Consider the following 144,179-nt stretch of genomic DNA (forward strand, 5'->3'; position numbering starts at 1 on the left):
ACAGGCGACAAACCTAACATGCTATGGATATCAAACAGTGACATACCAAAGGCAAACATGTTCATTGCTTGTAGTTATAAAACACTATGCATATCCAAATGACAATATCATAAAAGATAAGTCAAGAGGTACCCGCCTCCAATGTAGATCGTATGTCCTCTAATCAAAGCTCTTGTCTTAAATCAGAACCCTGAAATAAATATAAAATCAACCACTTAGGTTTATCGTAGATCGGACAATGCAAGCCAAAATCTTAATAAATCCAATCTAACAATCTCATCCTTTTCTTCCAAAATCCATCCAACACTTGATAATCATTTTCTGTTGATTTAATCCACCTTAACAATTCCTCAAGTAAATGATTACTAATGAATCTAAATCTGTAACTAAACTCCAATCATACAGCAAAAGATTTGCTGCAACCCTAATCCTCAGTACAAAAACTCACCTCAACAGATGAATTGCTGTTGATCCAAAATTAAAGAGCTGCAACGGTATGTTGGACAAGAACACCTCAGCGCGAAACCACCTTGCTGGATTCTCCCCTTCTGGTCAAAAAAATCAACCATAAGATCAAGAAATAAGCAAAGATGCTAATTCATAGACCACATAAATTATAAAATGTATCAAGATCCCTATATCGTACCTCAAGCTCAACCGCTGTTGATCACCGAACAAGGTGAACTAATTGCTACTGTAAACAAGGTATACCACAGCAAGACCTCCTTGCTAAAGTCTTCCCCACAACACATAAAACTTGGCTAGAAACTCTTCCTCACAGCCGTGATTTCTAATCCACAGTAGGGAAAATTCTTCACTTACTGATCTCCAACATGACCGCAAGGTAGTGGCTGCCTGGCCAAAGCTAGGGCACAACGTGGTTGAAGTAGCCCCAACAGTGGAATTAGGGCACGGAAGGGGACACCAATGCTTGGGTTGCTGCTCCAAATCGAAGACCAACCAACGCAAGCTTCTGGATTCCGGCGATATAGGGTACAGCCGATAGCACTACTCGGGTCAAGAGTTGGCAACGGCGCAGGGCGGCGGTCGTCTGCCGGCGCTAGGGCAGAGGAAGCCGCGGAATGATCACCTGGCTGCAGGGGTCGGGTGGCGTCGTCGGGCAGAGACAAGAGGGAAAAGGAAGGCGGCGTCAGCGCACAGATCCGAGAAGGGGAAAGGGCGGCGCTCAAGTGCCGGCGAGAAGAAACGTCTGCGGCACAGGAGGAGACAGAATCGGGCGACACAGCTCGGAAGAGAGGGGAAGAAGAAGCTTGGCCGGCATTCAATCGGAGAAGAAGAGGTAACCGCCGGCGCTAGGAGGTTAGGGCACGGGTGAATTCAGCGGAGGAGAAGAGAAATGGCACGCGCGGGTTCGGCGGGGAGAGTAAAGAAATGAATAAAAAGGAAAAGAAAAATAACTTTTCCTCACTTAAATCGGTAGTCTAAACAGGCTTTCCCGGGGCCCCATTTTCATCCCCGTAAACTCGTTCATACGAGCTCTAAAAAATTCCCGGAAAATTTCTAAAATTCTAGAAAATTCTCTTATCTTTATTCGCCATTTTTTCGGTATTTTACATTCTCCCCCCACTAATAAAAATTTGGTCCCCAAATTTCGATATCTACCATCAGCAAGTATTAGCAAAAGCTAAATAGTATAAATGCTGAACGGAACCATAACTTACATACCTCATGTGAAAAGGTGAGGGTATTATCCTCGAGCTCCCAAGTAGCCTCCTCATCCGACTGATGCTATCATCTGACTTTAACCAGTCAGATTGTCTTGTTCCGCAACTGACGCTCTTTCCGGTCCAGAATCCGTACTGGAACCTCCTCATAAGTGACGTCAGGCTGAATAGGAACTGAGATATCTGTCAGCACATGTGTCGGGTCGGATATATATATCTTCTCAGTATAGCTACGTGGAATATATCGTGGACGCCCGCCAAGGATGGCGATAGTGTCAACCCGTAAGCTACTGCTCCAATCCTTTCCGAGATCTGGAAAGGTCCAATGTATCGCGGAGCCAGCTCACCGATGAGGCCGAATCTCTTCACCCCTTTCGTGGGTGAAACTCGCAGTAAAATATGGTCGCTTATAGAGAACTCCAAGGGTTTGCGTCTCCAATCAACATAACACTTCTGGCGACCCTGAGCCTCTAACATTCCTTCGTCTGATAATACGGACCAACTCTTCGTCCTGCTGAGCTTTATAAGGTCCCAACAGCTAGGCCTCTCCAACCTCATCCCAGAGGGTGGGTGTCCAACAAGGCCTACCATACAACGCCTCAAACGGTGCCATCTGGATACTCGAATGGAAGCTGTTGTTGTAGGCAAACTCTACTAACGGCAGATAGTCCTCCCAACTGCCTCTGAAATCCATAACACATGACCTCAGTAGGTCCTCTTAAGTCTGAATGGTCCGCTTTGACTATCCATCTGTCTGAGGATGGAAAGTTGTACCGAAACAGAGCTGCGTGCCCAAGGCCTACTGCAGTCTCTGTCAAAACGAGACGTGAACCGGGGGTCTCTATCTGAAACAATAATCAACGGGACACCACGTAATCTGATGATCTCCCAGCAAAATAGATCTACCAATCGATCTAGGAAATCAGTCTTCCGGATCGCTAACGAGTGCGCAGATTGGGTTAATCAATCAACGATTACCCAAATCGTGTCATGACCTCGTCGTGTTCTAGGCAGACTCACCACACAGTCCATGGTAATATGTTCCCATTCCCACTCAGGAATAGGGATCCACTAAAATAATCCAACAGGTATCTGGTGCTCTGCCTTCACCTGCTGACAGACAAGACCTCTCGTTACAGATTACGCGATGTCTTCCCTCATATCGTTCCACCAATAGGAACACCTCAAATCTCGATACATGTGGGTCCCGCCTGGATGGATAGCACATCATGAGCGATGAGCCTCCTGACGTAACTCCGATAAGACCGGGTGAGACTGAGGTACGCACAATCCGCCTCAGAAGTATATAATACCCGCTTCATCTCGGGGAAACTTAGTCTGCTACCCGGAAACTATCCAGCTGCCAATGGACCGTAAATACTGATCTCCAACCTAGGCCTCCTGAATCCTCATCCTGATCGAGGATTGAGCAACCATGGTAACCAGAATACCCTGCTCTGTCCCTCCCAGCTCCTTAAGGCCCAATTCGGAGAATTCCTGAATCAAATCCGTAACCACAACTCGGTAGCAAGCCAAAGTCCTTCTAGACTTCCGGCTAAGTACATCGGCAACCACATTAGCTCTCCCCGAGTGATAGCTAATGGTACAATCGTAATCCTTCGAGAACTCCATCCATCTCCTCTGTCGGAGATTGAGTTCCTTCTGAGTGAACAGATACTTGAGACTCTTATGGTCCGTGAGAATCTCAAATGTAACATCGTACAGATAATGCTGCCAAATCTTCAAGGCAAAAATAATGACGATCAATCACAAGTCATGTACTGGGTAATTCTCCTCATGCTCCTTCAACTACTGAGAAACATAGAAGACCACCGTGTCGTACTGCATCCGAACAATGCCCAAATCCTGTAGAGATGCGATGGTATATAGCACAAATCCGTCCTCTCCAAAAGGTAAAACCAAAATCGGAGCCGACACTAGTCTCCGCTTCAGCTCCTAGACGCTGGTCTTGTCATCCTCAGTCCAAGTGAACTTCACGCCTTTCCAGGTCAGGCGTGTCAGTGACATAGCTATCCGAGAGAAACCCTCAACGTATCTCTGGAAATATCGAGCTAAACAAAGGAAGTTGCGAGCCTCCTCTATAGACTCCGTCTACTTCCAACGGTAACAACCTCTATCTCCTATGGAACCACGGTATACTCCTACTGGTCACCATGTGTCCCAAAAATCTCACAGAAGACAGTCCCAAAACGCACTACTGAACTCCGCATATAAATGTTCCCATCGAAACATATCTAGAACTATGCAAAATAGTGTGTGTGACTCACCGCGGATCCGAAATAGATCACAACATCGTCAACAAAGACAATGGAAACCGATCCAAACATCCTCAAAATACCATAATCAACGAGTCCCTGAAAACATCTAAGGCACCGTAAGCCTATATGGCAAAAACCAAAACACATAATGTCTGTATCACAGACATTCCTTACACTAAGATTTCTGACAACAAGTCAGAAATCTGATCACCAACGATATATAATCACCAAAGAATAGATCCTCTAGTGCGAGAGCAATGCTCCATCACACGAAACACCACATATGTGGGAGCAACGCTCTACCACAAGAAATCCTCCATATGTGGGAGCAACGCTCCACCACAAATAATCCGAAATATGTATCTACAATAAATATGAGAGCAATGCTCCGCTACAAGCAATCCGTAATATGTGGGAGCAACGCTCCACCACAAATAATCCGTAACATGTGTGGGAGCAACGCTCCACCACAACCAATACATAAGTGCCCAAGGCACCTAACTATTCAGTTTGAGACTGCACGAAATCTCTCTACCATAAATCACTATGGTTAGTATAGGGTATAGCAACTTAGTAAGCGAATCAAATCCATAGTCAACTCTATCATCATCCTAGTGGGTCAGTCACCCACTAATAGGAGAAGTAGTTGACAGGGTAATACAAACAATAACATAATGTAGACACCAAGCATTCTACATTCAACATAGGTAGAATCATCATGATACTACCCACCATACACCTGGCACACTCAACACATGTATGATCGACATAATCCTCCAATTAGTACACACCAACATACTCATAACACAGGTAAAAATCAGTGTAATACCCTCAACATTACATATCGAACTCGTGTGCATAATCATCGTAGGTATATTCGACAATACACTTCAAACAACACTCACATGACATATATCCGCCTATGCCAAGAGTATAATCAACATCAACTTCCAATAAAGCATACTAAACCCAGGTGCACTCACATATCAAACATAAGCAACAATATACCTCAGATACCACACCAAACACATCTGCTCATATCACAACTCAGATTAAATCGATAAGATATCTCCAATAAACCAACCAGACCACTCGGGTATAATCTACTAGAAACCCACAACAATCATAATTGGAAAAGTATGCACCCACTACATGCAATTAGACCGTCCATCAAAACGCTCCTACAACCCGTAATAATCGCCTGTACACACTACATAGATATGCAGAATCAGCATATTTAATCCAATCTACCACACAAATCCTATGCCACCTTCTAAGTTATCCAATTAGGTACATACAATCTAAAATTAAAGTACCCATGGAATAAGATACATCGATCCTCTATCGACTAACCAAACCGACAATAGTATATGGCTAATTCAGTCCTTTCCCACGTCAGTATAAGCTAGGTACTCGATGTGCTCAAGATATCCAACTAAGCACGAATAACCCAAGATTCAAACATCTAAAAGTAAAGTAGGTCAATCCCCTACTGATCGGATCAACAAAACTAATCGGTCATCAACTAACTAATCAAGAACAAATAAAGCCTCTACAAGTGTCTAAGGTAAATCAACCCACGACTACCCCAAGTCAATATATGTAAATCAGTTTTCTATTGACTGATCTAACCAGAGTACAATAATCATCTACCGACGAAAACTAACTAAAGTATATCGGTATTTTACTGACTAGTCAACATGAATATGAAGGTACTATCTACTACACACTAATAATAACAAAGAATGGTATGTGCCTCCATCTCCTAACCAATTAGTAGTAACAGAAGCTAATACTACTAATGGTATGACATGAAAAATCAGCAGAGACTATATTCCTTAATCTCTATTAAGGTCGATCAAGATCAGTGGCTATCCCATCACATATAATATGTGCTACAACAACCAGACAAATACTAATAAAGAATGCTAATATAGGGCATATACTAACAGAAAGGTAGGATAACAGTATATACCAACATACCTCCTATAGCTTGGAGATGTCCTGCTGCTGCCAGGTCCCAAATCTAAAAAGTCACATCGAAAAGACCAAAACACGAAATCCGAAACACGAGAAATAAGACTCGTAAACCGAGCTCTGATACCAAATAAATTGGTATCAGATAAATCTCGAAAATCCACAACATATAGCAAGTATCGTATACCTGCTCTAATACCACTAAATTGTCACGCCCCGAGAAAGATCCTGTCCGAAGAAATTTCGGCAGCACCTCCCCTGTACGGGTGACAATCTGAAGCATTTATACAAAGCCCTCAGGGCCACATATACCTCGGCCAATACGGCCGGAAATACTAACAAACAAATAAGTAAACAACCACGCAGTTATATATGTAGCAGCCCACTCGGCTGTACAAAAACCAAAGCACAACGGAAAATAACAGAAAACCAAATACAAACCCAGACACTGACTGCTAGCCGGCTAGGCTTACACAACCATCAACCAATACAAAATACACTCCAGAAACAAAACCGGAACACAAGCTAAATACACAAGTTCATATACCAAAATAAAAGTAAACAAAATGCGGAGACCGATCTTCTAAGGTGACGTGGGGACCAGCAGACAGGATACTCCAAGCGACACCACAAACAACCTGGTACCTGAAAAAAAAATAGTGTCCACGGGGGTGAGTTCAATGACTCAGCGAATACCAATAGACATACTTAGTATCTATATCTAACAGCAATAAACATGGAATACAGCTTCCTAATCATATATATAGGAAAGATGCAAAACTAAAAGATAACTGAGGAAGTTGTACTCACCAGGAACTCCTATCCAGACAAAAGGGTCGTCAAACCGAAAGTGCCCTAAATCCTGTATGCATGTCAAACAAATGCATCCAACCAAATGCAACAAATAAATGCAGCAAACACAATCACAAGAAATAAATGCATCAATGCATATGATGTCAATGATGCGTCCTGGTCACCCCTGAAGCCAGTCAGTCATCTCACACACAAATGGCGAGACCGAGTGGGTAGGGCTGTGACAACTGTGCACTCTGTCGTCACTGCTCCTGATGAGTGATCGAGTGGACGGGATGCTGTCGGAGTACACCTATCCTCCTATCCCAAATCATAAATGGGGGAGCGCAATGCTCTCAACTCCCGGTACACGATGACGGGGAGGAATCCCTGCCGGCTAACACGTTGCACTACCCATGAGCGGACCAACGTAGCCAAACAAAGTCCCTGCTGCAACACACACTGCCTGAATCGACCACTAACCCATGAGTGGTGGTGTGTGCAGATCCATGTAACTGGCGATGTGCTCAACAATAATGGAGTCGACTATCGCACAGCATGCAATCATGATGCATGACAATATCCTGATCATCATAGAAAAATCCATGTATATATAATATGGGTACCACAATATCAGCAAGTCAAATTCACGAATCCAGGGTATACTGGTCCTCTATGGTATAACAACCTATATCCTAAACATATCCCCCTCCATGACATATGTACCAACAATATGCACAGATCAAAGAAAAATGGTCTAGGTACACAAATCAGATATGATATACAATATAGAGGTACACAAGTCAGGTATGGTATAAAAACCTAGGTATCAGATAATCTAGATACACATGCCGAAATAAAATCCAGAACCTAGTCCTAACCTCAGTAAAGCATGATATGTCACTCTAGAAACTAAGATACTCATGGCAACAAGATACTCATGGCAACAAATCACGAGATATAAGCACGGATACATCACAGGCGACAAACCTAACATGCTATGGATATCAAACAGTGACATACCAAAGGCAAACATGTTCATTGCTTGTAGTTATAAAACACTATGCATATCCAAATGACAATATCATAAAAGATAAGTCAAGAGGTACCCGCCTTCAATGTAGATCGTATGTCGTCTAATCAAAGCTCTTGTCTCAAATCAGAACCCTGAAAAAAATATAAAATCAATCACTTAGGTTTATCGTAGATCGGACAATGCAAGCCAAAATCTTAATAAATCCAATCTAACAATCTCATCCTTTTCTTCCAAAATCCATCCAACACTTGATAATCATTTTCTGTTGATTTAATCCACCTTAACAATTCCTCAAGTAAATGATTACTGATGAATCTAAATCTGTAACTAAACTCCAATCATACAGCAAAAGATTTGCTGCAACCCTAATCCTCAGTACAAAAACTCACCTCAACAGATGAATTGCTGTTGATCCAAAATTAAAGAGCTGCAACGGTATGCTGGACAAGAACACCTCAGCGCGAAACCACCTTGCTGGATTCTCCCCTTCTGGTCAAAAAAATCAACCATAAGATCAAGAAATAAGCAAAGATGCTAATTCATAGACCACATAAATTATAAAATGTATCAAGATCCCTACATCGTACCTCAAGCTCAACCGCTGTTGATCACCGAACAAGGTGAACTAATTGCTACTGTAAACAAGGTATACCACAGCAAGACCTCCTTGCTAAAGTCTTCCCCACAACACATAAAACTTGGCTAGAAACTCTTCCTCACAGCCGTGATTTCTAATCCACAGTAGGGAAAATTCTTCACTTACTGATCTCCAACATGACCGCAAGGTAGTGGCTGCCTGGCCAAAGCTAGGGCACAACGTGGCTGAAGTAGACCCAACAGTGGAATTAGGGCACGGAAGGGGACACCAATGCTTGGGTTGTTGCTCCAAATCGAAGACCAACCAATGCAAGCTTCTGGATTCCGGCGATCTAGGGCACAGCCGATAGCACTGCTCGGGTCAAGAGTTGGCAGCGGCGCAGGGCGGCTGTCGTCTGCCGGCGCTAGGGCAGAGGAAGCCGCGGGGGCGCACAGATCCGAGAAGGGGAAAGGGCGGCGCTCAAGTGCCGGCGAGAAGAAACGTCTGCGGCATAGGAGGAGACAGAATCGGGCGACACAGCTCGGAAGAGAGGGGAAGAAGAAGCTTGGCCGACGTTCAATCGGAGAAGAAGAGGTAACCGCCGGCGCTAGGAGGTTAGGGCACGGGTGAATTCAGCGGAGGAGAAGAGAAATGGCACGCACGGGTTCGGCGGGGAGAGTAAAGAAATGAATAAAAAGAAAAAGAAAAAGAAAAATAACTTTTCCTCACTTAAATGGGTAGTCTAAACAGGCTTTCCCGGGGTCCTATTTTCATCCCCGTAAACTCGTCCATACGAGCTCTGAAAAATTCCCGAAAAATTTCTAAAATTCCAGAAAATTCTCTTATCTTTATTCGCCATTTTTTCGGTATTTTACAACACTTACAAGTCTCAATTATATTAATTGGAAACAAAAAGTAGACTGTCCTCATAATATTGAGAACAATAAATGTGTATCCTATTCATTAGTTGTGGAAATATGTTTAGTGGTGTTATCTACCGGTACCTGGTGTGTAGATACGGGAGTCACTGATCATGTCTCCAATTCATTACAGGGGTTACAGGAAATCCGACAACTACATGAAGGGGAAATTACCGTCTACATGGGCAATACTACGAAAGTGGTGGTCATTGCAGTGGGAGATGTTTATTTAGGAATAAAACATTAATTTTGAGAAAATATCTTTATGTACCAAGTTTTAAAAAGAACTTGATTTCAGTTTCCAAATTATTTAAGGATGGATATTCTATTTTTTTTATGACAAAATGGTTGTCAAGAAAAATAGGAAGATTATCTGTTTTGGTACATTGGTTGGCAATTTGAGAACTCTAAATCCAATAACTCTCACGATGCAACAAAAGTAAATTAATAACACATCTTCTAATTCTAATAAGAGAAAGCAACCTTCGAAAATGAACCAAACATATCTTTGGCATCTAAGGCTAGGTCATACTAACTTGAGTAGGATTCAAAGGTTAATAGCCGATAGATTTTTGAGTTCATTGGTGGTGGAAAACTTTCCAACCTGCAAGTCTTGCTTGGAAGGAAAAATAACCAAGAGACCTTTTAAGGCTAAGGGGTATAGAGCCAAAGATGTGTTGGAATTGGTTCATTCTAATTTGTGTGGACCTATGACTATCCAGGCAAGAGGTGGTTTCGGATATTTTGTCTCTTTTATAGACTACTATTCAAGATACAGGTATATTTACTTGATGCACCGCAAGTCTGAGTGCTTTGATAAGTTCAAAGAATACAAGGCTGATGTGGGGAAATGTCATGGTAAAAATATCAAGACACCACGGTCTGATCGTGGTGGAGAGTACCTCTTAGGAGAGTTTAGGAGTTACTTATCAGAGGTTAGGATTCAATCCCAACTGTCTACACCTGGTACACCCCAATAAAATGGTGTAGTAGAACGAAGGAATAGGACTCTTATGGAAATGGTTAGATCAATGATGAGTTATTCAGATTTACCAAATTCGTTTTGGGGATATGCTCTGGAAATGAAAATATACATTCTGAACATGGTACCTTCTAAGTCAGTAAGTTCCCTCTACTCCCATAGAATTATGGAATGGGCGTAAGCCTAGTCTGAAGTATATTCGGATTTGGGGTAGTCCGGCACATGTGCTAAAGGGAGACACTGATAAGTTGGAATCATGAACAGAAGTTCGCTTGTTTGCGTGTTATCCTAAAGGAACGAAAGGTGGTCTATTTTATAGTCCTAAAGATCAGAAGATCATTGTTAGCACCAATGCCCGATTTTTAGAAGAAGACTATGTAATAAGCCACAAGCCCATTAGTAAAATTGTTCTTGAGGAAATAAGAGAGGGCACGTCTAATCTAATACCGATAGTACAAGATGAGATACCACAAGAAACTACAACACGTGTCACAAATTATACACAATTATAAACAATGTCTCGTCGTAGTGGTAGGGTTGTTAGGCAACCTGAAAGATTCATGTTTTTGGGAGAGTCTTCGGACTTTATCCCAGGTAAATATGAACCTGATCCCCGAACATATAACGAAGCACTCCAAGATAAAGATGCAGCATCTTGGCAAGAACAATGAATTCAGAAATAGAATCTATGTATTCTAACAAAATCTGGGAGCTAGTAGAACCATCAAATGGTGTAAAAGCTATTGGATGTAAATGGATCTACAAAAGAAAAAGAGGGACAGACGGGAAGGTAGAAACCTTCAAAGCAAGGCTTGTTGCGAAGGGGTATACTCAGAAAGAGGGAATCGATTATGAGGAAATTTTTTCGCCAGTAGCTATGCTTAAGTTTATCCGGATACTCTTATCTATTGCTGCTCATATGGATTATGAAGTTTGGCAAATAGATGTCAAGACATCTTTCCTTAATGGAAGTCTTGAAGAAAACATCCAAATGAAGCAACCAGAGGGGTTTATTGCAAAGGGCAAAGAGCATCTTATATGTAAGCTCAATCGATCTATTTATAGACTAAAGCAAGCTTCAAGATCTTAGAACATCCAGTTTAATGAAGTAATCCAGTCTTATAGATTTATTCAGTGTCCGGATGAGTCTTGTGTATACAAGAAGTGTGACGGAAACGTGGTGGTATTTCTTGTACTATACGTAGATGACATTTTGTTAATTGGCAACAATGTCAAAGTGTTGTCAGAAGTAAGGGTATGGTTGTCTAAGCAATTCGATATGACGGACTTGGGAGAATGCGGACATATTCTTGGGATCAAAGTAATAAGGGATCGCAAGAAAAGAATATTGTGCTTATCCCAAGCTTCATATATTGATACTATCCTAGCTCGTTTTAGCATGCAAAACTCCAAGAAAGATTTCTTACCTCTTCGGCATGAAGTATCCTTATCTAAAGAGATGTCTCCTCAGACATCAAAGGAGATAGAGGAGATGAAGATGGTTCCTTATGCTTCGGCTGTAGGAAGCCTAATGCATGCAATGCTATATACGAGACTGGATATTTGTTTTACCGTGGGCATGGATAGCAGATATCAAAGTCACCCAGAACCGGGACACTGGACTGCCATAAAGCATATATTAAAGTACCTGAGAAGGACTAGAGATTATATGTTAGTTTATAAGATAGATAATTTGCTCCCAGTGGGTTACACAGATTCAGACTGAATGGGACAATAGTAAGTCGATCTCGGGGTTTTGTGTTTACTTTAGGAGGTGGAGCCATAACAATGGAGGAGTGTTAAGCAAAAATACTTTTCAGACTCCACCATGGAAGTTAAGTATGTGGCAGCCTCTAAGGTAGCCAAAGAAGTTGTATGGCTCAGAAACTTTTTGATGGACTTAGATGTTATTCCTGGTTTGCCCAAAATTATCATAATTTATCATGATAATAGTGGTGCAGTAGCAAACTCGAAGGAACCACGAGCCCATAAGGCAAGTAAACACATTGAGTACCACCCGATACGATACATCGTAAAATGAGGAGAAGTTGTTGTCGCCAAGATTACATCAGTAGATAACCTGGACTCTTTCACTTAAGCCCTTCAGGCGAAAGCTTGAGATCGGCATGTTGAGGGGATGAGAATCAGATGTATGGCAACATTTATGGCAGCATAGTCTTTCAGTATCAGTGGGAGATTGTTAGGATGTCTACTAAAAACCTAGTTTTTTGTATAAACATTTATTTTGAAATAAAAATCACATTGGTCAAATGTCTGTATTTATATGCTAAATATAGTTGTTCATTTAATTTATATTATACATAACATGGTGTGTGGTGTCACATAGAAGATCATGTTATCAGTTCCTTACAAATTATAAATAGTAGCTCATAACCAAGATGGAATGAGACAAACCATTGGAGTGGCTATAGTGTAATTTGATATTAGTTTATCTTAACTATAAAATTACACTAGTACACTATGAGTGTATTGAGCAGGACCATTTGAGGTAGTTTCTTTTTATACTAACTACATAAAAAAACAAAACCTCTGTTATTATGGAAGTGCGTACTCTTAATCATGATATAATAACAAGCACGTATACTTAATATTTATTTTTTAATTTATCAAAGGGTGAGATTTAGTCCGTTAAATCAATAGGCCCGATAAGTTGGGAAGTGATATTATTTATATGGTGTGTTGCTGATTATAGAATGAAACTGTGCCTAGTAATCTAGGTTGGTGATGTCCCATTGATGAGCTCATAAGGATTGTCATGTAAACCCTGCAGGCGGACTTAGTCCGACATGACAATAAAGTTGAGTGGTACTACTCTTGGAGCTAGATATTAATTAAGTGAGTTGTCAGTAACTCATTTAATTAGTGGGCATTCGATATCTTAAACATAGGGAGATTAACGCACTCATGATAAGAAGGAGCACATATTGTAATATGTGATTGGTGCAGTAGTGCAATAATAACTCTTTAGTGGTATAAGTTATTATTGATGAACTTGAGTTAGGTGTTCGGAGCGAACACGGGAAGCTCAAGCTCATCGGGAGACCAAAACCAATTCCTCCTCTCGGTCCCTGTTGTATCCTCTTATGTATAAAGTCCATCTTCTTACTCATCTTGATGTGGCTGGCCAAGTCAAGCTTGGAGCCCAAGCTAGGGTCGACCAAGCCAAAGATTGGAGCCAAGTTGTGGTCGGCCAAGCTTGGAGCCCAAGCTAGGTGGTCGGCCACATAAAAATTAAAAGGATATTTTAAATTTTAAAATCTTTCCTTTTGTGGAAGCCATGATTTTAAAAGAGAGTTTTTAAATTTTAAAATCTTTTCTTTTATAGCTTTCTATAAATGATTAAGAGAGAGGTTTGATATCTTTCCTTATTTGTAGTTAAAAGAAAGATTTTAATATTTGATAAAACTTTCATTTTTTGTAACCATCCATATGTTTTTAAAAGAGAGATTTTAATTTATAAAACTTTCCTTTTATAACCAACAAGAGATTTAAAAGAGAAATTTTTTATTAAAAATTTCTTACCGGAAACAAATAAGGATGTTTTAATTTTATGTTTAAAACTTTCCTTGTTTAGAGCACATGTGTAGGGTCGGCCATGACAAGCATTAAAAGGAAGTTTTAATTTTTTGTTTTAAAACTTTCCTTTTTAGTCATTGGCAAGGAAAATAAGGAAGTTTTAATTATGTTTAAAATTTTCCTTTTTTGCCAAGACCAAGGATTATAAAAGAGATGGTCATGAAATATATACATCTTCTATTCTTCTCTTTCAATCCATTGGTGGTCGGCCCTCTTTCTTTTCTCTTCTCCTTTTGTTTTCTTCCTTGGAGGCCGGCGGCATCAAGTTTGGTGATCTCTTGGTGGCCGGTTGCTTGAAGGAGAAGAAGAAGAAAAGGAAGCTCTCTTGTCTAGCATCCCTTGGAGGTTAGTTGGTGGCCAAAACTTGGAAGCAAAGGAAGAAGCTTAGGTGGATTTCATCTTGGAAGATCGTCGTCCACACGACGTCCAAGAGAAGGAGAGGAATACAGCAGAAGATCAAGAGGTCTAAGCTAAAAAAGGTATAACTAGTTATTAGTTTCTGTATCATAACTAGTTCATCTTTTGTATAGATCTTGTAAAACCAAACACAAGAGGTTATCGATTTTAGGTTATCGTTTTGTTATCAATTTTATTTTTTGATTTCATGTTTCGATATTGTGCTTCTATTGAGATCTCTGTAGTTAAACCTAGTTTACTATAAGAAGTTAAATATCTGATTTCTTTGAAAGTCTTTGTCTAGGAAATGGTGGATGATCCCATACCCAAGAAGGCCTAGTACCTCGCCATGTTTAACCTAAAAGTCAATCTTTGAAATAGATGTTTGATTAGCTTCTGTAATATGGTTTAACTTAGGAAGATCACATTGGTCAAACTTGGAGTAAAAATGTTAAGTATCGTTTCCAATCCAAGTTTAACTTCTGAAGGACAATTTGGATTAATAATGTTAACCATCGTTTGTAATCCAAATTTAACTTCAGTAGAGCACATGGGTAGCTAGGATAGTTCTATGCTTGTACAAAATTTTTGTACAGGGGAACTAGAACGGTATTCCGAGTAGCAACCAATACTCCGGTCACAAGAGTGTCGATGCATCCCTGATGACGAAGTAAGTTTTTTATTTTGGATTAAAGATCTGAATTTTGTGTGTTTTAGGGTAGAGAAAAAAATAAGATTACGTATGCATTTGATCAAACTTCCTTTTATTATTTAGTCTTATAGTTGATGTTGGTCTGTATTTGAGATCAGTAATGGATGTCTGTGCCTTTTTATCTGTTTATTAAAAGAAGATTAGTTATATTATCTTTCAAGCAATTTGTTTGTTTATCTTAAGGAGCTCATAGTGAATGGTGAAGATTATTAATTGAAAAGTTAAATCACAGACAAGATTATCTTCGGATATTATATACAGTTTCAATGTAACATATCAAAAATAATAAACATAAAGATAAAATCAACAACACGGTATTGCTAGTTTTTGAAAATTAGCAATAACATGGTGTTGCTAGTTTTCAAAAATCAGCCCCATGTTGTTGATTTTCGGAATGGATTCTCAAAATTTAAGTTAGCAACACGTTGTTGTTAGTTTTTTAAAATCAATAAGACTATTGTTAATTTTCAAAAATCAGCAACACAACATTAATTTTCAAAAATAAATAACACTGTGTTGTTGATTTTTGAAAATTAGCAATATAGTATTGTTGACTTAAACATTAAGAAATCATAACTTTTGACTGGGATTAAATAACGGAATGTACAATATATTAAATCGAAGATCATTCAGAGATATTCGATTTCATATGCATCTCGTGGTTCAATCTAAGTCAAAAGTTATGGTCTCTTAAATTTTAAATCAGCAATAAGTTGTTGCTGATTTAGAATACAATGTATTGTATTACTGATTTTTATTGTTGATCTTCAAAAGACCATAATTTTTGACTTGGATTAAATCATGAGGCACACAATATATCGAATCAAAACTCGTTCGAAGATCTTCAATTTAATATATTATCTGTCTCATGATTCAAACTCGGTCAAAAGTTATGGTCTCTCAAAGTTTAAGTCAACAACAACGTTGTTGCTGATCTTTCGAAGATCAACAATAAGTTATAGTAGCTCCAAAATTATCGCTGCTATAACTACAAGTTACAATTTTGAGATGCTATAACTTTTGATTCAGATTGAATTACGACTTTGCGGAGACCTGTGTTTTTGGTAAACAGTCGCCCGGGCCTGGTCACTGCGACCCCCTTTGTGAGGAGGCACCCCTTCTCCCGAAGTTATGGGGCTATTTTGCCGAGTTCCTTAGAGAGAGTTGTCTCGTGCCCCTAGGTATTCTCTACCTACCCACCAGTGTCGGTTTCGGGTACAGGTACCCTTTTGTTGAAGGTCGTTCGAGCTTTTCCTGGGAGTATGGCATGAGTTACTTCACAAGACGCATAATATATCAAATTGAAGTTCATTTAAAGATCTTTGAAAATGTGTTATTGGTGTTCAAAAATCAGCAACACCAGCAATAATGTGTTGCTGATTTAAAAAAAAAATAGCAATAATATGTTACTGGTTTTCGACAATCAGCAACACCAGCAACAATGTGTTGCTAGTTTTTAAAAATCAGCAATAATGTGTCATTGGTTTTCGACAATTAGCAACACTTGGTTTTCGAAAATCAGTAATAATGTGTTGTTAGTTTTCGACAATTAACAACACTAGCAACAATGTGTTATTGGTTTCCGAAAATCAGCAACAATGTGTTGTTGTTTTTCAAAAATTAGCAATAATATGTTCATCTAAAAAAATCCAAACCACTTTTTTCTATGTTGTTGATTGAAATTAGCAACACAATGTTGTTGTTGATTTTTCAGCAACATAATATTGTTGATTTTGAGTTAAAAGTTATGACATCGCAAAATTTACTCAACATACACATTATAGAAGCTATAAAATTATAGCTACTACAACTACAAGTTTAACTTTAAGAGGTGATAACTTTTGATTTAGATCAAATTATGTGATGCATAATATATCAAATTGAAGATTTTTGAATGAGCTTTGATTTGATATATTATGTGTTGCTAGTTTTCAAAAATCAATAACAATGTATTGCTGGTTTTCATTACTTAGTAACGCCAGCAACAATCTGTTGTTGGTTTTCAAAAATCAGTAACACTAGCAACAATGTATTACTAATTTTTGAAAATCAACAATAATATGTTCTAGTTTTTGACAATCAGCAACACTAGTAGCACATGTTTTCAAAAATTAGTAACACCAGCAATAATGTGCATCTCATTGTTCAACCAAAATTAAAAGTTATGGTCTCTCAAAATTATAACTTATAGTTGTAGTAGCTATAATTTTGTACTTACTACAATGTGTTGCCTATCTTCAAAAGACCAGTAATATTATGGTGTTGATCTTTTGAAGACCAGCAACCATCAACTAGTTTTATTTCAAAAGTGACTTATGGATCAAGAGATGTTCGATTCACTCCAAATAAAGTCTTATGTGTTTGGCTTAGTCTCCTTATTACATCCATGCCATCAAACATCATCGTGATATTGAGAGTAATGATAGTTTTTAACTCAATTTAATCATGATAAAAAAATTTCAATATGAAGACCAGCAACAACATTGTTGCTGACTTAAACTTTAAGAGACCATAACTTTTGATTTCGATTGAACCATGAGACTCATAATATATCAAATCTAAGCCCATTTAGATATCTTTAATTTGATTTATTATGAATTTCATAATTCAATACAAGTTAAAAGTTATAACCTCTCAAAATTTATCCAGCATGCACATTGTAGCAGCTACGAAATTGTAATTACTACAACTACAAGTTTAACTTTAAGAGGACATAACTTTTGATTCAGACTAAATCCTTCAATGTACTATATATAAAATAGAAGATCTTTGAATGAACTTTAATTTGATATATTGTGAGTCATGTAGTTCAATACAAATCAAAAGTTATGCTCTCTTAAAATTATAACTTATAGTTGTAGCAGCTACAATTTCATAGTTGCTACAACATATTACTGGTTTCTTAAAGTTAGTAACACGAAGAGTTTCTGGTCTTTTGAAGATCAATAATACATTATTACTGATTTAAACTTTGAGTAATCATAACTTTTGATTAAGATTGAGCTATGAGACGTACAATATATCAAATCAAAGCTCGTTTAGATATCTTCGATTTGATTTATTGCTAGTTTATTAAGATCTACAACACTTTGTTGCTGGTTTCTTAAGATTAGCAACATGAAGACCAATAACAACATTGTAAACTTTGAGAAACCATAATTTGTACTATGATTAAATTACTCGACACATAATATCTCAAATCAAAACTTGTTTAAAGATTTTTGATTTGATATATTGTGCATCCCAAGATTTATTCTGAGACAAAAGCTATGACCTCTTAAAATTTATCTAGCATACACATTGTAGTAGCTACGGAATCGTAGCTACTACAACTATAAGTTTAACTTTAAAAAGACATACTTTAAATTCAGACCAAATCATTCAGTGCATAATATATCAAATCGAAGATCTTTGAATGAGCTTCGATTTAATATATTATGTGTCTTGTAGTTCAATCCAAATCAAAAGTTATGATCTCTCAAAGTTATAACTTGTAGTTATAGTATCTATAATTTCATAGTTACTACAACATATTGTTGGTTTCTTAAGATCAACAACGCAAGGAGTTTTTAGTCTTCTAAAAATCAACGACACATTATTGTTGAATAAATTTTGAGAGACTGTAACTTTTAACAAGATTGAACCATGAGACATACAATATATCGAATCGAAGCTCATTTAGAGATCTTTGATTTGATATATTATGTATCCCATGGTTTAATCCAAGTGAAAAGTTATGGTCTCTCTAAGTTTAAGTCGACAATACTTTGTTGTTGGTTTTATGAAAATAAACAACATGTTGTTGCTAATTTTCTTAAAATCAACAACATGTTGTTGCTGCTTTCTTAAGATCAACAACGCCTTGTTGATGGTTTCTTAAGATTAACAACATGAAGACCAACAACAACATTGTTACTGACTTAAACTTTGATAGACCATAAGTTTTAACTGGGATTAAACCACGGGATGGACAATATATCAAATTGAAGCTAGTTCAGAGATCTTCGATTTGATATATTGTGTATCCTAAGATTCAATTTGAGTCAAAAGTTATGACCTCTCAAAATTTATTTATCATACACATTATAACTACTACGAAACTGTAGCTGCTAAAACTATAAGTTTAACTTTAAGAGGACATAACTTTTGATTCAGACTAAACCATTTGATGCACAATATATTAAATCAAAGATCTTTGAATGAGCTTTGATTTGATATATTATGTGTCTCGTAGATTAATCTGAATCAAAATTTATGGTCTCTTAATGTTATAACTTGTAGTTGTAGCAGCTACAATTTCGTAGCCGCTACAATGCATTACTAGTTTCTTAAGATCAGCAACATGAAAAGTTGCTGGTGTTGCTAATTTTCAAAAACCGCAACATATTATTACTGGTGTTGCTAATTGTCGAAAACCAGCAACACATTGTTACTAGTGTTTGAAAACTAGCAACACATTATTGCTGATGTTATTGATTTTTGGAAACCAACAGCACATTGTTGCTAGTGTTCCTGATTGTTGAAAACTAAAAACACATTATTGTTGATTTTCGAAAACCAACAACACATTGTTGTTGGTGTTGATGATTTTCGAAAACCAGCAACACATTGTTGTTGGTGTTGTTGATTGTTAAAAACTAGCAACAATGCACATTATTGCTAATTTTTGAAAACAAGCAACACATTATTATTGGTGTTGTTGATTTTTAAAAATCAACAATATTGTGTTATTGAAAAATTAGTAGCAATATTATGTAGCTAATTTCGAAAAATCCGTAACACAATGTTGTTGCTTATTTTTAGAAATTAGTAACACAACAAAAAAAAACTAGAAACATATTGTTACTGATTGTTGAAAACCAAAAACACATTATTGCTGATTTTCAAAAATTAGCAACACATTATTGCTAGTGTTACTGCTTTCGAAAACCAGCAACAAATTGTTGTTAGTGTTGCTAATTGTCAAAAACTAGCAACAATACACATTATTACTAATTTTTGAAAACAAGCAACACATTATTGCTGGTGTTGCTGATTTTCAAAAAGTTAGTAGCAACATTGTGTAGTTGATTTTAAAAAGAACAATAAAAAGGAAGAGAGAGAAGAAAAAAAGGAAGAGAGAAATAAGTAAAAAAGAAGAGAGAGCCTATGTTGTTCGGACATTTTCAAAACAACATACGTGATAAGAGAAAACGCATACTCACCTATGTTGTTTGGTAAATTATCGTTGATATATTGTGCGTCCCATATTTTAATCTCAATTAAAAGTATGATTTCTTAAAGTTTATGTAATGTACCTAAAAATGTAGATAAATATGTAAATAATTAAAATTTAACATAAATAGATTATTTTAAGGAAAAGAAATATATTTTAGTGGATAATTTATCCGGAATTAAGATGATATGCATTTATAGAATTTATTAGAATTTTTCTAGATTTTATAGAAATTATTTTAGTTTTCTGGGGTAAAAGAAAATCTTGTTTAAAATATCCATTTAAAGGAGGAGTTGATTGATTATAAAGTTAGGTTTTTCTTTATTAAACCCTAAGTTGAGAAAAAAAATTTATTATCGCCGCTTCCTCCTCGCGACGCACACAGCGCTGTGCGCTCGACGGTGCCCGACCACCGTCGCGTTTCTTGCCGTTCGCCGGAGAACCCATCCTCCGGCCATCGAGAGCAGCATCCACGATCACCTGTGTGATCGCTGTGCCTCCGCGTGACTGCCTCCTCCGCGTGACCGCCACCTCCGCGGACGTCGCGTCTCCTTTGTTCCCGGTGATGACCTCCCATCTGCCGTCGTGCGACTACGCGGCCATCGTTGACGACGCTATACGATGACACCACTGTTGCACATCTCGGTGGACTGCCGCAGCCTCGAGCCACAGCGTCGCCTTCCATTTGCCTGTCGCGCGACGCCTCAAAGACCACACCGCAGCTTGTTATAGCCACCGTCCTTCTCATCCATCGTCGGACGTCATCAACCCTGTTCAAGCCATGGCGTGCTGAGCCACCTCTGCTACGACACAAGTCTCTTATCCCCATCACTAGAAGTAACCATCGCCTCTTGGTGGCCGTGGGGTGCCATCTCCACGTGCTGCCGACACCGGTCACCATAAGGAAGGTTGTCATGCCGTCGATGAAGAAGGAGAAGGAAACTACAGTCATGAGATGTTGGCTCGAGATAGACCTTTGACTGGAAGATTGGCAGCATATTCTATATTTAAAGCGGGTACTTCTTACTTTGTCTCTTTAGTTCTTTGAACTTAGTACATGAGCTATTTTTTGGATAAGGACCGTTTTACCTTGACTCCACTCTTATTTCCTTGCGCTTGATACTTCCACTCAAACCTTTGAGTTATTCGTTTATATATCCATAAAGTCTCTTGTTGTCATCTATGATATTTAGCAGATACTGGATACCATGTTTGCATGTTTTGATTATTGTTTAATTCTGTTCTGTGTTGAGCATGTTGGCTTCATGTAGTATACCTGATTTATATATATATATATATATATAATGACTGTTGCATTTGGTGCATCATATCATGACAGACATGTCAACGACCAATTCTCCTTTGCGGTTGAGAGAGTTGTTGACCAGGGCCGCATCCTCGACCACTCGACAGAGTGGTAGCTGGAGTTGATGCTGCTTGTCCTGTCGTGTCGCACTCGGCCACTTGCAGTTGGTGGTAGCTGGAGTTGCGAGCAGCAGGGACCCCCTTCGCTATGTAGATAGTTAGCTACTCAGCACCTGTCCATCCGGTCACTCGAGAGTAGTGGCGGCCTTTGGGTGGTACAGTTGTCATTGATCCGGCCTCTCGACCATACAGGGGTCGTGGTGCAGAGAGGTGGGTGAGGTGACCATCCATGCATATGCTGTTATTATTCTTGCTTTGGCTGCTACAGTTTACATATACTGTTATTGCTTACTTCTGTTGCTGTGGTATATTTATGCTGTCGTTGCTTCTTGTCGTTATTCACTTATGCTGATATGTTGCCGTATGTTGAGATATGCTCTCGTTGTAGGTGGTTAGACCTTGGGTTATTTATTGGAAATGTTTACATACCTTACGCATTCCCTCTATAGTTATGAGCAGTATTGTAGCAGATTAGTTCTACTCCTGACATTCTATTACCTAGCCTAGGATATAGTTTCAGGTATGAGCATTGATTATGGTTTTATTTTGTATCTGCTACTTCCCTTATGAGACTGTATACCTTTTTACATTCTCTATTTGTTTATTTTATGTTCATGCACTATCTTTCCTTACCCACTGAGTTCCAATACTCACCACCCCGTAAAATGGTTTTCTTTCTCCAAGTAACAGTAGATGATTCATGGATGCTTGGAGAGATGTCAGCTGCCAGTCCTGGGTCCTGCGTTATATCAGTTTTATTTCCGCTTTATTTGTATTTTTAGTATACAACAATTTTGGTATTGTATGCATTGGTATGTGTTTGGAGTTTTATTCGTAGTGTTTTGTTGTCGTGTTCTTGTGGTTGTGTAAGCCTAATTGGCTAGTAAATTTTAGTTGTGGATTGTGGGTTTTCTCTTGTTTTTCCGCTGTGCATGTTTATTTCATTTTTGTCCAACCGAGTAGGCTGAGTATATTGAACTACGTGTTATGTTGTTTTTATTTTATGTATATATTCCAACCGAATGTGGCTGATGTATATTTTGTATGTAGTAATACTTCAGATTGTCTCCCGTACAGGTGTGATGCTGTCGGATTTTTGTCTGGCAGGAACTTCTCTGGGGCGTGACAGTTTAAGTTAGTAGCACTATGTTGCTAATTTTCAGAAACCGGCAACACAGTGTTGCTAATTTTCGAAAATCAATGTTGTATTGTTGATTTTTAAAAATCAATGTTGTATTGTTGATTTTTAAAAATCAACAACACAGTCTTGCTATTTTTTAAAATCAGTAACAATGTATTACTGACTTAAATTTTGAGAATTCATAACTTCTGATTTTTAAAAATTAGCAACACGGGGCTGACTTTTGAAAACCAGTAACACAGGTGTTGTTGATTTTCGAAAACTAGCAACACAAGTGTTGCTGATTTTCTGAAAGTTAGCAACACAATGTTATTGATTTTGTGTGTTGCTGATTTTTGAAAACCAGCAACACAAGTGTTGTTAGTTTTATCTTTATGACACTGTTTATGTTTATTATTTTCGATATGTTACATTGAAACTGTATATAATACTGAAGATAATCTGGTTTATAATTTAACTTTTCAATCAATAAGCTTTAACAATCTCTGTGAGCTTTCTTAAGATAAACAAATAAACTACTTGAAAGATAATACTATTAGAGTAATCAGTGTGTCCTTAAATTTTGATATTTGGGCAAAGGTATAAGTTAGGTTATTATTGTATTTGATATGTGTTTGTGAGTGTGCAAGATGTAGGTACAACAAGGTAAAGTCCAAGTGTGATCTTGACAAAGAAAAATCTAAGTATGATCTTGGCAAAGGCAAAGGCAAAGTCCAAGTGTGGAGGCTTGGCGGTGTAAGTCTAAGTATGTAGTCTTGACAACATAAGTCTAAGTGTGACTTACCAAGAATGAAGTCTCGAAGTAAGGAGCTATTGGTAAGGTGAAGTCCTAGAGGTGAGGAGCCTTTTGGTAATGGAAGACCCGACAACAATGGACAAGGCCGAAGGAAGCACTTGAAGGTAAGACGTGAAGGATGAGAAAGCATCTGAGGGAAGCAAGACAGATGGAGGAGGCTAGAAGGCAAGGTCGGGGTTGTGCGGGTGAGGACGATATATGAGAGATTGTACTTAAGGTAAAATCTATTGGTGCAGTTCACACTAACGATCTAACTCGGGTTTTGATGAATGACAAGTAAGTTAAGTTAGATTCCGTCGTGATCTAACCACTTGATTGAGTGTGCAGGAAATCCAGCTAGGTCAACGGGCCGACCGGATAGCTGGTACGAAATCCAACTAGGTCAACGGGCCGACCGGATAGCTAATATGAAATCCAGCTAGGTCAACGGGCCGACCGGATAGCTGGTACGAAATTCAGCTAGGTCGACGGGCCAACCGAATAGCTAGTACGAAATCCAGCTAGGTTGACAAATCGACTGGATAGCTGGTACGAAGTCCAACTAGGTCAACAGGACTATCAGATAGCTAGCACGAAGTCCAGACAAGTCGACGGGCTGACTGGATGTCTAACAAACTGGTAAGCTAAGGTAAGTCACTGGAGGAAAGTGACCAAGTGAGGACGCATCCCGGTTGAAGGGACAGTAGGCGTCGATCTCATTTAGGTCCATTTGGGATCCCTAAGTTGAGATTTTGGCTAGTTCCTCGTCTTGGAAGGATAGGATATAATTACTACTATGCATTATTATTAAATTGCCCTAATACTTGTTTTGCAGGGTATTTTTGGAATAACATTCTTTTGCAGGGCAAAAGAAGAAAAAAAGAAAATTGCCTTCGGATGAACAGTGTCCAAATGCACCTTCAAACAGTGAAGGTGCCTTCGTACTGTTCATAGAAGGCACCTTCCATGGCTATGGAAGGCGCCTTCCATGGCTATGGAAGGCGCCTTCCACAAGATAAAATTTTAACGTCGCAACGGATAAGTTCCGAACTGTTCGGGATCAAACTTGCCTCATTAGAGGCGCCTTCCATGCTCTATTTAAGACTGCTCGCCCAATGCTTCTTTAACAACTCCTATACGAGCTACCACGCATCCGATTGAACTTCTGACTACTCCAAGCTTCTACAACGACTCTACTGCAAAGCTCTTGCACCCGACGACTACTCGGAGGACTTCCGATCGCGTCCGACAGAATAACATCGACACGAGCGCTCCTACTTCGATCTCCAAAGTGTCGGTAATTTTTTTTTGTGTGTAATTAAATACTACAAAAGGAGAAGTGTAAGGTGTTGCACTTGTTCTAACTTTCCCTGTACTTCGATTCCCTCTTTCAGAGGTATTGGAAGAGGTTTATAGTGAATTACTCATCAATAGGTCCGCGGGACCTGGGTCTTGGAGTAGGAGTCACCGAAAACTCCGAACCAAGTGAACCAATTGTGTTACTCTCGTGCCTGTTTTTCATATTTTTCTTTTCCGTTGTGTCCACACTCTGATTTTAAAATGAAGAAAAGAGAATTTTTGAAAATCATGTGATTCACCCCCCCTCCCCCCTCTCACGTGTGTAATCGATTCAACAAGTGGTATTAGAGTAGGTTTTGCTCTGATTTGGTGCAACCACCAATCAAGCCGGAGGAATTATCATTTTTTTGTTCTATCTGAATTGGTAAAACTTTACCTATTCAGATAATTATTTTTGTTCGATTTTAATTTAAGATTGGTGTAACACCTCTCAAATTTTTCTACATTTTATTTATCTCAAACACTGCTAATCCAAGACCAAGTCTTGGTACCTCATTTTAGTTTTTTTTTCTACAACTGTGAAATGACACAACTTGAAGGGTACAACACCGTTCGTCCTCCCCTATTCAATAGTGACAACTTCCCTTACTGGAAGAAGCAGATAGAGGTGTACTTAAAGACCGACTTCGACTAGTGGTTCAACATCACCAGAGGCTACAAAGCTCCTGTCGACAACGCCTGAATTCCAATGGACTCGGAACATTGGAATCCAGAAATGAAGAAAAAGGTGCATATCGATTTCAAAGCACTCAACACAATTCAGTGCGGACTAACAAAAGAAGAGCTGAATCGCATCGGCCCACATGAAAACGCAAAGGAACTTTGGGACAAACTCATAGAACTGCACGAGGGAACCAATGACGCTAAGGTAAGAAAGAGAGATTTATTTTTAAATAAATTGTTTAATGTCAAAATGCAGGAAGGTGAGACTGCAGTAAGCTGCACGCGAGGATAAAGGACATCCTCAATGGACTCCACACAATCGGCCACCAATTAGAGAACCGGGATCTGATAAGATACGCCTTAAAAGCATTTCCTTGAAATACACTACGGGCATCCATCGTGGATGCCTATAAGATTTTGAGGAACTTGTCAAAGTTAAAACTAGATGAATTATTCTGTGAACTAAAACTGTACGAATAGACTAACACCAAAATCCGAGAAAGGTCTTGCTTTTATTGCAGGATCATCAAAAGACAAGTCTAAAGCCAAGCTAGAACCTGAAGATGAGTCTGACCTAGACTCAGATGATGAAGAACACCTGGTGAACTTGGTAAGAAAAATGTTCACCAAGAGAAAGAAGAACTTCACCAACAAGGACTTGCAGAAGATCAACTCCGCCTCCAACTCTAACAATAAGAACGTGACCTGTTTTGGATGCAACAAGAAGAGGCACTACAAGACCGACTGTCCGAATCTGAAAAAGAAGAAGACTCTCAAAGTGATGTGGGATGAATCATCCAGAGATGAATCAAATGGCAGAGAACCGAACCACTCCAACTACCTTGCACTGATGGCGTACGAACCTGAATCGGAAGACGGGTATGAATCGGAATTAAGCCACGAGTCCACACTCATTTTCGAAGGTTCCGATGAGGTATATTTTAGATTAAATAAAAAATTCTTTAAAATCATTACAAGCTTAAATAGAAAATTAACTATTTATGAAAATTAAATAAACAAACTAATAAAAGGTAATGATAAACTTAATGAACAATTAAAATTGAACTCAACAACTGAATTAATTCAAACTAAAATCCCAACTCAAATTGCAAAACTTGAGGAGGATAATTTCAGATTAAAAAATGAAATAGTTAAACTAAAGAAATTACTTGAAAAATTCACAACTAGATCCAAGTATCTTGACATGATACTTGGATCATAAAGAGCTGTGTACAACAAGTCCAGACTCAGATATAAGCCCAGTTCAACTAACAAATCTTTTATATCTTTAGTTAATCAAAATAAAAATCAAAGTAAAGCTTGGGTTCCAAAAGTGTCTCTAACCATGCAAGTAGGACTCAATCAATATTATATACCTAAAAATAAAATTTATTATATAAATCATAATAAATCATCTCCCTTAAACTCTAAAATTAAATCTTCAAAAATAAATATAAAATAAAAGAAAAACCTTAAGTTATTCAAATCTAACTTAAACAAATACAATATAAACAAAAATTATAATCAAGTATACTATAATTATAAAAGTAATCGACTTAAACTCAAAATGTTCAATAATTCAGGGGGAGACTCCAAATTAGCTGGCACCTCTAAAATAATAACTTACCCGACATGGTAATTAAGACTAGCTAAAATAGGGACAACAGTTTAACTTGACAAAGTACTGGTGAAGTTTTGGATGATAGTAGGTTAGGGAAACTATGTCTATGCATGTCTAGAAAGATATAGCTTCGGCCTGGTGCATTTGACTTAGTGGAACTAACTGAAGCTACCCCTTACAGATCCTAACTAATTAGACTAAGGTTTTGTACTAAGTTCAATGGATAGGACTATTTGGAAAACCTCGAAGGCATGGTTACTCTAATGATGTCCAAGTGACTTACCATAGCCTAGAAGTTTATCCAAAAAGATACATGTTTATTGAACCCAAAGTTAAACCCGAATCTAACACAAAGTTAAACCTAACCCTGAAATTGAACTTAAACTCATCACACAAAATTATAGGATTCCCTGATTGAAAACATAGATCGGATGAGATGACTAATGATTTAAAATTTTAAAATTAAACTTAAAAATTAAAAATTAAAAATTAAAATTAAAATTAAAAATTAAAATTAAAAATTAAATTTACAATTAAAATTAAAAATTAAACTTAAAAATTAAAAATTAAAATTAAATTTTAAAAATAAAAATTAAACTTAAAAATTTTAAACTAAAATTAAATTTTAAAATTATACTTAAAATTTTAAAATTGAAAATAAAAATTAAACTTAAAATTTATTTTTTTAAAAAAAATCATAAAATAAACTTAAAAATTAAAACAAACTAAAATTTAAAAAAATTAAAATTTAACTTAACCATAAAATTAAACTTAAGATTTAAAAAAAAATCCTGAAGGCGCCTCCGACACCATCGGAGGCATCCTCAAGAGAGGTGAGAAAATTCCCGCCTAAGCGGTGGAAGGCGCCTTCAACCGCTTGAAGGTGCCCTCCATAACTGATGGAAGGCGCCTTCCATGAAGCTTGAATGTGCCTTCGATCATTTTTTTCTCAACAAATAGAACCGAATTCTGTTCGCAAATTCGACATCAACAAGGCGCCTTCCAACCCAGTTTTCTCAACAACTTCATCCTCAAAGTCCCGGAAATGCCTCCTAGGTATACCCTACCTCAATATGTATCTTCAATACTTAGTTTATATGCATTTTTTTTCTTGTCTATTTATGCCTATATGTATATCAAATTAGGAAAAGACGACATGTTGCCCCTAGCACTAGTAATGCTCCATCTACTGATGATAGGTTTCCCACCGAGCGGCTTAGGCTAGATTTCATTAAGCATACATATGTTCCATTGAAATCTAGGTACTTGAATAGGATTATTTTTACCCAATATTGCACCCCTATTATACAAGTCATTGAGCATTCCCAGTTAGAAAAATCGGTTTACTGCAGTCATGCAGTAAATCTAGATTTATGTGCTTAGTTCTATAATAATTTAGAACGGATAGATGACCTGACCTACTCCACCAAAGTTAGTGGAAAGAATTTTCACTTTTCCCTTACTTTATTATATACTAGCCTAGGACTCAGGATATCTGCATGTCAATTTTTGTGTTACCGTAATAGGGATCTGTCATTTGGTGAGCCCTACTCCCATATTACATTAGATATTATCTACTTGTATTTTTTTGGGGAGGAGAGAGTACCTACAACGACTGACTTTAGGTTACTCTCCCTCAGGGTCTAGGACTATATGCTATATCAAGTCCTGACTACATGCATTTTGCAGATCACATCTCGCGACATTATGATCATGTGACCTTCCCACTCCTTCTTTTTGTATGCCCTCTATCACCGTCTAGACATCGGCATTGCATTACATATGTTTCATAATGTTATACATGCATCCGGTCTTATCACTAGGTTTGAGGTTCGCATGCCCTATTGTCATATTTTGACATATATATTTTCGACCTTAGAGATAGATATGACCCAGGGGAGGACTACTTCCCTTAGTGCATATGACGAGTTTGGTCAGCACCAGCTAGCATTAGTGCATATAGACATCACCGCTCAGGGGACTCTAGCTTGGAGAGGTGCGCCTTAGCCAGCCATATCAGTCGGAGCCGAGGAGGAGTTTCCACCTTTTATTCCAGCCGAGGGAGAGGAGTGGCCAGAGTTTACGGCTGAGGAGATGTTTGGGTATGCTCTGACTTTGGACCAGCCTTCGACCTCGACCCAACCCTCGACTTCTCTATCCGTCGAGGATCGACTCGCTCGACTTGAGGAGTCCTACGCTCAGCTTCGACAACCAATCTCGGATGGATTCAGCACACTCTGGGGGAGATGATCATTGGATTTACTTCCCTTCGAGACGACATGACCACCAGATTTGAGCAGATTCTTCAGGCTCTGCGCACTCCTGAGCGACCCTTACCACCACCTGCTGACGATGATCATCAGACTTGATCATGTTACATACATTATTATGCATTGTATATGACTTGACTCACTATTTTCAATTAGTTGTTCTTCAGTCTGATTGTTAAAATTAATTAGGAATATGTTTCATAGATTAGGATCAATATTTTCAATATTATTTTCAACATTTCCAAATTCTATGGTAAAATTCTTTATTTATTTTTCTCAAAATTTCCTTATTTTTAGAATTTTCAAAATCAATTTTAGCCTTGGCTTAGATCGAACCCATAAGAAAGCATGCTCCAATAGATTTAAGACTTGAGCATCTCACTAACATATTAGGGTTATCTTGTTTGTGTATTCCAAACTTAGAAAGGGGTGAGATGCATAGGCAGCTTGCCTTGACTTAAGATGCTTATATCAATGCATGAACATAAGTCTGGGCGTTAAATATCAAATCTACAGCAACCAAGTTAAGTAATCTAGGTTAGTCTAACACTAACTGGATTGATAGACCTAACCTAACTAACTAAGTGAATACTGCTATTTTCTGATAGTTAATTAGTAACTAACGGTTAGACAATTAAGAATAATTTATAGCTGATTAGATTATTTTAAAGTAATATCAGGTTCAGGGGGAGGAAAAATAAGTCAGTAAAATTTTGAAAACATTCCATTAAAAAAAATCCATTTTTAAAATTATTACATGTCTTAAAAACTTATTTTGAAAATTGTCTCAAACAATTTTTAATATTGCAACATTTAGTATTTTAACATTTGTCTTGGAGAACTTTAACCTTAATTTTTTTAAAGTTTTTTTAGGGAGAACTCAACATTTTCAAATTTTTTTGAAAAACTTTAAAGTTTCTAAAGTTAGTAGATTTTAAAAGTATTTTCAACCTTATTTCTCTTGTGGAGATACTAATATCCAGTGTTTTTAAATTTATTCTACAAAATATCTTTTAAATCTTTTTCTTTACAAGATATCTTGAAACACTTTAAAAAAGTTTTTGAAAAGGTTCTTTTCAAAATTTATTTTTATAATTTTTAATAAGTTATTTTTTTTATCATTTTTTTTTTAAAATGATAAATGATTTCAAAACTATCCTTACACATATATGTTGTCAAATATTTTTGAATTTTTTTTGGTTATACATCCCCCCTCCCCTCTCAAAGTAGTCCTAAGACATATTGCCAAAAAATATTTTCTTTCTTTTCCTAACAATTTTTTTTTCTGTCTATTCATGCTTTTTGATGAATGTTAAAGGGGGAGGGTTAAAAGGTTAAGTTGAAACAAATCGAAATCCGAATAACTTAAACCAAATCATGTGTTTATTTATACTTGTATTTTTTCCCCCTAACTTAATCCAAGTTGTCATTGCATCAAAAAAGGGGAGATTGTTGGTGCGGTTTACACTAATGGTCTAACCCAGATTTTGATGAATGATAAGTAAGTTAAGTTAGGTTCCGTTGTGATTTAACCACTTGATTGAGTGTGCAAGAAATCCAGTTAGGTCGACGGGTCGACCAGATAGCTGGTACGAAATCTAGCTAGGTCAACGGGCCGACCAGATAGTTGGTACAAAATCCAACTAGGTCAATGGGCCGACCGGATAGCTGGTACAAAATCCAACTAAGTCAACAGGCCGACCGGATAGCTTGTACAAAATCCAACTGTTGGTACCCCCAAGGTTATTTTGATGTGATGAAACAAGTTAGCTTACGTCCTGTTGTGTTTAACCCTGTGTCTAAGTGTGCAGGAACTCATGAGCACAGGATGTCAAGCAAAAGACGCAGCTAGCGAGAAGGACGGTACGAGAGAGAGCCGACGGGCTTGGTGCGTCTAAGGGACGAGGTGCTGCAGAAGAGTACGCAGGCGGACGAGAATGAGGCAAGCGACATTTCCAAGGGACGAGAAGATGGAATAGAAGCTTGCTTAAGGAGAAGGCCGGAAGTTGGATTTGGGTGAGTCCTATTCCAAATGGCCGAAATCACCCAAGCGAGCGAAGCCGGAGCGGAAGACCCGGACCAATGCAAGTGGAACTGGAGTAGGAGACCAGGACTAAAAGTCAACAAAATATTGAATTTTGTGCTCGGGGCACTCAAACTAGTCCGGGGCGCCCGGACCAGGTCGGGGCACTCGGACCAGCCTAGGGCCCCTGGACTCCGAGCACCCGGAACCCTTTCGGGTTCCCGGAACCCAAGTTTTATCAAGATCGACGTGGATATTGACTGACACATCGAGGATAAGGTTTTATCCTATTCTAGGCGCCTGGAATGCTTCTAGGCACCCCGAGCAGGGCTATATAAGCAGCCCTGCTCCCATAAGCTAAGGACCATGAGAATTACAAAGAAACATCACTTGTGCGCTTTTAGTTTTTTTTTTAGCTTCTTTTCTGTGCGTTCATTGCTGTAAGAGGCTTCTCCGCCTAAAGAAGATTTTTTTGTGCTCTTTTTCACCTTGGATTAACAACCTCCCCGGTTGTAACCAAGTAATTCGCTGTGTCTCTTTCTTTCCAATTTTTTATTATTCTTTTATGCAAGTGTTATATTAAGTTATAAGTTCGAGGAAGGTTTGTTTTGTTTGTTTTGTGCAGAGGTTATTCACCCCCCCTCTAGTCAGCCGCCAAGGGTCCTAACACCAGCTAGGTCAACGGGTAGACCAGATAGCTGGTACAAAATCCAGCTAGGTCGACGGGCCGATTGGATAGCTGGTATTAAGTTCATCTAGGTCAATGGGCCGATCGGATAGCTGGCACGAAGTCCAGATAGGTCAACGGGCTAACCGGATATCTGTCAAACTGGTAAGTTAAGGTAAGTCATTGGAGGAGAGTGACCAAGTGAGGACACACCCCAGTTGAAGGGACAGTAGGCGTCGGTCTAATTTAGGTCCATTGGGATCCCTAAGTTGAGACCTTGACTAGTTCCTGTCCTTCTAGGACAGGAACTAATTGCTACTCTGCATTATTATTAAATTGCCCTAATACTTATTTTGCAGGGTATTTTTGGACTAACATTATTTTACAGGGCAAAAGAAGAAAAGAAGAAAATTACCTTTAGATGAACAGTGTCCGAAGGTGCCTTCAAGCATTGAAAGCGCCTTCGTACTGTTCATAGAAGACACCTTTTATGGCTATGGAAGACGCCTTCCATAGGATAAAATTTTGGCGTCACAACGGATAAGTCCCGGACCATTTGGGATCAAACTTGTCTCATTGGAGGCGCCTTCCATGCTTTATTTAAGGTTGCTCACCCAATGCTTCTTTAACAACTCCTATACGAGCTACCGCGCATTCGATTGAACTTTTGACTACTCCAGACTTCTGCTATGACTCTACTACAAAACTACTGCACCCCGACGACTACTCGAAGGACTTTCGATCACGACCGATAGAACAACATCGGCATGAGTGCTCCCACTTCGATCTCCAAAGTGCCGGTAAATTTTTTTTGTGTGTAATTAAATACTGCAAAAGGACAGGTGCAGGGTGTTGCACTTGTTCTAACTTTCCCTGTACTTCGATTTCCTCTTTCGGAGGTACTGGAAGAGGTTTATAGTGAATTACCCATCGATAGATCCGCAAGACCTGGGTCTTGGAGTATGAGTCGTCGAATGTTCCGAACCAAGTAAACCGATTATGTTCCTCTTGTGCCTGCTTTTTGTGTTTTTTTTTTCCGCTGTGTTTGCACTCTGATTTTAAAACGAAGAAAAGAGAATTTTTGAAAATCATGTGATTCACCCCCTCTCTCACGTGCGTAATCGATCCAACAAAATATTAGGTTTAGGGTTTATCAGTCGATTGGTGACTTTACCAGTCAACTAGTGGGAGTGAACAAAGGGCTCTGTTCGCTCATCTAATGTGGAGCAGTCGACTGGTCCAGTGATCAGTCGACTGGTATCGAGCCATTGAGTTCTAACAGTTGAATTTTCACAGAGACCAGCCGACTAGTGAAGTTGGCAATCGACTAGTAGCGGAAACACAATTTGTGTGTTTCCTCCCGAGCTCTATATATTAAAGCTCAGGGTGAATGGCTTAAGTGACGAAATTAGAGATGGTTAACCCTTAATTAGAGTCTCCAAGTTCTCGTGATCCAAGTACTCTTGATCAAGGTTGTGGTAAGGTTTCTCTACCTACAAGGAGACTTGAGCTAGCCGGAGTTCCAAGGACTAATCCACCGACGGATAAAGATTGTCCAACTTATGGACACATCGTGGAGTAGGAGCTTTATCTTCGAACTACGTTAAGCAGACGTGTTAGAGTTTATCTTCTTACTTTGTGATTTCATTATTATGCTACGCAACTAATAAATTGTAGGAAGACAAGGAAGAGGGTGATCGTCTATTCAACCTCTCTTATAACTGGACCAAGATCCTTAACAAATACAACCACTCTTCTTTCGATATACAAATAAAAAAGCATAGAACATCTATTATCGATCTCAAGCATATCAACGATAAGATTAAATAATACAAAGAATCTTGATTAAATGTATATATAGTCTTATTTTTTCCTCTAAAAGAAAATCTAATCTCTCATCCATCCTTTTTCATCTCAATCTTGATGATTTTCCTCCATTATTGTCCACCTTGGTATTTTATCAAACAATTACTAGTAAAAAAAAATAGAACCACCTTAATACAAGAAATCCATACCTTTAGTCCAAAATCAAAAACTTATTTCATCATCGGGGGCACATCAACACTCCTGTGACTGAAGTTACCCTTCAGCAAAGAATCAATAAAGTCAGTCTCATCCTCCAAAAATGCTCATTTTCCTCCTCTCATGATTAACTTCTTCAACTTGTCAGACTTTACCTCTAACAATAATAAGAAACTAAAAAAAAAGAGATTAAATGCTGAAAAATGCAATGCAACGACATGAATGTCACGAAAAGAGAGTGAATAAAGTTGGGATAAAATGATGAGGAAAGATCACCCCGATGCCCCTTTTAAAATCGATAGAGTTGGTCATCGTCACCGACTTGCCGTGTCTCTTTTTTTTATGAAAGGTAAATTATCGTATATGGAGCGAAAGGAACGTACAATAACCTATGACACAAAGGTTCTCGCCCGTCATGTATAACACAACCTATGACTTGCTATGTCTCTTTGCATTGTTGGGTGGAGGCGAAGGAATGATGACGTAGAGTAGAGTTATCGTTGGTGCTCCGATGATGAAGGAAAAAGAGATGAAAGAGGAGAGCTAGGAAATTAAGTTTTTTTTAAAAAATAAAATAGAAAGGAAGAGGGATTTTATGGATAAGAAAATAGGATGATATATAATTTAGTTAATTTCAAAATGAATTTATTTTTGGGTAATATACAAAATCTGCTAGGTTGTTGGGTAATTATCATTATTTATTTATCAATGATATCAAAATAAGCTCATTAAATCTAATTTAATATTTAATTTATTTTTTACTTTAAATAACAGCCATCGTTTCATTTACCTTTTCTAAACCTAGGGCCGTATTTTTTTTTTTTTTTTTTTTTTTACGCTTTAAAAGGCCCTCATTTACATTTTCTAAACGGAAAAGCCTCCTTAGGGTGCGTTGGGAGTTGGCCATGGCTGCGACGGCGGCCCCGAAGATGAAGACGAAGAAAAGGAACGGCTCGCGCGAGGGGCAATTTCGTTACGCGCTAGACACCTGCTCTAAGAACGGAGATCTTTCAGGTGCACTCGAGCTCTATGAGACTGCCGTCGCCGAGGGCTTGCGGCTCTCTGCGTACCACTTCAATTCCCTGCTCCACATCCTCTCTTCCTCGGTAGAAAACTTGGACGACGAGTCTTCCAAGCAGTCTACTGTCAATACTGGCTCGCGAGTTTTCAACGCCATGATCGCTGCAGGCATCGTGCCAAACGAAGCCACGATCACTTCCATGGCCAGGATCGCATCCTGCCAATCCGATGGAAGCGGCGCAGACCTCGCTTTCGACCTCGTCAGGAACATGAGGGAGAAGTACGCTGCCACTCCGAGGCTTAGGACCTATGGGCCGGCGCTCTTTGCCTTCTGCCGGCAATTGGAAGCAGAAAAGGCTTATGCGCTGGCGAATCATATGGTTTCATCGGCCATCATGCCGGAAGAGCCAGAGATTGCAGCACTACTGGATGTTAGCGCTAAGGTAGGAAGGGAGGGGAAAGTTTACGAGTATCTGCACATGCTGAGGAACAACGTGAGATGTGTGTCTTCTTCCACAGCTGGGATTTTGGAGGATTGGTTCAACAGCAAATCTGCAGCCGAGGCGGGGAGTTCTAGCTGGAGCACTGAAAGGGTTAAAGATGCAATAGTGATCAATGGCAGAGGCTGGCATGGCCTTGGGTGGTTGGGAGGTGGGAGATGGGAAGTTAACCGAACAAGTGTTGGTGCTGATGGACATTGTGCAATGTGCTTCCAGCTATTGGACTGTGTGGATATCGCTCAAAAGGAAACCAAGGAGTTTGCAGATTCTGTGGCCAATTTGGCCATGGAAAGGGAAACCATGTCTAATTTCAAGCGATTTCAGGTAAATATCTGTGTTTCCTACTTCAAGTATTTTTTTTTTTTCATAAGGACAAATGAGTGTATTCCTGTTAAAAAAACTTAAAAAATAAATCACACTATTCACATTATTCTGAAGAAAATATCAAGAAACTATCTCTTCTATCTATCTATCTATCTATCAGCTATTTATAATTCAGCTCCATAGACGAACAATATCCACCATGTCAATATAGTTTGCATATTCACAGCAAACTTGAAAACAATACCCGGAGCCCCAACCAGTTCTTGAATTCACAGTAGAGATTAGCTTAATTCACACCAACCGGCCTGTCTGACGATCTGCAACTTTTGAAGCAGATTCAGACCCTTCAATAGGGAAAAGGTGGCTTTATATCTGAGTGCATTTTAGAAACAGGCTTCAGAAGCAACTCAGAAATTGCAACTCGGAACAGATTCAGGAGGTGTGACTGCCCCGGTTTCTATCACATCAATCATCCACATAGCTAAACAATCAGTTCAACATAGTATTCTTAACCTGGTGAACCAGTTCAGCACAGTATTTTGTATTTTCAAATTTTGTATTTCCGATGGACTAATCGCCCAATCCCTAAAATTCTGTCATTCTATATATCAACAACAGCTGCAATTATTGCAAAATTACTTGACTAGCCTTTCCCTTCATTCCTTGAAGGTTATATTCTTTCCATAAATGGTAAACTGTTGTACTAAAAATAGCAAAGATCTGAGACCAAAGGAAGTAAGTCTTGCTCATACCTGAATCTTTTCCATGTGCCATGAATAGGTTTCATGTGGAAAGCTACCCTCTATAGGAACATCCAAGAAATAAGTATCTATGCTTTTTTTCTCTTCCCTACATAGGCAGCAACAATTGTCAGATAAATATCCTATTGTACCAATCTGTCCATGGTGGACAGTTTACCATGAAGTAGGTGTCACCAAATGAAAGAAAATCAGGGACAAACCCCTTGAACCACACCACCTCATACCAATCCACAGAACTCTCTTGAAAGTTGCAAAGAACAATAAGTACTTTTCAGTGAATAGCCTTTAAGACCTGGAATCCAAATGAGTTGATCCTGTTTATGCAAACACAACGGTTTTGTTTTGAGTGTTGCCTCCGAAAATTAAAACTGCAACTAATGCAATTTATTTTTTCAGGAAATAATCATTAGGTGTGCTCCTGAATAGTATGTCAGCCACTTCTTCTCCCTAAGGTTCAAGCCAAAGTCTATAAGGCTTTTTTCCATTCCCTATCTTATGCCTAATTAATCTGATAGCTTGCATTCTAGCTTCCCAAAAGATACCTCTCCAACATCGTGAATACAATGGAGTCTTTATTCTCCAAAATTTTCTGTCTTTAGATATACAACATTTAGCCATATGAGTTTTAAAAATGAATCGGACCTGAGTCAACACGAAGAATATCGAGTTAGGGTTGGGAGTTTTAGAGTTTGGGTCAGATTGAATTGGACCTGAAATCTGACATGGTTTTTTCTTGGTTGGGTTGAGTTCGGTTCGGGTTGACCCATGTTGACGTGAATTTAGGATGGAATATAATTATTTCTACCATCTATGTGAGGGTAGAATTTCTACTGTAAAAATTCGGGTTGTGTTTAAATTAAAATATTATTATTATGTGTTTTGAATTTTTATTTAATTATTTTGTTAAAGAATAAAAGAATAATATCACATAGTAAAAAGATCGGATTGGTCGGATTCGGGTTTATAGTTTTCAAGTAGGTTCGGGTTGAGGTCGGGTTTGGGTTGAGATTCTTTTGTAATACCCTTGGTTTAACCCGACCCAAACTCACCCGAATTGACAATCCTATTTAGCCATGTGTTCCACATGCATGCATCATTCAAGGAAGACAAATCCTTTAATCTGAGTCCCCTATTTGCTTTAGGCTTTAGCAGACAAAGGCCATCTTATGCATCACTTCTTTTCATTCCCAATCAATAAAAATCTGGCCAATAGTTAATCCATTCTAGTGACATCCTTTTTGGTATGTTCAAAGCATGTTCAAAGCATAACACTAAAACTTGAATTTACCAAGCATCACTTTCCTAACAAGTTCAAGCCTCCCAATATAAACCTTTTCTCTTTAACCACTCATGGATTCACAATCCATCCTAGAAGAGGAAGATAATCTCTATACAACAATCTAGATAATAAGTGAAATGCCAAGATACCTAATTGGCAGAGAACCATATTGCATGCAAAATTTACTTCAAATCTGTACTTGTAATTCTTCACCATGCACCACAAAGTAAATTTAAGATTTCCTAACATTTGCCTTAATGCCACCATGATCAAAAAGGAAGCAAAGAGCAAATGTGTAATCAAAGGGTTTGCAAGATCGCCTGAACTTACTCTTGCATCTGATATGCCACACAGAACCTATATAGCATCATTAAAGAGGTATGCGAGATAGGCGGCTATTCTTGCCTTAGTCCCTTAGTAATTGCAAATAACCCTACCAAACTTCCATTAACATTTATTGAAAATGCAGGGGAGGTGGTTCATACCTTTATCAAGAAAAATTTTCTTTGTGAAAACCGAGTTTAACCAACAACAAAACAAAGTCTCACCTAAGGAAAGAAACACATTGTGAATGTCAATTTTAAAACACATCGTAGGGGCTCCTCTAGTCGACTCCATCAAGTAGGATAAGACTTGATTATTGCTGGTTGTTGTATCCTAGGGGCTCCTCTTTAAATGATAAAAACAAAGAGTAATCTTCTCACACATCAATTCTCAACAATAATATTTGAGAGCATTTTTTGCATTATATACGGAAATGAAACAATAAATCACCCAACATATAAATAGCGGCCTAAAACTAGTGAAAGTGTGAGGACTCCTCTTTGGGAACCCAAGTAATAGAAATGGTGATTACTTCCTTAAGCGACAAAGAGGTTTTGAAAAAAAATCCACAATAGCTTTACTAGTTTCAACCTTATAAAGTTGTAATATTGTGGCACCTAATTCATTTTCATTTACCAGTAATATTGTGGCACCTAACAAAGAATTTAGAATTAAAACCATACACTATAGGAGTAATGAGGAAAATAAATAACACCACCAAATTCTAACCGTCGAATCACTCAAGAACTAGTAATGAAGTGGATGAAACGAAGAAGAAAATAACCTCACATAGAGTAAAACTCACACAGAGCAGTAAAATTAGAAATTATATTAATTCAAAGATGATTAAAATACATGACTCCAGACTCCTTTTATAGACTCAACTCAATAGTAAATATGAAATAAATATTCTAAATAAACGAAATAGGCTAATCTAATAGAGATTATAATTATTCTCTATTTATTACCAAAATATCAAATAGAAAATATTAATCATCAAATAATAAAATATTAAATATCTGATTTGTTATAGATGCACTAATCTTGAATATTTTACAATTTAATTCCATTTATTGTAGATGCACCAATCTTGAGTATTTTTTTGTTCTTAAAGATTTTCAATTGCTTTCCTTCTATAACGGATGAATCGATTTGAAATTTATCTTCAATTTAATTTCTTCAAAATTATTTTCTTTTCTCTGCATTATTCTCTCCCATCGAGGAAAACTCAAATTTGGACAAGTTGTCGACTATTATTTTTAGATTTTCATTTCTTAGCATAAGGAACAATTCAATAACTTTGCTCAGAATGTTTCTTTATTATTTTTATTCTTGGGACGCCCCTTCCAATGAGAAAGAAATTGATGCACTTTGTTTCTCTGTTTGCACTTTGATTTTGAAATATTCCTTTTTGGTCGTCCTTTCCTACAAGTAAGAGAATATCAGAGTTTCATATAGGGCGAGCATAATATTCATGTCTTCATTGAAATCATGCGGCATGAAGACAATAAAGATGACAATTCCGTAAAATCTATAACAAAATCAACATACAAAGACGAATGCTCGAACTTGTTGTAGCAGATTAGTATATCCTCTCATTTTAAAAGTGAACTTGTGTTTAAATAAGTTGGAAAATTAAATAAACAAGTATTATAATCAATTTTTGTCACAATATGACCAAATAAAAAAAATATGTCCAAGCAGATTAGCATATCCTCTCATTTTAAAAGTGAACTTGTGTTTAAATAAGTTGGAAAATTAAATAAACAAGTATTATAATCAATCTTTCTCACAATATGACCAAAGAAAAAAAAATATGGTATGGATGCATCTAATGTAGATGTGATGATGAAATTTGAATTAATAAGTACAATATGAAAATTTAGTGTACCATTAAATATTTTATATAACCATCACTCAGTGCAATTTCAAACATTGTATAAGTAGATATATTCTTAATATGCAAACAGGAGTTCTTCGTTTGTTATATAAATGAAAATCAAACATTTAATTCAATTGGTTGATAAACATCAATGATATAAGTAAATATGAAAGGAAACATACTAAGTGATTTGCAAATTTTTAAATTGTTATCTTGCATTACTAAATCATGATGCTTGTTGTGTTTAGTTTCTTTTAACTTCTCTAGGTAACATATATTGTCAAGAATTATGGAATGAAATTCTCTCACTTATTTTTTTATGCATAACAATGGGTATATATATATATAGAAACTGAAAAATTACTTGTTCATTGATTATACATAGAAACTGAAAAATAAAAAAATTAAATTAAAATATTATATTTCTAAATAAAGGGTTTTTCCATATCGGAATTTCCATGATAAGAGATTTCCCATACTAAAAGATTTCCATGATCAATTATCCTAAAATAATTAATCTTTCCAACACTCCCCCTTAAACTAGTGAATAGATATCATCCATTCCCAGCTTGGATATAAGTATAATCATTGAGAAATCGTGTCCATTAAGTCTCTTTGTGAACACATTTGCAAGTTGCTCCTTTGTAGACACATAGGGAGTGCAAATTAACTTGTTGTCTAACTTCTCCTGTATGAAGTGTATATCGATCTTGATGTGCTTTGAACAGTCGTGTTGTTGTCATGTTGTACTGAATTATGAGTAATATTGATGGACGACTTATTGTCACAATATAGTCTCATAGGCTCCTCTCATTTTATTTTGAGATTTTCAAGGATGATTTTTAACCATCGTAGTTCACACACACCTTGAGCTATAGCCTTGAACTCTGCTTCTGCACTTGATCGAGCTACCACATTTTGTTTCTTCACCACGTGATCAGATTACCACCTAGGAACGTGCAATAGCCTATTGTGGAATGTCTATCAATCAAAGATGCTGCATAGTCTACATCAGTGTAAGCTTCAAGAATCAACCCCTCACCTTTCTTGAATAAAATTCCTCCTCCTGGATTAGCTTTCAAATAGTATAGTATTCGATTTGCAGCTTGTAGATGAACTTCTTTAGGATTATGCATGAACTGACTTACCACACTCACAACATAGATAATGTCTGGTCGAGTGTGTGTTAAATATAAAGTTTTGGGAGGATAGAATTCACATCAGATTTATGTTTAAGAAGAAAAATCCATGAGACTCTAATGTAGTCATCAATGAAAGAAACAAACCACCGAGCTCCTATAATATTCAGTGTGAATAAAATAAAAAAGGAGAACTTCTATTATTGCTAATTGGAAAGGAACCCCTATTGTGTTTGGCAAATTCACATACCTCATAATGAAAATCTTCAACTTTAACACTATTAAATAAGAAAGGAAACATTGTCTTTAAAATAGTAAATGAAGGATGACCAAGACAAAAATGTCGACGCCAAATGAGATTATTACTTGAAAATGACAAATAAGACTCTGAGAAAACATGTTTGTCTATAGGTACATTGAGAAAGTAGAGGCCACCCTTTTCCTTAGCAAGTCCAATCCTCTTCCCCGAAACTTGATCCTGAACAATAAGAGGGATAAAACAAGACATTACAATTCATAACACGGGTTAGTTTATGAATAGACAAGAGACTTGTGGACAATTTCAGAACATGGAGTACATCTTTTAATAACACGAATGGACTCAATTGAATGTGACCAGCACCCGCTACTGTAACAGAACCATCGGCAATAATAATTTTCCTATTGCTAGGACAAGGTGAATATGTTATAAAATGGACCGAAGGAGGTGTCTTGTGATCTATAGCTTAGTTAATAACCCAAGAGTCTTGTATAAATCGGTCTTAGACATGTAATCCATGAGAAAGAGACTTACCCGATAATGCTAATGACATAAGCCATTAGGTTGCTCTAATGACCCTAATAAACTTGGAAGCTGCTCATTCTCGGTTTAATTAAAATAACCTAGAGAATTCTCTCTAGGAGGAGGAGTTTTCTAGAATGACTTTTTTTTCGAGGAAACTTGATGAGCTTTTGTTAAAATTTTTGATCACCATGCTGACCCCATTCTCTGCTTGAAGTAGTGGGTTTTCAATGTAATTTCTAGCAACAATCCTTGGTATGTTTTGGCTTTTACTGTAAGTGCATCAAAGATTATCTCGAGGGTCGCTTTGAGATATATTCCTCATTTTGTTTCGGTTGGTATTCTCTTGTGCAACCATGACAGATCCTTCAGATGTTCCTGGATCAAGCATAATGCCTCTTTGACTCTCCTCAGTCCGAATCAATGCAATAACCATGGAAGATCTTCCTTGCCAAGAATTTGAATATGAACTTGATCAAATTCTACATTTGGTCTAACTAAAAAATCATACTCGATCTTTCCTAATAAATTTCTTCAAGACCACAACATCTTCAGGGCACTTCGTCTCAAGGACCCGATAATGATCAAGTTTTTGCCATAGATTTTGTAATATATTTGCATATTCTGTTATAGTTTTATTGTCTTATTTTACAGTTGAATACTTCAGAAGATTCCCTTAATTGTAGGGAATATAATTGATTTAAATTAGTTTGATTATAGAGATTGTTATTGATTGTAATTAATGATTAATAGACATACCATAAGTATAGGATCCTCTTTCTCTTATATATATAAATACTTACATGTAAGCGGATTATTTTTGATGAGAAATATATGATCTCTTTCTCTTGTACATGGTATAAGAGTAGAGTTCTCCTTCTTTGACCTAATTTTTTTGCTGTCCTTTATTGTTGCTTCCTGCTGCTGCTATTGTCGATTTCGGCGCCGATCTTTTTTTTTTTGCCGATTTTGGCATCGACGCTATGTGATGCCAATTTTGGCACAATGTTCTTTTATGCTAATTTCGGCATCGACGCCCTAGTGCTGTCGATTTTGTGCAGACGTTCTTTTCTACCTCGAGTTCTTCGTGTGACCATGGGCCGTCCCAACACTAATGTTTTCTCATCTTCCGACACTTCGGTTATGACTGCTTGCGATTGTGGGTTCTTTTGGGGTTGTAATAGTAGTCGCGGTCGTGGAACTGATACCACTAGGAGTAGCCGTTCGTATGTTTACTGTGGCCGTTCCAACCATACCTTCGAGAAGTGTTGGATAAAGTTTGGTAATCCTTATTGTGAAGTTTGTTTTTTCTTCCTCTTTTATTTTCTCATCATTATCCCTTGTCCTTCTAGCCAATGGTACCTATTCTCCAATTACGGGAAGAGGTGTTGTCAGCCCACTGCAAATATTACTTTTAATAATGTTCTCTTTGCACCTAAATTTCTTGTTAGTTTACTGTCCATAAGTCAGCTAACAAAAGCTCACAATTGTTCTGTATTTTTTTTATCTAGCCTAGTGTATTATTCAGGACCTGCATACGAAGAGGATAATTGGTAAAGGACATGAGAGTGATGGTCTGTTTATATTATCTAGATTTGGTTACACCTATAAGTTCCTGGGCACCGTCAACAACTGTGCCTTCTTATCAGTGGCATTGTCGTCTTGGTCGCTCATCTTCTTTTGCTCTCAAAAGTTTAGTTCTCGTTCTGTCTGATTTCCAGTATGAGTCTTATGAGTTCGACAAATACCATTGTACTTCTTTTCCTTCTAGAGTTGATAAACGTAGTTCTTTTGCTTTTGAATTTGTTCATTATGTTTGGGGACCTAATAGAGTTAAGTCTAGAGGAGGTTTTCAATATTTTATAATTTTTGTTGATGATTATTCTCGTATGAGTTGGTTAGATTAACTCAAAAATAGGAGTGAGGTTCCTAAGGTGCTAACATCATTTCATAACAAAATAAAAATTCAATATTTTGTTGCCTTACACATTCTTCGTACCAATAATACACTTGAGTTCACTCAGAAAAGAGTGTCTACATTAATTCTCATGATATAATTCATCAAATCTCTTGTTCATAGACTTCTAAACAAAATGGAGTTGTTGAACGCATACATCATTATGTTTTAGATGTAGCTTGTACTCTTCTTTGTCACATTCATGTTTTTAAGTTTCTGTGAGGTGATGCTGTACTCACAACTTGATTTCTCATAAATAGGTGGCCTTCTGCTGTGTTACATGGGGATATCCCCTTCTCGTCTTTATCATGCTAAATCTCTTTTCTTTGTGCCTCCTCACATATTTGGTTGTGTTTATTTTGTTCATAATTTTACTCGTAGCTTAGATAAATTATCTCCTTGCTCGATTGAATACTTCCTGCTTGGATATTCTTGCACACAAAAAGAATATCATTGTCTTGTTACACTCACAAAATGCAGTTACACCTATGTTGATGTTACATTTTTTTGAGTCCCAACCATAACATTAGCATCTTCTCCATTACCTATCCCACCATCCATGTCTCCTACTACAGATGTTCCGTCTCCTAAACCATTGAAGGTGCAAGATTCATATCGCACACCTACTCTTCCTGCAGATCCTGATGCTACTCACTCCTCCGATATTGATCTGCCTATTGCTCCTCATAGAGGAATTCAGTCTTGCACTACTCATCCTTTGTCTAATTATATTTCGTTTGATTACCATGGTCCTGCATTCCATGCTTTTGCTGTTTCTCTATCATGTATAGAAGTTTCAACTTCCTATTTATCAACACTTGGCTTGGCGAACTGCAATGGATAAGGAAATGTTTATCCTTATCTCTCGTGGTACTTGGGAGCTAGTGGCTGCACCATCTTCTGTTGATATTGTTGCTTGTCATTAGGTATTTACTCTAAAATTTAAAGTTGATGGTACTATTGATCGATACAAAACTTGTCCGGTGGCCAAAGAATTTACACAGACTTATGATGTTGATTACTTTGAGACCTCTCCTACTTCTCGCCTGAATTTTATTAGAGTTCTGTTCTCCGCTATCAATTAATCTTGGTCAATGTATCAGCTAGATGTGAAGAATACCTTTCTTTATGGTGATTTGCACGAAATTGTGTTTATGGAGCAACCTCCAGTGTATGTTGCTTAGGGGGAGAATGATACTATGATTTGTAGACTTAAAAGGGCTATTTATGGTCTTAAACAAAACCCCAGAGCTTGGTTTGAAAAATTTAGTAATATAATCAGTATTATTGGCTTCAAATAGTGTAAATTGGATCATTATATGTTTGTATGATAGAGCATGAATGAGATTATTATTCATATTGTGTATGTTGATGACATCCTAATATCTGACAGTGATATATGTGAGATAGACGAAACCAAGAAGTATTTGTAGCGACACTTTGTGACAAGGGATATGGGACGTTCTAAATATTTCTTAGGAATTGAAATTGCTCACAACAAATCTAAAGTTTCATTATGCTAACGGAAGTATGTTATAGATTTACTCAAAGAAACTAGATTACTTGGAATGAAGTCGGTTTATACGCCTATGGATATCAATTTAAGTATTTGGGATAATATTGGAGAGTTCTTTGAGGATAAGATAAAATATAGACGACGTTGGGAAACTCATCTACTTATCACTAATGAGACCAGAGATCTCTTTTGCAGTTGGAATAGTCACTCGTTTTATGGATAAGCTGAAGCAAGTTCACTGGAAAATTGCTATCAAGATTCTTAAGTACATTAAGAAATCTCTAGGAAAAGTGTTGTCATTTAAGAGAAATAGGCATCTAAGGATTGAAGCTTATTCTAATGCCAACTATGCTGGATCTAAGATCGACAGACGGTCCACTTCTAGGTATTGCACTTATGAGGGGGAAATGTAGTAACATGACAAAGTAAGAAACAAACTGTTGTTGCTAGGTCGACTGTCGAAGCTGAGTACCGAGCCATGAATCACATTGTAACCGAGATGTTATGGCTGAAGAATTTGCTTAAAGAATTATGGTTTACCTATATTGAACCATTGCAATGTACTGTGATAACCAAGCTATTCACATTGCAAGTAACTCGATTTTTCATGAGAGGACTAAGATGACATTTGGTTTAGGGGTTTGGGCTGAGGGAATGGAATAATAGAAATATAAAGTGTTTGGTTAATGTGTTTGAGAATAAAAATTTTAGAATAATTCCTAAATAATTTAGAATGGACAAAACCCAAGTAGAGTGGTGCGTTTAGAATTCATTCTTGATTCTTCACACCACGTGCGGAGTTTACAAAAAAAATATTATTTCATTTTTCTTCTAATAAAAGACTTTTTTTTTTCCCTAAGCCATCGCTCCTTCCCCTCTTCGTTAATGACGGACGAATGACCACGTCATGTGTGACAACACTGTCGGCTCTCCGGCGTAAGTCGTCGTAGGTTAGTAGCTCACAACCATTCGTCGTTGCCTCCTCTTTGTTTTGGCCGCCATCCCTTCCCATCAACAGCTAGCCCCCTTTCCCATCTTCCATCGTCGTGTGCCAGGAATGCATCAAGGTCGAAGTACAAAGCCGAAAAAAAATCAAAACTTTGGCAGTGCGTTGCTCGAAGGAACCAAGAACATGTTCAGGAAAAGACTAAGGTGCCTTGTCTCACATAGAATTAGAGAGGGAGAGTGCAGCAAAGGGAGAGGAGAGGGATGGGTTGGCGGAGAGCAGAGAAGGAAAGGGTTGATGCAAAGGAATGTTGTGTGGCAATTAAGAGGGAGTCAAATGGGGAAAGCAGCAGCAGAAATTGTCTTTTTTCATATATTGATTTATTAGAAGATCTTGGTAAAAGTTTTGAAGAATGAATTGATATTTGAAAAATGAATTGATACCTAATCCGAGCTTATAAACCAAACAACAACATCCAATGACTAAAACCCATTCGCATTCCAGTCTACTATCAAATCACCCAAACCAAACACCCTCTAAGTATATTGAGGTTGGCTATGACTTTATTCGTGAGTGTGTAATGAGCCAAAAAATTGTTATTTGATTCACATTATCATCCAACCAAGTTGCCGATGTCTTCACTAAAGCATTAGGAGGAAAACAATTCTCGAAACTGACAAGTTGGATATGATTGACATATATGCTCCAGCTTGAGGGGGAGTGTTGAATACTTTCGAAGATTCTCTTAATTGTTGGGATTATGATTGATTTAAATTAGCTTGATTATAAAGATTGTGATTGATTGTAATTAATGATTGATAGACACATTATAATTATAGGATTCTCTTTCTCTCCTTATGTATTTAAATACCTACATGTAAGTATATTATTTTTTGATGAGAAATATATGATCTTTTTCTTTTGTACAACAACGTTGGTCTTTACTTTGACTTCATATATATGGGCAGGCAGCATCTTTGGCTTTCGAATATGTTTGGTGAAGAGAATCCCATATATCTTTTGCAGAGGTGAGAAACATACACGTATTACTAATTTTTGGTGCCTTTGAACTCCATAACCAGGACATAATTATGGAGTCCTCTTCATCCCAAGCATCAAAATTTGGATCATCTTGTTTTGGTTCTACATCAAGAAGATGTCAAATTTTTCCATTAACTTTTAGGTAGGTATGAATCAATTGAGATTATTTTAGTAATTTGGTCCATTGAGTTTGTAAGAGTGGTGAATATTCTATAATTCAACGATAGGAAGACGAGATCCTATCTCTCCTTCATCAGATTGAGGGAGGTAGTTTGTTTTTGCAATCTTTGACATCATAGAATATTAAAAATACCAATTGTGAAAGTTGATATAACAAGAAGAAGAGAAAATATATTGGTAATAAAGGCTAATAATAAATTGACAATGAAAGCTGACGAAAAAGCGAAAAAAGTTGACAACGAAGGCTAAAAAACTCCGAGGCACAATACCCTAGCCTTCTGATACCATGTCAAGAATTGTGGAATGAAATTCTCTCACTTATTTTCTTATGCATAACAATGGGTATATATATACACCTTGTATATTGATTATACGTAGAAACGAAAAAATAGAAAAAAATAAATTAAAATATTATATTTCTAAATAAAAGGATTTTTTATATCAGAATTTCTATGATAAGAGATTTCTTATATTAAAAGCTTTCCAAGATCAATTATCTTAAAATAATTAATGTTTCCAATGTATATTATGTGACTTAAAGTCATGATGAGTATTAGGCATATTAGACTTTAAAGAAGCTTCTAATATTGCATTATTAAAGAGCTTATCTAAAATATTATTGGACTTTTCTAAAATATTTTTCGAGGATTTCTCTAAAGTTGAGTTATGAAGAGGTTTACTTGAACACATTTCTTTTATTTTAGCAACAAACTCATGGATTATAAGAGAACTAGTGTTTGTCGGTTCGAAGAGCTAGATACCTAGATTATCAAAAATAAATAAATAAATAAATAAACAAGAGAACTAACATGTAAGTAATGGTTTCAAAAATTAACTTCTTGTTAGATTCTTGTTGGACAATTGTTTATTATAGTTTTGTGGGATATATCTTTTCATTAATTGTCTTTTCATTTCATGTCAATGTATGATGGGTTCTTGTTTGACTTGGTCTCTAATGCTTTAAACACATCGCTAATAAATTTTAGCAAGTCTATTAAGTGTAAATTTAACAAATATTATAGGAAAATTAATTGTCTAAGAGTTGGAATATATAATTTAAGAACACATATTGGTACAATGGAGGTAAATTCGATGTTTAGGAGATTTTTAATATTTTACGTGTATAAGAGACAATATGAGTAGAGTTTAGATAAGGATAATAGAGAATTCAGATTTTAAATTATGGTACAGGGAAGAGTAAAATAAGAAATATAGTAGGTGTTGTTGTAGATAGTTCGCTAAAAGATAAAGTAGTAATTTAAAAAAGGATAGGATTATAACTGTGTGGTGGCAAAAGAAACTAACATATATGTATCTCAAGTAGGATTAGATGACAATACAAAATCTAACTTTTGGGACGACCTAGATGTGGTATTACAAAACATTCCGCCAACCAAAAAGATTTTAATAGGGGGATTTAAATGGGCATGTTGGAATGAAAAATAAAGAATATTATAGAATGTATGAGGGTTATGAGTTTGGAACAAGAAATGAAGAATGAAAAATTATATTGAATTTTGCGATAACATATAATCTTACACTAACTAATATGCTTTTTTTAAAAAAGAGAAGAATACTTTGTCACGTTTAAAAATGTGAGTAATAAGTTATAAATTGATTTTTTTTATGGTTAGAAAGAAAGATAGAAAGATTTGTAAGGTCATTTGGAGAAAACTTAACTACCAACATTTGCTAGCAATGTTGGATATGCGTCCCAAGTACAGTATCAATAGAAGAAAAATGTGCACGACTCTTATAATTAAGTGGTGGAAGTTAAAAGATGATAAACAAAATATATTTAAGGAGCATAGAAGTACAAGTATTAGGAGAAATATACAGCGATTCGAATACGACATGGGATAAGAAGATATTAAAGTTGAAAATAGTAGCCAAAAGTGTACTTTTAAAGGGACCTACAAAATAATATTGACGATGGAATGAGAAAGTACAAGAGAAAGTGAAGGAAAAATGAATTGCCTATAAGGTTATACACTTATAAGAACGAGGAAAACTTCAAAAAAGTATACACTAGCCAAGAAAACAGAGAATGAAGCTAAAAATAAAACTTTTGAACGCTTATATCTAAAATTAAATTCAAAAGAAGGGGAAAGAGACATTTACATAAGCTAAAGAGAGAGAGAGGAAGACAAGAGATCTTATTCAAATAAGATGTATTAAAAATACATGCAATAGGGTACTATTGATGATGAGGTAATAAAAGAACGATGAAATTGATATTTTCATAAACTTTTTAATGAAAGTTTAACTTAAGAAATTTATGTAGGTTAAATAAGTATATAAATTTAGCATAAGTACTTATATAAGAATAAAGGAAACATATAAAATTATGTAAACTCTAGGGGTATTAAACTAATGAGTCATGTTATAAAACTTTTGAAAAGAATAATAGAAAAAAGTCTAAAGAAGGAAATCATGATAATCGAAAATCAATTTGGATTTATGCTTGAAAAGTCAACAATATAAGCTATACATCTTTTTAGGCAGCTAATTGAAAAGTATCAATAATAGAAATAAGATTTACATATGATATTCTCGATGTATAAAAAGCTTATAATAGAGTCCCAAAGTAAATTATATAGAGATTTCTAAAAAAAAGAGGTGTTAGTATAACATATATTAACTAATTAAAGATATGTATGTGGATGTAATGATAAGAGTGAAGATGGATTAATCAAAACGTTTCCTATAAAGATAGGGTTACATCAAATATCAATTCTAAGTCCCTATCTTTTTAAGATTAATCATGAACGAACTCACTAGACACATCTAGGATATGGTACCGCAGTGCTTCTTGTTTGTAGATGATATTATTTTGGTAGATGAGATGTATTAAATGCTAAATTCGAATTTTGGTGAGAAATTCTAGAAGTGAAAGGTTTTAGGCTTAATAGAGTAAAGACAGTATATGAAATTTAAGTTTAGTAATATTAGATGTAATGAGACAATTGTTAAGATAGGTGATGACGAGTTGTATGTAATTGAAAGTTTTAAATATTTAAGATCATTTTTGGCAAAAGGATGGAGGGATTGAGAGAGATGTCTTACACAAAATAAAAGCGGGATGGTTAAAATAGAGGAGAATGTTAGTGTTCTTTGTGATTGTAAAGTACCTCGAAAACTTAAAGGAAAATTTTATAAATGAAACTGAATGTTGTGTTATAACTCGAGCACATGAGCAGATGATGAGATTTGTAAAGATGAGAATGTTAACGTGGATGTGTGAACATATAAGGATGACATAAGAAATGAAAATATTAAAAAGAATGTTGGGATTACACTTATTGAGGGAAAACTTCGAGAGACATGTTTAAGATGGTATGAACATATACTTAGATAACCGATAAATATTCTAGTTACACGATTTGAAACTATGACGAATGTGCATATCAAATGAGAAAGAGGAGACCAAAAAAGACTTGGTTAGCAACGATAAAATAAGATGAAATATAAATATAAATAATGATATAAAAAGGGAGTCTTGGCAAAGGGGTAAAGTTGCTACTATGTTACGTAGAGGTCACGAGTTTGAGTATCAAAAACAACCTCTTGCAAAACAGGATAAAATTGTGTACAATAGATCGTTTCTTGGGAACCCACATTAGTGGGAGCTTCGTGCACCGGACTATTTTTTTTTTTTATTAATGATGAAATAGTAACGGATAGAGTCCAATGACGTAGAAGGATCCCACCTCATTTAGTGGGATAAGACTTGATTGTTATGGATCATTCTAGTTTTGACAATTTCTTCATGGATTTATCTTAGCATTCTTATCTATACAGATTATTTTTTCCCCAAAACTCTAATAGAAAATGAAAAAATATAATCTTATAAAAAATTTTCTTTTAGCCTAATGACATGCAATGCCCATATAAAACTCTAAACTAATCGGGTTTCAACTTTCTATGGAATTATATCTTCAGCAATATAAATTCAAATCATCTAAAACTTTTATTTGAGTTTTTTATGTTCCATCTTTTACTGTTCATTTATTTCTTTTATGATGATTGAAATTGCATTTCATATATTCAAATTTAGTTTATATATCTTAAAACGTTTGATTTATAGAGCAAGATTGACAAGGAATATAATACTTATTTTCGATGAATAGAATAATGTAAAAATATGACAAGAATATTTATTTCTTAACTTCATTTAGTATAATTTAAATGATAAGAACTTACAACTAACTCTTGGTGTAAATCTATAGTAAGGCAATCAAGAATTTAATTTTATTAAAAGTTATTTTAAGTTGCTAATTTTTATAGTTAGGTTGAACTTTTAAAAAAGTAGTTTCATTTTTTTATGAAAGCCTATTAGGTTTTTATTGGAAAAATTAGGATTTGGTTAGAAAAGTCTCTTATTTGATAAAGAATAGGCCGCGTCCTCAAACTATAAAAGGGGATTACGATCCCGTGTATTGATGACGTTTTGAGTTAATGCAATTTGCAATTTCCTTTTGGTGAGAATTGATAGCTTTCTTGTGGGTGAGGATGGTTTCTCTGTTCACTCCTACATCAAAAGGTATTAGAGTTTTCTTCTAGATGAGGATTGTATCTTTATCCTTCAACTGTGCTGTGCTACATTGGTATTAGAGCCAAATTTCTAATTCGGTATTCAATACTTTCCATTCATCTTAATTATTTTTGTTTTTTCCAACCATCACTTTTTTTTTCTCCCACCATCATCACCATATTTGTCATAATTTCATCCACGCCTTATTTCCTTTCTACACAATTGTTATTCCTGCTTTTGTGCTACTAATCCACCCACCACAATTTTATCATCAAGCAGTGTGACTTTATCTTCTCCATCCCTACTTTTATTAACATTTTCTTATCATCATCATCACACGTCATTTCTTCCACTGCATCCTCCACCCATCTATTGCTATCTCCACCGTTTACTGTTTTATTCCACAACCAACCTCAAGTCCTTATTCTTTTCCATTTCGGGGTTCTAACTCTATGATCATCGTTGTGCATCATCAGCTCCTTATCACCATCACTTTCGTTATCTTTGTTTCCTCACAATAACTACCTATAACATAGGAGATTACAAGTAAAGGAGATCAAATTTTCCTGTGAGTATCTTAACTGTTATTATTTCTTCCAACCATCACTTTTCTTTCCCCCACCACCATCATCCCGTTTGTCATATTGAGCAACTTTGTTTCATCTTCTCCACTACCACTTTTATTGAGATTTTCTTCTCTCATCGTCAACATTTGTTTCTTCCACAACATCCTCTATCTATCTATCACCATCATTAATTCCCTATTCATATCCATTCTTGGGTTTAAATAGGATTCTCATTCTCTCTTATCATTTTCATGCATCATTGACTTCATCATTGTTATGCATCATTACCCAATCATTATCGTCAACATCATCTTTGACATTGACCTACAACATAAGAGATCAAAGCAAAGGAGATTTAATCTGCCTGTGAGATTCATAGAACAACTTCAACATCAATGAAACTCACATAATCTTGATATAAAATATTTTCCCTTTTTAAATATTGACTTTTGTTTATTTAGTTGAAATCTTAAATTGTTCATATTTAATTATTTTTCTCATAATTTCATACGTATATCACATTATTCATTAAAAAAAGTCATAGCTTTAGTCATCATACAAAAATATCATCATTCATTAATATATTTTTTTTACTTGCACTTAATTTGCTTATCATTCATCATTGTTAATTTGCATTGTCAATATTTAGATCGACATGATAAGAGAAAACACTAAAACTACCACTAGATATACGTGAGATTTAGATTTAAACAATGTGAGACATCAACCAAATTATACTCATGTAAATCATGAACATAATGATTATAATTGTTATTCTTCACAACTCTTCAATTCAGGAATGACATATACAAGATCACAATCACATCATTCCATATTCAAAGAAAAATCTAATTATTTCTACGAACCACGTGTTAGGTCAAATGCCCTTATATTTAATAGAACTAGGAATCCTAATGTAATTTTTGATTGGTTACACGATATTGAAACAACATAATTTTATCTCTACTGAATGAGTACGAACGAGTATGATTTGCCAAATTCACCCTCATTGGACCTGCTAAAACTTATTGGCAATGTGTCCAACGTGGACCAAATCTTATTATACATTGACATGAAATGAAAAACTTCATCATATCTCCCATCAAACTCTAAGAGACGAGCTTCCTTGAGTCAATTTTCAAAAATCATCAGCAAGAGTTTTGGTTATTGCTCAACCTTAGTAAAATATATTTCCAATGACCATCCAGAAGAGTCCTCCGATGACACTTTATACAAGTCTCTTAATAATTTAACCTTAGAAAAATCTCTTGTTGACTTACCTCTTTATAGGTTAATGGACTTGATAATAATCATTACTTAGATTTTCATAATTATCAAAATAAGTTAAATGAAGAAACTAAAGAGTGTAATGCAAGATAACAATTTAAAAAGTTACAAATCACTTGACATAAATCCTTTCATATTTACTTCATTTGGTGATATTGTGAGAGATTTATTATAAGGCTTGTTTATTTAACTTTCCAACTTATTTAAACACAAGTTCAATTTTCAAATTGGAGGATATGCTAATTTACTTGGAGAAGTTCGTGCATTCGTCTCCGTATGTTGATTTTGTTACCGCCTTATGGAATCATCCTCATCGTTGTCACCTTCACATTACATAATTTCATCAAAGACATGGACGTCATTCTTGTCATACAACAAACTCAGATGTTTCCTTGTTAGAAAGGACTACCAAAGAAGATATTTGAAAGTTAAAATGTAAAAAGAGAAACAAAATGCATTTATTTCTTTTTCATTGGAAGAGATATCCAAAGAATTACTAGGAGAAGTTCAAGCATTCGTCTCCGTTTGTTGACTTTGTTACAGGTTTTACGGAATCATTCTCATTGTTATCACCTTTACATTATATAATTTCAACAAAGACATGGACACTATTATTGTCATACAATAAACTTAGATGTTTTCTTATTCGTTGGAAAGGACGACTAAAAGAAGATATCTCAGAGTTAAAATACAGGGTTACTAAAGCAATTATTCCCTATGTTTAGAAAAGACGATCCAAGAACACCAACTGGTCAAGAGTTGAGTTTCTCTCAGTGGAGGAGAAGCTAAAAAGTTGTCTCAGTTTCAAACTCCACCTTCCCATTTGACGGAGTCGAGTTCTCTTCGGTTGAGGAGAATAACGCGGTCAAGAATTTAATTTTATTAAAAGTTATTTAAGTCGTTAATTTTTATAGTTAGTTTGAACTTTTAAAAAAGTTTTTTAGGAAAGTCGGCTAGGTTTTATTAGAAAAATTAGGATTTTGTTAGACAAGTCTATTATTTTATAAAGAATAGATATCATCCTCAAACTATAAAAAGGGATTAGATCTCATGTAGTGATCGCGTTTTAGAGTTAAATGCAATTTGCAATTTTCTTTTCTCTGGGTGAGAATTGGCAGCTTTCCTCTTGTATCCTTGTTTGCTCCGCTATGCTACATTAAACGGTATTAGAGCTTGCTTTGGGTTAGGATTGTATCTCTTTATCCTTCTGCTATATTGCTTCATATAGTTAGAGGAAAATTATTTGTTACACTCTCACTAACACTAACATTATTAATTATACTACCTACATATTCTTTATAATATCAATATGATTGCCCTACAGGTTGGCACAGTTAGTATTTGCATGAGTGTTTGCTCCAATAGGTCTTAGGTCAATTCCCAGCGGGAACAAAATACCTCGTTTGGTCCCTAACCTCCCCCATGCAAAGCACCAATGCGCTAGGACAAAATGCCCCCTTGTGATTTACCTGCTCAAACCTTGTCATGGGCCGACAATACTGGGTTGCTTGTGGTAAGCAATATGACCTTTTGTTACAATAATATCAATATGATTAATAGATGATTTTTTATAACTTATAATAATAGGTATCTTCAATAAAATTGGTATATAAATCAGTCATTTTTTTTTCTATTGCTTCTCTTATTAAAAAATAACATATATATCTTTCAGGAATAAAAACAACATTTTTAGAACTTTGCCTCGTCCCTTAGGCCTCGTTTCCTTATTGGGATAGAAAGCAATTTCCACAATCACCTGTTCAAATTCTGGATATTGATTAATTTGCACTTGAATCAAACTTTTTAGTGAAATGTAGCACCACTCTTAATAGTTACCTACAAATCCCATAGATCATCGAATAATGGGATGCTCATGGTGTGGAGTTGAGTAGAAGGGTTGTTGTATAAGATTGGATTGTAGGTTCATGAGATCCTAGCTTTATTAAGATCATAATTAAGATTTGGATTGTTTAGGTCAATTTGAACCATAGGATCATGAGATCCTAAGACTTGGATTGCAGACCTAACAACCATGGCACAAATGGAACAAGGCACGCATACATCATAGTTGTAAATTTTAGTGGGTCTATCAAACAAAGTAGGGCTCAAGAACTCCACTTAACCGGAAACAATTCAAAATTCGTATAGAAACTAAATCAAGAACTTGATACCAAATTGATGCAGTAGGTAGATAATCTCAAACTTATAAAACTCACTAAGGGTATCTATATCATAAATTAAAGAATGTTCATTACATGGAGATCCATTTTTTTTTTATAAGCCATCATAAAGACAAATCTCCTAAAGGTAAGGTTTATGACAAACTTCTTTTCAAAACATACAAAACTTTAAAAAAATTTAATATTACAAAAATACAAAACCTAAATTTTAGAATAAATTCAAATTCAACCATGCTAGTAATTTTTTTTAATGAAATCAAAGTAAATGGCACCCCAGTTTACTCTTAAAAGATAGTAACACTTGCTAGTTGTTGTGATGTCCAGAGGCATTTTATAACATCATGCTAAGTTAATTACTGCATATTGTTTTTTTCTATATGTTCATATGTACTTCCAGCATTTATCAACCAAGTACAAATTTTTGGAGGAACATTTTCCCAAAAAGAGAAGTAAAAAAAATACCAAAAAGTGAGGATTTTTCTTTCTTCTTATATTTGTTTCCAAATATCCAGGAATGGTTGGAAGATAATAAGGGATGTGATGCTATTATTGATGGAGCCAATGTTGCACTCTATCAGCAGAACTTTGCAGATGGCGGATTTAGTTTGTCTCAGGTTTATTCCTTATTCTGATTTTGCAATTCGAATATACCATGTTCAAGTTCTCTTCTTACGTCGATTTTTTGATACTCGATATTTACTTTTGTGTCGTATTCCTAAATAGAGCAGTTAAATGATGTAGCTAGTGAGATTTTCAGAAGAAACAAGAAGAAATGGCCGCTTATTATTCTACATAATAAGCGTATTCAAGCACTTATGGGAGATCCTTACAACAGGCAATTGTTGGATGCATGGAGATCTGAAGGAGCATTGTACATGACACCAAGCGGATCTAATGATGATTGGTATGGATCCTTGGTAATCTAGTTTGCCTTTGTGTCATGCATTGCCATTATCATCAGTGGTCTATTTAATTATACTTGAATAGTGCAAAATACTGTGCTTATTAACAATGGTAAGTATCAAAGGCAACAATATAGAGTGGTTTTAAAAGAAAATAAATGATCCCATGTGTATCAAGGGAGAGAAGGTGTTTGAGCATGCAATGATGAGTGTGCCAGATATTGTGTTATTAATAGTCTCCTACTAGCTAGATATTAGTGCTACTCCTCTGACAATCCATGAATTGGTTGTAAACAATGGTGTAGACTCCAGGCAACTACGATAGGTAATTATTAACGCACAATCCTTTGAGGTGGTTAGCAACACAATACATTTGGGAGAGAGGAGGAATAATCAAGGGAGAGAAGATGATTTTGACCATACCCATATTGCACTGGAGAGTACAGGGGAGACATTTAGGTATCTTACAATGATAAAAAGGAAGGGGTATTTTACTATCCAAACAACCCTAACCCAACTTGACCTAGCCAATTGGGTTCAATTCAACCTAGTCTACTTTGGTCTTGTGTTCATTGTGATCACAAAGTATCTCTAAAGTTTAAAGATGAGTATTACAAAACGTTTGCTAGATTTGTTATATTATATGAAGCTAATATTGGAATTATGAAACGAGTATACGAGCAGAAGATGAAAGTTGCAGAGATGAGGGTGTTAAGGTCGATGTGCGGAGAGTATTAGAGAGAAAGTCGGGATTGCACTGGGAAAATTTCGAAAGACGCGTTTAAAATGATATGACATATACTTAGATGATCAATAAATGACCCATTTAGTCAATGTGAGATGGTGACAAATTCACACATTAATAGAGAAAGAGAGACCAAAGAAGACTTGGTAAGTAATTTTAAAATATGATAAACTTTATTTAAATATAGATGAGGATATAGTAAGAGATTGAACCAAATGACATAGGAGGATCATATAACTGACCTCACTTTGTGAAATAAAAGCTTTATTGTTGTTGTCGTTGTCGTCAAGCCAAACTTAGGCTAAATGAGAAATTAAATAAATCCAAACCTTGTGCCTGTTGTTAATATCTAATCTCACCCCAAACTTTTTCCAAATAGAACTCAAAAATCACTATATCAGCTTATAAACAATTTTGTTCAGCCGTAAAATCCCAGTTAACCCCTAATTACGTATATCTTCCCCTAGTCAAACATCAGAAGATAACATGGTTTTGCTCTGATCGTAAAGAAGAAAATACTGGCTTTACTCTCTGGAGTAGCCTCTATCCAGCTATGGATCTCTATGTAGGGGGAGCAAGTTATAACTCTACAAGGCTCCATATGAACAACTTAAAATAAACTTAGTGAAGTAGAAATAGTAATGACACTGTTCAGTACAATCTATATAAAACATTACAAAAACAATTTAAGATAAGCTTAGTCTAAATATAGAGTGTTGTTTAACATAGTCAACAATTCAAATTTTTTATGTGATGTTTTTTTATGTAATTAATCAACTTATTTTCTACAATGCAATTATTTCTTCCTAATTGGCGTACTTTTAAGTATATATTTGTACACAATTTTGTTGTTACAAAGTTACATTATTTGGAACCAGGTATTGGCTTTATGCAGCTGTTAAACTTGGATGTTTGCTTGTGACTAATGATGAAATGAGAGATCATATATTTGAGCTGCTAGGAAGATCCTTCTTTCCTAGGTGGAAAGAAAGACATCAGGTATCCATCCTCATATTGAACAGTAGTAGTTTACTAACAATGATATCAATTCTGTCATATGAACTTTGTAATGGTTTCCTCATAGTTTGTCTTCATCTGCACTAATACTATAACTATTAGAAGAGCAACTTGTATTAAGCCTAACTAGGGCTCACCTACTCAGATTTTTTCTTGTCATTCAACTCTACAAAATTGTTTATATTCACTCGTGCTAGTGTTATCATCCACAATGTAAACTTCCAGAGTCATTAGGCTGACTTTATATTGTTAGTTCTCAACAGGTCAATTATTTTATCCTGCAAATGTATTACATCACTTCAGTAGTCTATATTTAACTGCATTTACATTTCCATTTTAAAAGAAAAAACAGTGGCGTATTAATACAGGATAGTCAATGCATTTTTGGCTAATTTGGTAGATGACAATTTTCTCTTAACCAAGTAAATTTATGTGGAGCTCATCTATTTTTTTCCACTAATCTTTGAACCTCTCTTATAAAATGTTATCTCTGATGATATATCATGCAGTCAATTCAATAATATTTATGTGCTTATAAAATGAAATATGATCTTCATTTGATAGAAAAATAGAGAAGACGTTAGGGAGAAATATTATTTTAAAAAATCTTTGCATGCTGTGCGTGGTTAATTCATTGCCTAATCCTTATGCAGCATGTTGATGCATATGATGTTAAAAAATAACTAATTAGATCAACATTTATTATATTATCACGTGTCAATGATGTGTTGATATCTACTATATACATTTCAAATTAGTTAATATAATCACACAATAAAAATTAAAAATTAGATCTTTTACTTAATTAAATTTAACATTTTATGCAATTGATAATTCCATATAAAATATTTTTAAATAGATATAACCAATACATATAACAAAGGATACATACATTACATACAACCCATATTTAATGTCTTGTTCCTTGTCAATTTGTTGCTTGCTTGAACAAAGATGGTGTGATATTAAGCCAGTGTGAAGACACATGGTGTTAGTGGCATTGATTATTGGGAGGATTAAGAAGACGATGAGAGAAGACTTATTGAGAGGTATGACACTAGTTATTAGGATGAACGAGAAGAAGATGGACTTACCTAGAGTTTCAAGAGGAAGAAAATTCTCATTCCCCTTTGCTATCTTGACATAGCTGGTGGATGTAGACAAATCAGTTTGTATCAACATTGGTAGAAATCTGAAATGAGATAGTAGTTTAAAATTTCGAACTGTATTTGAGTTTTAGTTTATGACTGAAATTATATAATTTTAATATGGTATTGTGTTATGCCGATATGATTTTGGTATATTTTAAATATAAAAAATAAAAATTTTAATAAAAAAATGCAAAAAATAATTTTTTTAAAAGAAGGAACAAAAATTGCGGGATTGTGGTGGCTCCGTAAGCCCACCAGATCACCACGGGATTGTGACGCCCTTGTGGAGGTCGTCGTGGGATTGCGGCGCCATCGTGACCTCGTGTAGGTCGCTGCGGGATTGAACAACCTTCGTGACCTGCGAAGGTCATCGCAAGATCGCAGCCCCTAACCAACCTTGCGGAGGTCGTTGCAGAATAGTTGCGATCCACGGTGCCTGTGCGGTGCTAGTATTAGTGTCGTTGGGTGGAACGATCAATTCTGCTCGTGCCGCCTCGACACAGTTTAAAATTTTAAACCATGCATTAGATTCTAGCTTCGTTTTATAACTTGAAATAAGATCAAGTCGTTTAAAACGGCCTATTTTGTCTTTAAAACTTATAACCAATTGACTTCTGAAAGGTGTAATTTATCTCTTAAAACTAACAAATTTTAGGAATAAAAAACATCTAGAATTTTTTAAATCCTAAAATTTAAAATGAATTTCTAAATTGATCCCTAATTTTGGAACCATATGATTCTCTCTCACCATGTAGACTAGACCTTAAGTTATTAGCACTTTCTTAGGTCATTGTTTGTAACAAAAGTTGTGTTTGCTTTGTGAAGTTCATTGAGCATGACTTCTTTCATTCATTCCTTGGAGTACGCTTCCAATTTCCGAGGAGCTGATGTAGCTTCTTTGTGATTTTGTTCTCTTTTTTGTGGTCCCTTCCAATAAGTTAGAAAGGAAGGACTCGTGTGTGTAGTTCTCTTATGATAAAATCAACATAAAAAAAACATGGAAGTTTGAATATCTTGTAATGGTTTGGCATACAATTTAATTTTAAAATTGAACTATTGGTTAAATAAGTTTGAAAGACTAAATAACTTTATAACTGTACTCACAATAAGAATGAATGCAAATCCCTCTATAGATTTCCTTATGAGATTTATAGGCTAATGAATGCATGGATATACCTTATATTGCTGTCTTCAAATGTAGGGGGTGCATTAGTAAATGTTTTTATAATAATCATTACTCAACTCAAAGCTTCTCCTAGTATTGACTACATAATCGATGTACAAAATGAAACAAATTGTCTTAGCGAAACTATTTTTGAAATTTGACATTTGTTCCCTAAGATTAAGATTGAGAAGAAGGTAAATACACTAAAATAAATTACCTTCATGGAGACATGCAAAGAAGTGAGTTATCTTTACTCCACATGTGGAACCGCCACATCAGCGGCCCCCCTAGAGCCGGTCCCACGGATGTGGAGGGAGTTATCTTTACTCCACATGGCCGGTCTTGTGGTAACCGGAGCATCGTCCCACTTGTGTAAGAGGAAGGAGAGGCTTTCTCATGTGATGAAGAGGTCAACAACCTAATAGGGTGGAGATAAAGTGAAACAACACTAGGAAGAAGCACTTAATTAAGGCTATGAACACTTTGCCATTAGCTAACCATTAAACTTCCCAATTGGATTAATACAACTCACACAAGATTCTTCTATAAGATCCTAACTCTGCAAGCTACAACAACAACAATTAAGCCTTATTCCACTAGGTGGGGTTGACTATATGCCATTGAGCTCTATCTTCTATATGTCATCATTTATATTTAAATAAATTTATCTTATTTTATTATTACTAATCAAGTTTTTTTGGTTTTCTTTATTTGATATGTACATTTGTCATAGTTTTACATCGCCTAACTAGAGTATTTATTGATCGTCTAAGTATATGTCCGTACCATCTTAATGCGTTTCCCGAAGTTTTCCTAAATAGATGCAACTCGACTTTTTTTTAAAAATATTTTCATATCTTATTATGTCTATCCTTGTTTGTCTGCACATTCACCTTAACATCCTCATCTCTGCGACTCTCATTTTTTGCTCATGCGTTCGAGTCATAACTCAATATTCAACTCCATTTGACATAGCAGGTCTAACCACCGTTTTATAAAATTTTCCTTCAAGTCTTAAAGGTACTCTATGATCACAAAAAACACATGACGCTCTTTTCTCGATTTCAACAATTTCACTTGTATTCTATGTAAGACATATTTCTCAATCTCTTTTTCCTTTTGCAAAAATCATTCTAAATACTTAAAATTATTAATTACAGATAACTCGTCATCACATATTTTAACAATTGTATCATTACGTCTAATATTACTAAACTTAAATTTCATATATTTTGTCTTTACTCTATTAAGATAACTTTTCACTTATATCGTTTCCTGCTTAGATTTTAGTTTAACATTTACTGCGTCACATCTCTCATTTACTAAAATAATATACAAACAACATGCACCGCAATATCATATCTTAGATGTGTCCAGTGAGTTCGTCTATGATTAGTGTAAAAAAAAGAATTTAGAGATAATCTTTGATGTAACCTTATCTTTATGGGAAGCGTTTCAGTTAATCCGCTTGAAGTCTTTACTCTTATTATTACATCCTCATACATATCTTTAATTAGTTCAATATATGCTATTCTAATATCTCTATTTCTAGAAGTCTCCATAAAATTTTCCTTGGGATTTTATCATAAGTTTTTTCTAAATTGATGAATATCATAAGTCTTTCTATTTCTAATACTTTTCAATTAGTTGTCTAAGAAGATGCAAATATTTTATTATCGACCTTTTAGACATAAATCCAAATTAATTTTCTATCACCATAGTATCCTTTGTCATTTTTTTATTACTCTTTCTAAAATTTTATGGTATGACTCATTAGTTTAATATCCTTATAGTTTGCACAAGGTTTAAAATTTTTGCCCGTGCCTAGGTTTCGGTCCTGCATTGGAACGATACGGTTTCGGTACCGTATGTGCTATGTCGGTATGGTTTTGATATGCACGTTTTTTAATTAAAAGCACTGTTCCTGTTTCGCCTTCATCGTTGCTCCATTCTACCAGCGAACGTCAGGCCAGCGAGGCCTCCATGGTGGTCGCGAGGCCTACGTGTGGCCTCGACGGTGGCGGCATCGTTGCTTGCGCGTGGCCTTGGTGGCGATCGCGAGGATCGTGTGAGGCCTTCGCGACGGCAAGGAGGTGGCTGCGAGGCCTTCTCGGCTGCCACAAGGCTAGCATGTGGTCTATGAGTGGCCTCCAGGTGATCGCGAGTCCCGGACGTGGTCTCGCGGCGCGAGGCCCACGTGGTGGCCGCGAGGCTTGCCCGTGGCCTCCGCGATGACCGGGAGGCCCACGCGTGGCATGTGTGATGCACGCGCGATGCCTGTGTGGCTGCGGTACCTCAGGTGTGTCGGTGCCGATTTCGGTTAGCGAGCTAAATGAATTTTTTTGCTCGTGTCGGGCAATACGACACAATATTTTGAATCTCGAGTTTGCACAATATTGTACGTCTTCGTTATTTTTATATAAGGGAAATAGAGTACTTACCTCTACTTATATGACATTTTTTAGTTATTAATATCAAGTTGAATAACTTTGTAAGTCATTCAATACCTTGTTTACCTAGACATCAACTATTTTATTTCCTCATCATTTACTAGTACCATATTTTATTCATTTTTAATATATCTTATTTGGATAAGATCTCTTGTCTTGTCTTTCTCTCTCACGTTTTAGCTATTTTGTAAATATCTCTTTCCCCTTTTCATATTCAATTTTTGATATAAGTATTTAAAAGTTTCAATTTTTGCTTCGTTCACTACTTTATTGACTTCTTTCTTGGCTACTATATATTTTTTTAAGTTTTCTTTATTCTTATATGTATATAATATCTTATAAACTGTTCATTTTTTTCTTAATTTTTTCATTCCAATATCAAAATTCTTTATTTGGTGATACATGTCCCTTTGACTCATCGAGTTTACTCTTGGCTACTATTTTCAACTTTGATACTATCTTATCTTATGTCGTATTCATGTCGCCGTATATTTCTCATAATGTCTGCTCTTACCCTCTCCTTAAATATGCTTTTTTTCTTATTCTTTAATTTCCACCACTTAATTTTAAGAGTTGTGCATATTTTTCTTCCATTGATACTATGCTTGAGGCGTATATCCAACACTATTAAGCTATGTTGGGTAGTTAAGTTTTCTCCATCTCTTGCAATTTTTACAGATCTTTCTATCCTTTTTTCCTAACCAGAAAATAAATTCGCGATTTATTATTTCCACTTTTGAACGTGACCAAGTGTTCTTATCTTTTTTTAGAAAACGTATTAGTTTATATAAGGTCATATGTTATCGTAAAATTCAATATAGTTTTTCCAAACCTATAATCCTCATGCACCCTATTTTATTTTTCATTTTACACTCCTATATGTCTATTTAGATCTCCTCCTATTAAAATCATTTCAGTTGACGAAATATTTTGTAATACCTCACCTAGGTGTCCCAAAATCTAGAGTTTGTATACTACTGAACGTTCTTAGATTCCATGTTCCAGATCTTAGACAGTTAATTTTCTTATAGTATTTATTTTTATCCAATTTATAGTGTAAGAACTCTTGCACATTTAACACTATATTTATGTTTTCATAGAGATATATAGCGATTTTTACCGAGACGTTACAGTTGGACCTTGCAATATATTTTTTCTTGACAACAACCTAACATTAGCACAATAGTTTGATGAATTCATTCATTGAACATTTGCTTGAAAGTCCATGCTGGCTAGCAACTTAATGCGCAATCCTTGCCCTTTTTCATCCGGGCTTGGTATCAATATTGGCGGGTTTATCCTAATTTTACAAGCTACTAGGATTATTCAGTTCCAACTTGAGATTAAATCTTAATCGCACAAATGTAACTAATTCAGTTAGCTAAATAATAAACTTTGTTATAAGCATAACAAATCTAGTTAGTTAGTCAGATATAAGCCAAACAAACTTAAATGAGATCAAATCTCATCCATTTGATCATAATAACTTGTTTGTTAGATGAGACTAAATCTCATCCATGTGATGTTACACTTGTGTTTGATCTCCATCACCAATTAATTATTAATCAATATCATTAACTCTTAATTATCCTTTAATCCTTTATCCAAGCTACAAACATCACATGCCAAGAACTAAAGGTGCATGTGGTTCTGTGGACTTTAGGACATAACGCTATGTGGCCTAGATGCAAAACCCATAACCCTGATGAAGTTCGACTTTATTGGTCTAGGCACACAAGCCAAGATGGCCTTCAGAAATATATCAACACTACCCACTATTCCAGGATTTAAGTTCCACAAAAGGATTTTATAAAAGCATGTGACATTGCAGTTACCATGCAATTTGTTTCTCTATCATGTATATCACTACATGTCCCTAAAATTTAGTGGGGTGCTGATCAAGAGATCACTCAATCCTGCCATAACCACTTGGACAAAAGAACAACTTGAGAACTCTTCTCAACTAGCTTATGTGGACAAATAATTTGAGAAATCTTCTTAGTTGATTCCCACTGTGCTTGATTTAATTCATGTCGTAACCAATCAAGATCACATTATTAAAAGGATCTTCTAACTCAACAAATGATTTTCATAATAGGCTTAATTTTTAACTCTGGATTGTAGGTGAGGTAGGAGCTCTGGATGTTATTGTCAATGTAGGTGTTACTTTTCAATAATATACTAGCCTTTTAACTTGAGATAGTCTGTTTTTGGTTAATCCTTCAAAATTTTCTTACATTCAAGATTATATTCAATCATTTTGACTTTATAATAAGCATCATCCATTACAATGAATGAAAATGAGTTGCATTCTCTTTGATTTTATAATCTAAGTCTATTAGGGTCGAAGGGTCAACCTAGATTCTTTGCTAATACTACGTCTGCATAAATTTTCAATTATGATCAATATTTTGCTACACTTAAGATTTTTTGTCTTATAAATTTGTTATATAGATCATCATCAAAGCATGATGGAACACATATTTCTCTAAGTTAACATTTTATTTTAAAACAACGTTTAACATATTGCTATTATTTCTTAGCAGATTTAATCATGGTTTAAAATCTCATATTGTGTTAGGCCAAATAGTTAAAACATATCGTTCCGATAAGTTACCGAAATTCGATACTATTGGGCACCGAGACAATGTCTTATGTATCATGCCAATTGTGTCGACAAGTATCTATTTATGTCAACATTCGACACCCCATGCCATGCGAAAATTAATATGTAAGTACCCTGTGGTAGTTTTTATATGATCAACCAAATTAAGTTAGGTCCTGTTATGTTTTGATGTCCTTGTGTCTAAGTGTGCAGGACTTTAGGACAGGAGGTAGAGCGAGAGACGCAGCTAGCGAGAAGGAAGACACGGGAGAGAGTCGACGGACTTGGTGCGTCCGAGGGACGAGGTGCTGCGGAAGAGTACGTTGGCAGACGAGAAGGAAGCTCGCGGTAGTTTCGAGGGACAAGAAACTAGAGCGGAAGGTTGCTCGAGAAGGTCGGAAAATAGGTTCGGGTGAGTCTTATTCCGGATGACCGAAATTACTTAAGCGAGGGGAGCTGAAGTGGAAGACCTAAACGAAAAGTCAACTGGATGTTGACTGTGGTCCGGGAGCTTGGAGAAATTCCAGGCGCTCAGACTTCGGGAGCCCGGATCTAGTCCGGGCGCTCGGACCATCTGGAGTGCCTAGGGCACCCTGGAGGCGCCTTCGAATGCGGATCGGGTTTAAGCGGGTCCAGGTGCTCGGAGTAGATCTAGGCGTCTGGACCAGAAAGTTTATCACAAAGTTTGCTATCGCGATCTAATGTGACGGGGATAAAATTTTATCTCCCTCCAGACGCTTGGAACCCTTCCATGCGCCCTGATTAGGGCTATAAATACATGCGCTTGCAACCCTTCCAGGCGCTTGGAACCCCTCCAGGCACTTGGAACCCTTTCTGTGCCTCTTCTTTTTAATTAGGTTCTTAATTCTTTATGCAAGTGTTTATTTTAATCAAGTTATAAGTTTCGAGGAAGGTGCTTTGTTTGAATTTATTGTGCAGGTTATTCACTTCCCTCTAGCTGGCCGCAAGGGACCTATAATTGGTATCAGAGCAAGGACGCTTCAAGAGGACTAACCGTCGATCGAAGCATAAGAGATGGTTGTGCCGAGCATTTACCCACCGAAGTTCGAGGGGGAATTCACGAACTGGAAGAAAAAGATGGAAGTATTCTTTAAGACAGATTTTGATTTATTACTGATTATGAAATTTGGTTTTGTAACAACCGAGATTTGCTAAGGTACGCGCTTAACGCCTTTCCTAGGACTTTTGAATGAATATTCTTAGTAGATGCATATTACATCTCCAAGGATCTAGAGGTAAGTACTTTAGAAGAATTATTTTCTACATTTGAAGTTAATGAAACTAGATGTGCATATCTGAAGGAGCCCAAGCATAACATTGTCTTAAAGGCAAAAATAGATGAACCAGAATCCGAAACGCCCCTCGACGATGAGGAAACGACATTCATGGTAAGAAAATTCAAAAAGTTGTTTAAAACGAGTAAGTTTAGTCAAGTGTAGGATAAAAGAAGCAAAAGAAAGATAAGATGTTACTACTGCGATGAAGAAGGGCACGTCAAAGACAACTGTCCCAAATTGAAAAACAAGGAGAAGAACAAGAAGCCAATCCAGTCAAAATATAAAAATTTAAAAGCGACGTGGGACGAAACGTCGTCAGAGTCAGAGATCAAGCCCAAGCTGAACTTCCGCAATGAGCATCGAGAGCATCGATGAAGGGGGAGCAAAGCAGATCTAAGGGGGAGCATCAGAAATCGACAAGGTAAGTCAGCTACGATCTCTACCTCCTGACTAGTTATTTAAATTCGTAAAAATATCATCGAAAAATGCTTGTAAATTAGAAATTGAAAATAGAAAAAATAAAAAGGAAAATGATGAATTAAAACTAACCTTAGCAACATCCTGTCGATTAGAAGATTTTGACAAGATAAAAATTCAAAATGAAAAGTTGAAAATAGAAATAGAAAATTTGAAAAATTTTGCATACTCACATGTTCAACTAGCTTGAAATTATTCAGGACTTAATTGGTATTATAGATATCATAAGAACCAAATCAGAAAGGAATATATTTTGGATTCCAAGATCATGCTTAGGTTAAATTGTTATGCATGCCTTATTTTTTAAAGTTTTTTTTTTCTTATAAATAAATTGCTTTGCATGATTTCTGTTAGAAATTAATTAGAATTTAATTTTTCTGAGAAAGAGAATTTCATCACTTATCAATAGAAAAAATTTCAAATTTTTCTGACCATTAAATTATTTTGTATGAATTGTTTAAGAAAAATTATATTTGTCTATTTAAAAATATCTCGCAGAGTTATTTTTGTAAAATATAATTTTATGTAGAACTTTATCATTTTCTCTATCTAAGAGAATTTTTTCAAAATTTTTTGACCATTGGTAAATTTTCTATAAATGATTTATCTAAATAAAAATTTTTAATATTAAAAACTCTCGAAAATTTAATTTTTGAAAGTTTATTTTTTTTACAAAGTTACTTGCTATTATACATTCTCAGAAAATATTTCGAGATTAATAACTATTTTTAATCAGTTTCTTGAAAAATATGTCTTTATGTAGAAAAAATTTATTTCTACTTAAAATAATATATATATTTTTAAAATTTTTATGTCTGCTTTATATATGACTATTCAACTGTTATAAAAATTTTCAAGATTTTTCCAAGTCTAAATTTTTTTTAATTAATTTTTCCAAAAATAATTTATTCAAATTTCCAAAATTTAAACTTCCTGATCTTTTCTGGATGATGGTCAGTTTTTTTTACCCTTAGACTCTGATTTATATTTATTTTAAAGTTGTTTTAATGGAATACCCCATTTTAATGTGATTAAAGGGGAGAATTAAAGATTATGGTTAGGGGGAGGGTATAATTTTTAAAACATGTACTTGCAATTTTATAACTGTTATTTGTTTGTCGAACTTAACTTGGGGTTGCTCACATCAAAAAAGGGCGATTGTAAGTACCCTTTGATAGTTTTGATGTGATTAATCAAGTCAAGTTACGCCTTGTTATATTTTGATGTCCTTGTATCTAAGTGTGCAGGAATTTAGGAGCACAGGAGGTCGAGCGAGAGATGCAACTAGTGAGAAGGACGACACGGGAGAGAGTCGACGGACTCGATGTGTCCGAGGGACGAGGTGTTGCGGAAGAGTACATTGACGAACGAGAAGGAAGCGCGTGGTGGTTCCGAAGGACGAGAAACCGGAGCGGAATGTTGCTCGAGAAGGCCGCAAAAGGGATTCGGGTGAGCCCTATTCTGGATGGTCGAAATCACCTAAGCGAGTGGAGCTGGAGCGGATGACTCAGATGAAAAGTCAATTGGATGTTGACTGTGGTCCGAGCGCTTGGAGCAATTCCAGGCATCCAGACTCCGGGCGCTCGGATCTGGTTCGGTCGCTCGGACCACCTCGAGTGCCAGGGCGCACTCGGAGGCGCCTTCGAATGCGGATCGAGTTTAAGCAAGTCTAGGCGCTCGGAGCGGGTCCAGACACTCGAACTAGAAAGTTTATCGCAAAGTTAGCTGTCGCGATCCATTGTGACGGTGATAAAATTTTATCCCTTCCAGGCGCCTGGAATCCTTTCAAGCGCTCTGATCAGGGCTATAAATACAGTCCTGATCCCATAAGCTAAAGACAACACTTGAAAACGATTCCATTTGAGTTTAACTTTGTAATTGTGAGCTTTGACTACTGTAAGAGGCTACTCCACCTAAAGGAGATTTTTCGTGAGCTTTAATTTCCTTGGATTAGCAATCTGCTGGGTGCAAACCAAGTAACTCTTTGTGTTTCTCTTCCTTTTAATTAGGTTTTTAATTCTTTATGCAAGTGTTTATTTTAATGAAACTATAGGTTTTGAGGAAGGTGTTTTGTTTGAATTTATTGTGCAGACTATTTACCCTCCTCTAGTCGGCCGCAAGAGACCTACATAATGTAATGTTATTTTTTTATAGTTGGTTTCCATACAAAATAATATCAAAATGGTAGCATTCCAAATGAAAAGTAAACATATTAAACTTAACTATATAGTTGTCTTATTTTTTTCTTCTTTATCTTTTTCATCTCACCTCCAATTTACTATTGACACCATACATGCCACCATCAACACCATACATCTTTTTCTTTCAGTCAAATACTGAAACTTTGACATGGCTTGAGGTTTTGCTTGTTCAATCGAAGTCTTGTCATGATAGTCAAAGTAGTCTTCTATTTTAATTAACCATATATTAGAATCCATTGATCCCATCAAAAGTAGGGGTTTCTTTCCTATTAAATTTGTTGTCATATTGATTTGCTATATCAGGAACATGACTAAATGTGACTGAAGTTTTCTCAAGAAATAGGATAATTTAATAGTGGGTGAGAGTTTCTGCAATACATTGAGCTTATAATAAATATTGATGTTTATAATAAAAGAACCATAAATTAGGCACAATAATGGAAGAATGATAACTAAACTAAATAAGCGTATTTGTAAGTTTTTTCCAAAAGATGATGGTTCAACGAGGACAAGAAATAATGCATGATTTTTCTTCTTCTAAAGGATATATCATATTATACAAAAATAGTTTGTTGTCGGGATTATACAAAACTAATTGAATGTCAGAAATATAAATTACCAACTAAATAGACAAAAATAATTTTCAAAACTAGAGGTAACAATTCTATTGGGATTATGTGAACTAACTTCGTTGGTCAAGTTGTTACAAGGTTGTGTCTGATTAAGTTGTGTGATTACATGTGTTCTTTCTCAAACACGTCCCAAACCTTAAGCTTTGTTTACTCTGAGATGTAGATTGAGGAAGGAAAGGAATCAATGGTGGAAAAAAAATCCCTAGGGAAATGGAAGAGAAAAGGAAAGGAAAAGAGGGAAGAGGACGGGAAAAAGAAGGTAAAGAGAGGGGAAAGGAAAAAAAACATGTTAGCAAGGCCGATTGATTGCAAGACCGATTTACCTTACAGGGTAAAGAGAGGGGAAAGAGAGGGGAAAAAAACATGTTAGCAAGGCCGATTGTAGCAATAGTACTTTGTGTTTTATTGTAGCTACACTAAGTGATTACTAGATTTTGGGGCTTTAGTCAAATCTAATTTAGAATGCTGCCATTGATCAAACTTGTCACACAATGATGAAGAGACATGTAGAGGAGGCAATGTGTGGGTTGTGAAAGTGGCAGGAACCAAAGTGGGAGATTCAACGTTGGGATCAGAGATTGTTGCTCTTTGGTATGACCAATGGGGAGGTGTGCAAGGAGGTTATTGCTTGGTGTGAATCGTGCATGTTATGGGTTGTGTTGCTGGTCATGGAATCACAACGGCGGTATGCCATGGTGGGTTGAGTGGAGTGTGGATGTTGAAAGAGGATGTTTGGGCGGTAGAGTGGTTGCGTAATTAAAGAAACATGTTGCTCGATCATTTTGTGTATTCGCTAGAGGTGATTGGCAGTGCAAACCACATTATTGGTGGTATGAGATCTCTCTAAGGACATGGGATTAGAGGTGAGCAAAAGTTCGGTTAAATCAAATAAACCAACCAAATCAAGTTTAAAAATTAGGTTCGGTTATTTCAGAATTTGGATTTTTTTCTAAAAAATTTAATTCAGTTCAATTTCAGTTTAAAATCTCTTATTTAGTTAAACCGAATAAACCAAAATTAAAAAACTAATCTGTAAAATTCCTAAATAAGTGAACCTATAACTCCTAACTAATTGGTAAATTGTTAAAAAATTTAGTTAAAAGTGAACTTATAAATCTTAACTAATCGGTAAATTGTTGACAAATTGTGGTAATTCAAGTTTTGACAAAATAATTGATATTTTATCGGTTCGGTTATGTTTTTATTGGAAAATTCGGTCAGTTCAGTTTGTTTGGTTTCGGTTAATTTGGTTCGATTAATTTGGTTTGATTTTAACTGAATACTCAGCCTTACATGGGAGGAGACTCTTTAAGGGGCTTTGGATTGAAGGAAGGTGGAGGAGATCTATCTAATGGATGGGTAATGGAAGGGGGCATGGATATGGTAAGTGGAATAGAAAAGTTTGCTATGACATTCTTACGTCGATACAAGGAACAAACTTTGAGTGGAAAATCATGTTGGACATCTTCAAGGGACAAGAAAAAGATAGGAGCAAGATATCATCACTATTACTGAAAAAAATTAGGAATTTGACTTCGATATCATTTGATGCAACATGAAAAATCATCCTACACAAAACACAAACTCTCAATTCATCAAAGAGGTAAATATTATTAAAGAAAATATGAGACAACATAACTACTAGAAATCAGGAATTCAACTTTGATATCATTTGGTAACACAAAATATCATCCTGCATAAAACATAAACACAACTCTCAACTCACCAAAACGAAAATATTAAATTGAAAGATAAGCTAATACATGAGATCTTAACTCCTTTTTATAGAATTTAGATAAGATTAAGTCGTCTTATAAATGCCAGCTTATATCTAATGTTATAACTAACTTTTTAAAAGATCTAATTTATCTCTTAAAACTATAACAAACTCTTAAAGTTGATGTGGTGTAACCTTGTAGTTACGGATTCGAGTCGCGAAATAATCTCTTACAATGCAAGGTAAGACTGCATATAATAGACCCAATGTGATGTGACCTTTCCATGGTGCCTCATATTGCACCAGACTGCCTTTATAACTATAACAAACTCTTAACTACTCTTAGAAATTAAAACCATATAGAATTTACTCTAAAATATATAAAAATTAAATTTCTAAATTGATCCATGATTCTTCATCTGTTACTTTGTGTCTCAACGTTGCCTTAACAAGGAGAATGAAGATCAAGCATAATGTCTTGATGGTGTCGAAATGAGAAGTGGAATGTCTTGACGTGCTTTGCTTCGAAATGAGAAGTGGAATGTCTTGACGTGCTTTGCTTGCCGATCAACTGGAAGATATGGACCATAAGTTTTGGTCATGACGATTGACATGACTCATACACACACACAAAATTGATATGTTGCTCAACGCCTCCCGTGAACGAAATCAGACGTGGGCTATTTGACATGGCCAAAATCTATTTTTTTTAATTCCTCTATTATCTGCATGTAATAACTTTTCTCTTTCTTTTTAAATTAAAATAAACAACTTTTTTCTCTTTCTTAAATTAAAATAAAATTTTATTTCTCTCTCCTATGATTGCATGCAATAATCACTTTGGTGTTGATTTTTAACTGCACCGTTATAGCAGCTACTACATTGTAGCTATTACAACATTGACGCATCAGTACCATAGTGATTGTTGCATGTAATTATAGGAGAGAGAAGATTGAATTATATTTTAATTTAAGAGGAAAGAGAAAAAAGTTGTTGCATGCATATGAGAGATTATAAAAATTAAGTTTTGGCCACGTCAGATTGCCCATGTCAGATGTCGCTGACGACCACGTACTAAGCTTTAGGCAGCATATCATCTCTCTCTCTATATATATCACAGTATTAATTGGGTTAATTTGACTTGTTAGGAACTAGTTTAGCCTACATAATTCTTATCTAACCACTATCAAATACAATATAATCTCTCACTGCATAGGCATGTGTTTGCTAAAACTGAGACCGAATGGTTATTTGACTAAGTCAAAGAAATGTTTGAGCTGGTTTGTCTTCTCATCTTGTTTTCAGAAGCAATTATGTTCTTTGGTTATGACTACTAAGCCCATTACTTTAAGGAAGACTTGTCTGATTGCAGCTAATTGGGTGAATTTGGTTAAGTTTTAAATTTTTGATTCTATGATGTCGAATATGATGTAGGGGGATTTGAAGATTTTTTTTACTTTTTTTTGTTAAAATTTCTTTTTTTAGGGTTATTTTCGTCTTTTGCATCTTAGGGATTTGAATCTATTTAAATAATTGTTTAGTCGATTTTAGAGTTAGTTTTGGATGAATAATATTTTTGACCGTGCAATTTATTTACCTTTTTCCTATTTCTTGGTATTTTTCCGACAAGTTTTAGATGATTGTTTCTGGCGTTTGTGTTCGAAGCAATAGAATCAATACCGCCTACAGGATAATCTCTATTCTACTAGGCGTTAGTTGGTATCAGAGCCTTAACAACTTCAATGGTTTGTGGTCATGGTTGTGATAGGTAAGTTCCGATTAAGGAAGCCTCACATCATAATCAAGCCTCACATCATAATCATAGCATCTAGGATTTGAAGATTGAGGATTTATAGAGGCTAGTCAAAAATTAACCCAACGTCTGGTGGCGTGGGATTTTTATGATCATGTGATCTTTTATCATGATTCTAGTTCCGCTTTTAAAAATCCATATAACAATTGTGCTCAGTTTCGAGAATGTCGTGGTCAAGAGGAGCACCATGTGAACTTTGATTTTTGGGTTGATCTGCCTAAAACATTACAAGCAAAGGAATTCGTTGGTTGGATTAGTAAAGTGGAGAGAATTTTTATTATCAAGATGTGCTTGATTTAAATTGGTTGCCATCAAACTCAAAGATCGAGACTCAGCATGGTGGGAGCAATTGCGACGATCACGTGACAGATAGGGCAAAGCCAAGATCACTGATTGAGGGAAGGTGAAAAAGAAGATGAAAAGCCACTTTTTTCCCTTTGGTTACACTCAAACTTTGTTCTAGCGACTTCATGAGCGAGATCGGTTGATGATTTAGTGGCGAGGAAGACGATGAATCCATTGATGAAAATATGTTAGGGGATGAGTAGAAGAAATTGATGAAGATAATGAAGACAGGAATGACTTGGAGGATGATGAAGTTCATCAAACTTCTCATCTTGACATAGATCATGATGAGCATGAGATGGATGATAACGGATTTGATGAAAATGTCATGGAAGAAGAGGATGATGATTGAAGAATCCAAATTTGAAAGTGGTGAGTTTGTTGAGCTCGTTGTAGATATTTTTATGCAGGGTAGGAATCTTAGCAATGCACAAATTAAAATAAATGAAGATCTTGAAGAACTGCGTGAACTGGGCTTTGCTTTAGGACACAGTGATAATAAACTTGCAGTAATTATAAGCTTTTCACTGCTGTGGCCAACTTAGGACATGCATTATGGGGAAGAATCCATTCGCGATTTCTTTTTTTGCATCGAGGAGAACAAACAACGCTCTGCAAGGCTCACAGCTTGGTTCCATACACTAGAAAATTATTTTATCCAGGAATTTGAAAAATACCAACAGCTTGGATTAAGGAATCTTTGTGCTTTTACTTAGTAGTCCTCTCCAACCACACGTGTGCTTCAATATAATGATCGTGCGCTCTGTGTTTATATTGAGAACCCACAAGTAGTAGAATTCTTGACACATTCTGAATTCACTCACACTATTGATCTGAAGAAGGGCTGATATTATCTGGACTAGCATGCAAGTGGATTTAGAAGTGAAGAAGGCTCTTGAATTAACAAACCATCAGTATACAAATCAATTTCATGATTAGATAGAGAAGCTATGGAATACAGTTGCTTGCAATAACGGCAGTTCTTAACTTTTTGATCGCTAAAGGAATTGAAGATTGTGATTCTAATACATCAATAGATGTAACAGAAGCATTTGCTACATATTTTTTAAGTAGTCAAACATATTAGTTTATATCTAGCACTCACCTGTCCACAACAAAGGATTGCCGAGTTGATGGTTGAGAATTTTCCTCTTGGGCTACTCCTGATGTAGGATGATCTGAAGATTTTTTTTTCTTTTTTGTTAATTTTTTTTCCTAGAGTTATTTTTGTCTTTTGCATATTAGGATTTTGGGTCTATTTAAATAATTGTTTAGTTAATGTTAAGAGTTATAATATTTTCGATAGTGTTGTTTATTATTTATTTTTCCAAATTTTCTAGTATTCTTCTAAATCAATTGGTTTTAGAAGATTATTTCCGACGTTCGTGTTTGAATCAATGGAATTAGTGTTTGAATCAACGGAATTAATACAACCCACAGGATAATTTTCTATCCTGTTGGATGTCAGAACTCCTGAACTAGTCTCACTATAGTTAAAGTATTTATTTTTTTCTTTATTATTTCTTCAAGATCACCTATGGCTTAAAATTGATTAATATGTGACATGTGAATGAAGAAAGTAGGATAGTTCTGAGGATAGGAAATTAGGTTGTGCTATAAGCAAGGTCTGTTCAAATAACATTCTTCCTTGGCATGTCTTCCTTTGAGTGGCATTTGTTTTAGCTTGTTGATCTGTAATGATTGCTAGAATAATTATATTGACCGGTAAATGCTACAATCAACCTATTATTGCTTTATACAGTTCGCTCTATTTATTATATATGTTTTTGCATATATATTTGAGAGTAATAATTTTATTATGGAACCTAATCCAGGTCAGGTATACTTTTGTGAAGGGTAAATTGACTCTCGTGATGCCACCTCCATATTCTGTAGTGATTCAGGTAGCTTTTCTAGGCTCCTTCATAGAATCTCATTTTATTCTTAGAAGACTTTTGATACAAGTTTATCAGAGATTTCTGCAACTATACGCTAATCATCCATTTATTCTTTTCAGGAATCTGAAACAGGTTCATGGCACGTGCCATTAGATGAGATGTGCGACGATGAGCAACAGCGAACTTGGCTCTGTATTAGGAGACAAGGATCCACCCATGGTCCTTTGGAAGATATAACTGACAGTTTGGTTCAAACAATTAGTGAATCATCGATTATTCCACCCGAGTGTAGCAACATTTTCAATAATAGCACGAGGCATGTGACTGGTAAAAGAAAGGATAGATCTGATGGTCTCTGACCACCAGGCAGTAGATTATCTTCAAACTGTTGTACAACTTATTTATATGGAGTTTGATTTATCTGTTTTAAACTGGTTTTTGTTTTGGATATCAGCTGGGGAAGTTGAAAATTTGGTTGGAAGTTGTTTGAGCAGTAACCCTGTTGTTCTTATCTTGATGCTCGTTTCTCTTGATGCTCGTTTCGCAAATCATACAAAATGTAAGACGATGGGTGCTGTTTGTCTTCCTTGTGCCCATCTACTTTCCAGCTTCGTAAGCATGTGCTTTCACATCCAGTCTTATGCAATCTTAGCTCTGGCAATCAACTGTAATTTTAAGGGTCTTAAACATGTTCTCAAACTCATTAATGACTTAAATGCTTATGAACTTTTAAAACTTTAGCATGGGTAAGATCATACTGTGTTAAAAGTAAATGAGATTAAATTTTTATTTTTTTTCTAAATTAATAGGGGTATGAGTCGAGTTTTTGGATTAAGATTCAGGATTTCAGGAGGGTGAAAGTAATCTTATTGGGTCAAATTGTTTGATGTTTCACCTTTAGAATTGCTTAGAGCTATTTTGGTCAATGCTCAAAATAATTTGGAGTTTTTAGCGCATTTTCATAAAATAAAATGTGAAGTATGGTATCTGACTTGGGAATTTTTCAAAGTCTAAGCGAGTCCTTTGGTGAATTATTGTTGAAACATTCGGCAAAATTATTCTAACTTGGTAAAAATTATTATACTAACTTAAATAAATTTAAGTAAAATTTGTTAATTTAGTGAAAATTATTTCAATATTGTAGTAGTAGTTATGACCATAACTGACATGACCATAATAATAGTGATGTATTTTTAATATATCAATAATTTTGATTAAAATAAAGTAATTTTGCTTTATATTATAGCAATAAGGGCAGTAGCCACTATAATAATACTATGGTAATTTATGAAAATGCATAGGTAGTTTTACGTTTTCTCTATTTCAGTATTTTATTTTGGAATTATCCAAATAATATAGCTTGGCTGACTTTATTTTCCATTTTACCCTCCTACATCCTCCCTTCTTTATTATTGTTCATTCAAAAATCAACACCATAACATCATATTATCCTCGTTCTCCTCTTTCGATCTCCTCTCTCTTTGCCTCTTCTTCTTTCTACTCTTGAATGCCAGCCCACCATGGAAGGTTATTTCGAGTTTTCATAACTGAGAGATCCTAATGGGCCCCTACATCAGTGAGGACGATTGAAAACCCTTGCAGGAGCGTGACTCCGGCGATGGAGCCATCATGTTTGACTACTTCACGTTAGATTCACGCGAGCACTGTAAGGGAGCCTCCTTTGATGGCTATACTAGGGTGAAGTTTTCTTCCCATGGGCCATGAGACATGGCTATGTGAAATCACACGGCCATGCCTCTTTAGCAGAGCCGAAGCAAAGTGAGGCCGTGTGAACCCACATAGTCATGCCATAAAGCTGAGCAAGCAAGCTCCGACTGTGTGGAATCAACACGGCCGTGTTAATGAACCAGTGAAAAAGCAGGCTGTAGCCGTGTGGAATCCACACAATCGTGTGAAAATTTCAAAGATGAAGCAGGCTGTGGCTGTGTGGAACCCATATGGCCGTTCCACCAAACTAGTGTTTAACACGACCATGTCTTTTTAGCATTGCAGATCAAAAGTAAAATGATCATAACCTTTTGCTCGATTGGAGTTTTGGGCTGATCTTTATATCGAAATGTAGATAATTTCAAGATTTACAACTTTACTTAGACTTCAACTCGAGAATACCATGTTAGGATATGATAAAAGTCTCTACAAGTAAGACACGATCTTGACACACGACCGTGTGAAATCACATGACCGTGGTGGAAAGCATGAGGGGCTGTGTCCTTTGCTATAAAGGGAGTTTTTCTCCCCTTTTCACTCATTTTTAACTTGGGGCTTGCCCCATTTCTTGGGGAAGGGTTCTCCCCTTTGGGAGAACCCTAGAAGCTTCATCTTCGCTGATCTGTCCACCTTGGGAGCAAGGATTGCATCCAAGAAGACCGGTGCTACATGGATAAGCCTTCTCTTCTCTTCTCTTTATGTTTTGAGTTGTAGATTACTTTACTTCTTATCTCTTGGTTATATTTCCTACTCTATGGAGTAGATCCTCTAGATCTAGGATATTGGAGGTCATTATAATGTGATGTAATGTATGAACTATGTGTAAAATACCGAAAATGATAAGGGAATTTTTCGGAATTTTTAGAAATTTTTCGAAAATTTTTCGGAGCTCGTATGGACAAGTTAACGGGGATAAAAAATAAGGTCCGGGAAAGGCCTGTTTAGGTTACCCTGTTTTAATAAGGAAAAGATTTATTTTCTTTTTCTTTTTCTTTTTCTTTATTTCCTCGCCGTTTCTTTTCTCACTCGCGCACCCGAGCCGCATCCCATTTCTCGCCCGACGCCATCTCCTCCGAGCCCTAACCGCGAGCCCCCGCGCCGGCCGAATCCTTCTTCCCCTCTGCCTCATCGCCTCCTCGCCAACACCGGAGCAAGAGCCGGTCGACTCCCTCTCCTCCTGGAGCACACGACACGCCGACCTTTTTCCCCCTTTTCTTCACTCTGCGGTGCCCTAGATCTGCAGCGTGTCGTCGTTGCACAAAACGCCAGCACGACACTGACCATCTCGGGAGTGCTCAAGTCTTTCCTCTCTCTGTGCCCTAGTTCCTCTTGCGTCGCTTGTTCCTGATGCCACCGACGCCGTCATCCCAGCAGTCGCGAGGCCTTCTTGCCCTTTTCCGGCTGCTGATCCAACCCAGACTTGACCTAGCCGTCGAGTATCCTATTCTTCTTCTCCGATCTGATCTGAGCAAACGTGGCAAGTGCTGTGATTTGCCTTGCTTCTGATGGGCGCCGCTCGATCACATCAGTGACCTCCTGCTTGATCCGATGGTTAACAGTGAGGTAAGAATAGGTTGTAAGATGAATTGTTGATTTGGTTTGTTTTGTTCCAGCAGCTAACAACCCTTAACGGCAGAAATTCCAGCCAGCAACCCTTTGATATCAGTACAAACTAGTGGTTGTGATATTCGACTGAGGCATTCAACTCAGGTGAGTGATATTCCGTTTGTTAGGTTTAATCCTTATGCTAGGATGATTAGGGTTAAGGAACTAACCCTTGTGAACCCACTGATTTTATTTAATTAGGGTTCGTTAATTGTGTTGGGTTGATTAGTTGGATCCAATTTAAAACTTCTTAATTAGATTAGAATTTAGTTTGACTAGTTGTTGTATGGTAGAATTAGCTAAACTAGACCTTTTGTTTGATAACATAAGACTTTGACGTGAGACGAGCATCTCGACGTCGGATTTGGACAAGATTGGATCCTTTCTATAGGAGGCGGGTACTTTGACTTATGTCTTTTGATATGCATGATAAAGTGTTTAACATATAGCAAGAATTGTGTTTCCATTTGATTCGGTTGGTCACTACATGATCTGTTACATATTGTTTGTTTGTTTATTATGCACTGCATGTTATTATTTATCTGACCATACATGCTTTCGGTAGTGACCCAACCATGTGATACATCATGTTCAGGACCTAGGGTTTATGTGATACCCTATCTGTTTGTGTACCTTCCATCTGATACATTGACTTGTGGTACACCTTTTATTTATGTATGGACCTTGCTATGCTATTCATGAGATTGTCATGCTTAGTATCATGCATCATGTTTGCATGCTGTGCGATTATCGGCTCCACTATGGTTGAGCCCATCGCCAGTTACATGTACTGCACACACCACCCATGGATTAGTTGTATATCTGGCTGGTGTGTGGCGGTTCTGCTGTTTGGCTTCGTTGGTCGTGAGGACCGGCCGCCCGCCTGTTTGGCTCCGTTGGCATATAGGGTAGCAGCGTGGTAGGCCGCAGATGGTGGACTCTGTTTGGCTCCGTTGGTCAGGAGACTCAGCGTGGTAGCCGGCAGAGATTTTTTTTCCTCCCCGTCATTGTGTACCGGGAGATGAGAGCATTGAGCTCCCCCATTTATGATTTGGGGCCAGAGGACAGGAGTACTCCGACAGCATTCCGTCCACTCAGTCACTGTCAGGAGCAGTGATGTCCGAGTGCACGGTCACCATATGCATTTATTGCATTTTATTGTTTATGATTGCTGCACTTATATGTTGCATTTGTATGGATGCATTTGATTGACATGCATACAGGATTATGATTTCTTCGGTCTGACGACCTGTTACCTTTATACCTTGATCCCGGTTAGTACAGTTATCTCCTGATTTCGTTTCAGTTGCATTTATTCCTTCTCGTATTCAGGAGACTGTATGTTAATGTTATCTGTTATTTGTTTTATTATGCATATCAGTTGTACTGCTGAGTGTTGGACTCACCCGCCTCCATTGTTGATATTTTCAAGTTGAGGCTAGTCGCTGCCCCCCCATCTGCACGTAGAGTCAGTTCTCTACTAGTTCGTTATTTGTTTTATTTTGGCCTTTTTCTATATCAGACTTTGTTTTAGTATTGTCTTTGGATTTTTCCTATGGATATTGTATGGAGTGATACCTTTTGATGGATTTTTGATATGATATTGGATTTCATTCTACTACGTGCCTGCCAGAAGAGGTGAGTTCGTTGGATTTGAGCTTTATGAGTGTAGTGGAGTAGGGTGGATTTCGAGTCAGAGTCCTATTGTTATTGATTACTATTATTAACTGCGTGGTTGTGACAGCCAGAGGCTGAATATCATTATAAACTGCGTGGTGTTTGTTTTTTTATTTTTGTTATCATTCCAGCCGCCTGTGGCTGATGTATATGTGATATGTAGAAAGTTTCATATTGTCCGCCGTACAGGGGAGATGCTGCCGAAATTTCTTCGGACAGAGACTCCTCTGGGGCGTGACAATTTAGTGGTATCAGAGCAGGTATACGATACTTGCTATGTGTTCTGGATTTTTACGATCTTTGTTTTCGTATTTTGCATAGTTGGTATAACCTGATACCAATTGATATGGTATCAGAGCGCCAAAGTTTGGCGATATTTGTTGGATTTCCGTGTGTTGGATTTTCGAGATTTATCTGATACCAATTCATTGGTATCAGAGCAGGGTGTGATACTTACTTTTGGTATTTTGGATATTTTTATACTAGCCCTAGTTGCGAGACATATTGGTGTGGGCAGTTATTTTCGGTTGCACGGATTTGTCCGTTTCGATTATGTTATGGACTTCCGTTTTGGATTTATATGGATTTCCGGTGTTTGTTTTTCTCGTACGGAATTCCGAGGTCATTTTGGGGACTGGACAGCGATGGAACATCTCCAGACGGCATATAGGTATGATGTTTAATTTTATAGTTTATGATAGGTATTAGCATTCTTTATGTAGTACCTGTTTGGTTGTAGTAGCACATATTACATGTGATGGGTTAGCCATTGAGCATGATTGACCTTAATAGAGATCAAGGATTATAGTCTTTGGTGATTTTTCTTATCATACCATCAGTAGTTTTAGCTTCTATTACTACTCGTAGGAGATGGAGGCACATACCAGCCTCTGCTTTTGTTAGTTGGGTAGTGGATGATACCTATATATTCCTGTGGACTTAGCCAGGAGAGTTTTATACTCATATCTTTTGGATATTAGGGTACTAGGTACGATGGAAATTGGTCATTGGGGGTTACCATGTTTGATCATTGTTGAGAATGGTTTGAGGTTGAGGGATATTGTGAGATAAGATATTATGATATGTTGATTTCTAATGATTTATGAGAATAAATGTTATGTGGTTGTCTGATGATCAATTACTAGATATTTGTTTTGATGATCTATTAGTGGATAACTATTTTGATGATTTATATTTGGGATGTCGTTGATGGTGACATAATGAGTGTCATGTATGATATTTACAGGCTTGATGATTATAGTTGGTGCTCAGATTATAAAATGGGTGCTAGAGAGTTTACGGTTGAGTGTGCCCATGAAATTTTAGTGAATCTGGTTAGTTGTGATTAGTTAACAGGATAAAAAAAAAAATTTGATATATGCTTCTTCTGATATGGGACTATGTGAAAAAATAATGATTGATATTTTGAATGCTAACTTGCCCTCATGGGGAGTGGAGATTGATTCACCTGATATAGTGTGGGCTGATGTTTTTGAGGATGAAGATGAGAGTGTCTTGATGTTCTTAAATTCTGACTTTTCTTTTGGGTCGTACACATTTATACATATGATATTATGTGGGTTGACATTTTCTAGTTTGAGTTGATGTAATTAGTGTTGAATTGACCCATGAACTGATTTAGTTATATGACAACGTTGTATACCATTTTATCTTAGTTAATTTTCGTCAGTAAATATTGATTTACTCTTGTTAAATCGGTCAGTAGAAGACTGATTTATGTTTGTCGAGTTGGGTAGTTGTGGTTTGATATACCTTAGTTGCTTGTGGAGGATTAAGGTATTCTTGATTAGTTAGTAGATGAATGATTTAGTTTTGTTGGTTGATCAGTAGAGGATTGCCATACTCTATTTTTAGAGGTTCGAACCTTTAGGTTATTTGTGCTTAGTTATATATCTAGAGCACATTTGAGTACATGTTTTGTACTGGCGTGGAAAGGACTGATTTAGCCATATATCATTGTCGGCTTGGATAGGTTATAAAGGATCGATGTATCCTATTCCATGAAAACTTTGACCGTGGACTGTATATGTTGGGTTCTTCGGGCCGCGAAAACCGCTTTTCGCGTCGCGGAAACCCCGAATCGCCCAAACCACGGATCTCGTGCAAGGTAAAACCGAACGAAAATACGAGTACGAGTTTAAAAACTTTACGATCTACAGTAGATCTACAAAGGAAAACACTTTATACCTTTGATGCGATGCCCTTCGCGTTCCCGCTCGTCCAAATGATGTCGGATCTCAAGACCGTCAAGCGCCGGTCCTCTAGAAGTATCCACACGGACACACTAGATGGAGATGACCAAAAACCAAGGTGTGCTAGCACCTATGTGGTTCGGCCAAGGGAGGAGAGGGAGAGGGAGAGCTTGAGAGGGAGAAGGAAGAAGATACACACAAGTGAATGAAAAATCAATTTTTCACCCAAAAACCAAGTGGCCGGCCACTTTCAAAAATCACATTAATTGCATTAATTGCAATTAATATGAAACCATTAAGAGAGTGGCTTTGTAACTTCCATGAGGTGGCACCCATGATGATGTGGAACACCATTATTGGTCCACCTAATGCCAACTCACCAATGAGGTGGCAAAAGGTCAAGTCAAAATTGACCTTTGGTCTTCCTTCTCAAGTCAAGTCAAACTTGACTCAATCTCTACCATGGTGGATCTAATCCAACCATTTGATTCGAGCCAACTTAATATAATGAATCTAATTCATTAAATTAAATTGATTCAATGAGTCAAAATCTAAATTAGACTCATTTAACACATGAATCAACTTGAGTCAAACTCAAGTTAGCCCAATTAGGATTACTCTTAATCCAATTTGATTCATCAAATGAATCTAATCCTCTTGGTTCATCATATGAACCAAATCTCCATCTAATTGTCCTAAGTGTGTGACCCTATAGGTTCTTGTAACGTTGGCAATGCCCTAAACCCATTTAGGAGCATAAGTAATGAGCGGTATCTAGCAACACATCATTACTACCCAAGTTACAAGAATGTCGAGATCCGACATCACCTTGTGACTACTAATTGTGACTCCTCACAAAATAATGACAAGTGTCCTTCTATCCTAGACATCTAGATTGATCAATATGAGGCATAGACCGTGTCATCCTCTAATCAATCTAAATCTTGAACTCCAAGTAGACTCACTCGATCAAATGAGCTCAACATCTAATGTTGACTCATTTGGGCATGGCCATGCGCTTAGTGGTCTTACTCTATCAAGAATAGCGATGTCGCTCCCGTCATATGGGAGGGATAGATTCCATCTACATCACTCACATCCCTCTGCATAATTCGTTACATACCCAGTAATCGCCTTTATAGTCCACCCAGTTACGGGTGACGTTTGTGAAACTAAAGTACATAACTCCTTATGTAGGGATCCATGGTGACTTCAGGTCTAAGGACTAATAGTCATACTAATAGCCACATGAGAAAGTATATGACACTCATATAACGATCCATGATACTTTCTCATGGCGGGTCATTCAGTATACATTCTCTAATGCATACCCATGTGTCAGCTTGATATCTCTATATCCATGACTTGTGAGATCAAGTCATCGAGCTGACCTACATGCTAGTCTTATTGTATTAACATTGTCCCTGAATGCTAATACTCGACTAGGAATGATTTAGAGTAGTGTTCCCTATATCATCTCACTATCGATTCAACTAATCGATTGATATAGGTATGAACCTTCTACTCAAGGACGCTATTATACTTAGTCTATTTGGCACTAATATAAATAAGTATAATAACCAAACAAATGCCTTTATTAATATACAAGAATATGATATACATGAGTCCATACAATCATCAAATGATTAGCTCTAGGGCTCTAACTAACAATCTCCCACTAGCACTAGAGCCAATCAGTATAGGCTATAAGGCCTAAAGACCTAGTGTGACCATCATGCTTCCTCTGTGCCAAAGCCTTGGTCAAGGGATCTGCGATGTTAGCCTCTGTAGGTACTCTGCAAATCTTCACATCTCCTCTATCGATAATCTCTCGAATGAGATGGAAGCGCCGTAGTATGTGTTTGGTCCGCTGGTGTGAGCGAGGTTCCTTCGCCTGCGCTATAGCTCCATTGTTGTCACAATAGAGCTCAACTGGGTCAGCGATGCTAGGAACCACCCCAAGTTTAGTGATGAACTTGCGGATCCAAACTGCCTCCTTTGCTGCCTCTGATGCAGCAATATACTCGGCTTCTGTTGTAGAATCAGCGACTGTTCCTGCTCGAACTCTTCCACCTGATATCACCACCATTAATGCAAAATACGAACCCTGACCGCGATCGGTAATCATCCCGATCGGTCTGAAAGCTGGCATCACCGTAACCCTTTACAGTTAGCTCATCATTACCTCCATATATCAAGAAATATTCTTTAGTCCTTCGTAAGTACTTAAGAATATTCTTGACCGCTATCCAGTGACTTTCACCTGGATCTGACTGGTCATGCTCAAAGCATACGAGACATCAGGTCGAGTACATAGCATGGCGTACATGATCGATCCTATGGCTGAGGCATAAGGGATCTGATCCATGCGGTCTCTCTCCTCTCTAGAAGAGGGACCTTGAGTCTTCGAAAGACTCACGCCATGTGACATCGGCAGAAATCCCTTCTTGGAGTTCTGCATGGCAAACAAAAGGAGTACCTTGTCAATCTATGTACTCTGACTTAGGCCAAGCAATCTCTTAGATCTATCTCTATAGATCTGTATCCCAAGAATGCGAGATGCCTCACCTAAGTCCTTCATTGAGAAGCAACTCCCTAGCCATGTCTTGACAGACTGAAGCATAGGGATGTCCTTCCCAATGAGTAGTATGTCATCCACATACAATATGAGGAAGACAACTATGTCCCCTACAACCTTCTTGTAGACACAAGGCTCATCTTCGTTCTTGATGAAACCAAACTGTTTGATCGCATCATCGAATCGAAGATTCCAGCTCCGAGAAGCTTGCTTTAGTCCATAAATGGACCTATGCAGCTTGCATACTCTACTAGTATGCTGTGGATCTACAAAACCCTCAGGTTGTGTCATGTACACATCCTCGAGTAGGTTTCCATTCAGAAACACGGTTTTGACATCCATCTGCCATATCTCATAGTCATGGTAGGCAATAGCAAGCATGATCCGAATGGACTTAAACATCGCCACTGGAGAAAAGGTTTCATCATAGTCAATACCATGAATCTGCTTGAAACCTTTAGCTACCAAGCGACCCTTATAGATAAGTCCATCCATGTCAGTCTTTCTCTTAAAGACCCACTTGCACCCAATGGATTTTACCCCTTCAGGTGGATCAACCAAAGTCCATACTTGGTTGGTGTACATAGATTCCATCTCGGATCTCATGGCTTCTAGCCATTTCTCGGAATCTAGTCTCATCACAGCTTCTTGATAGGTGGTAGGCTTATCCTCTATGAGCACAATGTCATCATGGTCAGACAAGAGAAATGAGTATCTCTCAGGCTGACGACGTACCCTATCAGACCTGCGAAGAGGTATGTCTACTTGAACCGGTTGTTGTTCCTCAACTCCTTGTGGAACAACATCATCCACAACACTTTGTGGTTCCAGTTCAATTTCCATCGAGGCATCAGTGCTATTGTTCGCATCTTGAACTTCTTCAAGATCGAACGCGCTCCCACTAGTCTTTCTAGAAACAAAGTCCCTTTCTAGAAAGACCCCAGTCTTTGCCACAACTACCTTGTGCTGACTGGGAATGTAGAAGTAATATCCCTTACTTTCCTTGGGATATTCAATAAAGTAGCACTTGTCAGATTTGGGTCCTAACTTGTCTGAGACTTGACGTCGTACGTAAGCATCACAACCCCAAATTCTCATGAAAGACACATGGGCATCTCTCCCAGTCCATATCCTATATGGTGTCTTTATCACGACCTTTGATGGAACTCGGTTGAGTATGAAAGCTGCCGTGTCTAGAGCATATCCCCATAGATATGTCGGAAGATCTGTGTGACTCATCATAGATCGTACCATATCTAATAAGGTACGATTCCTCCTTTCGGATACACCATTCCACTGTGGTGTTCCAGGAGGAGTGAGTTGAGATAAAATCCCACACTCAGCTAAGTAGTCACGAAACTCATGGCTTAAGTATTCACCACCTCGATCTGATCGAACTACCTTAATACTCTTGCCAAGCTGGTTCTGTACTTCATTCTTGAATTCTTTGAACTTTTCAAAGGATTCAGACTTATGTGTCATCAAGTACACATAACCGTATCTACTGAAATCATCAGTAAATGTGATGAAGTACCTATAACCGCCTCTAGCAGCAACATTGAAAGGGCCACATACATCACTATGTATGAGTCCTAACAAATCAGTTGCTCTCTCGCTATGCCCACTAAAGGGGGTCTTGGTCATCTTGCCTCGTAGGCATGACTCGCATATCTCATATGATTCTAAATCAAATGAGTCCAGCAAACCATCCTTATGGAGCTGGGATAAGCGCTTGTCATTTATATGACCTAAGCGACAGTGTCAGAGGTATGTTTGGTTCATGTCATTTGACTTGAACCTCTTGGTACTAATGTTATAGATAGGGCTCTCAAGATCTAGAATATAGAGTCCGTTTATTAGTGGTGCACTACAATAGAACATATCTTTCAAATAAACAGAACAACATTTGTCTTTTATTATAAAAGAGTATCCTTTCTTGTCTAAACAAGAAACTGAAACTATGTTCTTAGTAAGAGAAGGTGTAAAATACCGGAAAAAAATGACAATTATTAATAAGGGAATTTTTCGGAATTTTTAGAAATTTTTCGGGAATTTTTCGGAGCTCGTATGGACGAGTTCACGGGGATAAAAACGGGGTCCGGAAAAGCCTGTTTAGGCGACCCATTTTAACGAGGAAAAGTTTTCTTTTCCTTTATATTTTCTTTTCTTTATTTTCTTTTCTTATTTTTCTTTTCCTCTGGTTTCTCTCGACGCCGACCCGAGCTCTCTTCTTCTCTCGCGCCCGACGCCGGCCCTAACCGCCGGCCGACGGTTCCTCCTCCCCGAGTGCACAAAACCCCTCGGCCACTTCTTATTCTTGCTTCTTCTCGCCATTGCCGAAGCTTCCTCTTCTTCCTTGACTCTGAATTGGCGCCGGCTCCTCCTCCCCTTTGGGCTCGCGACGCCGCCGACCCATCTCCTTTCTTCTTACCACCGGCCAAAGCCCGAGCAGTGTCGATCAAGCCGCCGACCTCCTCTGTGCCGCGGCGCTACTGTCTCCTCTTTTTCGAGCCTGATCTCTGCCTACCGACGCCGAGTCGTGCCCTAGTCGCCACTGCCGCCTTCTTCTGTCAATCGTCGATCTTCCCTCTCCTGGGCGCGGTCAACAGAAGCTCGCCGGGAGACAAGCGTTAAGTCGTGGCCTAGGCTCCGACCACCTCTCCTCTGTCTTCATCGTGCCCTAGATCTCTCCACAGCCGGATCCTTTTAGTCCATCAATTGCCTGCAGAGAGAAAACGAGGGCTCTGATTCAGGTAAGGCAGATTTGGGGATTTTGATACAATTGTGATCTTTGTGCTGGATTGCAGGGGTGAATTGTAATCTCATCTTGTTCTGTTCGGTGAAGGGTTCCACCAGAAAATGGCTGTTCTGTGGATTTTCTGGTGTTGGCAGCAATCTCATTTCCAATCACAACATTCACTTAGTTCCGGCATCTTGTTCGGTTGTGAATTGAGGTAAGTGTATGGATTTGATACGTGTTGTGGATAATTATTGATTTAGGTTTAGAAGTTGTATAACGGTGTAGATGGGGTTAATGAAACTAACCCTAACTGGTCAGTGGATTAGAAATTAGTTTAGCTATTTGTTTATAATTAAATTAGCTAAACTGTGTGATTTAACACAGGATTTTGACGCGAAACGAGTATCTCGGAGTCAGATTGGACTTTCTATTTTCGGAGGCGGGTACTTTTGACTTATTGTCTTTGATATGCTTAGTAATTAAATTAACAAGATGCATTAATTGTGTTTCTTACTTGTTTCGGTTAATCACTGCCCAATACATGCTACCTGTTGATTGATTGTTTGTTTACATCTTGTATGGATATATACCTGATTCCACATGCTCATGGGTAGTGATATAATCATATTTTACCATGTCAGGACCTAGGTTTGATACCTTATAGGATCAGATACCTTGATATGATTCATTCGCTTTGGTGCACATTATGATATGTCCAGAGATTGGTTTAGTATATTACCATGTTTAGTGACATGCACCATTCGCATGATTGCATGTTGAGTGATTGATTGCTCCTTTATTGTCGAGCACTTTGCCAGTTTCATCACTGTTCGGTGCTCCGTTGTGACGCTCATGGGTAGCGGGACACAGCGTGGTAGCACGTCAGTTTGACTCTTCCGGTGCTCCGTTGATCCGCTCATGGGTAGTGTGACGCAGCGTGTAGCACGTTAGAGATTCCTCCCCATTGTACCGGGAGATGAGAGCATTGCGCTCCCCCATTTATGATTTGGGGTAGGATCCAGTATGAAGATCCGCATCCCCACCGATCGTTGAGTCTTGGTTCGAACAGGATCACCTACCACTTAGTCCCACTTTTGTTGTGAGTTGGCTGACTGGCGTCAGGGGTGACCATGACATTGGCATCATATGCATGATGCATTTATTGTTTGTGTTTGTGTTTGTTGCACTTATATGCTGCACATTGCTTGGATACCTTGATTGACATGCATACAGGTCTTCTATACCTTTCGGACTGTTTGTCCTTTTACCGGGTCCTGGTTAGTACAGATTCTCTCCTGTCTTCTTCGGTTTGTAGTTACCTTTATCTTTATCAGGAGACTGTACGCATGATTAGTGCTAGGTGTTATTTCTTTACTTTGCATATCAATTGTACCTGCTGAGTGTTGGACTCACCCCGCCTCCATTGTTGATATTTTCAGGAGAGAGTTCCAGTTGCTGGTCCCTGCAGACCTCGAGGATGTGATTGGTTTTTCGTTTGGTTTCCTTTTCTGTTCTAGACTATTTGAACTTGTTATGTTCTGGATTTATTTACTTATGGACATGGTATAGATTTTTATTATATCGATGGATTTGGATTTGGTTTTTATTCTACTACATGCCTGCCTGGACGGCAGAAGAGGTGAGTTCGTCGGATTTGAGCTTTACGTGGAGTCAGAGTATTATTTTACTGTTTAATTATTTTAACTGCGTGATTGTGACAGCCAGAGGCTGAATAGATTATATATAACTGCGTGGTGATGTTTTATTTTGTTGTTATTATTCCAGCCGCCAGTGGCTGAGGTATTTGTGAGATGTAGAAAAGTTTCAGATTGTCCACCGTACAGGGGAGATGCTGCCGAAATTTTCTCGGACAGGGACTCCTCTGGGGCGTGACAGCAGGCACATAACAACAATCATCTAAATCTAGTACAAGCCCAGAGGGCAGAGATAGCTGATAAGTTCCTACAGCAACAGCAGCAACCCGTGCTCCATTGCCTACTCGTAGGTCCACCTCGCCCTTTGCTAATGCTCTGCTATTTCTCAGCGCCTGCACATCAGTACAAATGTGAGAAGCACATCCAGTATCTAATACCCATGATGTAGAAATAGATAGATTGACTTCTATGACATATATACCTGAAGTGGAAGTCTCACTTCGCTTCTTCTTAAGATCTTCCAAGTATACCTTGCAGTTCCTCTTCCAGTGCCCGGTCTGACCGCATCCTTGGCGACCCCTCCTTTAGGCTTCAGTGCCTTGCCTTTGCCCTTGGCTTGGGACTTTCCTTTGCCTTTGAGCTTGCCTTTGCCCTTATGCTTCTGGACCATCAGAATGGGCTTAACCTTCTTAAGGTTAATCTCAGCAGTTCGTAACATACTAAGTAGCTCGGGCAGTGGCTTGTCAATCTCGTTCATGTTATAGTTGAGAACGAATTGACTATAGCTATCCAGCAAGGACTGCAAGATCAAGTCAGTGGCCAGCTCTTGGCCAAGTGGGAACCCCAGTCTTTGTAGGTTCTCTATGTACCCAATCATCTTGAGTACATAAGGACCTACAGGAGCTCTTGCACTGAAACAGTGCCTTCGAGATCTCAAATCTCTCATGCCTCGCTTGTCCCTGATATAGTTGGCGAAGATGCTCAACCATATCAAAAGCGCCCATCAACTCATGTTGCTTCTGAAGCTCTGAGTTCATGGTCGCGAGCATTAGACAAGACACATCTAATGCGTCGTCTTGATGCTTCTTGTAAGTATCATTGTCGGCTCGCGGGGAATGGGCTGCTCCAGAACGTACAGTTTACGTTCCTGGGTGAGAACTATTCTCAAGTTCCTGTACCAGTCCAGGAAATTCGCTCCGTTGAGCTTGTCCTTCTCAAGGACAGATCGCAGGGAGAAGGAATTCGTGTTCGACGTCATGGTTATCTACAACAGAAAATTTGCAGAAATAAATATCATATTCTTTTAAAATCATTTAATTAGGCCTTTAATTAAATGATGCTCCCACTGAATTCTATAATTCTTGTGGGACAAGATCCACATCATACTAACCCTTGAGTTAGCTTTGGCTAATACGCCCAAGGCTTAGTATGATCGGTAGGTAACGATTACCAATTACATCTCTATGCAACTCTTGTTTATAGAATCAATATCCGTATTTATATTAAAACTCGAGTTAGCTTTGGCTAATACGCCTGAGAGATAATATAGATGTGATTTTGACCTATCTTTTCCAACCGTTGGAATAATGCCTATAGTTGACTCGATCCAACCGAGTAACTAGGAATACTCAATCTAATTGAGTTCGTATTCACCCATGCGTTGATAGGCGGGACCAAGATTGTCCCTCTGTACCCTACCAAGATAATATGTATTGCTCTGCTTTGGCAGATTCAACAATACATGTGATCAAGGTAGTGATAGGTATCACGGCACGGTTAGGCATTTAGAGTTGGTTCGATCTAGATCTAATCTAATCGAGAAGGATGCATCTTGTGCACGACTTAGATCTAATCTAATCGCAAGGGTGCATTATGTGCACGACTTAGATCTAATCTAATCGTTAAGGCACCTCTAGAACCCCTTATATAAGTCTCGTTCGACCGACCGATAAACCGTTCGGTCGACTGATCCTTTCAGTTGACTGATCCTTTTAGTCGACTGATCCTCCTATTGGTCAATTGAATCCCTTTCTTTCCTTCTTCATCGAGATCTGATCTTCGTACATTTATGAGTATTTATTGTTTGGTCATTGGTCCCCTTGATCGGTCGACCGATCTGTGCAGTTTCCCTCTTAACCAAGATTTTCCATTAATTCATCATTAATGCTTTTATTGTTCGGTTGACTGATCCCTGAGTTCAGTTGACTGATCAGCCTGGCTTTCATGTTTACTTCAGCATGATTTGATCTCTCTCATGTCACCTTTGTTCGGTCGATCAATCTACTGGTTCGATCGACTGATCAATCACTTTATCAAACTTTGCTTCGAGCTAATCTCTAGTCTGTACAACCTGGTTCGGTCAACCGGTCATGGTGTTCGGTCGACTGATAACTTTGGTTCTTACAAAATAGAGTTAAAACAAATACTCTTGTAAAATAAAGTTAGCACAGTGATGATATATGATGCATGAGTAGTAATATGCCAGAATAGAAATTGATAATAAAATTGTCATGATCTCAATTTAGAAACCTTCCCAGTTTCTTTAGTTGGATCAACGACCTAAGGTTATTCGTTTCTGGAATATGCCCCCACTGTCGCTCCTCTCCAGTTGCTTATCTCAACCTACCTACCAAACATTGGTCCTACAGACCAATTTGGACTTTATCTCTTAGCATCGGATCGGCTCACCAAGGCTTCCTCTTGATATCAGGTCCTCCAGACCTATCGAGCTTCCCTGCCAAGTGTCGGGTCCTCTCGACCCACTTGGACTTCTTGCTTAGCTTCCATAATTTACTAAGACTTTCTAGGTTGAGTAAACATCCTACACACTTAGTTAATTTATTAGATCACAACAAAACTTAACTTGAACCTTTGACAACATTAAAACTTAGGTTCGATCCGATGCACCCTACACCAATAATTTATGATGTTGATCAATAAGTATGATCATCATGACCCTTATATACAGTTTTGATATCATTTATCATACTTGGATCTAATTAAAAAAATCACTGCTCTCAATCTAGTGTATCGCGTTGGTGTTTAACATCATTAGCGTAATAAGGAGACTAAGTCGAGCACATAGAACTTTATTTCAAGTGAATTTGACATCTCTAGGTCCATCAACCACTTTTGGGATGAAACTAGCTGATAGTGCTAGGCTATAGAAGATTGTGATGTTGGTCTTCAAAAGATCAACAACATATTGTAGCAGCTACAAAATCATAGCTACTACAACTATAAGTTATAACTTTAAGAGGTTATAAATTTTGATTAAGGTGTAAAATACCGGAAATAGGCGAATATTAATAAGGGAATTTTTCAAAATTTTTGGGAATTTTTCGGAGCTCGTTTGGACGAGTTCACGGGGATAAAAACGGGGCCCGAGAAAGCCTGTTTAGGCTACCCTGTTTTAATGAGGAAAAGATTTATTTTCTTTTCCTTTCTCTTTTCTTCTTCTCTTATTCTTTCCCCGCGAGCCGTGCGTGCCCTATTTCCCCGACCCCGAGCGGTTCCCCTTCTTCCTCTCTTCTCACTCGGCGTCGATCTCTTCTCAGCCCCGGCCTTCTTCTCCTCTGCCGTAGCCCTTGCCGTGGAGTTCTTAGCGCCGGCCACTGGTGCCCTAGCCACAGCCGACGCCGCCTGGAGAAGTGCCGACGGTCTTCTTCCCCCTGCTGCCGAAGCCCTAGCTTCTCCGCCATCCGCCGCCGTCGAACGGAGAGTGCCGGCCACCCTTCCTCTGATCTCGAGCCCGAGCCACATTGGCGAGTTCTCTTTTCCCTCCGTGTTGTCTGCTCTAGTCACCTTGCACCGTCACCACAGCCTCTCTACCGATGCCGACCCACCTTCACCGGCCACCAGGTTCTGTCGAGCCCTAGTCTTGATCTTCTTCTTGATTCCTTTGATTCCAGCACTGAGGGTTTGTTCTACCAGGATTTTGTGCTGTGGAGTACCTGATTTCCATGCGCTAATCCTCTCCGGTAGTAAATTGCCTTGGCTGTGATTGAAGGTGAGGTGCACAGATTGATCTAGAATTATGTTATCATTAGTGTGATGATTTCTTAAGATCTATTTTGATATAGACAGTGAACCACAGGTTATTGCTTGGGTTCCAGCAACTACCTCTGTTCCGGCAGCAATGTTACCGGTTGAGGCTTCAGAATTAGGTAAGTGGAGGAGGTAATTTTGAATACGAACTAGATTTAATTCTAGCTATGAAAAGGATAGGGTTATTTGGGCGATAAGAAATGATTAGGGTTAAGGAACTAACCCTAGTTGACCAATTGATTTAAGGTTCGTTAATTGTGTTGGGTGGATTAGTTGGATCCAATTTATAACTTCTTAAATTGGATTAGAATTTAATTTGGCTAATTTTGGTATGATAGAATTAGCTAAACTAGACCTTATGTTTAATACACAGGACTTTAACGCGAGACGAGTATCTCGACGTCGGATTTGGACCGATTGGACTTTTCCTATTGGAGGCGGGTACTTTTGATTTATATCAGTTGTACCTGCTGAGTGTTGGACTCACCCCGCCTCCATTGTTGTTATTTTTCAGGTTGATGCTGTCAGGAGAGAGTTCCAGTTGCTAGTCCCCTGCATACCACAAGCTGTTTTTATCTTTTGGTTTGTTATTTAGACTGTGTTAGACTTATTTTGTTTGAGGATTTGGATATTGTATGGATTCTTATGATCGATGGATTTTGGTATGATTTGGATTTATTCTACTACATGCCTGCCTGGACGGCAGAAGAGGTGAGTTCATCGGATTTGAGCTTTACAAGTGTAGTTGAGTAGGATTGATTTTGAGTCATGGTATTACTGCTTTGGTTTGCTTATATTTATATAAACTGCGTAGTGATGGTTTATTTACATGTTATTATTCCAGCCGCATGTGGCTGAGGTATATGAGGATGTAGAAAAGTTTCAGATTGTCCGCCGTACAGGGGAGATGCTGTCGAAATTTTCTCGGACAGGGACTCCTCCGGGGCGTGACATAAGGTTGGATGCATAATATAACCTCATTCAAAGATCTTTGATTTGATATATTATGTGTTCCATGGATCAATTTGACTCAAGAATTATGATCTCTCAAAGTTTACTCATCATACATGTTGTAGCAGCTACGAAACCTTAGTTGCTACAACTACAAGTTCAAGTTTAAGAGGTCTTAAATTTTGACTAGGATTAAACCACAATATATCAAATCGAAGTTTATGCAGAGATCTTTGATTTATATATTATGAGTTCCATAGTTCAACCTAAATCAAAAGTTATTACTTCTTGAAGTTATAACTTGTAGTTGTAGTAGCCATGATTTTGTAACTACTACAATGTGTTGTTGGTCTTCAAAAATTCAGTAACAAAGACCAACAACAATGTATTGAAGAGTAAACTTTGAGAGATCATAAATTTTGATTGGGATTGAACAACGAGACACACAATATATCAAATAGAAGCTTGTTCAAAGATCTTCAATTTGATATATCATGCATTTCGTAATTCAACCTGAATCAAAAGTTATGACCTCTCAAAGGTATAACTTGTAGTTGTAGTAGTAACGATTTCTCAACTACTACAACTTATTGCTGGCCTTCTAAAGATCAGCAACACAAAGAGTTTTTGGTCTTCTAAAGATTAGCAACACAAAGAGCTTTTGGTCTTCTGAAGATCAACAACACATTATTACTGATTGACCATTGGATGCATAAACCATTAGATGCATAATATATCAAATCGATAATCTCTAAATAATTTGAGATGGTCCTGAATGGTCATACCATAAAATTAAAATAATAGTTTTATAGAGTTTTACAATAACAATACACTAGAAGAGCACAATAATTTAGACAAAATAATAATTAATAGTATAAAATAATTTATTAATAAAAAAAGTTATAGCAACAATTAAAGATCTTTGAATGAGCTTAGATTTGATATATTATGTATCCTGTAGTTCCATCCGGATCAAACATTATAGTATATCAAAGTTATAACTTGTATTTGTAGCAGTTATGATTTCATAGCTACTACAACATGTTGTTGATCTTCGAAAGACTAGTAACAACATTGTTGTTGACTTAAACTTTGAGAGACCATAACTTTTGCCTAAGATAGAATCACAAGACACACAAAATATTAAATCAAATATCTCTGAACAATTTTTGATTTGATATATTGTATTTCCTATTGTTTAATCCAAGTCAAAAGTTATAGTCTTTTGAAGATCAGTAGTAAAATCAGCAACATAAAATATATTGTATTGCTGATTTTTTAGCAGCATAAAATCAATAATAACGTGTGCTGACTTAAATTTTGAGAGACAATAACTTTTAACTCGGATTGACCGACGAGACGCACAATATATGATATCAAATATCTCTAAACGATCTTCAATTTAATAAATTGTGTATCCTATGATTTAATCACAGTAAAAAATTATTGTCTCTTAATGTTTAAGTCAACAAATTTTCAAAAATTAGTGTTGTGTTGCTAATTTTAAAATACCAAATACAATGTGTTGCTGACTTAAATTTTAAGAATCCATAACTTTCAATTTTTAGAAATTAGTAACACGAGGCTAATTTTCGGAAACCAACAACACATGGTGTTGCTAATTTCATGTTGCTGCTAATTTTTAGAAATCAACAACATGGTGTTACTAATTTTTCATGTTACTAATTTCTGGAAACTAACAACACAAGTGTTGCTGGTTTATCTTTATGGCCCTGTTTATGTTTATTATTTTCGATAGTTACATTCAAACTGTATATAATATCTAAAGATAATTTAGTCTGTAGTTTAATTTTTAAATCAATAATCTTCAGCATTCTCTAAGAGCTCACTAAGATAAATAAACAAGCTACTCAAAAGATAATACAACTAATATTTTTTTCAATAAACAGATAAAAAGGCACAAAACATCCATTACGGATCTCAAACATGGACCAACATTAACGATAAGACTAAATAATATAAGGAAGACGACCATTGAACAAGCATGAAACCTAGTGACAAAGAAAATGATTTTGTCAGAGCAATTAGGGACTCAGAGTTCCTTGAAAAGATAGTTGCTCAAGGTGTCTGGATGAGCTCCATAACTAATAGGAAAACACATCTCATACCTTGTTGGAGCCAACTCTCCTTGGGTGAAGCCGCAAAACATCTCACTAAAGGGTTAGAACTGACCATGAGGTCGATCCACAAATAGGTAGTTGAGATCATAGAATCGAAAGGTGCCTTGCGACCGAGAATACTTCATTGAGATGCACTGCTTGGGTCTTCAACTGAGACTAGATGGCTTCTGCGGAGAGGAACAAGTATTGAAAATGAGTTTTTGACATTCTACCTAACATTTGTTTAGCAATGAACTCTGATAGTAGCATCATAATAATGGAATAACTTCAAAGGAAAAAATGTTGGTACAGCGGGGCCGACAAGAGGGGAGGGGTGAATTGCCTGTAAAATAAAAATACTCTCCTCAAAACTTTCAACTCTAAAATAGTGCAACAATAATAAAAACAAAATCAACTAACAGTAAAGAGAGAAAGGAACTCAGCGATGTGACTTGGTTACAACCAAAAAGGTTGTTAACCCAAGGCGGTTGAACAGGAGCACTAAGAAAGTCTCCTTCTCTGAAGGCGGAGAAGAAGCCTTTTACAAACTAAAAGCTCTTACAAGTTGCTAGAAATTGAATACCAAGTTGAATGAATAATTTCCTAGCTCCAGGGGCCTTTATATAGCTCCTGGAAAACCTATCTCGAGCCTTGAGGGTGCCTCCAACGAAGTTGAGGGCGCCTCCAGCCGAGTCAACGGATAAAACTTTATCCGAACTCGCAACAATCATCTAGACTGGGTCGAAGGTGCCTTCAATGGCCTTGAAGGCACCTTGGATAAGGTTAAGGGCGCCTTCAAGGCACTGAAGGCGCCTCCATGACTGCAGTTTGCGCAGTCGCCTTCAGTAATTCGTTGAAGGCGCCTCCAGCTAGATTTTCCAGCTCCTTTTGACTTGTTCTCTTCTTCCGAGGCTCCGAATGCATGGGTGATTGTGGCCAACCGAAATAGGGTTCACCCGAACCCAATTTCTGACCTTCTCCTCGAGTAGGCTTCCGACCCAGCTTCTTATCCCTCGAACACCGTGCATGTTCTTTTCGTCCACTAGTGTACTCTTCCGCAGCTCTCTCATCCCTTGGACGCACCGAGCCCGTCGGCTCCCTTCCCGTACCGTCCTTCTCACTAGCTGCATCTTCCGCTCGACTTCCTGTGCTCCTAAGCTCCTGCACACTTAGACACAGGGATCAAATAACAAGCAGAACCTAACCTAACTTGATTGATCACATCAAAACAACCATGGGGTCCAACAATCTCCCCCTTTTTGATGTGGATCAACCCAAGTTCAAGTTAGGAAAAAAAACAGACAAATAGTAATTTTAAAGAAATTACTAAACTAACATTTTAAGCAAAAGGATTGTAATAACAGAATTTTGCAACACTAAGTTAAAATTAAAAATAAAATTAACTTCCCTATAACTCCCCTAAACTTGTACCTATCTCTCCCCCTTTGATCACATCAAAAAAATGGGATAATAATTTTCAAGTAAAAAATTCTAATTAAAAGTTCAACTCTTTTAGAATAAATCATTTTTTAAAAAAAACTTTAAATTTTTGCAAACATAAATATTTTTGAGAAAAAAATTTAAGCAAGAACAAAATTTTAAAAGATAAAAAATTCTAACTTAGGCAATTTTGAAAAATATTTTAAAGCATTATTGACTTTTAATGCTTTATCAGTAAATTAATTAAATATTTTATTTCAATATATTGTCTTCCCGGCAGTGGCGAGACACTAGGCCTTTTTGGTTATTGGAGCAATAACCACTTTCTTAGACAAAGCCTCAAAAGAAATTAACTGTTTAATTTTTCTTGTTGAAAGCGTTTAACTTAAAAATTAAACTAGAAATAATTTTGGAACCAGTATAGATTCCTTCCTACTAGATTAATTAAGAACTTAGGGGGTACATAACTTTTGGAAACTTTTCTAAGTTGTCCCTGATGTTTTCAAATATACTAATTCAATTTTCCATAAATTCTAAGTTTTGATTTTGGAAATTTATTTAAGCATGCATTATTTTTCAATTTTTCAATTTCAATTTTCAATGTTTCATTTTCTGATTTTAGATTATCATACATCTCAAGGGGACATGCTTTAGCTAAGTTTAGTTTTAAATCGTTGTTTTCCATTTCTAATTTAACTAAATCTTTAGTGAGCACTTTAATAAACTGAAAGGACTACTTGGGAGTTAGAGAACGTACCTTACCTCTATTTCTGATGCTCCCCCTTCATCGCAGCTTTCTTCTTCTGATGATCCTCCCCCTTCATTTATGCTCATTTCTGAGTTGGACTCATCTTCTTCTATTTGATGGTTGACCATCAGTGCTACTCCTGAGAATGCTTCAACTTCTGATTCCGAGGATGACGGTTCATCTCATGTAGCCTTCAGACTCTTGCGCTTTGAGGACGTCGGTCTTTTATACTTTTCTTTTTCGTTATTCTTTTTCTTCATCTTCGGGCAGTCATCCTTGATGTGTCCTTCCTCGTTGCAGTTGTAGTATCGGACCATCCTTTTGTTGTGTTGATATTTCCTCGACTGCGATCTAAATTTATTAGTTTTAATAAATTTGTTACCAATAGTGCTGCTTCAGTTTCATCGATCGACGCTTCGGAGTCGGGATCGTCCTTTTCAGCTTGTAGGCCAATATTGGGATTTGGCTTCTATTCTTGTTTAGGCTCTACAATTCGAGATTCGTGAAGTTCAAATGTAGAAAATAAATTTTCTAAAGTACTTACCTCAAAGTCCTTAGAGATGTAGTATGCATCTACTAAGGATGTCCATTCAGGAGATTTGTTACTGATTCCCCGAGGTTGTTCAGTTGAGTTATTAGCTCTTTGATTCTCGCTTGAAGTTGCACTACCTTCTCGTCGTTGTTCATCCGGAGATTTGTCAGCTGAGTCCGGAGGATGTCTCGCTTGCTAATTTCGCTTCTGAAGTGCCTTCGTGGAGCTCCAGGAATTTCTCCCAGAGGTCTTTGGCGGAGTCGTAGCTTCTGATCCGACTTACCTCCTGGGGCGGCAGAACGCTGAGCAGATGGAACTCAACCTTTCCGTTGGCCATGAAATTGGCTAGCTCCTTCTTCGTCCAGTTGTATTCTTCCTTGTCTTTAGGGGCTACAAACCATATTTCATAATTAGAAGAATATCAAACTCTATTTTGAAGGATACCTCCATTCGGCGTTTCCACGTAGCGAAGTCTCTATCGAACTTCGGGGGATGAATGCTTATTTCGGCCATCGTCTTGATCTTAATGCTTCAGTCGGCGGTAAGTCCTTCTGAGGCGGTCTGGGTCTGAAACCACTTGTTAGTGCAGCGGGCCTGACAAGAGGGGAGGGGTGAATTGCCTGTAAAATAAAAATACCCTCCTCAAAACTTTTAACTCTAAAATAGTGCAACAATAATAAAAACTAAATCAACTAACAGTAAAGAGAGAAAGGAACTCTGCGATGTGACTTGGTTACAACCAAGAAGGTTGTTAATCCAAGGCGGTTGAATAAGCGCACTAAGAAAGTCTCCTTCTTTGAAGGCGGAGAAGCCTTTTACACACTAAAAGCTCTTACAAGTTGCTAGAAATTGAATACTAAGTTGAATGAATAATTTCCTAGTTCCAGGGGTCTTTATATAACTCCTGGAAAACCTATCTCGAACCTTGAGGGTGCCTCCAATGAGGTTGAGGGCACCTCCAGCCGAGTCAACGGATAAAACTTTATCCGAACTCACAACAATCATCTAGACAAGGTCGAAGGCGCCTTCAATGGCCTTGAAGGCACCCTAGACAAGGTTGAGGGCGCCTTCAAGGCACTCTGCGCAGGTGCCTTCAGCAATTCATTGAAAGCGCCTCCAGCTAGCTTTTCTAGCTCCTTTTGACTTGTTCTCTTCTTCCAAGGCTCCAAATGCATGGGTGATTGCGGCCAGCCGAAATAGGCTCACCCGAACCCAATTTCTGGCCTTCTCTTCGAGCAGGCTTTTGACCCGACTTCTCATCCCTCGAACGTCGTGCACATTCTTCTCATCCACCGGTGTACTCTTCCGTAGCTCTCTTGTCTCTAAGGCGCACCGAGCCCGTCGACTCCCTTCCCGTGTCGTCCTTCTCGCTAGCTGCGTCTTCCGCTCGACTTCCTGCGCTACTAAGCTCCTGCACACTTAAACACAGGGATCAAAAAACAAGCAAGACCTTACCTAACTTGGTTGATCACATCAAAACAACCACAGGGTCCAACAAAAAATAATTGATAGATAATAAGTTGTAAAGCACAAAACCTTAGAAGCTCAAACAGGAGCTTCCATGATGTATGTCCATAAGTATACTGTTAGTTAGAGCCCTAGAGCCAATCATTTGATGATTGTTGTATGGACTCATTGTATCATATTTCTTATATATAAAGGCATTTGGTTTTTAGTTATTATGCTTACTTGTATTAGTGCCAAATAAACTAAGTATAATAGCGTCCTTGAGTAGAAGGTTCTTACCTATATCAATCGATTGGTTGAATCGATAGTGAGATGATATAAGGAACACTACTCTTAATCATTCCTAGTCGAGTATTAACAATCAGGGACAATGTTAATGCAATAAGACTAGCATGTAGGTCAACTTGATGACTTAATCTCACAAGACATGGATATGGAGATATCAAGTTGACACATGGGTATGCATTGGAGAATGTATACTGAATGACCCACCATGAGAAAGTATCATGGATCGTTATATGAGTGTCTCATGTGACTATTAGTATGACTACTAGTCCTTAGACCTGAAGTCACCATGGTTCCCTACATAAGGAGTTATGTACTTTGGTTTTGTCAAACGTCACCCGTAACTGGGTGGACTATAAAGGCGATTACTGGGTATGTAACAAATTATGCGGAGGGATGTGAGTGATGTAGATGGGATCTATCCCTCCTATATGATGGGAGTGACATCGATATTCTTGATAGAGTGAGACCACGAAGTGCATGACCATACCCAAATGAGTCAATATGAGATATTGAGCTCATTTGATTTAGTGAGTCTACTTGGAGTTCAAGATTTAGATTGATTAGAGGATGACACGGTCTATGCCTCACATTGATCAATCTAGATGTCTAGGATAGAAGGACAATGTCTTATATTGTGAGGAGTCATACCGAAACAATGAGGAACATACTTATTACTAAAGCTATGACCTACTAGACATATCAACATGACATATCAAAAAGATAAGTCAAGGTACCCGCCTTTATCTGTAGTCCGTGTCGCAATAAATCTCGTATCAAGACATCTGTCTCCAATCAAAGTCCTGCAAACACAACGCATAGTACAACTAGGTCAAATATGGACTAGTGAGCTAAATCTATCATGAACCAAATAGTTAACTTTACCCTAATCTGATTAGGAATCCATTCTCGTTAGTCCAATTAAATTAAACTCAATCCATGAACCCTTATCATCCTACAAACTCACCATATTTTGTCATAGCTAATGGCTCACGACTGAAAGGGTTTCACCATCGAAAGATGATCTACTGCTGCCCACTCTTTTCTTGCTGACATAATAATGCCGAATCAACCAATCCAAGCTAGTAATCCAATTTTATCCCTAATTCAATACATGTACCTAGGTTAACGTTAGTTCTTAACCTAGCTATTAATCATCGACAGCATGATCAAAACCATGATCTATAGCATGTATCAAATGTCCTACACTTTACCTTATTTCTCAGCCGCTCCTGTTAATCCGCAGGCAAGGAAAATTTCTGCTGGACGAAAAAACTACTGCTGGAAACAAAACAAGCAAACCCAAATCAGCAATTTCCCTTCCAAACTATGTTCTCTAATAAATCTTGATTTCAAATCTAATTTCCAATAGTAAGAACTAGATCAAAACACAATTTGGGTAATCAACACTTACCCTAATGTCACCAATCCCCTACTCCACCAGAAGCAACTAGCTGTTCCGAAAACCACCCAATCACAAGTGCTGCTCACGGTAGGACAAGAATCAGAGCACAAGATTGAAAAACCAAACTCTAAGCCCTTACCTTAAATCACACAGCCGGATTACTACTGCTCACTGTCACCTTCTCTAGCTCTCAGCTTCCGGCGATCTAGGGCACAACGCGCCAGCAACACAGCAACGGGGAACGAAAGCAAGGCAGAGGAAGCAATCCTTGGGTGGCTCTCGTCCGCCGGCGTCAGGCCGTGGCGACCGGCGCGGTGAGAACCTCTACGACAAGGAGATGATGCTAGGGCTTCGGAGAAGACAAAGCAATGGTCGGTGCTGCGTTACTCGGTGTCGCGAGAGGAAGAAGGAGACGAAGGGAATCAGACCGCGAAGATGGCTAGGGCTCGGATGCCGAAAGAAGGAGAAGGTGGCCGGCGTCGCTGGCGGCTTGGCTTCGGGCGACGACTCACAATGGCAGTAGCGTCTGGCGTGCGACGGTTGTTGCGGCGCCGGTTGAGAAAGCGATTCGGGCAGAGGGAAGAATCGGGCGTGAGGGTTCGGCGGGGAAGAAGGAACGGATCGAAGGAAATAAAGAAAAGAAATAGATAAAACAAAAGAAAAAGGAAAATGTAACTTTTCCTCATTTTAAATGGGGTAGCCTAAAGAGGCTTTCCCAGGACCCATAATTGATCCCCGTAACCTACACCATACGGTCTCCGAAAAATTCCAGAAAAATCTCCAAAAATTCTGAAAAAATCCCTTATCATTATTCGCAAATTTTTGGTATTTTACATTCTCCCCCACCAATAAAATTTGGTCCCCAAATTTTGTTATCTTTCATCAGCAAGTAATAGCAAAAGCTAACACAGTATAAATGCTGAACGGAACCATAACTTACATACCTCTAGTGTAAAGGTGGGGGTATCGAGCTCGGATAGTATCCTTGAGCTCCTAGGTAGCCTCCCCATTGGAAAGATGATGTCATCCTACTTTAACCAGTCGGATTGTCTTGTACCGTAACTGACGCTCTTTCCGGTCCAAAATCTGTACTGGAACCTCCTCATAGGTAACGTCAGGCTAAAAATGAACTGAGATATCTGTCAGTTCATGTGTCGGGTCGGGTATGTATGTCCTCAACATAGATACGTGGAATACGTCGTGAACACCTGCCAAGGACGGTGATAGTGCCAGCCGGTAAGCTACTGCTCCAATCTTCTCCAAGATCTGGAAAGGGCCAATGTATCGCAAAGCTAGCTCACCTCTGAGGCCAAATCTCTTCACTCTTTTCGTGGGTGAAATTCGCAGAAATACATGGTCGCCAATAAAGAAAGCTAGGGGTCTGCGTCTCCGATCAGCATAACACTTCTAGCGATCCTGCGCCTCTAACATCCTTGGTCTGATAATACGGACCAACTCTTCGTTCTGCTGAGCTCTATGAGGTCCCAACAACTGAGCCTCCCCAACCTCATCCCAGAGGGTGGGTGTCCGACAAGACCTACTATACAACGCTTCAAACGGTGCCATCCGGATAGCCGAAAGAAAGTTATTGTTGTAGGCGAACTCTACCAAGGGCAGATGGTCCTCCCAATTGCCTCCGAAATCCAATACACACGATCTCAACAAATGCTCTAGAGTCTGAGTGGTTCGCTCTGACTGTCCATCTGTCTGCGGATGGAAAACTATACTGAATCGGAGCTGAGTGCCCAAGGCCTGCTGCAGACTATGCCAGATACGAGACGTGAACCGGGGGGTCTCTATCCGAAATAATACTCAAAGGAACACCATGTAATCCGATGATCTCTCGGCAATACAGATCTGCAAATCGATCCAGAGAATCAGTCTTCCGGATCGCTAAGAAGTGCGCAGATTTGGTTAATCGATTGACGATTACCCAAATCGCGTCATGGCCTCGTTGTGTCCTCGGCAAACCCACCACAAAGTCCATGGTAATATGTTCCCATTTCCACTCAGGAACAGGAATCCTCTATAGAAATCCGACAGGTCTCTAGTACTCAGCCCTCACCTGCTGACATACAAGACATCTAGCTACAAAATCCGCGATGTCTTCCTTCATGTCGTTCCACCAATAGGAACACTTCAAATCTTGGTACATACGGGTACCGCCTGGGTGGATAGCAAATCATGAGCGATGAGCCTCCTGAAATAACTCCTCCCTGACTGGGTGAAATGGAGGTACGCATAAGCGACCTCGGAAATATATAATACCCGCTTCATCTCGGGTAAACTCGGTCTGCTGCCCGGAAACTATCCGGCTGCCAATAAACTGCAAAATGCTGATCACCGGCCTGGGCCTCTCGGGTCCTCGTCCTGATCGACGACTGAGCAACCATGCTAACAATAATACCCTGCTCTGCCTATCCCTGCTCCTCAAGATCTAACTCGGAGAAACCCTGAATCAAGTCCGTGACCACAACTCGGTGGCAAGCTAAAGTCCCTCTGGACATCCTGCTAAGTGCATCGGCAACCACATTAGCTCTCCCTGGTGATAGCTAATGGTACAATCATAATCCTTCAGGAACTCCATCCATCTCCTCTGTCGGAGATTAAGTTCCTTCTAAGTAAATAGATATTTGAGACTCTTATGGTCAGTGAGAATCTCAAATGTAACGCCATATAAATAATGTCGCCAAATCTTCATGGCAAAAATAATGGCGACTAGCTCCCCATCATGTACAGGGTAGTTCTTCTCATGCTCCTTCAACCGACGAGAAGCATAAGAGACTACTCTATCATGCTGCATCAGAACAGCGCTCAAACCCTGAATAGATGCGTCAGTGTAGAGGGCATATCCGTCCTCTCTAGAAGGTAAAACCAAAATCGGAGCCGACACTAGTCTCCGCTTCAGCTCCTAGAAGCTGGTCTTGCAATCCTCAGTCCAAGTGAACTTCACGCCCTTTCCTGGTCATGCATGAAAGTAGCATAGCAATCCGTGAGAAACCCTCAACGTATCTCCGGAAATAACGAGCCAAACAAAGGAAGTTGCGAGCCTCTTCTATAGACTCCGTCTACTCCCAACGGTAACAACCTCTATCTCCTGTGGAACCACGGTATACTCCTACTGATGACCGTGTGTCTCAAACATCTCACAGAAGACAACCAAAATACGCACTACTGATCTTCACATCTAGTAGTTTCCATCGAAACATCTCTAGAACTATGCAAAGACGATGTGCGTGACTCACTGCGGATCCAAAATAGATCACAACATCGTCAATAAAGACAATGAAAACCGATCCAAACATTCTAGGAATACCAAAATCATCAAGTCTCTGAAAACATCTAAGGCTCTGCAAGCCCTAATGGTAAAACCAAGATACATAATGTCCGTATCACAGACATTCCTAACCATAAGATGCACAACAATAAACAGATCTAATCACCAACGATATATAATCACCAAAGAATAGATCCTCCAGTGTGAGAGCAATGCTCCATCACACGAAATACCACATATGTGGGAGCAACGCTCTACCACAAGAAATCCTCCATATGTGGGAGCAACGCTCCACCACAAATAATCTGAAATATGTATCTACAATAAATATGGGAGCAATGCTCCGCTACAAGCAATCCACAATATATGGGAGCAACGCTCCACCACAAACAATCCGTAACATGTGTGGGAGCAACGCTCCACCACAACCAATACGTAAGTGCCCAAGGCACCTAACTATCCAACTAGAGACTGCACGAGATCTCTCTACCACAGATCACTGTGGGTAACCTAGGGTATAACAACCCAGTAAGCAAATCAAACCCATAGTCAACTCTATCATTATCCTAGTGGGTCGGTCACCCACAAATAGAAGAATTAGTATAAACCCACAAATACATGCAATTAGACCGTCCATCCAAACACTCCTACAACCCGTAATAATCATATGTACACACTACATAGATATGCAGAATCAGCATATTTAATCTAATCAACCTGATATTCCTTATTCTACCTTCTATGTTATCCAATTAGGTACATACAGTCTAAAATTAAAGTACCCATGGAATAAAATACATCGATCCTCTATTGACTGACCAAACCGACAATAGTATATGGCTAATTCAGTCCTTTCCCATGTCAATATAAGCCATGTACTAAATGTTTTTGATCCGGCGATAAGAACAGGGACCCCCCCTCTGAGGGAAGTCAACGCCACGTGGAAGTCAAAGGGCCGAACGGTCGACCGGAGAAGAGGAGACCGGTCGGCCAAACGGGGTCCCATCGGAGTCAAAGGCACCCGGCGAAGAGTCAGGGTTCCGACGCTCGTTGAACAGGATCGTACGGCCGAGCGGGTGGCCCACTCGGCCGAAGGCATAAGGTAGCAATACTGCGATCAGTCTCCACAAAGCACACTACCTGGAATATCCTAAGTGTACTAGCACGTATGACCGGCCGGACACTCGGCATGTAGTAAGAAGAGAACAGGACAAGGAAACATCCTCTGACAGCGGGCATGTTCGAGGAGCAGGCCATACGCAAGATCTTATGACAGGGGTCCGCTGTCCCATCAAAGACGTGCTCGGACTGTAGCAGTAAGGGGTCAGGTAAGCTTTTCTGACAAGCCCATATTGAGGTATGGGTTGAGGACACGTATTCGCCTCGATCTGTGTGCGTGAGTCCCTTTCCAGCCCTATATAAAGGGCCTCACCCTTCACCGGAGGTACGCGTGCTATGATTTTTGGAGCCACTTCTTTGTTGTCCACTTACCTGACTTGAGCGTCGGAGGGTCGTCGCCGGGAACCCCTTCCCGGCCGGACTTCTTTGCAGGTTTGCTGGAGGTCCGTACGACCGGTTGGAGATCTACGTCAGCAACTCGGAGAGCGTCACATGCCCAGCGTCCGTTGATTCAGCTTTCGGACAGGATCAATTTGGTGCCGTCTGTGGGAACGCACTTGCATCCGATCGGAAGCAATGGACGAGGCTGGATGACCGCACTCGGTGATGCTCTCCGCAGAGGAGCTCGACGCTTTGATTGAGACAAGAGTCAGCATCAGCATCAGCATCAGGTAGCCGAGCGGAAGCACCGCCGGCCACAGTTCCATTCCATCGAGTCCTATTCCGCACTTCTGAAGTCGCACCAGTTAATCGTGATCGAGGGTCTTCTTCAGATGAGGTACCAAGACGAGACAGCAAAAAAGGCAAAGCCCCCCGAGCGGACGCCTCGCCCGAACGGTTCAACCGTCAATTCTCAGAGGCTATTCTACAAGACCCTCTGCCAAAGCACTATGTGCCCCCCGGCGATCGGTGAATACAATGGAACTACCGACCCGGATGATCATTTGGGTAAGTTCGACAACACGGCTACCCTTCATCAATACACAGATGGGGTGAAGTGTCGAGTTTTTCTAACCACCCTCTCGGGATCGGCTCAACGGTGGTTTCGGAGATTGCCGGACGGATCTATCTCAAGTTTCAAGGACTTCCGCACGGCCTTCCTTCACCACTTTGCAAGCAATAGGCGCTATCAGAAGACTAGTGTGAGTCTGTTTGCCATCAAACAAGAAGCCCGCGAATCGCTCCGAGCCTATATCCAGCGGTTCAACAGGGTGGCCATGGATATTCCAACGGCCACCTCGGAAACCATGATGAATGCCTTCACGCAAGGCCTCGTGGACGAGGACTTCTTCCGATCGCTCATTCGGAAGCCGCCCCGGGACTACGACCATATGCTACACCGAGCTAATGAATACATCAACGTGGAGGAAGCCCAAGCGGCACGAAGAAAGGAAACTCCCACTGAGCGGGCTCCCCCTGCCGAGCGGAAGCCACACAATGCTCATGAGCCGCCCAGAGGACCGAGGGCCGAAGCAATCCACTCTCCCCAGGCTAGGTCCCATGTACAAGAAGTAGCTGCCGAGTGGCACAAACCAAAGAGGAAGGTGTTGACCCCTATGTTATGCTCTTTCCATCGGACCAACACGCACAATACAAGGGATTGGCGAAGCCTTCCTCTGATTGCCCACCCCGTGCCCCGGGGTGGCCACCGCCGATCGCCATCATTCGACAGGTGACAGAGGCCTCGTGAAGCCGATCGGATGGTAGCCGACAGGCGACAACAACAGACTCTCGAGCAACATCATACTCCGAGGCGTGAGAATCCCCTGATGTCTCGGGAGCGTCCCCGACCGTCCGCTCGGGAAGAAAATAGAAGTAATACTTCCCGAGGCGAAATCAACATTATAGCTGGCGGGCCGACCGGAGGAGACTCTAACCGAGCAAGAAAGTCGACCGTCCGGCAGCTCCAGATCCATGCGGTCGGCTGCAGCCAGGAACGGGCGAGCGGACCCGAAATCAGCTTCGGACCCAAGGACTTGGAGGGAGTCGAAGTGCCGCATGACGATGCTCTCCTCATCAAAGCGGTAATAGCCAACTACACTATTCATCGCGTTTTTATTGGCACAGGAAGCTCGGTCAATATCATATTAAAAAGGGCCTTCGATCAACTACAAATTGATCGAGCCGAGCTGCTGCCCATGACAACCCCTCTCTACGGGTTTACGGGCAATGAAGTTCTGCCGGTCGGACAGATCCGACTGGCTATTTCGCTGGGAGAGGAGCCGCTCAGAAGGACGCAGACTGCGAACTTCGTCGTGGTGGATTCTTCGTCGGCATACAACACTTCGTCGTGGTGGATTCTTCGTCGGCATACAACGTCATCTTGGGACGACCGACTCTCAGTGAATTTCGAGCGGCCGTCTCCACCTTCCACCAGAAAATAAAGTTCCCGGTTGAAGACAAAGTGGGAGAAGTACGAGGAGATCAATTAGCAGCTCGGCGATGCTACGTCGAGATGGTCTGAGCAGAAGCCAGTTCCGAGGTGAACGCTATAACTGAAAAACCTCCCTCTTTGGTTTATGAAGAAAAAGAGGAAGTGCAGATTCACCCGACCCGATCGGAGGCCACCACGTTCATTGCGGCCGATCTGGAGGCAAGCCAGAAAGAGGAAGTGATCAAATGCCTCCAGAGAAACTGTGATGTCTTCGTCTGGTCGACGCATGAGCTGCCCAGAATTTCACCGAGTATAGCAAAGCACGAGCTCCATGTCCGACCGGACGCTCGACCGGTGAAGCAGAGAAAAAGGGACTTCAGCGCCGAACAAAATGCAATCATCCGAGCGGAGGTCGAGAAACTTCTGCAGGCCGGCCACATACTTGAGGTCCAGTTCCCGAGCTGGCTGGCGAACGTGGTACTAGTCTCCAAGTCGGGGAACAAATGGAGAGTGTGCATTGATTTCCGGGATCTTAACAAGGCGTGCCCAAAATATTTTTATCCTCTGCCCCGGATCGATCAACTGGTGGACTCCACAGCCGGTTGTGAGTTGATATGCATGCTCGACGCTTATCAGGGCTACCATCAAGTGCCGCTCGCCCGAGAAGATCAAGAAAAAGTCAGCTTCGTTACAGCCGACGGCACCTACTGCTATAATGTAATGTCGTTCGGGCTGAAGAATGCGGGAGCCACTTATCAGCGCTTGATGAGCAAAGTGTTCAAGGAGCAGATCGGGTGAAATCTGGAAGTATATGTGGATGACATTCTCATCAAGTCTGGCCGAGCGGTCGACCTCTTTAAAGACATGGAGGAAACTTTTCGAACTTTACGGAAATATGGAGTTAAGCTGAACCCTCAGAAGTGTCTGTTAGGAGCAAAAGGCGGGCATTTCTTGGGATACATAGTGACCGAGAGGGGCATCGAGGCAAATCCCAGCAAAGTGAAAACATTACAAGATATGCCGCCCCCAAGAAATCTGAGGGAAGTGCAGCGCTTGACCGGTCGGATAACTGCTTTGTCCAGATTCATCTCCAAGACTGCCGACCGGAGCGTACCTTTTTTCAAAATCTTGCGCAAAGCCACTAAGTTTCACTGGGACAAAGAATGCGAGCGTTCGAAGATCTGAAAACATACTTGAACTCTCTGCCTGCGCTAGCCAAGCCAGCCATGGGTGAGCCACTTTGTATCTATTTATCTTCAACTGAGTAGGCAGTCGGCTCGACACTAGTAAGGGCGAGCGGAGAAGAACTTGTATATTTTCTAAGCCATATTTTAAAAGATGCTGAATATCGCTACACTGGGCTCGAGAAGTTGGCTTTCGCTTTGGTCCTCGCCGCTCGGCGCCTCCGTCCCTATTTCTTGGCTCATACTATCATCGTCCGGACGAATAGCCCATTAGGAAGAGTGCTGTTAAATCCAGAAGCGTCCGGGCGGCTCATCAAATGGACAACGGAGTTGAGCGAATTTGACATTCAATACCAGCCCCGTTCGGCGATAAAGGCTCAGTCCTTGGCAGATTTTATCACCGAAGTGCAAAGGCCAGAACCCGAAGCCATGTGGAAAATATTCGTGGACGGATCGTCCACTCGGCTCGGAAGCGGGATTGGCGTACTATTAATCTCTCCTCAAGAAGAAAAGATGCACTTATCCATCCGGCTGGATTATAGAGCTACAAATAACGAAGCAGAGTATGAGGCCCTTATAGCCGGCTTACAAGCCGCCCGGCATGTGGGAGTCGGACGGGTGACGCTGCATTCAGACTCTCAGTTGGCCGCTCAGCAGCTCTCTGGTACTTTTGAGATTAACAACGCTCGGCTCAAACTCTACGCTGAGGCCTTTGAAAAGCTCAAGGCCAATTTCAGAGAAGTCATTATCCAGAAGATACCCCGAGTGGAAAACCAGGCTGTAGATGAGTTAGCCAAACTCGCAAGTTCAATAACTGTTGGGTTTTTCGGGCCGCGAAAACCACTTTTCGCGTCGCGGAAACCCCGAATCGCCCAAGGCACGGATCTCGTGCAAGGTAAAACTTTCGAAAAATACGAGTACGAGTTTAAAACACGATCGACTCTTAGATCTACGAGGGAAAAACATTTACCCTTGATGCGTGCCCTTCGTAATCCCGCAACGTCCAAAAGGTAGCCGGATCTCGAGACCGTCAAGCGAACGGTCCTCTAGCGGTATCCACACGAACAAGGAGTGGTCTTCTACCACTCAAAGATGGAGAGGAGAACCCACAAGTGTGCTAGCACTTTCTAGGGCTCTCGGATTGGATCTAAAAGGTGAGAAAGGAGAGAAGGGAAAAAGGAACTCACACACTCCTCTAGGTACTCTCCTTTTGTGACCTTCACACCACCTAGTTGCTTGGAATCAACTCTCACTTCTTCTCCACCATGAAGCCACGACCATCAGCCAACTAGAGAGAGGGAGAAGCACCCAAGGAAGAAGAAGCATTGAACACCATTCAATTACAACCAAATGAAACCCTCTCCTCACTTAGTGTGGCCGGCCACCACATGTGTAACCCCCACATTAATGTGGCCGGCCACATTAAGAGGATTAATGGTGTGTAACCTCCATGAGGTGGCACACCATTATATAAGGGGATGATGTGGCATGCCATGTAGGATGAGTCATCCTCATGATGTGTCAATTCATCAAGTCAAAACTTGATGTGTCAACCTCTATTTGGTCAAGTCAAACTTGACCAATGCTCTTCCTTGTTGAGTTAAATCCAAGCTTTGATTCAAGTCAATTTTAATTTAATGAATCTTAATTCATTAATATAAATTGACTCATGAATCAAATTTAAATTAGACTCATTCAACAATTGAATCTAATTGAGTCTAACTCAATAAGTCTAATTTGAATCCAATCTTTGATTCATTATATGAATCTAATCCTATTGGTTCATCATATGAACCTAATCTCCATGCACATGTTCTTTGTGTGTGACCCAATAGGTTCTTGTAACGTTGGCAATGTTATAAACTCCTTTAAAAACATAAGCAATGAGCGGCATCTAGCAATACATCATTGCTACCCAAGTTACAAGAAATGTTGAGATCCAACATCACCTTGTGACTACTAATTGTGACTCCTCACAATATGTGACAAGTGTCCTTCTATCCTAGACATCTAGATTGATCAATGTGAGGCATAGACCGTGTCATCCTCTGACCAATCTAAATTTTGAACTCCGAGTAGACTCACTCAATCAAATGAGCTCAATATCTCATATTGACTCATTTGGGTATGGCCATACACTTCGTGGTCTCACTCTATCAAGAATATCGATGTCTCTCCCGTCATATAGGAGGGATAGATCCCATCTACATCACTCACATCCCTCTGCATAATTTGTTGTATACCCAGTAATCGCCTTTATAGTCCACCCAGTTACGGGTGACGTTTGACGAAACTAAAGTACATAACTCTTTATGTAGGGATCCATGGTGACTTCAGGTCTAAGGACTAATAGTCATACTAATAGCCACATGAGAAAGTATATGACACTCATATAACGATCCATGATACTTTCTCATGGCGGGTCATTCAGTATACATTCTCTAATGTATACCCATGTGTCAGCTTGATATCTCTATATCCATGACTTGTGAGATCAAGTCATCGAGCTGACCTACATGCTAGTCTTATTGTATTAACATTGTCCCTGAATGTTAATACTCGACTAGGAATGATTTAGAGTAGTGTTCCCTACATCATCTCACTATCGATTCAACTAATCGATTGATATAGGTATGAACCTTCTACTCAAGGACGCTATTATACTTAGTCTATTTGGCACTAATACAAATAAGTATAATAACCAAACAAATGTCTTTATTAATATACAAGAATATGATATAATGAGTCCATACAATCATCAAATGATTGGCTCTAGGTCTCTAACTAACAATCTCCCACTAGCACTAGTGCCAATCAGTATAGGCTCTAAGGCCTAAAGACCTAGTGTGACCATCACGCTTCCTCTGTGCCAAAACCTTGGTCAAGGGATCTGCGATGTTAGCCTCTGTAGGTACTCTGCAAATCTTCACATCTCCTCTATCGATAATCTCTCGAATGAGATGGAAGCACCGTAGTATATGCTTGGTCCGCTGGTGTGAGCGAGGTTCCTTCGCCTGTGCTATAGCTCCATTGTTGTCACAATAGAGCTCAATGGGGTCAGCAATGCTGGGAACCACCCCAAGTTCAGTGATGAACTTGCGGATCCAAACTGCCTCCTTTGCTGCCTCTGATGCAGCAATGTACTCGGCCTCTGTCGTAGAATCAGCTAATATGTCCTGCTTCGAACTCTTCCTGCATATGAACCCTGACTGCTATCTATAGTCATCCCGATAGGTATGGAAGCTAGCATCACTGTAACCCTTTACAGTTAGCTCATCATTGCCTCCATATATCAAGAAATATTCTTTAGTCCTTCTTAAGTACTTAAGAATATTCTTGACCGCTATCCAGTGACTTTCACCTGGATCTGACTGGTATCTGCTCGTCATGCTCAAAGCATACGAGACATCAGGTCGAGTACATAGCATGGCGTACATGATCGATCCTATGGCTGAGGCATAAGGGATCTGATCCATGCGGTCTCTCTCTTGTCTAGAAGAGGGACCTTGAGTCTTCGAAAGACTCACGCCATGTGACATCGGCAGAAATCCCTTCTTGGAGTTCTGCATGGCAAACCGTAGGAGTACCTTGTCAATGTATGTACTCTGACTTAGGCCAAGCAATCTCTTAGATCTATCTCTATAAATCTGAATCCCTAGAATGCGGATTGCCTCACCTAAGTCCTTCATTGAGAAGCAACTCCCTAGCCAGGTCTTGACAGACTGAAGCATAGGGATGTCATTCCCAATGAGTAGTATGTCATCCACATACAATATGAGGAAGACAACTATGTCCCCTACAACCTTCTTGTAGACACAAGGCTCATCTTCGTTCTTGATGAAACCAAACTGTTTGATCGCATCATCGAATCGAAGATTCCAGCTCCGAGAAGCTTGCTTTAGTCCATAAATGGACCTATGCAGCTTGCATACTCTACTAGTATGCTGTGGATCTACAAAACCCTCAGGTTGTGTCATGTACACATCCTCGAGTAGGTTTCCATTCAGAAACGCGGTTTTGACATCCATCTGCCAGATCTCATAATCGTGGTAAGCTGCAATAGCAAGCATGATCCGAATGGACTTAAACATCGCTACTGGAGAAAAGGTTTCATCATAGTCAATACCATGAATCTGCTTGAAACCTTTAGCTACCAAGCGACCCTTATAGATAAGTCCATCCATGTCAGTCTTTCTCTTAAAGACCCACTTACACCCAATGGGTTTTACCCCTTCAGGTGGATCAACCAAAGTCCATACTTGGTTGGTGTACATGGATTCCATCTCGGATCTCATGGCTTCTAACCATTTCTCGGAATCTGGTCTCATCACAGCTTCCTGATAGGTGGTAGGCTCATCCTCTATGAGCACAATGTCATCATGGTCAGACAAGAGAAATGAGTATCTCTCAGGCTGATGACGTACCCTATCAGACCTGCGAAGAGGTATGTCTACTTGAACTGGTTGTTGTTCCTCAACTCTTTGTGGAACAACATCATCCACAACACTTTGTGGTTCCAGTTCAACTTCCATCGAGGCATCAGTGCTATTGTTCGCATCTTGAACTTCTTCAAGATCGAACGTGCTCCCACTAGTTTTTCTAGAAACAAAGTCCCTTTCTAGAAAGACCCCAGTCTTTGCCACAACTACCTTGTGCTGACTGGGAATGTAGAAGTAATATCCCTTAGTTTCCTTGGGATATCCGATGAAATAGCACTTGTCGGATTTGGGTCCTAATTTGTCTGAGACTTGACGTCGTACGTAAGCCTCACAACCCCAAATCCTCATGAAAGACACCTAGGTATCTCTCCCAGTCCATATCCTATATGGTGTCTTTATCACGGCCTTAGATGGAACTCGGTTGAGAATGAAAGCTGCCGTGTCTAGAGCATATCCCCATAGATATGTCGGAAGATCTGTGTGACTCATCATAGACCGTACCATATCTAATAAGGTACGATTCCTCCTTTCGGACACACCATTCCACTGTGGTGTTCCAGGAGGAGTGAGTTGGGATAGAATCCCACACTCAGCTAAATAGTCACGAAACTCATGGCTTAAGTATTCACCACCTCGATCGGATCGAAGTATCTTAATACTCTTGCCAAGCTGGTTCTGTACTTCATTCTTGAATTCTTTGAACTTTTCAAAGGATTCCGACTTATGTGTCATCAAGTACACATAACCATATCTACTGAAGTCATCAGTAAATGTGATGAAGTATCTATAACCGCCTCTAGCAGCAACATTGAAAGGGCCACATACATCACTATGTATGAGTCCTAACAAATCAGTTGCTCTCTCGCTGTGCCCACTAAAGGGAGTCTTGGTCATCTTGCCTCGTAGGCATGACTCGCATATCTCATATGATTCAAAATCAAATAAGTCCAGCAAACCATCCTTATGGAGCTGGGATAAGCGCTTGTCATTTATATGACCTAAGCGACAGTGCCAGAGGTATGTTTGGTTCATGTCATTTGACTTGAACCTCTTGGTATTTACGTTATAGATAGGGCTCTCTAGATCTAGAATATAGAGTCCGTTTATCAGAGGTGCACTACAATAGAACATATCATTTAAATAGACGGAACAACATTTGTTCTTTATTATAAACGAAAATCCTTTCTTGTCCAAACAAGAAACGGAAATTATGTTCTTAGTCAAGGCAGGCACATAACAACAATCATCTAATTCTAGTACAAGCCTAGAGGGAAGAGATAGATGATAAGTTCCTACAGCAATAGCAGCAACTCGTGCTCCATTGCCTACTCGTAGGTCTATCTCACCCTTCGTCAATGCCCTGCTATTCCTCAGCGCTTGTACATTAGTACAAATGTGCGAAGCACATCCGGTATCTAATACCCACGATGAAGAAATAGAGAGGTTGACTTCTATAACATTTATACCTGAAGTAGAAATCTTATTTCTCTTCTTCTTAAGATCTTCCAGGTATTCTTTGGAGTTCCTCTTCCAGTGCCTTGCTTGTCCTTGATATAGGTGACAAAGATGTTCAACCATATCGTAAGCGCTCATCAACTCATGTTGCTTCTGAAGCTCAGAGTTCATGGTTGCGAGCATAAGACAAGACACATCTAATGCGTCATCTTGATGCTTCTTGTAAGCATCTCGGTCTACTCGCGTGGCAGTGGCAGGAGGAGCCTCCGGAATGGGCTGCTCTAGAACGTACAGTTTACGTTCTTGGGTGAGAACTATTCCTGTACCAGTCCAGGAAGTTTGCTCCGTTGAGCTTGTCCTTCTTAAGGACAGATCGCAGAGAGAAAATGTTCGTATTTGACGTCATGGTTATCTACAACAGAAAATTTGCAGAAATAAATATCATATTCTTTTAAAATCATTTAATTAGGCCATCAATTAAATGATGCTCCCACTGAATTCTATAATTCTTGTGGGACAAGATCCACATCATACTAACCCTTGAGTTAGCTTTGGCTAATACGCCCAAGGCTTAGTATGATCGGTAGGTAAGGATTACCAATTACATCTCTATGCAACTCTTGTTTATAAAATCAATATCTGCATTTATATTAAAACTCGAGTTAGCTTTGGCTAATACGCCCGAGAGTTAATAAAGATGTGATTTTGATCTATCTTTTCCAACCGTTGGAATAATGCCTATAGTTGACTCGATCCAACCGAGTAACTAGGAATACTCAATCTAATTGAGCTTGTATTCACCCATGCGTTGATAGGCGGGACCAAGATTGTCCCTCCGTACCCTACCAAGATAATATGTATTGCTCTGCTTTGGCAGATCAGCAATACATGTGATCGAGGTAGTGATAGGTATCACGGCACGGTTAGGCATTTAGAGTTGGTTCGATCGAGATCTAATCTAATCGAAAAGGATGCATCTTGTGCATACTTAGATCTAATCTAATCGCAAGGGTGCATCATGTGCACGACTTAGATCTAATCTAATCGTAAGGCACTAATTAATTAATTACTTATTAAACATGCATCACATACACAAGCAATTAATTAATTTATTTGTGATTTAGTCATGGCCCTACTACGATCTTCTCAAGCCAATGAGAAGATCGATTGGTCAACCTAGGGTCAACAGCTTCTCCAAGCTCCTCCCTTTGACCACCTTGTGTTGCTCGTGCCCGCCTCGGAACTCCGTCTCGTGTGGACCCTCCACCGCTCCAATTTGTACATTACAATTTGAAACTCGAGTTACATTCGAGTCTAAATCTAATTTACAACAAGAATATAAGAGAAAGGCACGACGCGCAGGTCGCGGAAAAATAAAAACATACAACACGCGCAAACACATAACGGCACGCAGGCCGTATTATGAATTACAACACAATCCAATCATATTGGGTTTTGGGCCATGACTATCACAAAATTAATATATAATTCAAAATTATATATTTTCATAATTTTCTATAATTTTACAATTTTACGAGTTTCCGGCGGTCCCGTTTAGCGGTTTTTGGGCGCAATCGCGGGGGCCTGGGGCAGCACCCTACCCGCGATCTAACCATCGCGAGGGTTCGTTTGCGATCCAACAGCGCCTTAACCCGCTGTCCCAAAGCGATTTGGGCGAGACATTGCCATTTCGGAAAAATCTTCCGTGGGTTCGTTTTAAGCGATTTGGTGCGATCGGAGCAAATCCTTGTGGGGTTAGGGGCAGTACCCTACCCACGATCTAACCATCGTGAGTTGCTCCTTTGCGATCTAATGGCACCCAAGCCCGCTATCCCAAACGGATTTGGGGCAAAACGAGCCGTTTGAAAGATCTTTCCGGTGGCGAAGCCTACAAGTGCCGAGACACTTGTGCTTCGCTTCTACGGAAAAATTACCCATAAAATCATAAAAACTAATTTTTACATAAAATCACAGAAGGGTTTTATTTTTCATAAAAATAAAACAAACTCGTACAAGCCTTGCACGTGGCTCGATACCACTGTTGGGTTTCGCGGAAACCCCGAATCGCCCAAGCCACGGATCTCGTGCAAGGTAAAACTTTCGAAAAATACGAGTACGAGTTTAAAACACGATCGACTCTTAGATCTACGAGGAAAAAAAACATTTACCCTTGATGCGTGCCCTTCGTAATCCCGCAACGTCCAAAAAGGTAGCCGGATCTCGAGACCGTCAAGCGAACGGTCCTCTAGCGATATCCACACGAACAAGGAGTGGTCTTCTACCACTCAAAGATGGAGAGGAGAACCCACAAGTGTGCTAGCACTTTCTAGGGCTCTCGGATTGGATCTAAAAGGTGAGAAAGGAGAGAAGGGAAAAAGGAACTCACACACTCCTCTAGGTACTCTCCTTTTGTGACCTTCACACCACCTAGTTGCTTGGAATCAACTCTCACTTCTTCTCCACCATGAAGCCACGACCATCAGCAAGCTAGAGAGAGGGAGAAGCACCCAAGGAAGAAGAAGCATTGAACACCATTCAATTGCCACCAAATGAAACCCTCTCCTCACTTAGTGTGGCCGGCCACCACATGTGTAACCCCCACATTAATGTGGCCGGCCACATTAAGAGGATTAATGGTGTGTAACCTCCATGAGGTGGCACACCATTATATAAGGGGATGATGTGGCATGCCATGTAGGATGAGTCATCCTCATGATGTGTCAATTCATCAAGTCAAAACTTGATGTGTCAACCTCTATTTGGTCAAGTCAAACTTGACCAATGCTCTTCCTTGTTGAGTTAAATCCAAGCTTTGATTCAAGTCAATTTTAATTTAATGAATCTCAATTCATTAATATAAATTGACTCATGAATCAAATTTAAATTAGACTCATTCAACAATTGAATCTAATTGAGTCTAACTCAATAAGTCTAATTTGAATCCAATCTTTGATTCATCATATGAATCTAATCCTATTGGTTCATCATATGAACCTAATCTCCATGCACATGTTCTTTGTGTGTGACCCAATAGGTTCTTGTAACGTTGGCAATGTTATAAACTCCTTTAAAACATAAGCAATGAGCGGCATCTAGCAATACATCATTGCTACCCAAGTTACAAGAAATGTTGAGATCCAACATCACCTTGTGACTACTAATTGTGACTCCTCACAATATGTGACAAGTGTCCTTCTATCCTAGACATCTAGATTGATCAATGTGAGGCATAGACCGTGTCATCCTCTAACCAATCTAAATCTTGAACTCCGAGTAGACTCACTCAATCAAATGAGCTCAATATCTCATATTGACTCATTTGGGTATGGCCATACACTTCGTGGTCTCACTCTATCAAGAATATCGATGTCTCTCCCGTCATATAGGAGGGATAGATCCCATCTACATCACTCACATCCCTCTACATAATTTGTTATATACCCAGTAATCGCCTTTATAGTCCACCCAGTTACGGGTGACGTTTGACGAAACTAAAGTACATAACTCCTTATGTAGGGATCCATGGTGACTTCAGGTCTAAGGACTAATAGTCATACTAATAGCCACATGAGAAAGTATATGACACTCATATAACGATCCATGATACTTTCTCATGGCGGGTCATTCAGTATACATTCTCCAATGTATACCCATGTGTCAGCTTGATATCTCTATATCCATGACTTGTGAGATCAAGTCATCGAGCTGACCTACATGCTAGTCTTATTGCATTAACATTGTCCCTGAATGTTAATACTCGACTAGGAATGATTTAGAGTAGTGTTCCCTACATCATCTCACTATCGATTCAACTAATCGATTGATATAGGTATGAACCTTCTACTCAAGGACGCTATTATACTTAGTCTATTTGGCACTAATACAAATAAGTATAATAACCAAACAAATGCCTTTATTAATATACAAGAATATGATACAATGAGTCCATACAATCATCAAATGATTGGCTCTAGGGCTCTAACTAACAATAACGCCGTTCGTCATCCAACAGCCAATTGAGCAAGTATCTTTGGTGGCGCACGTCGATCGGATGGAGGGCCTCGAGTTTCCGAGCGACTGGAGAACAACCATCATGGAGTTTCTTCGATCGGGGGCAACACCATCCGATCGGGAAGCAGCCCAGCAATTAAGGAGGAGAGCCGGTCGGTTCACGCTTATTAGAGACCAACTCTACAAGAAGGCTTTCTCCCGCCCGCTGTTGAAATGCGTGAGCTCGGAAGACGCGGCGGCGTACATCCTCCAAGAAGTGCATCAAGGATCGTGCGGAGGGCATCCGGGCGGACGATCGCTGGTTAAGAAGATCCTGCTGGCCGGATACTTTTGGCCAACTTTGCAAGCAGACGCCGCTCGGACCGTTGCGACGTGCCTTTCTTGCCGAAAGTACCATAACTTCTCCCACCGACCGGCGGAGGAAATCAAGGCAGCTACCGTATCTTGTCCGTTTGACCAATGGGGAATGGATATTGTGGGTCCATTTCTTATGGCGACCGGGCAGAGGAAACAATGACGAACATAATTATTACTAAAGCTATGACCTACTAGACATATCAACATGACATATCTAAAAGATAAGTCAAGGTACCCGCCTTTATCTGTAGTCCGTGTCGCAATAAATCTCGTATCAAGACATCTGTCTCCAATCAAAGTCCTGCAAACACAACGCATAGTACAACTAGGTCAAATATGGACTAGTGAGCTAAATCTATCATGAACCAAATAGTTAACTTTACCCTAATCTGATTAGGAATCCATTCTCGTTAGTCCAATTAAATTAAACTCAATCCATGAACCCTTATCATCCTACAAACTCACCAAATTTTGTCGTAGTTAATGGTGGCTCACGACTGAAAGGGTTTCACCATCGAAAGATGATCTACTGCTGCCCACTCTTTTCTTGCTGACATAATAATGCCGAATCAACCAATCCAAGCTAGTAATCCAATTTTATCCCTAATTCAATACATGTACCTAGGTTAACGTTAGTTCTTAACCTAGCTATTAATCATCGACAGCATGATCAAAACCATGATCTATAGCATGTATCAAATGTCCTACACTTTACCTTATTTCTCAGCCGCTCCTGTTAATCCGCAGGCAAGGAAAATTTCTGCTGGACGAAATAACTACTGCCGGAAACAAAACAAGCAAACCCAAATCAGCAATTTCCCTTCCAAACCATGTTCTCTAATAAATCCTGATTTCAAATCTAATTTCCAATAGCAAGAACTAGATCAAAACACAATTTGGGTAATCAACACTTACCCTAATGTCACCAATCCCCTACTCCACCAGAAGCAACTAGCTGTTCCGAAAACCACCCAATCACAAGTACTGCTCACGGTAGGACAAGAATCAGAGCACAAGATTGAAAAGCCAAACTCTAAGCCCTTACCTTAAATCACACAGCCGGATTACTACTGCTCGCTGTCACCTTCTCTAGCTCTCAGCTTCCGGCGATCTAGGGCACAACGCGCCAGCAACACAGCAACGGGGAACGAAAGCAAGGCAGAGGAAACAATCCTCGGGTGGCTCTCGTCCGCCCGCGTCAGGCCGTGGCGACCGGCGCAGTGAGAACCTCTGCGACAAGGAGATGATGCTAGGGCTTCGGAGAAGACAAAGCAATGGTCGGCGCTGCATTACTCGGTGTCGCGAGAGGAAGAAGGAGACGAAGGGAATCGGACCGCGAAGATGGCTAGGGCTCGGATGCCGAAAGAAGGAGAAGGTGGCCGGCGTCGCAGGCGGCCTGGCTTCGGGCGACGGCTCACAATGGCAATAGCGTCTAGCGTGCGACGGTTGTTGCGGCGCCGGTTGGGAAAGCAACACACAAGAAAAAGTTATAAAACATATCATAGCATAAGGAAAATATCCAAATACATAGTTCATACATTACATCACATTATAACGACCTCCAATATCCTAGATCTGGAGGATCTACTCCATAGAGAAGGAAATACAATCAAGATACAAGAAGTAAAGTAATCTACAACTCAAAACTTAAAAGAAGAGAAGAGAAAGCTTATCCATGTAGCACTAGTCTTTTTGGATGCAATCCTTGCTCGAAGGTGCACAGATCGGCGAAGATGAAGTTTCAAGGGTTCCCCAAAGGGGGAGAACCATTCCCCAAGGAATAGGGGTAAGCCTCAAGCCAAAGATGAGTGAAAAGGGGAGAAAAATCCCTTTTATAGCAAGGTACACATGGCCCCTCGTGCTTTCCACCACAGTCGTGTGATTTCACACGGCCGTATGTCAAGGGTATGTCTCACTTGTAGAATCTTTTAGAACATCTAATGTGGTATTCTTGAGTTACAATCTTTAGCAAAGTTGTAGATCTTGAAGTTATCTACATTTTGTTATAAAGATCAGCCCTAAACTCTATCTAAGCAAAAAGTTATGGTCATTTTATTTTTAGTCTATAGTGCTGAAAAAGACATGACCATGTGAAACACTAGTTTGGTGGCATGGCCGTGTGGATTCCACATGGCCACAGCTTGGTTCATATCTAGAAATTCCACATGGTTGTAGCTCGCTTCTTCTCTAGTTCATTAACACGATCGTGTGGATTCCACACGTCCGGGGCTTACTTGTTCTACTTTGTGGCATAACTGTATGGGTTCACACGACCTAACTTTGCTTCGACTCTTCTAAAAAAGCATGGTGATGTGAAGAAAACTTGACCCTGGCATGGCCCTACCATGGCCAAGTCTCATAGAAACATCTTTTAGACCATCTAGATATGGTTTTCCTGGTTGAAATCTTCATCAAAGTCGTATATCTTGAAGTTATCTACATTTTAGTATCTGGAACGGACCAAATCTGTAGTGTAATTTCAATCTGTAATGTAAAATGTTATGGCTATTTTAATTTCAATCTGTAGTGTAAAAAATTTCACACAGCCGTGCCTTTTTTTAGGCATGGCAGTGTCTAAGAGGCACGGCCAGAGCATGGGAAAAACTTGCCTATTTTTCTACTTCACTTTCCGAATTCTTTTTCCGCTACATTCGTACTTTGATTTGAAAACTAAAAAGAGCAAATTTTGAAAACCACGTGATTAACCCCCCCCCCCCCCCCTTCTCACGTGTGACTCGATCCAACAAGTGGTATCAGAGTAGGTTCTGCTCTGAATTAGTGCAACCACCAATCAAGCCAGGGGGAATTGTTTTGTTTTATTTTCTTTTTGAATTTTAACTTTTCATATTTTATTTGAATCGATAAAGTTTAGTTTTTTTCTCGAAGTAGGTGCAACACCACACAAATCATTGATATTTTTTTTCTTCAAACTCTACTAATCCAAGATCTAATCTTGGAACATTCCTTCCGATTCTTTTTGTGAGATATTTGAAATGGAGCACAAAGAGACACTCGGGCGAAATGTCAATGAACCACCTCCATATGAGACATGAGGCACAAATTCAATCTGTGGAGGATGCAAATGGAGTGCTTCATCATAATGGGTGACTTCGACTGTGGAATAGCATTGAAAAGACTCACTCAAAATCCAGAAGCATACAAATAGGTAATAAACTTTATTTTAGAGTTATTGCCTAATAAAATTGTGTGTAGAGTCAGAGAATTCAAATATTCCTATGACTTTTGGACCTGGCTGAACAAACTTCACAAAGATGTGTCACAACTAGAAGATCAAGTCGAACTCAAGCTCGGATCTAAATTTGAATCTCAGAGTCATCCTTAGAATTAGACTAAGGAGAATCAGACCAAATCAGCTTCATGGCATTAATAGCAAAGGAGGAAGTAGAAGGATCTAAATCAGAGTCAGAACAAAAGTCAAAATCCGAATCTGCAATGACAGTGGACAAGGAGGAGAATCCTAACGAGGATTCAAAAGGTAAATTTGTAAATTTAAAAGTTAAAGATTATATAACATGCTTTAAATACAGTGAAAGAGGGCATTACAAAAGTAAGTGCCCCACGTATAAGACTCAAACCACACAACTGGAGGCAAAGAGAAAATCAATATCAAAAGTCCAAAAAGGGAAGGAGCACATCCAATGTTTCAAGTGCGGATAGATGGGTCTGTACAAACATCAATGCCTAGAAAGAAAACCCAAGGATCCCGGGAGAGCAAAGGTTAGTAAGTTTACAGTATATGAAAATCCTATTTTTTTTTCTACACGTGTTAATAACTTAGACAACACTATTTCTCAAGTGTATACACTCTCCCCAAGAATTAGATATGCTTGCTCACTTAAACAAATCAATTAACTCAAATAATTTAACTAATCAAGTTAACGCAAATCTAAATAAGAACAACTCAAAATCATCACATAATGTTTCAAAGTTTAAAAATTTATCTTCAAGCATTAGAAAGTTAGAAAAACAAAACAAGCTTTTGAAAGATAAGAATAATAAATTAGAAAAAATTATTAACGATTTTATCAACATACTAAATTTTGACTCGGATTACAAGTCTAAATCAAGCTTAAAACTTAAACTCCAGAAACCAAGTTATAATCAAGTATTTTTTTAATTATGAAACTAATTAATAAAAATGAAATGAAATCGAACAAAGCAATAACTAAACCTAAATTAAATCAACACAAACCCAAAACCTAAAACCTAAGAATATATAATTCAGGAGAGACACCAAACTAGCTGGCACCTCTAAAGTAATAGTTTACCCGGCTTGGTAATTAAGACTAGCTTAATTAGGGATGAAAGTTTAACTTGACCAACAATACTGGTGAAGTTTTGGATAATAGTAAGTTAGAAAAACTCTGTCTATGCATGTCTAGGAAGATATGACTTCGACCTTGTGCATTTGACTTAGTGAAACTAACTGAAGCTACCCCTTACAAATCTTAACTAGTTAGACCAAAGTTTTGTACTAAGTTCGGTGGATAGGACTATTTGGAAACCTTGAAGGCATGGTTACTCTAATGATGTTCAAGTGACTCACCATAGCCCAGAATTTTATCCAAAGAATGTCAATTTGTTGAACCCAAAGCTAAACTTGAATCAAACACAAAGTTAAACCCAACCCTAAAATTCAACCTAATTCATCTCACAGAATTATATGATCCTCTGATTGAAAATATAGATTGGGTGAGATGACTAAGAATCTTAATCCAAAATCTAAAATTCAAAAGTTAAACATAAAATTAAAGTTAAAATTAAACTTAAACTAAAATTTAAAACTTAAAACTTAAAATTAAAATTAAAAATTACACTAAAATTATATAATTAAAAAAAGGGATTAAAATCAAAATTGAATTAAACATGTCACACCCCCAAAGGAGTCCCTGCCAGACAAAAATCTGGCAACATCTCTCCTGTACCAGTGACAATATGAAGCATCACTACAAACAAAATATACATCAACCACATGCGGCTGGAATATATAAATACAACCATGTAGTTATAATCACAGCCTACTCGGCTGGAATGAAACAATCACAACCACGCAGTTATATATAAAGTAGCCCACACGGCTGTACTAAAAACACAGCGGAAAAATGATAATAGAAAGCTCATACAAAACAAATCAACACATTGCTAGCCATCTAGGCTTAATACAACAACCACAACTACAAATACAACAACACACCAAATACAACAAATACCAAATACAAATAAAGCATATACCAAAAAGTTGAAACGGTCTCCGGATGTGACGTAGGGCCCGACAGACAGGATACTCCAAGCGACACACCAACCATCTACCAGCTACCTGAAAACATAAATGTATACATGCGGTGGTGAGTATAGGTAACTCAGCGGGTAATAGAAAAGACAGTGCACGGTCTACAAATAAAACATGGAGATCAAAAGGTATACAGTCTCAATAGGGAATAAAGAACATGATCATACTATCATAATCAATGCACCTAAACATATCTGACATAATAACCTAACATATAAACTGTACAAACCACAACTAACATAATGATATATACATACCCAATCTGGAATCAACACATGGTACAATGATCAGTAAACTCACCAGATCTGCAACAGACATACCCATGATACTTGTGCAATATAAATACAACTACAAATACATGTAAAATAATGACATGTATGCAGCATGGCAACCATATGCAACAATCATATCTCAAACAAGTGCAACAACGACAATCACATGCAACTAGTATCTACTAGCCATGTATACAAATATAACATCCAAAGATGCACCGCGCATCATATGTAAAAAGTGCATGCATGCTCCATGGTCACCCCCGCCACCTCTCCGAACACCACGACCCCTGTATGGCCGAGAGAGGCTTGGGTCTGTGACGACTCTACTACCCTTCAGCCCACAATAGAGTGGTCGAGGCGGATAGTCCGCTAGTAGCTATCTAGCTACATAGCATCAGGGTCCCTGACTGCTCACAACGTCGGATCTCACAAAACCTCGTGACTGGGTGGCACGACAGGATGAGCGGCAACTGCTCCAGCTACCACTACCCATGAGTGGTCGAGTGTGCGGCGCTAAACCAAACCGACTGATGACTCTCAACCACAAGGGAGACAATGGTCATCAAATGCAATGAATGATGAACATGATATATATATATAATCATGATACAAACACCGTCATCATCCATGCAACCCTCAAATCTACATAAATACCCCATAACATGAATATAATCATCATGATACCTCCATGTATCCCACCAAACATATGTACACAACTACACATGTATAATTAACCAAAAATCTCCAATAATCCCTCCAGACACATGTACACAAAACATAAGTACAATCAACATGTATCCTCCAGTAAAAACACATCAGACACGTATATATATCACAAACCTATAATCAACACAACTCCTCCAAAAGTACATAACAAATATGTGTGTACATACAACATGCAAATGTACGGTCAACATAATGACTCCTATAACGCATATCAACCTATGTACATGCATACCAACCTACGTACAATCCACGTTATATACCCAATCAGTATGGTAATACCAACAACCCGATAATCCCTACAAGATATACTCTACACGTGCAATCACAGGAGAGTAGATATCAAGTGCTGAGTGATATAACTAGATCATCTCTAAGCTCAAGCAGGAAGTCAACAAATGAACCTGGTATAAGGTAAAGCAGTCTAATTCATCGGATAACAACCATGCACTAAGTACAAGAAAATCTACATAGAGGCCAAGGAAGAAATATCCGCCTTAAATCTGTCGATCGTGATCCGGAAATCCCACGTCGAGACGCTCGTCCTGAATCCAAGTCCTGCGATCACTAGATGTATTTAGCTAATTTCATAGAAAATAATTAACTAAATAACTCCCCCCACCTAATTAGAACAACTCTAATCAAGTATGATTATTGATTAATCCCCCAATAAACCTTAATCATAATACAACCTACTTAGATTAGGTTATACATGATACCTCTCCAAAACTCCTCTAAATCAACATATCTTAACCAAATTCCTAATTCTATTCATTTAATCCATTTATCACCATCATTTATTCTATGTATCAACAACTAACATCAAAAATCAATCCTACATAGTTCATCCGCCTCAATTAATCCAACCATAATAATTCATCCAATCCACATCACACTACTCATAAATCTAAGCAGAACAAAGCCCCACAACCCATAGAAAATCCAATTTAGCATCATACTAATAGAATACCGAAGGTACAACGCTAGAAAAGCACTAACCTTGAAGTATGGCAGCAATTCCAGTAGCTCAGCAACCCTACAACTCACTGCCGAGAAGCTATAAAGGATACCCACAACCAATTCTTCCAAGAATCAATCCATAAATCCAATCATATAGCAAAGGATTTGTTAAAACCCTAATTCACAGTACCAAACTCACCTCAACAGCCCCTTACCTTCTCACCCGTGACCTCCACAGCTTCAAGAATTGGAGTGGCAGTGATCGGCAACAGTGCAATCCTCCAATACTTTGATCCGATGCCTTCCTCCAATCCAGAATAGGAAGAACATCACAGCTTTGAATCCATTAGAGTCCAAAGGAAACTTACCTAACCCGATCGCTCTATTCAATCCATCTGAGGGAAGGACACAGAGCATGCACCAGTGATCAGATCCAAGAGGAGGACTGAAGGAGGTCAATCGGCTAGGGGGCGATGCAATCGCAATCTCGTTGTGCCTTAGCTCCGTCGGACCACCGTCGATCACCCGCAAGAAATTGTCGAGGAAGCGATCGACCCACTGGAGAAGGCTTGGACAGCTTCAGCTCCTTCAAGATTCCGGTGACAACCCTCAGGCGGCATGAGGAGGTTGAGACCATCGGGAAGAGTTATCCTCCGTCGACGTCGGGTCATCCGCAAGAGAGGGCAATCGGAAAAGAGGAAACCGAGAGGTGAGTGTTAGTTAGAGCCCTAGAGCCAATCATTTGATGATTGTATTATGGACTTGTTGTATCATATTCTTATATAAATAAAGGCATTTGTTTTGGTTATTATACTTACTTGTATTGGTGCCAAATAAACTAAGTATAATAGCGTCTTTGAGTAGAAGGTTCTCACCTATATCAATCGGTTAGTTGAATCGATAGTGAGATGATATAGGGAACACTACTCTTAATCATTCCTAGTCGAGTATTAACATTCAGGGATAATGTTAATGCAATAAGACTAGCATGTAGGTCAACTCGATGACTTGATCTCACAAGTCATGGATATAGAGATATCAAGTTGACACATGGGTATGCATTGGAGAATGTATGTTGAATGACCCGCCATGAGAAAGTATCATGGATCGTTATATGAGTGTCATATACTTTCTCATGTGGCTATTAGTATGACTATTAGTCCTTAGACCTGAAGTCACCATGGATCCCTACATAAGGAGTTATGTACTTTGGTTTCGTCAAACGTCACCCGTAACTGGGTGGACTATAAAGGCGATTACTGGGTATGTAACGAATTATGCAGAGGGATGTGAGTGATGTAGATGGGATCTATCCCTCCTATATGATGGGAGTGACATCGATATTCTTGATAGAGTGAGACCACGAAGTGCATTGCCATGCCCAAATGAGTCAATATGAGATATTGAGCTCATTTGATTTAGTGAGTCTACTTGGAGTTCAAGATTTAGATTGATTAGAGGATGACACGGTCTATGCCTCACATTGATCAATCTAGATGTCTAAGATAGAAGGACACTTGTCATATATTGTGAGGAGTCACAATTAGTAGTCACAAGGTGATGTTGGATCTCAACATTCTTGTAACTTGGGTAGTAATGATGTATTGCTAGATACCGCTCATTACTTATACTCCTAAATGGGTTTAGGGGCATTGCCAACGTTACAAGAACCTATAGGGTCACACACTAAGGACAATTAGATGGAGATTAGGTTAATATGATGAACCAAGAGCATTAGATTCATGTGATGAATCAAATTGGATTAAGAGTAATCCTAATTGGGATAATTGAGTTGGACTCAAGTTAATTCATGTGTTCAATGAGTCTAATTTAGATTATGACTCATTGAATCAATTTAATTAAATGAATTAGATTCATTATATTAAATTGGCTTGAATTAAATGGTTGGATTAGATCAACCATGAGAGAGATTAAGTCAAGTTTGACTTGACTTGAGAGGAAGATGAAGAGTCAAGTTTGACTTGACTTTATGCCACCTCATTGGTGAGTTGGCAAGATGTAGACCAATGATGATGCTCCACATCATCATGGTTACTTAAGTGTGTGCCACATCATGGAGGTTACAAGCCTCCTTTCCTTTTAACGTGGCCGGCCACATTAATTGTAAATGAGTTACAATTGTGGCCGGCCACACATAGTGAAGTGAATTCATTTTTTTTTTCTTACTCAAGGCTATTCACTTCTTCTTCCTCCTTGAGCTCTCTCTTCTTGCTCTCCCTCTCCTATCTTGGCCGAACACCCTAGGTGCTAGCACACCTTGTTTGGTCCTTCTCCATCTAGTGTGTTCGTGTGGATACGTATAGAGGATTGTCTACGTTGACAATCTTGAGATCCGGCAAGCCGTTGGACTAGTGGGATAACGAAGAGCATCACATCGAGGATAATACTCTTATCTACTGTAGATCTAGAGTTTGTAAACTCGTACTCGTATTTTATTTTATTTTTCTTTGCATGGATCCGGTGGCTGGGGCTTTCGGGATTTCCGCGACGCGAAAATGCAGTTTTCGCGGCCCGAAAAAACCCAACAGTGAGGAAGAAGAATCGGCCACTTGTTTTCCCCTCAAAGCTCCGGTGGTTGCTTGCGTCGGTGACGTCAAGAGGGGAAGAGTAATATCGCCGATCGTCGATGATTTTTGGGGATGGAGAAGGGAGTATTGGCGTCGAGGAAGGAAGGAAAGAGGGTTAGGGATCGACGTGTGGAAAAGAAAAAGAAAAGAAATATAAATAAATCCAACATTTCCTCACTTAAACGGGGTATCCCAAATAGGCTTTATCCGAAACCATAAATTCGTCCACGCAAAAATCGTCGTACGAGCTTCGAAAAATTTTCAGGAAATTTCTAAAAATTCTGAAAAAAATTCTATAAGGCTATTTCCCAAATAACCTTATTAATGAAAATTTTCAATATCTTACAAAACATATGTTAATTAATGTATTACATATTTTAAAAATTATTTCTAAAAAGTATTTTTTAAAAAATATTTTTTTTAAAATATTTTAAAAAAATATTTTAAAAATCTTTTAAAAAGTATTTTAAAAATATTTTAAAAAGTATTTTAAAAATCTTTTTAAAAGTATTTTTTAAATCTTTTAACAAGTATTTTAAAAAACTTTTTAAAAATCTTTTTAAAAGTATTTCAACAAATCCTTTAAAAATCTTTTCAAAAGAATTTTGAAAATCTTTTAAAAAGTATTTTTAAAATGTTTTTAAAAATCTTTTAAAAATTATTTTTAAAATCTTTTAAAAATTATTTTAAAATTTTTTTCAAATGTATTTAAAAATCTTTAAAAAAGCATTTCAAAATTATTTTTAAAATATTTTAAAAAGTCTTTTAAAAAGTATTTTTAAAATATTTTAAAATGTATTTAAAAATATTTTAAAATATTTTAAAATGTATTTAAAAATATTTTAAAATTATTTTAAAAGTCTTTTAGAAAATTATTTTTAAAATCTTTTAAAAGTTATTTTAAAAATATTTTTAAAATATTTTTAAAAATTTATTTAAAAATATTTTTAAAACGTTTTAAAAAGTATTTTAAAAATTATTTTAAAAATCTTAAAAATTATTTTTAAAATCCTTCAAAAATTGTTTTAATAATTATTTTGAAAATCCTTTTATAAAATATTTTTAAATTATTTAAAAAATTCTTTTAAAAATATTTTAAAAAATATTTTAAAAATTCTTTAAGAATATATTTTAAAAATTATTAAAAAATATTTAAAATTATTTTATGAATTTTTTTAAAATTTATTTTAAAAAAAATCTCTGTAAACTATTTTTTTAAAATGTTATTTTAAAAATTGTTTTTTAAAAAAAAATAATGAAATCATAAACCTAAAGTTTAATGAATTTAATTAACTTAAACCTAAATCTGGTTTTAACAAATAATTAAATCAATTAAAACATAATCAACTTAAAATTAAAACTAAAACTTAAAACTTAAAACTTAAACTTAATTAAATAAAACGTAAATTCAAACATAAATTAAATTTGAACTTCAATAAGTATTTATCTTAGTTAATTATTTCAAATTATTATATATGAATTCAAGTAACAATCAATTAACTCAAATTTTAATTAGTTAGACCTAACTTAATAATGCATTCAATAATATAAATTTTAATCATTCTGATCAATTAATAAACTTAATTACTATTGTAAATTATTCAAGTTAATTACTTTCAATAATTAATTCAATATTAATCCAAAAATAATTGTAACTTATTTATTAATTCAAATTAAGATTAAATTATAGTTAATCCTAATTCAAAAGTTAATCAGAAATTCAACTATTAACTCATTATTAACTTAATACATTAACATCTTTTCTATTACTCTAAAATTAATTTAACTAGATCAAACAAAATAATATTAGACTTTACTTAAATACAACTCAATATTAATCTAAAATTCAGAATAACTAAATAATCCATGATTAATTAATGATTCAAGACATTAATTAATCAAATTTAATTCATGATTAATTTTGAATTATTTAAGATAGAATTAAAAAGAAAATCAATTATATCTGTCTTAGATAATATATATTAAGTATCTCTCTAAACACGTAAGATTACTATGTTTGGAAAATCTAAAATGGTTGAGATGCTAGGAAAAGAAAATTGAGTCATGATTACAAGTAGACCCTTAGACAACATTGAGTAGAAAAATCTAGAATGTAGTTAAATGATTGTTGACCAATACTTAGTGTCTCGATCCTTTAAAGACAACCATAAACTTGTAGACCCCCAGATGCATAGGTGGTTAATAAAGGTTTTCTAAGGAAGTGTCAGATTAAGGGGGAGACTTAGTTGAAAAACAAATTTAATCACTTACTTTTGAAAAATATTTTGATAATTTATCGTCAACATAGCATTTTTAAATTCTTGTAAAAATTCCTTTTAAAAAAATTACTTTGAAAATTCTTTGACAAAAATATTTGAAAAATATTTTTTTTAACTTTTGAAATTATTCTGAAATACACTTAAAAAATTATAAATATAGCTTAGGTATTCTTTTAATTTGGATCCAACCCCTAGATACATAGGAAGTTTTCCTTGCAGTTAACAAAGAGTCCTCAGGGTGTGTAAAGTTAAATATAATTTTCAAAATTCTTTCAACAATTAGTTTTACAAATCTTAAAAACTCCATTTAAAAAATAATAAAATTACTTTTAAATGTTTTATGAATTACTCTTACAAAACTCTTAGTTCTTAACATTATTTGAAATATTGCTTTAAAAATAACTTAAAAAATATTTTACAAAATTCTTATAAAATTATGTGTTTGAAAATTGCATCATTGAAAAATACTAGAAGAATTTTTTTCAAAAATATTTTGAAAATTGAATGTTAAGAGTTGCTAAAAAAGTTGCCTTGAAAACTAGCTTTAAAAATTAGTCTGTTGCACCACCTTAAAAAAATTTTGAAAGACCCTTTTAACAACTACTCTGGAAAACTAAATCTTAATTATGTTTTTTAAACACTTACCTATGTCTTTCAAATATTATTGTTGGTGCAAAACCTAATGGAGAGTACCTTCAGGTTATGTCTTTTTGATGTATGTCAAAGGAAGAGAGTCATCTTAAGTTAGAAATGTTAAGATCTTAAGTTAGAAAAGTTAAGAATATTTCTTATCTCCCAAACATTTCCAATCTCTCAAACTTTGAGAATTAACCCTTAGAGTCCCAAGCCTAACTTAAGAAAATTATCAAACATCAAAAAGGTGAAGATTGTTGGTACAACCGACCTCTAGGATTTCGATGTTTGACAATGAACCTTAGTTTGGCTAGTTTGACCAAGGGTTGATTCAAACAAGACTTGATGTTTGGAAGAAAAAATCCTAGTCAGGACTAGATGACTAGCAAGGGTAAGTCTTAACCGAAGGATAGACAGGTGAGAAGTCTACTGAGTGACTAGTCCTAACTGGAGATTAGGCAAGGGGAAGCCCTGGTGAGTAAAGCCAGTGTTAGTTAGAGCCCTAGAGCCAATCATTTGATGATTGTATGGACTCATTGTATCATATTCTTGTATATTAATAAAGGCATTTGTTTGGTTATTATACTTATTTGTATTAGTGCCAAATAAACTAAGTATAATAGCATCCTTGAGTAGAAGGTTCATACCTATATCAATCGATTAGTTGAATCGATAGTGAGATGATATAGGGAACACTACTCTAAATCATTCCTAGTCGAGTATTAACATTCAGGGACAATGTTAATGCAATAAGACTAGCATGTAGGTCAGCTTGATGACTTGATCTCACAAGTCATGGATATAGAGATATCAAGCTGACACATGGGTATACATTGGAGAATGTATACTGAATGACCCGCCATGAGAAAGTATCATGGATCGTTATATGAGTGTCATATACTTTCTCATGTGACTATTAGTATGACTATTAGTCCTTAGACCTGAAGTCACCATGGATCCCTACATAAGGAGTTATGTACTTTGGTTTCGTCAAACGTCACCCGTAACTGGGTGGATTATAAAGGCGATTACTGGGTATATAACGAATTATGTAGAGGAATGTGAGTGATGTAGATGAGATCTATCCCTCCCATATGACGGGAGCGACATCGGTATTCTTGATAGAGTGAGACCACTAAGTGCATGGCCATGCCCAAATGAGTGAACATTAGATGTTGAGCTCATTTGATCGAGTGAGTCTACTTGGAGTTCAAGATTTAGATTGATTAGAGGATGACACAGTCTAAGCCTCACATTGATCAATCTAGATGTCTAGGATAGAAGGAAAATGTCACATATTGTGAGGAGTCACAATTAGTAGTCACAAGGTAATGTTGGATCTCAACATTCTTGTAACTTGGGTAGTAATGATGTGTTGCTAGATACCGCTCATTACTTATGCTCTTAAATGGGTTTAGGGCATTGCCAACGTTACAAGAACCTATAGGGTCACACACTAAGGATAATTAAATGGAGATTTGGTTCATACGATGAACCAAGAGGATTAGATTCATTTGATGAATCAAATTGGATTAAGAGTAATCCAAATTGGGCTACTTGAGTTAGACTCAAGTTGATTCATGTATTTAATGAGTCTAATTTAGATTATGACTCATTAGATCAATTTAATTTAATGAATTAGATTCATTATATTAAGTTGGCTTGAATCAAATGGTTAGATTAGATCAACCATGAGAGAGATTGAGTCAAGTTTGACTTGACTAGAGAGGAAGAGGAAGAGTCAAGTTTGACTTGACTCTTTGCCACATCATGAGTGAGGTGGCAAGATGTGGACCAATAGTGTTGCTCCACATCATCTTGCTTTGCCACCTCATGGAGGTTACAAGCCTCCATTGCATTTAATGTGAGTTAGCCACATTAAATGAGTGGAGGTTACTCATTTGCCACATCATTGTGAAGTGGCAAGATGTGGACCAATGGTAATGGTCCACATCTTCATGATGTGCCACATCATAGGAGTTACAAAACACCTCTTAATGGCTTCACATTAATTGTGATTAATGTGGAATGGGAGTTACACTCCATGGAGTGGCCGGCCACACAAAAGTGGTGAATGAAATTTGATTTTATTCAAGTGTGATTATTGCATCTTCTTCCCCTCAAGCTCTCCTTCTCCCTCTCCTCCTTGCTTGGCTGAATCTTACCAAGGTGCTAGCACACCTTTGTGTGAGGTTTTCTCCACCTACGTGTCCGTGTGGATACTTCTAGAGGACCGAAGCTTGACGGTCTAGAGATCGGCAATTCCTTGGACGAGCGGGAACTCGAAAGGGCACGCTTCAAGGTATACTTCTTAACACATAGATCTAAGAGTAGATCTAGAAGTTTTTGAAACTCGTACTCGTAATTTTCGTTCGGTTTTTCCTTGCACGGATCTACGGCTTTGGGTGATTTGGGGTTTCCGCGACGCGAAAAGCGGTTTTCGCAGCCCGAAAATCCCAACAGCCAGGCCCTAGTAAGTGAAGCTAAGTAGTGGAAGTCCTGGTGAGTGAAGTCGGGCCCTAGTGAGTGAAGCTAGGTAGTTGAAGTCCTAATGAGCGAAGACAGGCAATGGAAGTCCTAGTGAGTGAAGGTAGGTGGTGGAAGTCCTGGTGAGTGAAGCTTGACAATGAAAATCCTAGTGAGTAAAGCTAAGCATCCCTACGGGAAGGTAACCCTAGGTAATATGTGATCGACTGATTTTCGGTCGACCGCACGCTGTCAACCAGACCAGCAAATTATTAATAATGTTAACACTATTTTGTCTTTACCATTTTATATCTATTGTGCTAAACTCAGTATTGAGGCAAGTCTTAGTAGATCTCACCTTGGTCAGATACTAAGCAAAGCCAGAGAAAGTCTAGACAGGTCTGAAGGATTAGATGTTTGTCAGGTAAGTAAAGGTAAGTCACTGGAGGAGAGTGACTCGATGATGACGCATCACGGTTGAGGAGCAGTAGGCATCGATCTAAGTTAGGTCCATTTTGGATCCCTAATCTGAGACCTTAACTAGTTCATGGTCCTAGGAGGACAGGAGCTAATTACTACTTATTTTTACTTTGCTAACTTTGTTTTATAGGTTAAATATTTAAGTTTTAAACTAACACAACTTGCAGGGCAAAAGGAGCAAAATGCTTTTGGATGAACAGTACCCGAAGGCACCTTCAATGGCTTGAAGGCACCTTCCAAGGGATAAAATTTGGATCTCGGTGTAGATAAGGCACAGGAAAAATGGGATAAAGCTTCTCTCATTGGAGGCACCTTCAACACCTATGGAAGGCGCCTTCCATGGCCTATTTAAGGTAGTCTTGACCAAGTTTCAAAAAACCAACTCATATACAAGCTTCTATGCATCTGATTGAGGTTCTGACTACTCTGACCTACTGATGTGACTCTACTATGACGCTGTTGTGCTCAACTACTGCTGAGGAACTGATCGACACTAAGCCTAAGCTGACAATCTTTGAAGGTGTTGGGTAATAAACTGTAATTTGTGTACTTAACTATTGCAAAAGAATAAGTGCAGGGTGTTGCACTTGTTCTAACTTTTTTATACTCGATTCCCTCTTCCGGAGGTACCAAAAGAGGCATTTTAGTGGATTACCCATCGATAGGTCCACAGGACCTAGGTCTTGGAGTAGGAGTCACCGAAGGCTTCGAACCAAGTAAATCGAACGCATGCTTTCTTGCCTATTTTTCTACTTCTCTTTCTAAATTCTTTTTCTATTACATTCATACTTTGATTTGAAAACTGAAAAGAATAAATTTTAAAAACCACATGATACCCCCCCCCCCCCCCCCCCTCTCATGTGCGACTCGATCCAACAGGATTAAGGTTATTATGAAGAAAGAAAAGGAACTAGAAGGAAGCTAAAACTAAAATGAAAACTAGATTGAACTTGGGTTGCCTCCTAAGAAGCATTTGTTTAAGGTCATTAGCTCGGCCACCTCATTAGGCTCATCGAAATCATGATCTTGCTGGAGTGAGAAACTTCTAGACTTTTCTTCCAATAACCCATATTATTATGAAGAGAGCTATCGTCATAAGAGTAATGTAGTGTATCACCGCTCTCTTCATCTCCTTGAAAGTTCTTTCTGGCGATCGGAGGTGGTTCAGTGTGAGTTTCCAATTATTGGCCTCTTGAAAACTTTCACACCCACAAGAAAAACATACCTCCCACATACATGTTAAATAAGTAAGAACTAGAACCATATCAAGTTTAGTTAAGTAGTTATCATAAATAGAATCACATCCAATAAAATCAATCATAGGTACCTCTATGAAGTTTTCTAAAAGATCACAATAATTATTAAACTTGCATTATTGAGATGTACCTAAAAGTTTGAAACAAGTGGATGTGGTTACTTCTATATCTTGTATTGGCTCTAGCTTTATCTCAAGTGGTGGTGCCTCTGAAAGTGGTGATTATTGGGAACTTACTTCCATTGCACAAGTCCCTACACATATATCATCAACCAATTTCATTCTTACAAATTTTATAATATCAATTCGTTGTGTGATCAAAGGAGGTGATTCTTGGAACGTTGCTTCCATAACAAAAGTCCCTACACTTTCATCCACAACATCAATAGCTTTAGAAGTAGTGAAGAGGGCACTAATATCAATATCATCAATAAAAGGATCAACAATAATATCAAAATTTTATTATAATTTCCATAGAACTAGGATCCCTCATTGCACCATCTAACTAAGAGCAGGAGTATTTGGGTCTTGGGAGTCCTCCTAGTTAGTTGGTTTATCTGGTTGTGAATGATGTGGTTCGTTTAATGATGAATCATCATGAAACTCTAATAGGCTCTGATTTACTTGGGAAATATGCTCAACATTTTATATGTAGGTGTAGCCTAAATTTTGATGATCCATCCAAAATTGATTGTCATGTTGAGGTAGGTTAGGGATCTATTTTTGGGATAGTAACTGCTCACTCTACTCTGGAATTAGCTGGGGTTGAAGGTTTTGAATTTGATAATCTATCCAGTCATAGCCATAAGTATCAGGAACTTGCTCATATGTATGTTGATATTGAGGTTGGAATAAGTACTAAAGTTCTGTGGAAGAGCTAGTAGCTTTATGGAAGAAGTGACAAATAACAGTTAGATGAGACATGCTACCACACACTCTACAATGGAACTCAAATTGATCATCTTCTAAATCATAATTTTCATCAATGGGAGATCTTGCGCTCATGGGTGTGAAAAATTCTCTCAAAGACTTGCTTGACATATTAGTGCTCATGGTATCTAAAAAAAATAAGGAAAGCCAAAAAATATAAAATTAAAGACAAGAAGGAAAATGTATAATGAAAAAAGGAAAGAAAATATAAAAGTAAAAGAAAAATGAAAATATATAAAATAACTCATATGCTAATCAGCTAATGTTAATGTGAACAGTCCTTGGTAACGGTGCCAAAAACTTGATGTGTACCCCCAAGTATATAGGTGTCATCAAGTAATAAAATATCGATCCTATAGAGATTGTTGATTAAGCACTAGTTAACTTCACACGCCAACTTATCTAGACAATTAAAAGATAGCTCACAAACACTATAAAGAGGGAGAGAAGGGAAGAAGAGAGAGAGAGATTAAGAGAAGGGAGGGAGAGAATTAGCGTAAGTGAGTAAAGGATGATCGATTCTTGGATTTTAGTTTCGTTATGATACTAATTAATGTCCCTATACATTGTTTATCTACCTAACTCCATGCTTACACTCATGTAGGAATTCTAACTAAAGTCTGATACAACCCCATGCAAGTCACACCGAAGAGTTTACCCAAGTTCTAATGCTATTAAGTAAAGAAGGACTCTAGAAAGTCCGGTTAAAGGTGTTGGATCGTGAATTCGATAGAGGGGGGGGGGGGTTAATATCGATTTAAAATTTTAACAAAAGTATGCAGCGGAAAAATCAAAAGCAGAAAGAATGACACAAGTAGTTTTACTTGATTCGGAGCCTTCGGCGACTCCTACTCCAAGGCCCGCACTCGTTGAGTACTTTCGTTGGGCAATCACTAATAATTCAAAGAATAATTACATAATTGAATTACAGGAATTATATATGGAAAACAAAATTGACAATAAAAAAGACAGAAAAAAGAAACAACACTTTGTCGGAGAGTTTTCGCAGCGTCGCAGGAGCACAAGAGAGCAGATTATAAGTTGTTCTTTAGCTCCAGCCTTTACCCTCCTTATATAGGAGGTTCAAGGCGCCTGGATCCTTTCAGGTACCCTGAATATAACGTAGCCGAGTCAATCAGTGATCTCCACGTGGCGATGTGACGTTGTGGATAAAATTGCATTTCGGGCGCCCAGATCCCTTCTGGGCACCCAAGACTCCATTTTCCAACAACTTCATTTCCCTGCAAGAAAATGTTTGTCCAAAGCATAAATGCAAAATATCCTACAAAATAGAGTGTTAGCATAGTTTATGATAAAAAGGATAGTAACTAGATTCTGTCTCCTTAAGACCGGAATCTAGTCACAATCTCGACTTAGATGTCCGAAATGGATCTAAGTTGGATCGACGCCTAATATTCCCTTCCTGGGAACGCGTCCTCACAGTCACTCCCCTCCAGTGACTTACCTTCACTTACCTGTCAAACGTCCGGTCAGCCCTTCGACCCGTCTAGGCTTCGCACCAGCTATCCGATCAGCCCGTCAACCTAGCTGGACTTCATGCTAAACGTCCGGTCAACCCATCAACTCATTTGGACTTCATGCCAGCTATCCGGTTGGCCCGTCGACCTAGCTGGGCTTCGTGCCAAACATCAGGTCAGCCCGTCGACCTGTCTGGGCTTCTCCTGCAGACTCGGTCAGAGTGTTAGATAACAACGAAACTAACTTAACCTATTTTGTCATTCATTAAAACTTGAGTTAGACCGGTAGTGGTAACCGCACCAACAATCTCCCCCTTTTTGATGCAATGACAACCTGATTAAGTTAGTGAAAAACATATGCAAGTAAAAGCAAGCATTTATCAGGTTGTTAAGTTAGCTTTGTTTTAAATTTTGTTATTTAACTAACCTCCCCCTTTGGCATTCATTAAAAATAAACATAGAACAAATGATAATTAAAAAATGTAAGGAAGTCTAGAAAAGTCTGGAAATGTAAGTCAGATTAACTTAGGGGAGTTTAAGCTAGAAATATAGACAGATAGGTTTTGTTTTAAGCTTTTATCTTTTTCAAAAAAGTGCTTTTAGAAAGATGACTTAAAGATAGTTATCTTTGAAATTTGTAATTTTAACTTAGTTTTTCGAAATAAGTTTTGCAAATTGAAGACACATATTAGTAGTGTTAAGTCCAGTTTTCAAATCAAGTTTTCAAAACTAAATAAGATTTTATTTGTCAAGACTTAGTTTTTTAAAATCCAACTAAGTAAAATCTGTTTTCAAAACTAAGTTTGTTTTAAATAAATTTCCAAAAAAAAATATGTTTTGAAAACTAAGTAGAATATAATTTTCAAGATGAAAAATCTAAGTTACAAACCAGGATAAGGTTTATTTTTCAAAATTAAGTTTAAAAAATATGAATTTCAAAATTAAGTTTGAAAAGTTTAGAGTTCGAAAATAAAACTAATTTTCAAACCTAAGTTTAAACATTCCAATTAAGTAAGTCTAACTTTCAAAACTGAGTTTGAAAAGTCCAAAAAATTTTTTAAAACACTTAGTTAGTGTTAAATTGATTTAAAAGAAGATATTTTTCAAAAATTAATTTCAAAATAAGTATAAAAACAAGTAATCCTCCCCCTGAACCTGACATTATAAAAGCTATCTAACCAATTAACTGTAACGCCCGCCCTCCCACTGCTTATGAGGGACGGGGTTATTTACAGTCATACGTGCATACATATAAAATCATGGCAGCGGAAACATTTATTTATTTGTTTTTTTTCCTACACTAATCATCATGCTTATCATATTGAACATGTAGACATACTAGTATTCATGCATACAACTTAATTAATATTAACTACTTGAAACATGATTCATGATATCATAAGCATACTAGCATGAAACATGGAGAACATAAGTGCATATCGCATAAACAAGCATGTTTTCATTTCAAAACTTTTCATGGACGAACCCTAAGTTTCTTTTCAAAACATTTTAAGCATAAAAACGTAGGAGGCTGCTTGTACTGCAGGTGAGGGGGATACTTCCTCTCGCTTAATTCTCTAAGAGAAGTAACCTTGCTTGTGAAGCTTTCCTAGAGAAGAATTCTTTTAGCTTGGTCTCGACAATGGTGAGAAGAGGGAGCTTGGTTTCGGTGGAGAGTAGGAGGGAGGAGGAAGAGAGAAGGAAATGAAATTTTCTCTTTGCTTTTCTCCTTTTATTCCAAATGAAAGGAAGAAGGAAACATGAACTTTTCCTTCCCTTTTCTTTTACTCATCCTAAATGAAGGGAGAAAGCAAAACTATCTTTTCATTGTAAGAAGAAGAAGGAAACTTGGACTTCTCCTTCTTAGTGAAGAGAGCCTTCACTTTCCTTACCTTTAATCATAATTTCCCTCTTTTCATAACAGCACACCCCTGCTGTGGCTACTGGTTATAACATGGAACCACTTACTAAGAGGTCCAAGGTTCAATCCTTGGTCATGCCTCTTTTTGGTTCTTTTTTTTTTTAAAGAAGAGTCCACATGAAACCTATTTAACCATGCATAAATTCATGTAAAATTTCTAGGGACCCTATGGGTGTTACAGTCCCCCATACCTCATAAAAGTTCATCCTTGAACTTAAAATAGCTCTGGCTACTTTCGTTTCATATCGTCTTCGTGTTCCCAAGTGGCTTCTTCGAACCGTTGATTTTGCCACAAGACCTTTACTAAGGGTACCTCTTTGTTCCTTAGTCTTTTGACATCTCGGTCTAATATCTGAACCGGTTGGCTCTCATAACTTAGGTCCTCTTGAACTTGCACTGTCTGTGGCTCGATCACTTGGTCCGTGCCCGGAATACATTTCTTTAGCATCGAAACGTGGAACACGTTGTGGATAGCTGACATCTCTTGAGGCAGCTCTATCTCATAAGCTACCTTGCCGACCCTTTTCTGAATCTGATATGGTCCCACGTAGGGCGGACTCAGCTTTCCCTTCTTTCCGAACCTCATCACTCCTTTCATGGGAGCTACCTTGAGAAATACCGAATCCCCGACACTAAATTCCAACGGCCTTCGTCGCTTATCTGCATAATTCTTCTGTCGACTCTGAGCAGTTTCTATTCTTTGGTG

At 38.1% G+C, this 144,179-nt stretch overlaps 1 protein-coding gene across 1 annotated transcript; it reads left to right on the plus strand.

Annotated features, from left to right (window-relative positions):
* Nucleotides 1-35,010: 35,010 nt before the first annotated feature.
* Nucleotides 35,011-77,264, plus strand: LOC121975090 (proteinaceous RNase P 2-like). The gene is made up of 6 exons (XM_042526489.1): nt 35,011-35,978; nt 56,864-56,965; nt 57,080-57,255; nt 58,877-58,997; nt 76,705-76,773; nt 76,887-77,264. Exons 1-6 carry the CDS (start codon nt 35,040-35,042, stop codon nt 77,124-77,126), a joined length of 1,647 nt encoding a protein of 548 aa, XP_042382423.1. The 5' UTR covers nt 35,011-35,039; the 3' UTR covers nt 77,127-77,264.
* The last annotated feature ends 66,915 nt before the right edge of the window (nt 77,265-144,179 follow it).

The sequence above is a fragment of the Zingiber officinale genome, chromosome 4B (assembly GCF_018446385.1).
Source record: "Zingiber officinale cultivar Zhangliang chromosome 4B, Zo_v1.1, whole genome shotgun sequence".
NCBI lineage: Eukaryota > Viridiplantae > Streptophyta > Magnoliopsida > Zingiberales > Zingiberaceae > Zingiber > Zingiber officinale.

Coding starts and splice junctions, on each gene's coding strand:
- LOC121975090 (XM_042526489.1), top strand. CDS start 35,040: ATGGCTGCGACGGCGGCCCCGAAGATGAAGACGAAGAAAAGGAACGGC. Junction 58,998..76,704: donor GGTGGAAAGAAAGACATCAG/GTATCCATCCTC, acceptor AACCTAATCCAG/GTCAGGTATACTTTTGTGAA. Junction 76,774..76,886: donor CATATTCTGTAGTGATTCAG/GTAGCTTTTCTA, acceptor TATTCTTTTCAG/GAATCTGAAACAGGTTCATG.